General features: G+C 44.6%; 1 protein-coding gene across 1 annotated transcript; it reads left to right on the forward strand.

The window, feature by feature from the left end:
* The first annotated feature begins 3,588 nt into the window (after positions 1–3,588).
* TMX4 (thioredoxin related transmembrane protein 4) lies at positions 3,589–110,731 on the forward strand. Its single transcript, XM_033935689.1, has 8 exons — positions 3,589–3,821; positions 52,496–52,611; positions 54,817–54,862; positions 67,537–67,665; positions 69,341–69,386; positions 97,898–97,999; positions 101,612–101,675; positions 109,887–110,731. Exons 1-8 carry the CDS (start codon positions 3,643–3,645, stop codon positions 110,261–110,263), a joined length of 1,059 nt encoding a protein of 352 aa, XP_033791580.1. The 5' UTR covers positions 3,589–3,642; the 3' UTR covers positions 110,264–110,731.
* The last annotated feature ends 10,844 nt before the right edge of the window (positions 110,732–121,575 follow it).

Consider the following 121,575-nt stretch of genomic DNA (forward strand, 5'->3'; position numbering starts at 1 on the left):
TTGAGACAAGTCATGCTGCCTCTTGCTTTTATAATATGCTCAAACAATTACCATATATTGCCCTTCATGGTTTACAAAAATCATGGGGAAAAAAATTTATGGCATACTTTTAATGCTTCGGAATGGATACCTTTGGCTATTACTCATTCCACTAAGGGCTCCTTTTACTAATGCGCGCTAGCGCTTTTTGCGCACGCACAAGATTAGCAAGTACTATCTGAAAAATTGCCGCCTGCTTAAAAGGAGGCGGTAGCGGCTAGTGCGCGTGGCAATTTAGTATGCGCTATTCTGCACGTTAAGACCCTAACGCACCTTTGTAAAAGGAGCCCTAAATCTTTCTCAGTACTGCAATCTATGTATTTCTTAGCATATAGAACTAGAACATAAGAATTGCCACTGCTGGGTCAGACCAGTGGTCCATTGTGCTCAGCAGTCCGCTCATGCGGTGGCCCTCTGGTCAAAGACCAGCGCCCTAAGACTAGCCGTACCTGCGTACGTTCTGGTTCAGCAGGAACTTGTCTAACTTTGTCTTGAATCACTGGAGGGCGTTTTCCCCTATGACAGACTCCAGAAGCGTTCCAGTTTTCTACCACTCTTTCGGAGTCTGTCATAGGAGAAAACACCCTCCAGGGACTCAAGCTCAGAGAATTCCTATGGAAATCTCTACCGTGACCTTATTTATTTATTTAAATTGGAGACACAAACGGTATTTGGATATGAACTTTGATATGAATTGTTGATCTTTATATGAACTTTGGAATTTTTGAACTCATCTATTTTTGGATTTGGGTATGTTGTTTTCATTGTTTTTGAAATTTAGTTTTTGAATTTTTTTTGTTTTTTTTTTTTAAAAACACTTCTATATTGTCCTTGTCCCCACACTGGATGCACGTTTGCACTTTATATTTATTTACTAAGGTTATTTAAAAATATAAGGGTATTATGATGTACTGGGCAAGATTTATTTGGTCTAAGTCCTAGTCACTTATGAATACCTGCCCGGGGCTTTTGGTTACTCGTGGGGATAATTGTGCCCATACTGAAACCCCTTTATTTAATCACTGAGTTCATCTAATGATTGAGCTTGTGGTACAACCACCATCCTAGTGTTGGTTTAGCAAGGAAAATCTTACCAATTGTTTTGAATTTGAGTTATCATATTAATGGTAATTTTTTGGTTTTTTGAAGCCTATGTATTAAAAAAAGAGCATATAAATATGCAGCAAAATGGTCTTCTCTTATACAATATCTCCATAGTTGATTTATGTACTTATTAGATTCTGTTGAGATGCTGAGAACATAAGAACTGCCATCACCGGATCAGACCCAAGGTACCGAGTCCGGCGATCCGCACACACGGAGGCCCAGTCAGGTGCACACTTGATGTAGTTTTAGTCACCCGTATCCCTCTATGCCTCTCGTAAGGAGATGTGCATCTAATTTGCTTTTGAATCCTAGAACGGTGGATTCAATAATGACCTCCTCCGGGAGAGCATTCCAGGCGGCCACCACTCGCTGCGTGAAGCAGAACTTCCTGACATGTCCTGGTCTTGACCCCCTCAGCTTCAGTCCATGTCCTCTTGTCCATGTCACACTTGACAAGGTAAATAATTTATTTTCCTGCTCTAATTTGTTGATGCCTTTCAGTATTTTGAAAGTCTCAATCATGTCCCCTCGCAGTCTCCTCTTCTCAAGGGAGAACAGTCCCAGTTTCTTGAGTCGCTCCTCGTATTCAAAGTTCTCCATTTATTAGCTTCATTGCTCGTGTCTGCACCCTTTCCAGCATTTTTATATCCTTCTTTAGGTTGGGAGACCAATGTTGGACGCAGTATTCCAAGTGTGGTCTGACCATTGCCCTATAGAGCGGCTTTATAACTCTCTCCGACCTACTCGTAATTCGGTGTCAGGTCAAAACCGCGGAAGACAAAGGCACGCGCCGACAACTGAGTGCAGCGCGGAGGCGTGCGCCGAATAAAATAACTGTTTTTAGGGGCTCCGACGGGGGTGTGTGGGGGGACCCCCCCCACTTTACTTTATACAGATCGCGCCGCATTGTGGGGGCGTTGTGGGGGGTTGTAACCCCCCACATTTTACTGAAAACTTCACTTTTTCCCTAAAAACAGGGAAAAAGTTAAGTTTACTGTATAATGAGGGAGGTTACAACCCCCCAAACCACCCACAACGCCGCCACGATCTGTATTAAGTAAATTGGGGGGGCTCCCCAACAAAACCCCCCGTCGGAGCCCCTAAAAACTGTCATTTTCTTCGGTGCGCGCCTCCGTCTTGCGCTCAGTTGTCGGCGCGCGCCTTTGTCTTCCACGGTTTTGTCTATGAACCCATAATTCCCTTCTTTATCATACCTAACATTCTATTTGCTTTCTTTGCCACTGCCGCGCATTGTGCCAACGGTTTCTACTATTTTTTTTTATTTTACTGTTTCCTACTTTGTTTATTACAGTACTTCTTTAATTATATAAAATGTCAATACAAAAAAAAAAAAGTCTGAATTCAAGAAAGTATGGGACAGGCATGTGGAATCTCTTAGGAAGAGGAGGAGAAAGTGGATGATGTGGATGTGCCTTTCGGCCTTCTTTGTCTATCATGTTTCTAGGAGTTGAGTGAGGGTGGAAATTGAGTTAATATGATATGGGGCAATGTCAATTTGACTTGTTCCCCTGCTGCCACCCCAAATATTTTTGTCTAGAGATGCAACTGGATCTCAGAATGTATTTTATAAAGTATAAAAAAGAACATTATTTAATATGCCAATATATGTAAATGTGTGGCAGGAAAAAGTCATCACCCATCCCCATCAGACAAGATTGTGAAGTCTCTTTTTTGTAGTTCACAAGAGAAAACTGTATCCTTTAGAAAGGATGATAGGTTGATGTCAATATAAAATTGCCCAAAGGTAAGATATATATAAGTTCTTGACACAAGAAATCCAAAAGGCTGCCTACTAATTCCATTCTTCTAAAAGTAATTTATTCTATTTGTCTAAAGTTGTTTCAACTTGTTTTCACGCATTCTTCCCCCAAACCCATTTTTTTTCTTTTGCAATGCCCGTTTCTTTTCTCCAATACCACTATCAAACGGATAGGCCTGCAAATTCCTGGACAACTCTCCTTACAGTATTTACAGCAAGTAACGTTTCACTTGCTATTTATATACTAGACAAGACCTAAGAATAAACGTAGAAAGGGTGAGCTGGCTTCAGTACATCATACTTTAATCTATTCGCATGCATTCGATTGGGCGATTTTACCTGCAAGAAATTACCCCCCCTCAAAAAAATACCCCAAACCACAACAAATACAAAAAAACACACACAAAATAACCCACTATAATTTTTAAAACAAATGCAGGGCAGTAAGTCGCCTAACCCTTGAGCACGATCCTTTTTCCCCTCTCTTAAAACACAAAACGCAAAGCGAGGCTTTTAATCCAGTCTCCCCACTCTCCCGTCTGAAAAATAAACATTTCTGATCAATCCCCGGACACACATTGCAAGGCAGAGCCCACACGCCTGCCCACTTCCAAGTCCAACTCTCCAGGACGACCTTAAGAGAGCGAGAGCGCGCGTAACCCTCCTCATGCACTTCACTTCCTGATAGCTGGCGTTTCTGCAGCTGTAGCTCAACAATGGCGGGCGGCGGAAGACAGGCAGAGCGCGCGGGCGCTCCCGCTAGCCGACTTATAGCGCTAGCGCCGCTCCTGTTGCTGTTGGGGGCCGGGGCGGTGCAGGCTGAGGGCAGCGGGGTGCGAATCGTCACCGCCTCTAACTGGACTAGCGTGCTGCAGGGAGAGTGGATGGTGAAATTGTGAGTAGCGGCTGTCCACCTTTAGTCTCCTCCCCGGGCGGGTTGCAAGGGACGAGCCGGGCAGAAATTTGGTGCAAGAGCAAGGGACTCGCTCCTCGTCCTCAGATTCTCTGCGGAACTTAACTGTTCAGCCGCTACATAGTTTCAAGAGACAGGGGTGGGGAAAAATTCGCCAGCCCTCAAACAAAGAGATGCAGAGTCCAAATGGACTTGAAAACAGAATGTGCATGCTCATACATTCCGGGGAGTAGAAGCCAGTAGATGAAAATAAAGCTAGCAGTTTTAATTTCGTTCTGTTCTCTGCAGAATGATGGCATGCGGCAGAGATGAGGGGAATTCAGTCATCAGTGCTGTGGAAATGAATAGGCATCATAGAGGAGGTGCTCATGCATTTGCTATCCCATAAAGGCTGGCCAGTTGAACCTACAAATCCTACACTTTTTGAATGGCAAGAGCTGTTACATGTGTTTCCCCGAAAAGTAGACAGTGTCTTATATTCATTTGGGGCCCCAAAAAGGCACTAGGTCTTATTTTCGGGGTGTGCACATGATCATCTCTCACTCCCTCTCCTTCACCCCAATTCTTCCTCTTTCCTTTCTCGCCCTACATGTGCAGCGTCTTTCCTCCCTTCCCTTCCTCCCATCCCCCTGTGAAGCAGAAGTTTGCCCAGCTTCTATCCTTCCCTCCCTTCCATCCCTGGTGCAGCATAACCCTTGAGCACCCCCCTTGTTCCCACTGCGCAGCCAAACCCCTGCTGACCCTCCATCCTTCTCTACCTGCCGACTGCGAGCGAGCCCTACCGAAGCAGCGTCAGGCTGGCAGCACTCTAACCAGGCTGCTTGGCCTTGTCTGTTGGGGATTTCACTCTGCCGCGGTCAACGGGGAGGGAAGGATGGAGGATCAGCAGGAGTTCAGCTGTGCGGGGTGGGGGGCGGGTTGAAGAGTTGCCAGCGAATCCCAGGACTAGGGCTTATTTTCAGGGTAGGTCTTATTTTCGGGGAAACACGGTAGTTTGCTCCTAGCTCAGTTTGCCATCTGAAAGATGGGAGTGATTTGAAAGGATAATTTTGGTGTGGAATTAACAAGGGTAAAGGGTTCAGATCCTAACTATGCTCTTGTGATCAGGAGTACAAATCGTAATGATGCTCCATTGTCTTAGGTACCAACTGTTGGTACTAGTCAATGTTTTTTTTTGTCTGCCACTGCTTTATGCCTAGATATATAGTGTTGGGCCATGTTCAGGCACTGCATTGAATATCCGGTTACCTGCGTGTAATATTTAGCACTTAACCATCTAAGTGAACCTGGGTAAAGATAGGCCTGCGTTTCATGTAGTTCAAGTTGGCTGCTTTAACTTAGGTGGGTAAATGCTGAATATTGGTACGTAGCTTAAATGCCAACTCTGCCTGGACCGGCCCATTAAATAGCCAGTTTTTACTTTAGCGCAGTGTATCGCAAACTATGTGCTGCGGTGAGATTCCTGGTGTGCTGCGAGATGTCGGCAAGGAGGAACGGCACTAGCTGACTGCCTCCAGGATATGCCTGTCGCGGTGAGAGGCATATCCTGTAGGCAGTCAGCCGGTGCCTGTCCTCATCGGCACCTCTCCTCTCCATTCCTTTCCTCTGCTAGCAACCCCCCCGCCCCCGCACACACACACTGGTGGCTCAGGGCCCTGTCTGGAGGGCCTTCTCGCATGTGCGTACATCAATGTGATGACATCAAGCATGAGTGTGATGTCATAGCGGTGATGTCTGCCCTCCAGCCGTGGCCCCAAGTTTAGTGTGCCACGGCTTTGGAGAGTTTGCGAGACGCTGCTCTAGCGAATAGTGCTAGTATTCAGTTAAGTGCTGCGAAATATCAGTGGATAGCTCCACACAGGCAATTTGACAGGCCAAGAGCCTCTTCTGGCATGTTACATTGTTTTCGGTATTGATTGGCCTGTTCGATTGTCTTGCTCTGCTCCCAGTATGGCCCTTTGTAGTACCTATGCCTTCACATGCAGCCCCTCTTAGTCACGCTATACTCTTTTTATCTTTCTATCTTTAATGTGGTTCCTTTCTATCTATTCAATTTGTTGGTTTGATAGGTCTCCCTTTTAGTGATATATCAGGATTAAGAATAAACTTGAAACCTGTAAGTCTTCCCAATGGTGGAGAGATACTTTCAGTTTCTGAATTACTCCTGAAAAGGTAAAACCTGATTATAATTTATGGGGTTTGTACCTGGGCTCTGGTAGGGTGAATCTGGTGTCATAAGAACATAAGCAGTGCCTCCGCCGGGTCAGACCACAGGTCCATCCCGCCCAGCAGTCCGCTCCCGCGGCGGCCCAAAACAGGTCAAGACCTGTCTGAATCATCAGAAGGGGCTCCCTTGCCACCTTGGTTTCCCATTTAAGTCCTGCCTTCCTATCGAAGTCCTAGCCCTCCGGTCTTGCACATGCACGACCTGGTTGGTTTATACTCATTACCTGGTTAACTTCCTATACTTGTGTTACATCCCAGCTCCTCCCTCAGTATCCCACGATCCCTTTATCCCTCAGGAATCCATCCAATCCCTGTTTGAATCCTTGTACCGTACCCTGCCTGATCACTTCCTCCGGTAGCGCATTCCAAGTGTCCACGAACCTTTGGGTGAAAAAAAACTTCCTTGCATTTGTTTTGAACCTGTCTCCCTTCAGTTTCTCAGAATGTCCCCTCGTATTTGCTGTCCCCTTCAGTCTAAAGAATCTGTCCCTATCCACCTTCTCTATGCCCCTCATGATCTTGAAGGTCTCTATCATATCTCCCCTGAGCCTCCTTTTCTCCAGAGAGAAGAGCCCCAGCCTATCCAGCCTCTCGGCGTATGGACAGTGTTCCAGCCCTCTTACCAATTTCGTTGCTCTCCTTTGGACTCTCTCAAGTACCGCCATGTCCTTCTTGAGGTGCGGCGACCAATACTGAACGCAGTATTCCAGATGTGGACGCACCATCGCTCGATACAATGGCATGATGACTTCCCGTGTTCTGGTTGCTATGCCCTTCTTTATGATGCCCAGCATCCTGTTGGCTTTTTTCGAGGCTGCTGCGCACTGTGCAGATGGCTTCAGTGATGCATCCACCAGCACACCCAAGTCTCTCTCGAGTCTGCTGTCTCCCAACAATACCCCCCCTAATTTGTAGCTGAACAACGGGTTCATTTTCCCTATATGCATGACCTTGCATTTGTCCACGTTGAAGCGCATTTGCCATTTGTTTGCCCAGTCTTCCAGCTTGTCCAGGTCCCTTTGTAGGTCCTCACACTCACAGAAATAATATCCCAGATGACACTTAGTCAGCATGACATCAGCATACTGGGAGCAGATGATGCACAAAAAAAAAAAAGGAAATGTGGTTACAGAGCTAAAGAAAGGCATCCATTCCCCTGTACACAAAATCTCAAAGGTGCTTTCACAGGATTCTATTTATTAAAAACATTTCTCTCCTGCACCACATACCATTTTGGATGGCTTACAATTCACATACATGATATAATACCAGAGCATGTTCTCTGGTGGTGGGTTGGGTGAGAGGAGCTTTGTTCAAAGACATTAAGGGCTCCTTTTACAAAGGTGCATTAGGGCCTTAACGCGCGCTAAAATGCTCCGCGCGCTAGCCGCTACCACCTCCTTTTAAGCAGGCGATAATTTTTCAGCTAGTGCGCGCTAATCTTGTGCATGCGCTAAAAACACTAGTGCACCTTTGTAAAAGGAGCCCTAAATTGGGCAGAAATGGATTTAATACTAGCGATGTCCTCCTCTAAAATTGTGTTTTGCAGAAGTTCGATGTTGCAAAATAACATTGGGGCCACACAGAAATTTACCTTTCTGTGACAGGGTAGTTGTTCTTCTAGGCCTAGGTAGTTCTACTCTGCCTGGTGTGCCCCTGCTTGGAGAAACATCTGGGAACCAAAAAGGACCATTCTCTAGTCTAAATGCAAATACTGCATTTATTTGCATTTTATGATTAGCCTAGCTGCAAACTGCAGACTAGTTATTCTGATCTGGAGCTTGGTGAAATTTAATGGAAGAAGAAGAAAATGCAATGAAGTATCTTCTTGACTCCAGTTGTTTTCGGGGCCCGTGGCAGCATGTGTGTATTTGAGATCAAGTTGGATGTAATGTCAGATATATGTATAATGTTGACTGAAATTAGGTCCCCCGTCCCCGCAGGAACTCAATTTCTCCGTCCCATTCCTGAGAGTTTTGTCACTGTCCCGCAGGGATGGGGAAAAATTTGTCCCCGTGTCATTCTCTAAAGGTAATTAAGAGGTACTTTTTCAAAAATAGCATTAAGAAATGGGTTTTAATGGGGGACTTTACCATGCGCTAAGCCCATTTCTAATGCAGCCCAAAAATATCATTTTTCTTATTTTTGAAATCCTGCGCTAGTTTTGCCATTAGCATATGAGACTTGCAAACATATTAATGCAGGAACATAAGCCTGCCTAGCTTTTAAAATCCTACACGGCATCCTCCCTCCCCTAATCCCACCAGAGGGTGAGGGGCTGAGGCGAGAGGTAGCTCCGCCCACTCCCTGACATCACCCGAAGCAGACTCAAAACTCCCCCTTAAAAGGGGAGGAGCCAATGCTGCACAGCTTTTGAAGATCCAGATTGCCAGCTTGCCTGAGTTCGGGGCAGGCAGGTGAAGTCAGGCAGAGGAGGGAGAGAGGAGAAAATCCATCGAAGAAGGCACGAGGGAGCAGAGAGAAGGCAGAGGGTGAGGGGCTGAGGTGAGAGGTAGCTCTGCCCACTCCCTGACATCACCCGAAGCAGACTCAAAACTCCCCCTTAAAAGGGGAGGAGCCAACGCTGCACAGCTTCTGAAGATCCAGATTGCCAGCTTGCCTGAGTTCGGGGCAGGCAGGTGAAGTCAGGCAGAGGAGGGAGAGAGGAGAAAATCCATCGAAGAAGGCACGAGGGAGCAGAGAGAAGGCAGAGGGTGAGGGGCTGAGGTGAGAGGTAGCTCTGCCCACTCCCTGACATCACCCGAAGCAGACTCAAAACTCCCCCTTAAAAGGGGAGGAGCCAACGCTGCACAGCTTCTGAAGATCCAGATTGCCAGCTTGCCTGAGTTCGGGGCAGGCAGGTGAAGTCAGGCAGAGGAGGGAGAGAGGAGAAAATCCATCGAAGAAGGCACGAGGGAGCAGAGAGAAGGCAGAGGGTGAGGGGCTGAGGTGAGAGGTAGCTCTGCCCACTCCCTGACATCACCCGAAGCAGACTCAAAACTCCCCCTTAAAAGGGGAGGAGCCAACGCTGCACAGCTTCTGAAGATCCAGATTGCCAGCTTGCCTGAGTTCGGGGCAGGCAGGTGAAGTCAGGCAGAGAAGGGAGAGAGGAGAAAATCCACCGAAGAAGGCACGAGGGAGCAGAGAGAAGGCAGAGGGCGAGGGGCTGAGGTGAGAGGTAGCTCCGCCCATTCCCTGACATCACCTGAAGCAGACTCGAAGCTACCCCTTAAAAGGGGAGAAGCCAACGGCGCGCGGCCATTTGGCGTGCGGAAAAGGCGAGTGGCAAAGGCGCTCACCTTAGCGAGAGCGCCTTTGCGAAGGGCCTCAAGAAGAGCCAAGTCACTACATCAGGGAAGGACAGCAAGCAGGCAGAGAGAGAGGACACCAGCAGCAGGCAGAGAGAGAGAGAGAGGACACCAGCAGCAGGCAGAGAGAGAGAGAGAGGACACCAGCAGCAGGCAGAGAGAGAGAGAGAGGACACCAGCAGCAGGCAGAGAGAGAGAGAGAGGACACCAGCAGCAGGCAGAGAGAGAGAGAGAGAGAGGACACTAGCAGCAGGCAGAGAGAGAGAGGACACTAGCAGCAGGCAGAGAGAGAGAGAGAGAGGATACCAGCAGCAGGCAGAGAGAGAGAGAGAACGACAATGGAAGCAGAGGGAAACCAGAAGATGAGCTTTCCAGTGTTCTGCACAGACTGTCATATGTATGATTACCTTCCCTCGGAGAGACAGTCATATGTATGCGGTCGGTGCCAGGAGCTGGAAAGCTTGAAGAAGGAAATAAAGCGACTAGAGGACAAGATACAGGAGCTAGAAGGACTTCACACTACAGAGGACCCAATCAGGACAGCTATAGACTTCACGAATGAGAGCCACATTGAGGAGGAGGTCAGGAAACTCGAGAAATTCATTGAGGAAGCCTACAGGAGGAGAGTGGAAGAAAACGAACTTCAGATGAACGATGAAGTTACACCAACATGGAAGGGAGAACAATAAGCAGATGACCTCATAGAAGACAGGTTCCACTTCGTGAGGAACTGGACAACGTTCTGGGGCAGGAGCAAGCTCTACAGGAGAGATGGACTGCATCTGAGCGTGGCGGGAGCAAGACTTCTAGCAAACAACGTCAGGAGAGGAATAGAACAGGCTTTAAACTAAGAAGAAGGGGAAAGCCGACAGTCGACCAAGCGTCGACGATTTGGAAGAAGGTATCCCGTGAAGATACCAAGGGGAAAAAAGGCTGGGAAGAAACAATGGACAAATTACAGGAGTCGACTAATCCAGAAGAGGAGGTTAGAAGGATTGTAACAAAAGAGAAGAAACTAAAGACCGAAGCACTGGGAAAGGAAATGAAGACAAGAAAATACCAGGATCTAAATTGCATATTGCATATTTCTAATGCAAGGAGCCTAAGAAACAAAATGAGGGAATTAGAAGCCATGGCCAATGCAGAAGACATAGACATCATAGGAGTCTCTGAAACGTGGTGGAATGAAGAAAACAAATGGGATAGACAGCACTGCCGGGGTACAAGCTCTATCGCCAGGACAGGTCAGGGCAGAAAAGAGGTGGAATAGCCCTATACATAAAAGAAAGCATACAATCGACAAAAATGGATACAGCAGAGATGACCAACAAGCTGGAATCGCTATGGGTTAAAATACCGGGAAGGAAAGGGCCTGAAATAAAGATGGGCCTATACTATCATCCACCCGAGCAAACCGGAGATATCGATGAAGAAATGGAAGCCGAGATGAAGCGAGAATGCAAAAGCGGTAACACGGTTATTATGGGAGACTTCAACTACCCTGGGATAGACTGGAATCTTGGAAGCTCAAAATGCGCTAGGGAGACAGAATTCCTGGAGGCTATACAAGATTGTTTCATGTAGCAGCTTGTTAGAGAACCAACGAGAGGAAATGCCACTCTGGATCTAATCCTAAATGGGATGATGCGGTATATAAACTTAAGGTTTAGTTTAGTTTAGCTCGGACTAAAGAGGACTGCGAAGAATTGCAAAGTGACTTGAATAAAGGACGACGAGATGGCAGATGAAGTTCAACGTTGAGAAATGTAAAGTATTACATGTGGGAAGCAGAAACCCGAGGTATAACTATACGATGGGAGGGATGGTATTGAATGAGAGTACCCAAGAAAGGGACTTGGGGATAATGGTGGACATGACAATGAAGCCGACGGCACAGTGCGCAGCGGCCGCTAAGAAGGCAAACAGAATGCTAGGCATAATCAAGAAGGGTATTACAACCAGAACGAAAGAAGTAATCCTGCCATTGTATCGGGCAATGGTACATCCGCATCTGGAGTACTGTGTCCAATATTGGTCGCCGTACCTTAAGAAGGACATGGCGTTACTCGAGAGGATTCAGAGGAGAGTGACGCGTCTGATAAAGGGGATGGAAAACCTTTCATACGCTGAGAGATTGGAGAAACTGGGTCTCTTTTCCCTGGAGAAGAGGAGACTTAGAGGGGATATGATAGAGACTTACAAGATCATGAAGGGCATAGAGAGAGTAGAGAGGGACAGATTCTTCAAACTTTCCAATAATAAAAGAACAAGAGGGTATTCAGAAAAGTTGAAAGGGGACAGATTCAAAATGAATGCTAGGAAGTTCTTCTTTACCCAACGTGTGGTGGACACCTGGAATGCGCTTCCAGAGAGCGTAATAGGGCAGAGTATGGTACTGGGTTCAAGAAAGGATTGGACAATTTCCTGCTGGAAAAGGGGATAGAGGGGTATAGATAGATGATAGGATTACTGCACAAGTCCTGGACCTGTTGGGCCGTCATGTGAGCGGACTGCTGGGCACGATGGACCTCAGGTCTGACCCAGCAGAGGCATTGCTTATGTTCTTATGTTCCTCGAGTCCTGACACCACCAGGCCCACCCAAAAACTTAAACTATCCTTCCCCTCGCTGACAGGTATCCTCTATGCGGTAAAATTGGAAAAATCTCTCTTCTTCAGAATCACAGGGCTTTGGAATAATCTTACTGCCCCACTGCAGAATCTGAGCTCCTTCCAACTATTCCATAAGCACCTAAAAACTAGGCTTTTCACAAAAATGTAATGCTGTTCTCCCCCCTGTACTCAACCTCCAAACCCATTATGTTTTTCCTTCTTATATTGAGCTCTTGTAAACCGTGCTGAGCTCTATAATTATGGAGAGGATGCGGTATATAAACTTAAGGTTTAGTTTAGGAACATTTACTGTTTCCTATTTAGAAGGCACTAAGGCCCAGATTCTATAAAAGTTGCCTAAATCAACAAAACTAATCGGTTTAGGCACCTAACTTAAACCCCCCCCCTTTTTTTTTTTTTTTACAAAACTGCGATAGCGGTCTTTAACGCAGGCTGGCGCGCTGAATGCTCTGCGCTGCTCCCAAGATTCATAGAGTTCCTATGAGCATCGGGAGCACCACAGAGCATTCAGTGCACCGGCCTGCGCTAAAAAAAATGCTATCGTGGTTTTGTAAAAAAGGGGGAGCAATTTAATTAGCTTATTTGGCACCAATAACAAGCTTAGGGATCCTTTTTATGAAGCAACAGTAGGGCGTTTTGCCGCGTGGCAGCAAGGTAAATTCTCTGACATTCATTCAGTTCCGATGAGCGTCGTAGCACGCTGCTTGATAAAAGGAGCCCTTAATTGGCTTAATCGGCTTCCTCTTTCACAATGTATCCCTGCTACAATGTAACCCTCCATCTCGATGCATTATATTCTTGTTCCCCTGAAGCAGTATAACCTTAAACATAGCAGCATGATGGCAGATAAAGGCACTAGAATGGTGCTTAGTGTGATTCTATAAGGTATGTGTTTAGCACCACTATGCAATGCATAAGTTAGGTGCAAGCATTTAGGCAAGCTAAAACCATTCCTAAATGCTTGCGCCTAAGTTATGCGCACTTAAGGTGTATTTTATAACAATGCATCTAATTTTTAGAAATGCTCTTTATCTACCTCTGGCTAGGCCTTCTTTCAAATGTATGCACTGGTGCATACTTTTTACAGAATCACGCTTTCCAAGTGGTGCATGAACTTTTAATTAATACCAATTAGAATCAGTTATGATGTGTTAAATTACAAATTAACACCAAATTAGGCCACTTAATCAATTAAGTTGTGTGCCATTTGTAGACTTTGGGGGTTGAGTGAAGAAATATTTTCTTCGGTTTGTTTTAAATTTACTACTTAGTTGCTTTGTTGCATGTTTGGAGACAGTAAACTAGTGATTCACATCTACTCATTCCACTCCACGCAGTATTTATATACCTCAATCGTATAACACCGCTGAGTGTGTGAGTGTCACATTCGGACACATAAGTGCTAATATTCTATTATCTTGGTGCCCAAATACCGCTTATTCTTAGGCACTAAGATTTCAGAGTTAGGGGATCAATTTGGTTTTCCTGCCAACTAGATCTCAGTGTTTTCTGTCAATATTTTCTGTTCAGGGCCCAATTCATCCACAGTGGCCAATCCAAGTCACAAGTACCTGACAGAAACCGAAACAGTAGTAACATTCCATGCTACTGTTCCTAGGGTAAGCAGTGGCTTCCCCTATGTCTGTCTCAATAGCAGACTATGGATTATTTCTTCAGGAACTTGTCCAAACCTTTTTTAAACTCAGCTGTGCTAACCGCTAAAGCCACATCCTCTGGCAACGAGTTTCAGAGCTTAAACTATTCATTGAATGAAAAAAATATTTCCTCTTATTGGTTTCAAAAGTATTTCCATGTAACTACATTGTGTGCACCCTAGTCTTTGTAATTTTTGATAGAGTAAAAAATGAATCACTTGCACCTAGTGTGTTTTATTGTGCAGGTCCCACTGAGTGGAATAAGCTCCCAGTCTAAATTAGACAGCAGAGACTTATGCAATTTTAAGAAAATGTTGAAACATAATTTATTTTGTAAGATGAAATATAACTTGACGTTTCATTGTAATAGAGGATTATTTTAGATATTTATCTGCATTGTAAAAATTCTAAGTTGTATATTTATTATGTACGATATGCGCCGTATTTTTCACTCTATAAGACGCATCTGACCATAAGATGCACCTGAGATTTAGAAGAGGAAAGCAAGAAAAAAACCATTCTGAACCAAATTATCCCTGTCAGGCTCTGCACCCAACCCCACACTCCTTGCCAAGCTCTGAACCCTGTCCCCCTTCTGGTGGTCTAGTGGTAGGCCAGGAAAGGGCAGGCAGACCTAGTTGCTATATCAAAATGATAATATCAATAAAGAGAAAAAACCTCCCTCATAAATATGTAATGTCACCCAAACAAAAAGAGAAAGTCAATGTTTCAATAGTGTAATCACAAGGAATAAAAGACCCTTGGTCTTGAGAACCTAATTCATTATTTATTTTTTACATTATATAAATCTTTTTTTTTATAAGTTAACAATTTAATTCATTATGTGCAAAAATATAAAGTGAAAACATAACTAAAATTTTAAAACATACATCCACATATTCCATAGTGTTCCAAAAGGCACTTAACTTTATGTTGGTATAACTCAAAAACTCCCAAAGAAGTCCTTGTAAGGATCAGCTGTGTAGTCCTTCAATCAGTCTGTTGATCTGATCCTTATGGGCCAATTCAGTACTTTGATTGATTGGTCCAATCTCTTTTAATCCAATCTTTAAAGTCTAATCTTTAGTTCAATCTTCTAAAGTGTCTTTCTGGTCCAATCTTTAAAGTCAAGTCTTTAATCAAATCTTTAAAGTACTGTCCGACGGCAGCTCATCCATTTCACAATAACTGCTTCATCAGGGACATGTTATAAAAATCATGATATATGTAGAAATATCATTTATTCCTTGGAAAACACAAAAAATGCGTAAATGGAGAAGGAGGAATCGCAGGTAAGTGTACTTTCAAAAAAGTTCTATTCACTTGTTTAGCAAAATCATTGTCATATGATAGTATTAAGTGTAACAAACCCATTGATGGCATTGCAAACCAAAATGAAAACTTACGGCCTCTTTTACAAAGCCGCGCTAATGGCCCCGAAGCCCATAGAGATTTAAAGGGCTTTGGGGCTGTTGCCGTGCGGTTTTGTGAAAGAGGCCATTAGTAACTGCGTTACAAATATCATAAAATGCACATTTGTAACAAGGCGAAACAAGTAAGTGGTACCTTAGTTTACGAGCATAATTTGTTCCAGAAGTATGCTCGTAAACCAAAATACTTGTATATCAAAGCGAGTTTCCCCATAGGAACTAAGGGAAACTCGCTTGATACGTTCCCACCCACCCCCCGAGGCCAGCGGCGCTGCTCTACCACCCCCCCCGCGTGATCCACCACTCTCTCCCCCTGCGAGCCGGCATCCCCCTGCTCGCGTCGCACACACCCCCTGCCGCGATCTGAAATCCCCCAGACACACCCGAACACGCTGCTTACCCCCATCTGGCCACCGGCACCAACGCTTAGGACATGCCGGTGCTCGAAGATCTGCGTCCTCTTCTTTGCTGGGCCTTGAGCATCTGCGCATCTGCGAGATTTTCGGAGACAGCGCGATCTCACAGGCCTTGAGCATGCGCAGATGCTCAAGGTCCAGCAAAGAAGAGGATGCAGATTTTCGGGCACCGGCACCAGCATGTCCTGTGCGTTGGCGCCGGTGGCCAGATGGGGGTAAGCAGCGTGTTCGGGTGGGTCTGGGGGGATTTCAGATCGCGGCGGGGGGGATGCCGGATCGCGGGGGGAGAGGGTGCCGGATCGTGGGGGGCGCCGCTCGCAAATCGAGGCAAGCTCGGTTTCCGAGGCGCCGATTTTGCGAATGTTTTGCTCGTCTTGCAAAACACTCGCAAACTGGTGCACTCGTAAACCGAGGTACCACTGTACAATCATTTCATACTAAGGTAGATGCCAATAGGGCAACCCAATTGTTTAAACTGGCTAAATTAATTTTGTGTAGTCCAATTGTTATTTTAAAACATTGCTGAAATGATTGTTCGCTAGAAATAATTATGCAGTAGTTTCATTTCATATAATTCAATCTTATTGTTGTTTAATTATGAAACTTTTCTGACTCAATAAATATTGATGTCTTAAAAAACTATGGTTAAATGTTGAATTGGTTTTATGGCTGAATCTCATTAACTAACAAACATACTGAGCTCTGTGTTCACTGCATTAAAAACAAATTAACTATAAGTTTATCAAATTGTTTCTACTGGTATATAATTTATCTGAAACATTTGTTTATACCACTCTTAAATGTAATTGCAGCTTTAAACATGCAAATCATTACAATAATAAGTTCTATACAAAAGGCAACCCTTTAATGATTAAACTATTTGTTTGAAATAATGTCATATCGCTTATCTTCAGAGAGAATGTATCACTTGGGGCAAATAATTTTAACATCTAGCAACAAATACTAAAGCAAACTCTACTTGCTGACATTACCATTTATGTCAGGATTGTACACTCTAGATTGCTTCCCCAAATACTCTATCTAAATGTTGCCTAGCACTGTTTTAAAATGGCCGCCAAAAAAATTGACCAATGGGATAATGTGTATTGTAAGGAAGCCTATCACAGACTGCCACAACAGTTTTAAGCGTAAGCTGCTAAAGATTCGGAATAAAAGTATCTAGCATAATATTATTGTGATCAAAGGTGTTAACCATAATACAAAGAAAACTTTACTTGTTGACATTGCTGATCACAAATAACTGACGTCAGCCATTCAGGCAGTGGCACGGGACCAGTCAGGCACGCAAAAAGCTCGGGTCTGCCTTGCTTGCCACTCTGCCTCTCGCTGCTGCATCCATCCAGCAAGGGAAGCACCGGGATTAAAACAGGTATGAGGGGGGCCTGCCACTTTTTTAAAAACAGGTATGGAGTGGTCCTGCCACCATTAAAAACAGGTACGGAGGGAGGGGGAGATTGTGGTATTCGCTCCATAAATGCACCTTTATTATTTTTGGGGGAAAAAGTGCATCTTATGGAGCGAAAAATACGGTAAGTTTGTAATCGGTCTTGTTAAAAGTGGATTCTAAATAATGAACTATAAACCTGTTCTACCCCACTCAGGATTTTGTAGGCCTCAATCATATCTCCCCTCGACCATTTCTTTTCCAAGCTGAAGAGCCATCCCCTTTATCATCCTGGTTGCTGTTCTTTGAACCTTTTCTAATTCCACTATGTCTTTTTTTTTTTTTTTTTTTTTTTTTTTTTTTTTAAAGATACAGTGACCAGAATTGAACTTTGATTTTGTTTTATTCTACTTTTTAAAATGGATGGTAGGGTAAAGAGCGATGGATTTGATATACCACCTTTCTGTGGTACAACCACAGCAGTTTACACTTTCTCTGTCCCTAATAGGTTCAAACTATTTTGTTTCTTCTGCAATGCAAGGTTAAGTGATGACCAGGGTTCTAAGGATTCCATATTCTTAGTTCACTAATCTAACCATTGGGCTACTCCTCCAAGCAACTTGAATAACTAGGGAATATCATATTTTTCAAATAAGACTGATACAGTCATTCTTTTAAATATCTGTCTTATAACAGCTTCCATAAAAGATTTTGATACTAAATTTACATTACTGTATTAATTCTCACTGAAAAAGAAATCAATTATCTGACTATAGCTGGTAGCAGATAGATGGCTGAAAATCATAACTGCAGATAAGTGATGAGATTGTGTTGCCTTCTTACTTACAACCTTACATTGGTTTCCAGTGGTACTGAGAATCTACTTTTAAAAAACAAAACCCCCCAAACAAACCCTTTTAATGGTTTTTAGAATTTTGAAGGAGATGGAACTTTCAAACTGAGCACTGATATTAAGCAAGGACTCTGTTTAGCTTGTCTGACCAATAAGGTGATATCTGTTATCTGCACACAAGAGAGCATTCTCTGATATGGAATATAGCTAGAAAACCCAATTATTTGATGTTTAGAAAATATATGGTTTTTTTATCAAATTATGAAATCTGGGCTAGGATTTAAATATGGGAGTCTGTATTTTTTAATTTGCATGCTTTTTTAAAGTATTGTTGTCTGTTGTATATTGCTGTATTTTTCTTGTATAACCTGTCATATTTTATTATGCTGTGTAATTTTTTTGACTTTGGTTTTTATTTTTTTATTTTGAGTAGAAGGTGTACTCTGAAAAAGCTGGTCATTAATGAATACATTTAACTTGATGTTGGTTGTTGAAAGTGCTCCCGACCCTGGAGCCAGGGGATTGGCGATCTTCTTGGCTCCAGTGATGTTGGAAAATTTGAGTTTCTCTTATTTATCTATACAGACTTGTAACAGGAATACATTGTGTAGATAATAGCCTTGTTAGCATTTTATATAATGCAAGATATCTTGGAATGGATTTGAACATTTTATTGCTGCTTTTGAAAAGATACCTGATGGCTCACTTGAAGATATGTCGCTCATGAGTTATCTCTTATGAGGGGAAGATACATGCCATCTCAGACTTAAATCATTAGGCCTAGCCAGACTAGGTTGGACAAGGGGATAAAATGATATATAGAATAAATAATTTATGTTCCCGAGTTTGACAAAATAATTTACAAAAGACAGGATGATACGTATAATTCTTTTACATATTTTTCTTATTTTATGAACATCTGCCAGTTTGTATTTTAGAAACCAGAATGTAACAATCTGCTCTCCACATGATGAGAAAATTAAAATTCCTGGAAAAGATTTTATTTTATTTTTTTTTTGGTTATTGCTTTAATTTCAGTAGTGTATGAATATTGAAAAATACATTTTCTTGATTTTCTCTTCAGGTTCAAGTTCCCTCTGATGGAGTAGTTACAATTAAATATATATATAGAAACCATTTACACATATTCATGATTTCTGCATGACCTTTCACACACTCATTTCTTATGTTTTTTAACCTTTTAGTTCCACAAATTCAAAGTGAACGATACATTTTTTAACTTTACATTTCTTGAATATTTTAAAGAGCTTTACAACCATATCTAAATAACCACAAGTGCATGTATTGTACACAGCCAACAATGAGAAAAATACATTTTTAAAACCTTCATTAAGGGCTCCTTTTACAAAGGTGCATTAGGGCCTTAATGTGCGGAATAGCGCGCGCTAGCCACTATCACTTCCTCTTGAGCAGGCGGTAGTTTTTTGGGTAGCGTGTGGTATAGTGTGTACTAATCCAGTGCGTGCGCTAAAAACGCTAGCGCACCTTTGTAAAAGAAGCCCTAAGTGTTTTTCTTTTTCTTTTTTTTTAAATAAATCGTTATTAATTTTTAAAGCTAATACAAAGTGCCATGAATTATATATACATTAATAACAAAATAAGCACTTGAATTTCATTAATAACAATACAGAAAATAAATATCCCTCCCCTCCCATTTAACAATTTAATCAAGAAATGAACCAGAAAAATATCCCCCCCCCACCCACCCCGTTCTGGATACGTATAAAAATAAACTACATTTTAAACAAAGACAACTATATTGAATTAACAAACCAATTTAAATAATTTGCTAAGTGTTTCTTAATTCCGCTGCTGGTTTTCTTCTGGTCTTGTGGCTAGAAACTTTGCTCTAGTCAGGAATATGCAAATATGTAATGGTGTTTTGGAAAGGAAATCAGACTTGCTCTATGTATGGTGTGGCCTGCTGTTCAACAGGTTACTATAAAGATATTAACTGAAGGAAACAGCAAAGCAAAATTTGAAAATTGAGATTGAGCATGCCAGACAGTAGCACATTTATCACTGAAGATTGCAAGCCTTTTTTTTAACTTCTGTATTATTTGTAGTATGTAGCTTGAAATTTCCACGTTGTACATTGATTACAGAATGTGAAGCATGACCTCCTGAAAGGGTGGTAGATGCGTGGAACAGTCTCCCGGAAGAAGTGGTGCAGACAGAGACTGTCTGAATTCAAGAAAGTGTGGTATAGATACGTGGAAACTCTGGGAGGAAGAGATAATGGTTACTTTGGACGGGGCAGACTGGATGGGCCATTTGACCTGTATCTGCCATCATGTTTCTATGTAATAGGCACTTCTGGATTCGTATATGCAATTTCAAGAATCAGAATTAAAGCCCATGAATAAAGCTTTAGATACAAATGTTTTTAGCCCTGGGATTGTAGAGTGCAGAGTTCAGTCAATCTCCCCCTTACCTCCAACAAGCCCAATGTACACATGCTGAATGAACGTGTGCATATTTTTACTCATCAAGAAAGTAAAGTTGCTTACCTGTAATGTGGGTTCTCCATAGATAGCAGGGGAATGCAGCATCCAGTGTGTCTGTCATACAGCTCTACATGCATCTGGTCACGTTATAGAAATAATAATAGTAAGTCCTAGACTGATCCCTATGTGTCGTGCTTTTACCCTAGCTATAGTAAGCTTTTGGCTTAGTGGGCATGCACAAGGACTCCTGTCTTCCGAGGCTCCTTGCCTTGCCAGTTTTGTCTCTAGCTGATGTATATATAGATACTAGTCTTTAAGCCCGTTACATTAACGGGTGCTAGAATAGATGTGTCTGTCTGTCTGTATTTCTTTATCTCTCTCTCCTTGGCCGCTGTCTGTATCCTTCTGTCTCCACCTCCCCCCCAAATGTCTCTCCATGGTCCTCTTCTGTCTCCCCCCCCAGAGCAAAGCTGTCTGTCCCCAGCACACCTCCCCCCAAAGCAGCCCCCTTTCCCTATCTCTCCATGGCCCCTTCTGTCTCCCCCTATCCCTCTCCCTGCCTCTCCATGTCCCCTTCTGTCTTCCCCCCAGAGCAAAGCTGTTTGCCCCAAGCACACCCCTCCCCCCAAAACAGCCCCCTTTCCCTCTCCCTCTGACACTCTCTCTGGCCCCCTTTCTCTGTCTGTCTTTCTGTCCCTCTCCCTGCCCATGTGTCTTTCTTTCTTTCTGTCTCCCTCCCTCCCGCTGTCTGTCAGTCATTTTTCCCCATTTCCCTGTGCAGCAGCATTTCCATCCCACTTCCCTATGCAGCAGCAACAGCATTTCCCTCCTATCCCCCCCTTTCCTGTGTAGAAGCAGTAGCAGCATTTTCCCCCTCTCCCCCTTTCCCTTCTCTTACCTTCTCTTCCCTGCTCCGTTCGGCCCCTTCCCCTTCTTTTACTGCCGTTGTCGATCTGGGCTGCTCCTGACCCTCCCACCGCCGACTAACCTCGGGGCTCCAGCCGCGTAGGCCGCACTTTAAACACGCTGCTTCGCGGCCTTCTACTGGAAATTTCCTCTGCCGCGTCTGTCTCCGATGATGTCATCAGAGACGCAGCAGAGGAAATCGGCAGAGAAGGGCGCGAAGCAGCGTGTTTAAAGTGCTGCCTACGCCGCTGGAGCCGGGAGGCGACGGAGAGGTCAGGGGGTGCTAGCGGCTGGCAGCCGCCACTCCGCAGGTGGAGAGCAGGGAAGGGCGCGCATGCGCACTTGTCTTGCCTCGCGTGAGGCCAGACCGTAAGCGCACTTCCTAGCTACAGCTCACGGAAAACGGACACACGCATAGGAAGTGCGCATGCGCAGCTTACCGTTATATTATATTAGATTTTTGTGGTGATGGTGGGAGGGTATGTGTGGCTACATTCCTGTGCTGTCTACAATAGAGAATGGCACGGGACAAATTTTTCCCCCGTCCCCGCGGGAACTCATTTTCCCATCCCGTCCCAGTGAGTTCTTTATGTTTCCCTGCCCTATTTCTGCAAGCTCTGTCCTAATCAGCACAAGACTCAAACACTTTAAAATCATAAGTGTTTGAGGCTTGTGCAGTTAAGGCAGAGCTTAAAGAAATGGGACTGGGACAGTGACAAAACTCATGGGGACGGGACAGGGAAATTGAGTTCCTGGGGGACGGGGAAAAATTTGTCTCCATGTTATTCTGATATTCTACAGAGAACCCATGTTACAGGTAAGCAACTTCGCTTTCTCCAGAAACAAGCAAGGGAGATGCAGGCACACTTGTTGGTGAGTCCCAAGCTACAATGTTTATTAGGGTAGAAGTGATAAGGTAAGGAGCAAATAAGTTGCAAAAAACAGACTGTCCAAAACTAATGTCTTGTGCTGTACCATGGTCCAAGCAGAAAGGCTTATTGAAAGCTTGAACAGAGGACCATGTTGCTGCTTTGCAAATGTCTTATACCAGGTTTAATTGAAGGTTTGCCACTGAGGAAATTGTAGTATGCAGACTGTGTGCAAATCCTGCCAGGAAGCTGTTGGTATACTTTTTTGTAGCAGAATTTGATGTGACGGGAAGTTCACATGGAAATGGTTCACCTAGAAGCTGGTGACCCAAATTGGTTGGGTTGTAAGTGATGAAAAGCTGATTAGTAGGACAGAAGGCTGCAGTTTCTTGGAAGTAAAACAGTAGTGCTCTTCTGCAGTCTAAAGTAGGAAGGTGTTGCTCCGCTAGTGAGGTATATGGAGGAGGGAAGAAGGATGGCAGTACTATATTCTGATTGTAGTGGAAATCTGAAACAACTTGCATTAGGAATTTCATGTGTGTGCACAGTTGGACGTGATTAAGGATAATAAGATAATAGTGCTTAGAGTTCCCTGATTTGGCGTGCCAACGTAATGGCTATGAGAAAAACTAATTTCCATGTGAGGAATATGAGGCATTGCCTTGTGGCTCGAAAGGATTGCTCATGAGTTGATCCAAAACAACATTGAGATCCCATGGTGGAGGCTGATCATGAAGCGGAGGTTGGAGATTTTGAAGATCTTTGAGGAATCTTGCCACTAGGGGTTGTCGAGAGACCCATTCCAGTGGAATATGATAGGCAGAAATAGCAAATAAGTGAATATGCACTGAATTTGTCTTGAGGCCTGAATCTGATAAGTAGAGGAGATAAGACATGTGAAGGTAAGACATGTGAGATAAGACTTGTTTTTGAGAAGAGGCCAACTGAGGAAAATGTGTCCATTTAGATTGGTATGATTTTTTAGTGGAGAGTTGCTTGGCTGCAAAGAGTACATCCTTTACTGACTGGGAGACTAACTGTATGGAGAATCCTGGCTACAGTTCAAATTTCCACACCGTTCAGTTGAGGCTAACTAAAACTGTTGGCTTCAAGGTGCCAAAGGAACGATTGACATTTCTGCTCAGTTGCAATATGGACGGTAGTGAAAAGCTCGAGCCACTGGTGATTGGGAAGAATCAAAATCCTCGGAACTTCAAAAACATTAAACACCTGCCTGTTGAATATGAAAACAACAAAAATGCATGGATGATGGCGACACTGTGGATTGAATAGTTGCAGAAGTTTGACAATCTGATGAGAAGGCGTAAGAGACACATTGTAATGCTGTGTGGTAATTAGGCAGCACACAGCAATGACGTAAGAATAACCAACATTAAATTCATGTTTCTTCCGCCAAACACGACCTCTTTGATCCAACCGATGGCCCAAGGAATAATTGCAAACGTCATTACAGGTCACTCATCCTAAGATATGTGATGGCAGTGATTGATGCAAACACATAATCCAGCTCCCGAGCTGCTGAGCTCGCAAGAAAAATGACGGTACTAGACTCTCTTCACATGGTACGGGAGGTGTGGAGTTGAGTCTCATCATCAACGATTTCAAATTGCTATCGATGGGCGAGCTTCATTCACACATCTGATGAGACAACTGAAGCTGACACTTTGTTCATTGAAATCCTAGTTGGACTCTCGCCACAAGAGTTTGAGCTGTATGTTGCCGTTGACAACGATGTGCCTACATCATCTGACAGCACTAATTCCGATATCTGTACAGTCATAAAGGACACTGCAGACAACAAAGAGTCTGATGAGGATGGAGATACTGCTGCGGTCATCACGACTAATGAAACACGTGCAGAGATTGTTTCCTTCTCGGACGCGCTGAAGTCCCTACACACGCTGCGTTATTATCTGGAGATAAATGGATGTCACAACTATGGACAGTTTTACAGCATCAGTAGTCAGCTACACAGCCAGAATTGTGCAATCTGCGTGCAGAAAACAGTGATTGATTATTTTAGTTGAATGTTGGTTTAAAAAAGGTTTACAGTTTATTGCATTAGATGGAACAATGCTGTTTCTATAACTGAACCGTGTTAAATTGTATTCGGTGTGTTTTTTTTGCTGAATAAAAGTTTTATTGCATTTGACTACAGCGTACTGTGGTTATTCATGACTAAAAAGTGGTACTCCATTTAAGCGCACGTGGTGGTCCGATCCAGAGGCCTTGCACTTAAGCAAAGTCTACTGTATAGCTAGGGGTGAGCACCGACACACAGGATCAGACTAGGACTTCACCAACTAATGTGTCTGCATCTCCCCTACTTGTCTCCAGAGAAACTATTTGTTCACTTGAGAAGGATGACATGATATGAGGTGTTTTTTTTAAAAAAATTGACCAGATAAAGCACAATGGTAGGGAAAATTCTGTATACTTAACACTTCAAGCAAAGTTATTCACTTATTGATGAGTATATTCATTATTGCCTTCTATGATTAATGCAGTGCTAGGCATAGGAGCCAACTTCAAATTCAAGGAGTTTGCTCAATATTTCGGGTGCTTAAGAAACCACAGTTGACTTCTGTTTTGCTAGGTCTGCACTGGGGATTCTGCAGGTTTAACTTGGGAGACTCGTGGAGGCACGTGAAATGTTTTCTTATGATATTAAAAGATACGCTTGAATTTACATAGTAAGTTATGTTCAAATGCTGGAATCGGTGTGACGTTTGCAATAGCTGAACAGCACAATCCACCAAGTTTCAATATGCTCTTGGTACCAGCATAGAAACATAGAGTATGACGGCAGAAAAGGGCTGGCAGCCCAACAAGTCTGCCCACTCAAGAACCCTCCCTCCCTTGAGAATCCATCTTTTAAGCATAACTCTGTAGCAACCCCATCTGTTTGTTCCATCGTCTCTTGAAGTCGAGCATGCTACTGGCCTTGACCACCTGGCATGGAAGACCATTCCATCGATCAATCACCCTTTTGGTGAAGAAGTATTTCCTGGTGTCACCATGAAATCTTCCCCTCTTAAGTTTTAGCAGATGCCCTCTTATCGCCCGTGGGACCCTTAAGAAAAAAGATTTCTTCCTCCACTTCAATGCGGCCCGTGATGTATTTGAATGTTTCTATCATGTCCCTCCTATCTCTGCACTCCTCGAGAGAATATAAGCGCAGTCTGCTCAGACGTTCTTCATATGGGAGATCTTTAAGTCCTGAGACCATCCTAGTGGCCATTCTCTGGATCGATTCCATTCTCTTCACATCCTTTTGATAATGTGGCCTCCAAAACTGGACACAGTACTCCAGGTGAGATCTCACCATGGATCTGTATAACGGCAGTATGACTTCAGGCTTTCGGCTGATAAAGCTCCTTCTGATGCAACCCAGCATTTGTCTAGCCTTTGCTGAAGCTTTCTCCACCTGATCGGCAGCTTTCATATCTTCCCGGATGATTACTCCCAAGTCCCTTTCTGCAATAGTTCTTGTTAAGTTTTCACCGTTCAAGGTGTATGTTCTGCATGGATTTCCGCTTCCAAGGTGCATTACCTTACATTTTTTGGCATTGAAATTTAGTTGCCAAGTACTGGACCATTGTTCCAGTAAAAGTAGGTCCTGTTCCATAGTGTTGGGCCTGGTTGCGCTATCAGGTTCTGTTGCCCTGCCCGCAATGTTGCATAGTTTAGCGTCATCGACAAATAATGTAATTTTACCTCAAAGTCCCTGAGTCAGATCCCTTATAAAGATATTAAATAGCATTGGGCCTAAGACCAAGCCCTGTGGCACTCCACTGGTCACTTTCGACGTTTTTGAGGGAATACCATTTACCATCACCCTTTGAAGTCTGCCGCTAAGCCAGTCTTCTACCCATGCTGTCAGTGTTTCTCCTAATCCTAACGTGTTCATCTTGTTCAATAACCTATGGTGTGGGACACTATCAAGATCCTTACTGAAGTCCAAATACACGATGTCCAGGGACCCTCCCCTATCCAGTTTTTTGTTACCCAGTCAAAGAAGCTTATCAGATTGGATTGACAAGACCTTCCCTTCGTAAAGCCATGCTGGTGGGGATCCCTTAATCTTCCATCATCCAAAATCGTGTCCAATCTGTTTTTAATCAACGTTTCCATGAGTTTACTCACTATTGATGTGAGACTCACCGGTCTATAATTTTCAGCCTCTGACCTGCATCCCTTTTTGTGGAGAGGGATAACGTTGGCAGTTTTCCAGTCCAAGGGAACTTTTCCCTTGTTTAGGGAAAGATTGAAGAGCTCGGCTAATGGTTCTGCTAGGACATCTCTCAATTCTCGAAGTACTCTAGGGTGTAGATTATCCAGGCCCATAGCTTTGTTTACTTTTAGTTTTGATAGCTCATGGTAGACGTTGCTCTTGGTAAATTTCATATCCCGGAATGGGTCCTCCGAGCTCCCCTTTGTAGCTGAGGTCCGGATCCTGGCGCTTCGCAGGTGAAGACTGAGCAGAAGTAGTTATTGAGTAGTTCTGCTTTGTCTGCGTCCGAGTCTGTAAAGTTACCGTCGGGTTTCTTTAGACGCCCAATATCGCTTGTGTTCTTCTTCCTGTCACTAACGTATTTAAAAAAGGATTTCTCCCCTTTCTTAGCCTGCCTAGCTATGTTTTCTTCCATCCGGATTAGATGTGCTGGTGGAATTTTTTTGTTTGTATGCCATCATGTGCCAGAAGTTGCCAGTCCCTATTCTAATCTAGTTTGCTTTTACATGGGGGGAGGGGTGCTATTTTCACTTGTTCCTATCTCCTTCCTATAAGTCTGTTGTTAAACTGTTTATTCTATATTCATGTTTTCTGTTTGGACTTTTGTGTGGGGATAAAACTTTTATTGCCAGTATTCATATCCATAAGTAGTTTTACATACATACATTAAAATAAAGACATTTTCATAAAATATTTAAAACAAAAGAGCACTCCCTTATCTACAGCTATTAATGTATCTCTTAATCTGGAAAGAAACAACTCGATGTACATGTTCTTGTAACAGTGAAGTGGTATATAGCCTTCACCTCCTTGAACAAGACTCTTCTGGAGCATTCTTTTTTTTTTTTTGTAAATTATCTTTATTGACAACTGCAAAGGAACACACAACCACGAGTGAAACAATCAGAAAACAGAGCATCCAGAAACAGCACTGGATAGCAGAACAACAAATGATTGCAGTACAAAAAACCCCATGGGTGGGTTCCCATGACAATTGACATTTTAAAATTCAAACCCCGCCACACAAACACACGCAAGTCCCACTCCCGCAACCCAAACCACAACAATCACTCCCCACACATACCACTAGACAGCCAAACATCCAATCATCCCAATGCTCACCCCCTACATCCACACCGGTGCAGCCACCCGAGAAAGATCAAAAACAAAACAAGAGCAAAAACAGGAAGACAGATGGAGAAAGCGCAACAGCCCCCACTAGGAAACAAATCAAGGAGAGGAAGTCATGCCCTCTGTCTCCAAACCGGAGCAGAGCTGCAACGCTCGCTGCCACAGATCTCGATAGCAGCGGTGAGTCAAATTCCCAGCCTTAGGAAGACGCTGAAGCTCATAGCGCCCCACCACAGCCAAACGAGCCAGCCAATGCGAAAAGGATGCCACAGACTCATCCACCCAATGCTGCAACAGGAGCTTTTTTACTACCAAGACAGCCATGTAAAGTATCCTGCGTTGAGGAAGCGTGAGCCCCCCCTCAATCAAATCACGCTGATCACCCAAGAGCAGAAAACCATAAGACCATGGTATAGCTCATTGGAGAAGGCGCTCCAAAAAGGGGAGAGCCTGCAGCCAGATTGCAGAAGGGCACTCCAAAAAATGGTGCGTTAGGGTACGAAACGCTTACATTTAACACAAACGGCGTCCTCCCAAAGGCCCATACGAGCTCCCTGAGCCCGAGATAAATAAGCCCGATGCAAAATTTTAAATTGCATTTCCCTAAAGTCCGTGGAACCCCCCAGGGCGTGCACGGTGGCAAAGAGATCAAGAAAGGCCTTACGATCCAAGGCAATACCCAGCTCCGATTGCCACCGGGAGGCCAGTCGGTCAATAGATCCCAAATCCGAAGCGGCCTTCAGAATCCGATACCAGGTAGCTAATTTGTTAGAAGCTGGAGAGACCTGAAAAAACTGAACATCCAAGGGACCACAGAGCCAAGCATCCCCCCAGCGACGTTCGAGAGAGAAGTAATAATGCCGGGCCTGAAGGTAAGCCCAGAAGTGAGTCCGAGGCAATTGCCAGTGGGTCTGCAGTTGTGCAAAAGAAGGAAACTGACCCCCCCCCCCACGGAGACAATATCATGAAGAGTTCTACCCCCTCTCTGCTCCCACTGCCGGAACCAGGCGTGTCCCACTCCCGGCGGAAAGTCGGAGTTCCCATACAACTGCAACAAGAGGGATGCGGCCGGAGATTTCCCCTGCCGCCGTCTCCACCACCGCCACGCATGCCGCAGAGGTAAAAGATACGCAAACTTAGCCCCCCCTCCCAGGATAGCCGACAATGGGGTATGCAAAAGAGACAAAGCCGAGTGAGGGGCACACCAAGACTACACCCAACTCTGGGAAGAGAATTTATAACAACCCGACCATCCTTCATGGATAAAGCGAAACAAAGCGGCGACATTATAATAGCGAAGATCAGGAAGGTTTAAACCACCCCTATATTTATCCAAGGCCAAGGTAGCAGAGCTAATCCGGGCCCGCTTATGACGCCAAACGAAAGAGGAGATAAGCGAACGAAACAGACGCACCTCCTTAGCATTAACCCAGAGTGGCATAGCCTGCAATGGATACAAAATCTTGGGAAATAACGCATCGGCCCCTTCAACGGAGGGATCTCAAGGCTCGCATGCCAAGACTCCACCCGGGTAGACCGCAATGGAAGAAGTTCAGATTTATCACAGTTAACTCGCAGACCAGAAATATCTCCAAAGGAGCGGACCAAAGCGAGAACCCGCCCCAAATCCCTCCTGGGATGGTCCAGATAAAGAAGAATATCATCGGCAGAAAGATTAATGCGACTCTCCTGGTCCCCAATATGAATGCCCCGAATATCCGGATCAGCTCGAATCCTAGCAGCCAGTGGCTCAATAGCTAACACGAAAAGCAACGGGGACAGCGGGCAGCTCTGTCGCGTCCCCCTTCCCAAATCAAACGGTGCAGTAAACTGACCATTGACCAACAGCCTGGCCTGCGGCTGGATGTATAAGCTACTGATCCAATGATGAATAGCACCGTCTATGCCAAACTGCCGCAGAACCCAGAAGAGATAATGCCAGGAGATACTATCAAAGGCCTTTTCCATGTCCAGGCCTACAATAGCTGATTCACCATCCAGGCCACGCCTGGAATGAAGGGCCATCAAAGCTCTAACTAAATTCATCGACGCATAGCGGCCCGGCACGAATCCAGCCTGGTCCTCGTGGATCAAGAGCGGCAAAAAGGCATTCAAGCGACGCGCCAAAAGTGCGGCAAAGAGTTTAGCATCCTGATTAAGGAGGGAGATAGGCCGATAGGAACCCACCTGGGCCGGGTCCTTGCCAGGTTTAGGCAGCAGCACCACATGGGCCATATTAGGAGTCCCCAAACCGCGAGACTCAGAGAGCGCATTAAACGCTCCCGCCAAAGCCGGAGAGATCTGATCTGACAGAATCTTATAATACTCAGATCCAAACCCATCCGGGCCCGGTGCCTTAGTTAACTTAAGATGTTTGATACCAATCTGCACTTCTTCCGGACTAATAGGGGCATTCAATTGCCCCAACTGGGCGTCTGTCAATCGAGGGAGCCGATAAACCCGGCCAGCGCACGATGGAGCAGGCGCTGGGCCGGGCTGCACGTGGCGGCATGGGCCCGGAGACCAGTAGTGGGGAGGCGGCGAGATTGAATGGCGCTATCGCTGCAGTCGCCGACATGGTGGCAGAGCCCATGCAGGACGATGCCTCGCCGGAACCGCTTACGAAAGCGGACATGCAGCGCTGGATTACGGAGGTAAAATCTGAAATCTTGGCTGTGGCTGTACAGGTCCGGGAAGCGGTGCAGGAGCTGCGTACTGACCTGGTGGAGGTGGGCACGAGGGTGGAGGTCGTGGAGATGCGGCTGGATAGCTGTGAGGAAAATGTGACTGGTGTGCAAAGATCTCTGGAAACTGCTTCTGCTGATTACCAACTCCTCCTGAATAAGGTCGAGGACCTGGAGAACCGCACCTGGCGTAATAACTTGAGGGTGCGGGGCCTACCGGATCTGCCAGAGTATAAAGATGTTCGTGCTACCACTATCAAGCTGATTCGTTGGCTTCTACAGGATGACACTCTGGAGCCGGGTCTTGAGCGTGCACATCGAGCTCTGGGACCCCGGACAACAGATCAACCTAAAGATATTGTGCTATGCCTTCAGAGCTTTGTTACTTAAGGAGCAGATCTTCCGCAGAGCCCGGGAGTTGGGCACGGTTACTTGGGAAGGTCATCGGTTGGAGTTCTATCAGGACCTGGCTGCAGGCACGCTCCAGAAACGTCGGGAATTCAGGGAAGTGACTAAAGCTCTGTAGCGCAGCAATTTGCGCTACCGCTGGACTTACCCTTTTGGGGTGGTCATTTCCATCAATGGAGTCCACACTAAAGTAACCACCGTTCGGGAGGCCCGTGGTCTGCTGCAACAAGCGGGTATTGAGATCCCGGAGGAGGCTGTTCCTGTAGTGGGAGCGGTGCCCAACCGAGTGGGGCATCCCGCCTCCTCCCGATGGCAGAGAGTGAAGAGTGGATCCAGGTGCGGGAGGGGAGGCCGAGGGGGAGGACCCCCTTTTCGAGCTACCGCTTCTTCCTCGAGTGGCCCCCCCTGAGGGCTGACTGACTGTGTTTGTTTTGATACAGTTTCTTTTGTACCCTTCATACTTGTGTGGGGTGTTTCTGGACTCCCTCCTTGAGGACGTATCCATGGATCTTGAGTTTTGGGCGGGAGTTTTGTGGGGGAAGCCCATGGACTGGTTCTGGGGTGTGGTGGGAGGGGGGGGGTCGGTAGGTTGTATCTGTGATATGTGGGCGTGCAGTGAAGTATGGGGGAGGGGGGAATGAGAATTGTTGTGTGGGGGGCTTGTAGGGTTGGTGGGTTGGCTTATGGGGATTGTTGTGGGTGTTATTTTGATAGTTGGCATTTGGCTGTGGGGTTTGAGTAAGGGGCCATGGGGATGGTTCACTTCCTTGTATGTTGGTGGGAGATCTGAGGACTCTCACTTTGGGGGAGGGGGGTGGAGGGGTATGATGATGGGGGGGAGAGGGGGAAAGGGGGATATGGGGACGAGTATGGAGGGGTTGGGCCTGCATTGTCCTTGCTTTATTTGGATTATGGAGGGGTTTAGGTTGGTCTCTTATAATATCAGGGGTCTTAATTCCCCCAATAAGAGACGGGCTTTCTATTGAGAGCTGCTTCGCCTGCGGGCTGATGTCTGTTTTGTCCAGAAAACTCATCTACTTCAGCCGACCCCCACCCCCCCCAGCCGACCCCCACCCCCCTTCCCCGTACCTTTGGTAGTTGGCCGGACAGACGGGAGCCAAACCCACCTGTCCGGCAGGCAGCCAACGAAGGAATGAGGCCGGATTGGCCCATCCATCCTAAAGCTCCGCCTACTGGTGGGGCCTAAGGCGCGTGGGCCAATCAGAATAGGCCCTGGAGCCTTAGGTCCCACCTGGGGGCGCGGCCTGAGGCACATGGTCGGGTTGGGCTGGGGGGCGGTCGGAGGTTCTTGGGGGGGGCGGTCGTTGGGGGGGAGGGGGGTTTGCGTCGAGGGCAGGAGGGCCTGGGATCCCTCCTGCCCGTAATGTAGTGCGGGGTGGGGTTAGGGGGTCGCCGTGGCCAGGAGGGTTTGGGCTCCCTTCTGGCCCGATATTGTCGGGAAGTCGGCGGTCCTTCGGGGTGGGGGTGCGAGTGGTCCTGCCGGGGGGGGGGGATGTATCGGACGTCGGGGAGTCGGCCGGGCAAGAGGGCTTGGGCTCCCTCTTGCTCCGATCGTGGATGCGGGTGCGGGTGGGAGCGCGTGCGAGCGGTCGTTCGGGGTGGGGGTGCGAGCGGTCCTGCTGGGGGGGTGAATCGGGCGTCGGGCGGGGTGGGAACTATGTTTTAAAACTTTTGTATACCGCGCTCACGCATATAACGCGCGAGGGGTATGCGCGGTAGGTAAAAACGCGTATAACGCGTGCGTTATATGCGTGAAAATACGGTAATCCCTACATTCTAACAAAAACAAACTACAATACCCACCAGAACACAGCCAATACCCCCCACCCTCCCCCCAGGGACGAAACATAATACCTACAGCACCCGATAAGGTTGAGAATCATCCAATCCCATACAAAGCAAAGAACGGAAGAGGAATATGGTTATAGGATCCCCCTAATCCCAGCCCTCTCAGTCCAGCCCCAAACTCAACTCAAAGCCCTGGTCCACCCCTACCACAAACCCCCACAGAAGCCCGAAATCGACGCCAAATACGATCATAGCCATGTTGTTTGCCATGCCTTAAGGCCGTTAAGTGGTAAAGAAGTTGCCAAGTAAGCAAGCGTTGCTCCACCAGTGCCCACGTGGGAGGAAGTGCTTGATTCCATAAGGAGGCTAAAGCCAATCTAGCAGCAGTGAATGCCAACTTGCAAAACATAGAATCTCCCCAAGCTAGGTCTAATTGGTGCCAAAACAACAAGGCATGCCGCCAATCAACCGGAATCTGGATATCCAGGATCCGGAACACCCGAGAGAACACCCCAGTCCAGAACCCACGCACCCGCCCACACTGCCACCACATATGAAGGTAGATACCCACCTCCCCACAGCCCCTCCAGCAAAGAACACTCGCACCCCCCTGCCAACGAGCCACAACCTGAGGGGTGTAGTACCAACGAAAGAGGACCTTATATCCATTCTCGATCAACAAAGCAGCTATACCCGCCGAGGAAACCTCTGACCAGATGTCCCCCCAAGTGTCCCAGGAAATAGCAGAGCCCCAATCACCCTCCCAAGCCCTCATGTAGGGATGCGGGGCCCCCCGACAATTAAGGCACCGATATACAGTAGACAGAGCTCCCTTCCAGAGCACCGGACCCAACAACAGCTCAAAGGGAGTCTTGCCACCCCTCAAATCCCCCAGGAGGCCCGAGGTCCGGATATAGTGAACAACTTGTAGGTAAGGAAACAGATCTCGTACCCCAAAGCCAAACCTGCCTCGGAGCTCTGCAAAGGGTCGAATACGGCCCAAAACCGGATCCCACAATTGTCCCACACAAACCAAGCCGTGAGACTCCCAAGCAGCAAACACATCCCCACCCCTTCCCGGTAGAAAATCTGGATTATGTCTCAACGGGGTATACCAGGAATGGCGCCTACCCAACAATAAACCACCTCGGGTCTGATTCCAAACCCTCAGAGAAGTTCCAACCGAAGACAACTCACCCACAAGCCGCGCCCTGCCAGGCAACAATGGCCGATGCAATAAAGGCACTCCATCACTTAAACTTTGCTCTATCTCCACCCACGGTTTCGGTATCTGCGTCTGCCACTCTAAAAGGGCGCGCAACTGAGCAGCCTGATAATATTTTACCACTTTGGGAACCCCCAGCCCCCCGTCACCCCTCCCCATACATAAGACCTTCCTGCTCACTCTAGATCTCCGGCCGGCCCAAATAAAATCAGAGATATGTCGTTGAACCCCCTCCAACATGCTCCTGCTCACCCAGAGCGGCAACACCTGAAATAAAAACAAAAGGCGAGGTAGGATCATCATCTTCACAATTTCCACCCTACCCAACCAAGAGAAATACTGATCTTTCCAACTAAACAAATCCTGGCGAATGCGACAAAAGAGCGGAGGATAATTAAGATCATAGAGATCCACTCCCGGCGGTCCGAAATAAACCCCAAGGTAACGGAGAGAATGCTGAACCCACCGAAACGAAAACCGGTCCCGGAGATAAGTCACTCGGTCGTCAGACAAGTTAATATTAAGGAGCTCAGATTTTCCAATGTTAACGCGAAACCCCGACACCTTACCAAAATCATCCAACTCCCGTAATATAGCAGGCAAAGAACTCTCAGGATCCTCCACCGTAAACAAAAGATCATCCGCGAACAGAGCCAACTTATAATCCCCTCCCGGCACCGTAACCCCCTTAATATCCCGATTCATCCGCACCCGCTGCGCCAGGGGTTCCACCGTCAGGGCAAAAAGGAGCGGGGAAAGAGGGCACCTTGACGTGTTCCCCGTGCTAAAGAAAAAGTCTCCGAATAACCCCCATTCACCTTAATACAACCGAGAGGGCAAGTATAAAGGACCCGAATCCAGTCTCACATGCGCGGACCCAAACCCACAGAATCCAAGACCCGAAACAAAAAAGGCCAGGAGACCCTATCAAATGCCTTCTCAGCGTCGATAGATAGAAACACCGTTTCCCGCACCCCCCCCCGGCCCGTTCAAACAAGTTATATACCCGACGAGTATTATCGCCCACCTGTCTTCCCGCTACAAAACCCGACTGATCTGGATGGATCAACCGGGGAATCCAGCTCATCAATCTGTCCGCCAAAATCCGCGTGAAGATCTTAGTGTCTACCCCCAACAGTGAGATCGGCCTATAGGAAGCACATTGAAGGGGATCCTTCCCCTCCTTAGCTAACACCGTAACATTCGCCAATCGCATGAAGAAGGGAAGGGCACTATGCTCTTGCAAAGAGTTAAGAAAGCGCAACAAAGGAGGCAGCAAAAGATCCTGAAAGCGTTTATAGTACCGAACAGTAAAGCCATCCAACCCAGGCGATTTACCAAGTTTCATAGAGCACAGCACTCCACGAGCCTCAACCAGCTTGAGAGGACGGTCCAACCGCGCCACATCATCATGTGCAATCTTGGGCAGCGCCGTCGAAGTTAGATAGGCGTCCAGGTCCTGCAAGGACCCAGGAGCTTCCAGAGTATAGAGATGGGAGTAGAACTCCACGAAACGTGCACGAATAGCATCCTCTTTCTGCAACAACTCACCAGAAGCCACCCGAATCGAGAGAATCTGATTGCGCGTCTGCCGCACTTTCAGACGATGGGCAACCAGTCGACTAGCTTTATTAGAAAACTCAAAATATCTCTGTTGGAGAAGCTGCAAATTATGGTGCAATCGCTCCAAGTCTAAAGCTTGGAGATCACGGCGTGCCTGAAACAATCGCCCACGCAGCTCTATATCCCAAGGGCTACGCTTGTGTAAGCTCTCCAACCGACCAATCAAAATCAACAAAGCCGCCGCATCTTCCCGTCTTTTATGCTGCCGGGCAGAAGCCAGAGCAATGAATCTGCCCCGAAGGTTAGCCTTTAACCCCTCCCAAACCGCTTCCAATGAAGCTCCACACTCCTCATTCACGTCCAAATATTCCTGCAGCCACCCTTCTATCTGCGCTCCCACCTCCGGGTCATCTAGGAGTCTATCATTGAAACGCCAGAATTTCTGTCCCGAGCCACCTCCCTCCCACAGAAACCGCAACCAAACAGGGGCATGATCCGACCACGTAAGTGATTCAATCCCCGCTGACTCCACCCAAAGAAGTAATCCCCGCTCCACAAAAACATAATCGATTCTAGAGTAAGAGGAATGTATCCCCGAAAAGTAAGTATAATCCCTAACCGATGGATGTAACCACCGCCAACAATCCACCACATTAAGGTTAGTCAGTGCCTCCCGCAACAGTTTACGATCCCTTCTCCCATAATGATCCGCCCTCCCCGAATTATCCAAATGAGGGGTCACTGTAAGATTAAAATCCCCACCCAAAACCAGGGCACCCCCCTTAAACTGGAGAATTCGAGGCACCAACTCACAAAAGAAGGCCCCCTGACCCTCGTTAGGGGCATAGATATTAACCAGGGAGTACAAGACCCCCTCAATCAGAGCCTCCAACATTATATATCTACCCTGAGGATCCCGCACCACCCTATGCACTTCACAACGAATCCCCTTATGAATAAGAATGCCCACCCCTCCCCTCTTGGAAGTACACACCCAGGAAGCCCAAAAGGCCTTAAGAAACCTAGTATCCTTAACCAGGGATTCAGGGGGGTCGCGGGTCGGCTGGGGGGGGGCGGTCGGAGGTTCTTGGGGGGGGGCGGTCGTTGGGGGGAGGGGGGTTTGCGTCGAGGGCAGGAGGGCCTGGGATCCCTCCTGCCCGTAATGTAGTGCGGGGTGGGGTTAGGGGGTCGCCGTGGCCAGGAGGATTTGGGCTCCCTCCTGGCCCGATATTGTTGGGGAGTCGGCGGTCCTTCGGGGGGAGGGATGTATCGGACGTCGGGGGGGGCATCAGGCTTTCAGGATGGGGACAGACCTTCAAGGGGGGACAGTGCACGGAAGTCAGGGGGGGGTGAACGGAGAGTTGGGACAGCGCACGGAAAGGCAGGGCGGGCGAAAGGAGCGTCGGGCAGCATGCGCGGTATACCCGTGAGCGCGGTATACCAAAGTTTTTGTACATCGTGATTTCTGCGTGCTATACCCGTGTGCGCGTTTTATACGGGTGCGCGTTATTTGCGTGAAAATACGGTACACATGTCTTTGTTGTTGGCTGCACTTCGGGTGTTTTCTGGAGTGTGGTGTATTGATCTTTGTTTTATTGTTGCTGCACCTAATATGTATATTTTATGCTTGGTGTATATCTCAATAAAAGCTTTTATTTTTTTTAAAAAAAGAAAGTGTAAGTGCGCTCCGCGGGGTGCAAAATCCTCCAAGTGTCCAACAGCTGCAACTGGCTAAGCAAAAAGTTTACCCCCTTGGCTCCATGGTCCCTGGTCCCACCCTTGGCCGGTCTACAATCCAGTGCGGGATCAGCGGTAATATTGAAGTCCCCTCCTACTACCGGTTGGTACTCAGGATACATGGCTATCTTGGCAAGCAAAGCTGAAAAAAATTTATGATTATACACATTAGGAGCATACAGATTACACAATAACCACTTATGCCCCCATAATTCCCCCAAAACAATAACATAGTGGCCATCCCGATCTTGGAGAACTTTATGAGTATGGAAGGGCAACTGTTTATGAATAAGAATGGCAACCCCTCGCTTCCGGGCACCAAAGGAGGACGAACAGACCTCGCCCACCCAATCTCGCCGCAGCTTAAAATGCTCCGTAAACGAAAGATGGGTTTCTTGCACAAAAGCGATATCCGTCCCCCTCCTTCGGAACCAGGATAACAATTTTTTCCTCTTAATAGGGGAATGAATCCCGTCTACATTTAAAGTAGATATGGTCAACTTAGTCATGATGAAAAAATGTCCCAAATGTAAGAGCAGTATACTTGGAAATAGTAGAGATGGGCAGCCCCCCAGCTAGGCCTCTCATCTTGAACCCTGGGAACCAAAAACCCCCCAAGCAGGAACACAGAACAAAAAATCCAGTGCATCCACCCCCGGGATCGCTGCACCCCCACACACGCAGTCCACTCCTCAACCCATACAAACCACAGCCATCCAAACCCACAAGCAAACACAACAGCCCCCCTATATCCCCCCACCCCCAACCCCCGCTACCCTCCAACCACAGCCCACCCCCCTAAGAAGCATTATCCCAGAGCCATCCCCAGTGCCCCCAGCACAGAATGAAAAAATTGGGAACAGCCCCACCTCTTCCCCCATAGGAAACTATCCCCGGAGGCATCCCCAAAAACCCAACCCCTGACAAAAAGGAATAAGGAGAGGGAAAAAACAATGTACAGCACACCCCAAAACAGAAACAACTTAAAATCCCCTACAGAGCTCTCAAAAACCCCGGGTCCCCCAAAACAAAGAAAGAATACTGGCAGATATTCAACAAAAAAGCCCACCCACCACTGGAGGAAAAACAATGCACATACGATCCCAGCTAGAAAATCAAACAACAACCAGAGATAGAAAATAAAGAAGGCTGGGATCCTTGAAACCAGTCCAGCCCTCGGCCCAACAGCAGGAAGGAGCACGGCAAAAACACCAAACCTTGCCGGTCCCCAGTCCCACCATCCTCCCCTGCTCACGCCAGCAGAGACTAGCCAGCAGAGCACCGGGAAGCGCAGAATCACAGTCTCAACCACCTAACAGCAGGCAGAAAGTCAAGAGGCAAAGACTGGTTGCAGACCGCCCCGACCATGCGGCTCAAACCACCCGGTCTGCTGCAGGGACTCCTCCATTGTCGGCCGCAGGCAGGGAATCCAAATAGCGCTGGGCCTCCGCACGATCAGGAAAGGTATGAGGCTTCCCCTCCCGCCAGACACGCAGAGACGCTGGGTAGATTAGCGCGAAGCGCACTCCTCTCCGATGGAACGCTGTGAACAGGGGCGCCATTTCTCTGCAGAGGGACGCCAAGTGGAGGGAGTAGTCATTAAACAACAGCAACTTCCGCCCCTCATATTCCAGCAAACCGGCTTTCCTGTAAGCATGAAGGATGCGTTCTTTCTCTCTCCAGTTCAGGTACCGCGCTATCGCAGCTCAGGGACGGTTGGAATCCCCCGAGCGCTGCCCCAGGCGATGAGCCCGTTCGCACAGAAAGCCCGCCGCCGGCGGCTCCAGACCCAGCCGCGTCGGAAGCCAGACTTGGAAAAAAGTATACAGATCTTGATCCGCCCGAAGCTCCGGCAGACCCACCACCCGTAAGTTATTCCGCCGCTGGCGGTTTTCTTGATCGTCTAGGTGGCTGGTTAGGGTGGCCACCTGAGCCTGCAGGGCGAGCACACTTGCCCGATCTTGTGTAACCGCGTCCTCCCCATCTGATATGAGTTGCTCCGCCGCTGCAATGCGGGTAGAGTGGGACTCGAAGCGCTCATTTATGCCCTCCAAAGCAGATTGCAGTTTATGCAAACGATCTTCCAGGGCCGCTGTTACCATGCGGGAGAGTTCTTGGGCCCATTCACCCCACTGTGCCGGAGCCGAAATGGGAGTCGGGGACGCCGCCATCTTAGACCCAGACAGGGCCGACTTCTGCTTGGGTGTCTTTGCTAATCGTACCGGCATTCCAGGTCCCAGCGACCCTGTGAGACGCCCCTCGCACACTCCCAACCGTAGCAAAAGATCCGGTGGGGGCTAAGATAGCCAGCCAGTAGTTTAAAGGGAGTTAAGCTGGTGTTAGGAGACCCGAGGTCAGAGAGCTCAAAAAAACACGTCCTCTCACTCTAGACTCATCACGTGACCCCCTTCTGGAGCATTCTTGGAAGAAAAAAAAATTGTCCCCCCAACAGTCCACTTCAGTCCATTGAACATTGTTTCTCTTCTTCCAACCCCCATGGTTCCAAATGGCATCAACCTCTAGTGTAATATCTGTAACTCACAGATGTTCGGTTGAGAGTACCTACTTCCAGTCCGAGCAGGTTTTCATTACTAAAGTACATAACACATTCTCTATTTTCATTGGCCTAACCAGTAATGGTCCAGGTTTGACTTACCATATGTACTCAAATATACAGTGGTGCCTCGCATAACGGACGCCTCGCACAGCGAACGCTGCGCACAACGAACTTTATGTCTTGATCCGTACAACGAACTTCGTTTCACACAACGAAGTCGCCCGAGCAGCATCCTTCCGCGCAGGCACTGCGCTTAACTGCCCTCTCTCCGCCTGGTTCCCTCTTGCCCCCCCGACTCCCCGACACGATCGGGGCAAAAAGGAGCCCAAGCCCTCTTGCCCCGCCGATTCCCCAACTCCCCACACAATATCGGGCCAGGAGGGAGCCCAAGTCCTCCTGGCCACGGCGACCCCCTAACCCCACCCTGCACTACATTACGGGCAGGAGGGATCCCAGGCCCTCCTGCCCTCGACGCAAACCCCCCCTCCCCCCAACGACCGCCCCCCCCAAGAACCTCCGACCGCCCCCCCAGCCGACCCGCGACCCCCCTGGCCGACCCCCACGACACCCCCAACCCCCTTCCCCGTACCTTTCTGTAGTTGGCCGGACAGACGGGAGCCAAACCCGCCTGTCCGGCAGGCAGCCAACGACGGAATGAGGCCGGATTGGCCCATCCGTTCCAAAGCTCCGCCTACTGGTGGGGCCTAAGGCGCCTGGGCCAATCAGAATAGGCCCGGGAGCCTTAGGTCCCTCCTGGGGGCGGGGCCTGAGGCACATGGGCCCAACCCGACCATGTGCCTCAGGCCCTGCCCCCAGGAGGGACCTAAGGCTCCCGGGCCTATTCTGATTGGCCCAGGCGCCTTAGGCCCCACCAGTAGGCGGAGCTTTGGGACGGATGGGCCAATCCGGCCTCATTTCGTCGATGGCTGCCTGCCGGACAGGCGGGTTTGGCTCCCGTCTGTCCGGCCAACTACAGAAAGGTACGGGGGAGGGGGTTGGGGGTGTCGTGGGGGTCGGCCAGGGGGGTCGCGGGTCGGCTGGGGGGGCGGTCGGAGGGTCTTGGGGGGGGGGGCGGTCGTTGGGGGGAGGGGGGGTTTGCGTCGAGGGCAGGAGGGCCTGGGATCCCTCCTGCCCGTAATGTAGTGCAGGGTGGGGTTAGGGGGTCGCCGTGGCCAGGAGGACTTGGGCTCCCTCCTGGCCCGATATTGTCGGGGAGTTGGGGAATCGGCGGGGCAAGAGGGCTTGAGCTCCCTCTTGCCCCGATCGTGTCGGGGAGTCGGGGGGGGGCGAGAGGGCTTGAGCTCCCTCTTGCCCCGATCGTGTCGGGGAGTCGGGGGGGCAAGAGGGCTTGAGCTCCCTCTTGCCCCGATCGTGTCGGGGAGTCGGGGGGGGCAAGAGGGCTTGAGCTCCCTCTTGCCCCGATCGTGTCGGGGAGTCGGGGGGGCAAGAGGGCTTGAGCTCCCTCTTGCCCCGATCGTGTCGGGGAGTCGGGGGGGCAAGAGGGCTTGAGCTCCCTCTTGCCCCGATCGTGTCGGGGGTGCCAGGGACCACACGGAGTCACCCACCGTACCACACGATTCGGGTAAGCGCAGGTATCGGTGGGTGGCTTATTTGCGGGGGGATGCCTTATTTTACATTTTTTTCTAAAAAGGGGGGGCTGTCTTATTTGATGGCACTGCCTTATCATCGGGGAAACACGGTAGAAAAAAAAAAAAAAATGAACAGTTAAGTCCCAGTTTTTGCCGCTGAGACTCTGCCCTCTCACTGTAAAATTAGACTCTACTTAGTCTGTCTTTAAATTTAAAAAATGTGTGTTGTTTTAAAAAACAATTATGTTTTTAGATGTATCTAAATAAAAATAATAACCAAAAATTTATCTTTTTTTATGTCATCTTAGCATATTTTATGCTACAGAACGAATTATTTTTTTTAACATGTATTGTTATGGGAAAACGCGTTTCACATAACGAACTTTTCGCATAACAAACTTGCTCCTGGAACGAATTAAGTTCGTTGTGTGAGGCACCACTGTAAACCTATTTGAATATAAACCGAGATAGAAGTTTCCCCTCCCCAAAAAGGAGGAAAACTGTTAACTCTAATATAAACGGAGGTCTGTATTCTCGCTCAACTCCCCCCCCCCCCTTGAAGACCACTGGCACTAATATTCTCCACTCCTAACACCCCCCCCCCCCTCCGAGTACCACCGGAGCTGCTATCTGCCACTCTTAACACCCCTCCCCCCACTGACTGCCACTTTACTTACCATATGCTTACCGGTGCTGAAATAGGCTGATGCCAATGTTCTATACTGGGCTGGTGCGGGGCCTTGAGCATGCTCAAGGCCTTCTGGCTTCAGCCCTCTTAGAGATTCTCATTCTAAATTCTCGGAACATAAGAATCTCGGAGAGGGCAGGAGCCAGAAGGCCATGAGCATGCGCAGATGCTCAAGGCCCCACACCGGCCCAGCATAGAACATCGGTGTCAGCCTCTTTCAGCACTGCACACCTGTGGTAAGTAAAGTGCCGGTTGGGGGGAGGGGAGGTGGATAGCAGCGCCGACTATCTTGAGTGCAGTAGGGAAGAAAGCAATGCAGATGACCTTGGGGGGGATGGGTTAGAGTGGTGGATAGCAGCATTAGTGGTACTTAGGGTAGGGAGGTTTGGAGTAGAGGATAGTAGCGCCGGTGGTCTTCAGGAGGGAGTTGAGGGGGAGGACAGCAGTGACAGTGGTCTTTGTGGTGGGAGGCTTGAATGTAAACAGAGATCCCCATTTTTGGACCAAAAATCTTGTTTTATATTCAAGTATATACACTACACTGAAAATGAGAGGAGGGTCATTTGAATTTACATTTTCTCATTCGCTCACCAGAATTCCCAAATGTCCCTACAGGCAGTCTCTCTCTTTTTTTTTTTTTTTTTTCTTCTATCTGATATTTAGCATTCATTACATTTATTATCATCTGCTGCTTAATCTCATGGGCTGCAGTGTCTTTGCACTATGGAATTCAAGCACTGTCTTCTATGAGATCATCTGTCTGCTTCTGTGTCTGTGGTATCCTATTCCATGGCTTCCGCTTGCCCTGTAGCTGTTTTCTCTGCCGAAACAAACTCAATTGTTTCCTTCCCTAGAACAGAGGTAGGCAGTTCCGGTCCTCAAGAGCCACAGGCAGGTCAGGTTTTCAGGATATCTACAATAAATATGTATGAGATGGATTTGCATGCACTCCCTCCTTGAGATGCAAATCTATCTCGTGCATATTTATTGTGGATATCCTGAAAACCTGATCTGCCTGTGGCTCTGGAGGACTGGAATTGTCTACCCCTGCCCTAGAAGCAAGCCTGTCATGTCCTACCTATGTCCCTTTTAGGGCTGGAACCTCCAGCTAATTAGCTCTGAGAGACTCGTCTCCCCCCTCCCAGATCCTTATTGTTTGCCTCATGCCCATAGGATTCTGGTATTTGTAGTTCTCCTCAGCTTGCCTGCTCTGGAGGTTCGGCTTTTGCTTCTGTTTGATAGCTGTGTTCATTAAACTAGGTTTTCATTTGGAATAAGGGGAATCAACTCGTAATAAGGCATTCTTTTTTTCAGCTCCTAGCCTTTGGAATCAACTTCCAAGTTTGATTCATACTGAAGTTAATCATAAAGCTTTTAAAAAGTTATTAAAACACATATCTTTCCAAGCCTTTGGGATTGACTCTTTTCCAAATGACCATATTCACTAGTTGAGAAGTTCTCGGGCAATTAGACTACAATATGATACTATTTTATTGATTGGATAATTTGTATGTATTGTAATGTATATCTAAGTATAGATCTTTTCTATATATTATGGAGTTCTTTTTTATTTTCTATATATTTTTATGTAAACTGCCAAGAACTATTGCTAGATTTGGCAGAATATCAAATTTTAATAAACATAAATATATTTTGGTGAATTTGTTCATGCAGGCTTTCTCAGATACTTTTATCCACACATACCCCCTCTTCTATTAAACTGCGCTAGCAGTTCGCAGCATGGGCCATTCAGCGCGGCTCACCGCACTAAAAACTGCTAGTGCAGTTTCATAGAAGAGGGGGTCAGTTTAGGAAGTTTTGAAAAAATTCATTTCTAGGCATAAACCTCTTTTTTTCCTATGTACGTAATTCACACACTCAAGTGAAAATATAAATGGATCTAATGAATTTTAAAATGCTTTTCCTCTTTGCAACTGTTCTCTCCATCTATGCTTGCCCTGTTCCTGGATTTGCTCCTACTTGTTAACTGAAGTAATTGCGCATACGGAGGCTGCAGTCTTTTGCTATGAATGAGCCTTGATTGTAAACAGCCTGTATCCAATGAAAGGAGTTCTTCCTATGACTATGCTAGACTCTGGTCACCATGTTGTGCATGCACTTGCATGTTATGTTCCAGTTCTTGGAAAAATCCTTCAGGGGTACCTCAAGGTTCCCCGCTATCACCCACTTTATTTAATATCTACATTTCATCTTTAGGACATCTATTACAAAAGTTAAACCTAAAATACTATATATATATATATGCTGATGATATCTCTATTTTAATTCCTTTGAATAATGTGACCAACAAAATTTTAGAACACATTTCCCATATCATGACTGAAATTGAACAGTGGACTATCAATTTTAAATTGAAATTAAACACAGAAAAGACAAAAATTTTCTTGGCAAGCCCAAAGGATAAAATTGCTAGAACATCATTACACCTAAATGGTCACAATTACACAATATCAAAAACCATAAAAATATTAGGAGTCGCATTAGACACCCACTTGACCATGATTGAACACACGAACTTGGTGGCAAAGAAGTGCTTTTTTGCACTATGGAAATTAAAGACCATTAAAAAAAATATTTTGACCCTTTATCTTTTAGACCAGGGGTGTCCAACCTTTTGGCTTCCCTGGGCCGCATTGGCCCAAAAAAATGTTTCTGGGGCCACACAAACGCGCAAACGCTGCAGCAAGACAGAGGAGGGAGCGGGCAACATGGTAAACACCCGGGGGCAGCAGAGGAAAACACTGCATCGCTCTTGACCGGGGCTGCACAAAATACTTCACGGGGCCGCAGGTTGGACACCTCTGTTTTAGACTACTGGTTCAATCATTGGTTCTATCCATATTGGACTACTGCAACATCATTTACTTGGGTATACCTAAAAAAAAAGTGAGAAAATTAAGAATAGTGCAGAACATGGCCATCCGCTTAATATTCAGATTGAAGAAAAGTGAACATGTTAGTTCCTACTACAAACTGCTGCACTGGTTGGTAATGGAGGCATGAATAATGTTCAAGTTCTCTTGCATTTGTTTTAAAATGACCCCTACCTATATCTTACCACATTTCGAGCTACACATCCCCACTAGGACAAGCAGAAATTGTAATCTTTTTGCCTATCCAAGGATCACTGATTGCAAATACAGGTCCTTTCTGGACAGAACTTTTAAGTTTCAAGCTAGTAAACAGCAGACCTGGCTAGGCAATTACATCAACGGAGCCAGGTTGACCTACGGCGCATTTCGGAAAGAAATTAAGACAGCACTGTTCGACAGATTTATCTCTTAATCAGATACCATTTTAAAACTAATAACACCATACTGATAACTTTGAGAAATATGTGTATTTTTACTATTTGTATTCTGTAATTCGATGACTATCCAGTGATATTTTCGCTAACTGTATTCTGTAATGCGCTGATTGTCCAGCTCTCTTCAGTGCAAACCGCCTAGAAGTCGTAAGTTGTGGCGATATAGAAAAATAAAGTTATTATTATTATTGTCCATCTTCCTGATTGTTGCAGTGTTAGGGTGCATTTCGTTGGTTAATTTAACATGCAAAAAAGTATGCACAAAATAGATCTAATGAATGCTAACCTATTGCATTGAACTCAGTTTCCAGTACACACACGTTTTATGGTTTATTTTTGAAGCAAAATGAAAATAGTATAAAATAATTAACCATTGTTTACAGACAAGTACTAGATGTGCACAGCTTTGAAACTGGGATAGATGGGAGGCAGGGATCTGCGATGCTAAGTCCAAAGCAAAAACAGCAGATCACCACACAAGCAAGGAGCACGTGGAAAGCTTTAATGCGCAAATAAATTCACTTAGCCCGATGTGGTCATGTTTCACTTCTAAGGCTGTATCAGGGGCAGCTGTTAACCAGATATAAATAAATAAAATAAATAAAAAATGTAAAATCAAACACTTAAAAACATAAACACAATTTAATAACTTACCCTCCCCCATTCATTTTATAAAACCATAGCATGATTTTTAGCGCCGACCTTGGCGGTAACAGCTCCAACACTCTTAGGGATTCTATGAGCATCTGAGCTGTTATTGCCGTGGCCGACGCTAAAAACCACGCTATAGTTTTGTAAATGGGGGGGGGGGTTAGTAAAAATAATAAATATCCAAACTATTTCAAATAATAATAAAAACTGTGGCTACTAAGATAGAAATCATACTGAATGTCAGAGTGACAAACTTGTATATAACAGTTCTCCACTTAACAGAATGGTATCATGAGGTTAATAAATAGTGACATGCACATCTATAAGGCGACTTTTATACATTGTGCACAGTGTGGCAGAATCTTAACCAAAGCTGCAAGGAGTGTCAGTGGCAGAAGCAAGGTTTGAGCCCCGACTCCCCTGGTTCTCAACCCATGCTTCAAATGCTATGGGGGAGGGGGTGGTGCAGCTCTCTAAAGTGGTGCCTAGAGGTAGGTGTCATTTATGCATGGCAGGCAGCGAGATACACTAGGTGCTGTTCTATAAAGTAGCACCTAAGTGCCATAATACCTAAATACAAGGAAGGTGGGGGGAGGGGGGTATACATGTAGGTGGGGCATTGGCAAACCCTAAGCATTTCTCCCAGTTATATGCACACTTTATAGAATAATATAAACTATGCATGCCACTTGGTGCGTGAGCATAAGCCTACCATTGGCATGGTGTAAGAGGGCATCCCTACACATAGGTGCATCAGTGCTGGCCTTAAGCCAATTTTCTATAATGGAATCTTGGTGTCAAGATGCTGTTCTAGAATTGGCCTTAAGCTCATGGCATTGGGGTATCTAGATCTGAGGTGCCAATCTATGAATATAGACTTGCTCTTCACCCCTTTGCTCTTCTCTAGAGTTCTAAAAGAAGTCTAGAAGGATGGCACTGGCAGTGAATTGAACCTGGGCCTCTTGAATGGGATGCAATAATGCTACTGCTGAATACCCTTGCCAGGTTCTAAAAGTGAGTTAAAAATTGTACCATGCACATCTCCTATCAGGCTATGTGGTGCAGCAGGAATACGAGTCATGACTTCATATATAGATCTGCAGGAAAGCCACGTAGTTATTTTCTCTGTCTCCTTTTCTTGGAGAGTTGCCCACCCATTCCTCCTTGGAGTTGCCCCCCTGACGTTAGTTTATTTTGGTCCATCAGGGTGAATGACAGCTTCTGTGGAGCCATCTGTTCCTTACAGACAAAGGGTACATAGTGTTCTAATTAAAGTAGTGTTATGGTCCCATCCAAATGCACTAAAGAAATTGGTTATCAGTATAATATCCCCATTTATTTACAACCACTGTAAGAGCTTGATTCATCAATGTCTTTTCCCACAGATATAGAATTGGTGAAAGTCCATTGAGCACAATATAATACTATACAATATAATGTCTTGTATACTGCAGTTCTCCACAAGGAGTCTATATGGTTTCTAATAAGAATTAAGTCAAGGTCTTCATGTTACATTTCTAACCCAATCTTGTGATTGTTAGGGGGAGAGGTGAAGGATAGGATGTTAGTTATAGAGAAAAGAGATTTGTCTTGAGTTTCTTCCTGAAGTCAAGGAAATTGAGTATGGTCATTAAGTAGAATATCCTTTCTTATGAATATTCAAATCCAAGCTAAAAGTGTATGTTTTGAGGATATTTCCCAGGCTTTTCTCCTGTATCTGTGGAGAAAATAGGAATGGGATCCTTTCTATGGCTACAATCAAAGTTGCTTACATATTATACATAAGTACTTATTTTGTACCTGGGGTAATGGAAGGTTAAGTGACTTGCCCTGAGTTTCAAGGAGCGACAGTGGGAATTGAACTTGGTTTTCCTGGTTCTAAGATCACTATATCAACCCTTAAGGCTACTCCACAGAGCAGGCCCTGGTGGATTTTCAAGTAAAAGAGTATGTGTCATCCCATACGGACTGCTGAGTTGCAGGCTTATTTTGGCCCTAACACCATGGCAGGAGTGGACTGACCCTCTCCCTCATCCTCCTCCACTGGCTCTGGTTCCAGCACCCCACCCTCTAATGTCTACCTTAAAGCATTTCTATGTCCAAGTTATTGGCAGTGGTTCATATACTGTCTACTGCCAATGTGTTCTCTGCTGTGAACCCCCTTCTGACCCAACTTCCTGCTTCCACAAGGACAAGACACAGCAGAGGGCCTGTACAGACCATGACCAAATGACTTGGCCAGAGAAATGTTTTAAGAGAAGCCGAGGAGTGTAGCAAGATGGAAAGATAATTTGATCAGTGACTGAGCTGGAGGGAGTAAAGAAAGATGGAAAAAGAGAGAGGGGAGGCATAGAGAAATACAGACTGGGTTGGTGGGAGGTATGTCTGTGGAACAGAGCACCAAAAGGTTATTGGGGGGGAAAGGGAAACAGTGAGAGAAGAGAGCAAAAGAATATATGCTTGGGAGAGAGAGATCTGGAATGGAGAACAAGACCGAGTATATGGTAATCAAGCAAGAGAATAAAAAATCTGCGTTGGGGGACAATGCGAAGAAAGAGAAACTATATTGAAATTACTTAAATATGAATGACCTGGAAATTGGCACAACAAGCGAGGTGATTAAATTTGCAGACAATACTAAGTTATTCAGAGTAGTGAAGACGCAGGAGGATTGTGAAGATCTGCAACGTGACATAAACACGCTTGAGAAATGGGCCGCAACATGGCAAATGAGGTTCAATGTGGATAAGTGTAAGGTGATGCATGTTGGTAACAAAAATCTTATACACGAATACAGGATATCCGGGGTGGTACTTGGAGAGACCCCCAGGAAAGAGACTTGGGAGTACTGGTCAACAAGTCGATGAAGCTGTCCGCACAATGTATGGCGGTGGTGAAAAGGGTGAACAGAATGCTAGGAATGATTAAGAAAGGGATCACGAACAGATCGGAGAAGGTTATCATGCCGCAGTACCGGGCCATGGTATGCCCTCATCTGGAATACTGCGCACAGCACTGGTCGCTGTACATGAAGAAGGACACGGTACTACTCGAAAGGGTCCAGAGAAAAGTGACTAAAATGGTTAAGGGGCTAGAGGAGTTGCCGTACAGCGAGAGATTAGAGAAAATGGGCCTCTTCTTCCTTGAAAAGAGGAGACTGAGAGGGGGCATGATTGAAACATTCAAGATACTGAAGGGAATAGACTTAGTAGATAAAGACAGGTAGGGAGAACGAGAGGGGATAAACTTAAAAGGGGATAGATTCCATACAAACGTAAGGAAGTTCTTCTTCACCCAGAGAGTGGTGGAAAGCTGGAACGCTCTTCTGGAGGCTGTTATAGGGGAAAACACTCTCCAGGGATTCAAGACAAAGTTAGACAATAGAAAATGACACGGGGGGACCGTTTACCGCAGTAAACCGCGGGTCACCGCAGTAAATCCGCAGGAATGGAGACATTTGCAACTGGTTTACCGCAGGAATGGGGACAAGACCTTTCACCGCCCCACGGGAATGGGAACAAGACCTTTTACCACCCCTTGGGAGCGGTGAAAAGTCTTACTCCTGTGGTAAAAAAAATTGTGCCCGTGTCAGACTAGGCATCTTCTCCCCAGCTCCTCTTGTGCCTATTTTACCTTCAGGAGCCAGCCATGTCACAATGAAGACAGAAGGAACCTAAAACCAAAGCCTGAGACCAAAGCCTGCAATGTGATTTGAAGAATAAAATTACCAGCTAACAAAAGGAAAAAAAATAAATGTATTTTATATTTTGTGATTAGAATATTTCAGATTTGAAATATGTATCCTGCTAGAGCTGGTATTAGACATAACTGGGGACCGCAAAGTCCAGGCTGTGCTTCTTTAGCTTTCAGCTGGCTTAGGGCTCTCTCTCTGACCAGGGGGGCAGTTGCCCTAGTTGCACTCCCCTAACATTATTCTTGCCATGTGTGACCAAAGTATTCTGTTAGCTTGATTTTTCTGTAGTAATTTGGTTTGTTCAGTTTTCACAATAGTGAAGGGGATATTTGTGAAAGGGAGGATAGATGGGTTTTGTTGATCCTTTCTCTGTATTTGTGTTTATAAAATGACAATTGTACAGAATATTGTCTCTCTTTATACTTTAATAAAATAAGTTCAGTATAAAATTGTAACTATTCGAGGCTTATGCGAATGGGATCTGACAGTTTGCAGGGCGGGGACAGGGACTAAGCTCGGAGGAACAGGGCAGGGATGAGGACTGAGCTCGCGGGGACAGAGCAAGGATGGGGACTGAGCTTGCGTGGACAGGGCAGGGACAGGTACGAGCTCACAGGGATGGGGCAGGAACGGTACGCAGGTAGAGCTGGTCTCAGTTAGGGCACTGGTATTTGTCCTAGGGGCCGCCGTGGGAGCGGACTGCTGGGCACGATTGACCACTGGTCTGATCCAGCAGCAGCAATTCTTATGTTCTTATGTTAATTTTTAAAAAGCCACACAGAACACAAGACATGAAACATGATGTACATGCTTCAAGGTAAAATAACATTATTCGCCGACGACGCCAAACTATGCAATATAGTAAGCAATTGCAATTTGCCCAATAGTATGACGCAGGACCTGCTTTTGTTGGAAAATTGGTCCTCGACCTGGCAGCTGGGCTTCAACGCTAAGAAATGTAAGGTCATGCACCTCGGCGGCAGAAATCCATGCAGAACATACATCTTGATGGGTGAAACCTCGGCTAGATCATCAACAGAACGAGATTTAGGAGTGATCATTAATGCAGACATGAAAACTGCCAATCAAGTGGAAAAGGCGTCATCTAAGGCAAGACAGATGTTGGGTTGTATCCGTAGAAATTTTGTCAGCCGGAAGCCTGAAGTCATAATGCCATTGTACAGAGCCATGGTGAGACCTCATCTAGAATATTGTGTGCAATTCTGGAGGCCACATTACCGTAAAGATGTACTGAGAGTCGAGTCGGTTCGACGGATGGCCACCAAGATGGTCTCGGGACTCAAGGATCTCTCGTACCAAGAGAGGCTGAACGAATTGCGGCTATACTCTCTCGAGGAGCGTAGGGAGAGGGGAGACATGATTGAGACGTTTAAATATATCACTGGACGTATAGAAGTGGAAGAGGATATTTTCTGTCTTAAAGGACCCACGACCACTAGAGGGCATCTGCTAAAAATCAGAGGTGGTAAATTTCATGGTGACACCAGGAAGTATTTCTTCACTGAAAGAGTGATTGACCATTGGAACGGGCTTCCGTTGCAGGTGATAAAGGCCAACAGTGTGCCGGATTTTAAGAGTAAATGGAATGCCCATGTGGGATCCCTAAGAGGGTCGAGTTAAGGTGTAGGGTCGTTAGGAGTGGGATCTCTAGGAAAATAAGCCTAGGTGGGTGGGTCTGTTAGGTGGGCAGACTTGGTGGGCCCTTTTCTGCTGTCATTTTCTATGTTTCTATGTAGTTTGTGGTCCCTAAATTTCAGACAGCTGAGGTTTCTGGACCTCCACTCAGAACATTTGAGTAGCCCTGGTCCATACACTGACCTAAGTCTGAATGACTCCCACCAGTTGATATTTAAAACAATTTAACCGGCCAGAAACAGCCACTAACTAGTTAATTTACTTGTTTGTAGCTTTTTGCTCATTTTCAGTGGTACTTAACTGCTGAAAATGACAGGTTAGTGCCAAAATTCAAAAGCGGCTAACTTATGGGTGATCCAGGGTTATAGGTGGGTTAAGTGCCAATATTCAGCACCTCAGCATATAAGTAAACCGCTTAAATTCAGGCTGCGTAAATAATGATCATATCTTTAAGTGGTTTGGGTTATGCAGTCAAGGGCTGTATATTGGGTTAACCACTCAAAAAAAAAAAAAAAGAAAAGGTAAAGAGGATATTCAAAGACAAAACCCAGAGAATAACAACAACAGTGGGCAGCAAAATGCTCACTGCCACCGGCTGAATATTAGGGGGTGGAGGGGAACATGTTTGCTAAACATGGTGTCTTTTGTACGAGTAAAATGTCTAAAAGGATGCACAGTAATGCACATGTAGGTTATAACACAGCTAGTGGGAACAGCCCTTTTCACAAAGCGGCATACCCTGAAAACAAGAGTAGTATTGCATGAGGTTTTGCCAGTGTAAATGCTGGTCTTAGAACCAGCAATAACATAACCCCCTAACACCAGTCATAAATTTTTTTTTCTTTGTTTGTGTGTGTGTAGATCATCAGATGGCTCATGAGTTGATATTCAGTGTCCTCATACATAAGGTCAATATCGATTTAAATTTTCTAAAAAATTTTCACAATTTTTCACACTTCTTCATCTTCAAATGTGTAACATATTTTGATGGCAAGTGCAGTTTATGGCCACCTCTCCCAACATGAATTCACATTTCAATACACTTCTTAAGGGTCGAGCACCATTGATTAAAAAATATCACTTCATACTTCCGTGGCTCTTTCCTGTTCCTGGAGGGCTCGGCATTTAAAATAAGATTTGTAGAACCTGGTTTGCATCCACTACATTGGCTACCCCTCTGCTCTGCAAGGATGTCGGTATAGCCATTTTTAAAAAATGCTGCCAGACATCCTTGTCCCTGTTTTTAATGGCGTTCTTAATATGGGCATTTCAATTTGTAAAATGCTGTTCATGTTGGATGTTCTTATGTATTCTTGAACAGGAAACCCCAATGTATTTCCTTTTTGAAAATGTCTGAGAATTTAACTTTTTTTTTTTTTCAGTTGTTATGGGTAAGACGCCCTTTCAAAAATTGCTCTCTACAAGTTTTGTTTCATTAAGTTGCCACCAATTTTCTGTCTTCTTTTATTGTACTGCGTCTGAATTACTATTATTTTTTGTTTTCTGTTTGTAGCTATGCCCCATGGTGTCCAGCATGTCAGCAGATTGAGTCAGACTGGAAGAATTTTGCCGAAAGTAGCAAAACTCTGGAAATTAATGTTGGAAAGGTGGATGTTGCTGAAGAACCAGGTACTCTCCCATGGAAAAAGGAGTCCATGTAAACTGTTTTGTTTTTTTTTTAAATGGAGAAATTATGTGGATAATGAATCATGGAATTATTTCCAGTCCCTCTCTGCATCTGTTTTGTATCCCTATCCCTTGTGTCTGTATGTGCTAGACCTGAAGGTGAGATGAGAGGTGGTCTGAACGGCACAGGTCTCAAATTTTTGGTAGGTTTGTAAAGATCAATTATTAGATATCACTGAACTGTTTTAAAAAAAAATGGCTTTTACATTTTAACAGTATACCACAATACCCGAAACAGGGAGAGAAAAAAATCGTGGTCGCCACGAGGACAAGACCATTCATTGCCTCGTGGAGCGTTGAATGGTCTTGCCTCCACAGTGAAGTAAGGGAAGGTGCATGGTCACAGATCACGCAGTCCAGCAGCCCCCTCCCACCTGATCGCTGCGTCCCGCCATCTCCCTCCCTCCCTTTACATTATGTGGCAAATTTAATTTTTCTTTTCCCAGCAGCACATTTTCAATAAGTTGCACGCGCACGGCTGCTTGAGCTGAATCTTCTCCTCTGACACAATTGGAAACATTGTTTTGCTATGCAAGGAGCAGGAATGGATATTCTGTTTAAGATCTAAAGAACCTCACGGACTTAACTTAAAAATTGAATGGCATTTGTTTTTTTAAAACGATCGAACAGGAACCTGGACTAGTTTCAGAGTTTCAAAGATTATAATGACATTTTACTATCACAGGAAGGTGAGCGTGTGTCTGATTGATTTTCCACATAAAGAATTCTTTAAGATTATCAATTATTATGCCTGCCGATTTGAACAGATATGTTTAGTAAAATTTATTAATAAGAATAAGTTACCGTATTTTCATGCATATAACGCGCGCGTTATACACGATTTTACAAACCGAGCATAACCATGCGCATTATATGCGTGAGCGCGTTGTACAATTTTTTTTTTTTTTTTACATAGTTCCCCCCCCCCCACCCGGACATCCGATTCATCCCCCAGCCCTGAAAGCCTGATGCCCCACCCTGAAGGACCGCTCGCACCCCACCCTGAAGGACCGCTCACACCCCCCCCCCGACGTCCGATTCATCCCCCAGCCCACCCCCCACACGGAGAAGCAGCCTACCGTTGGTTCCCGATGCCAGTGAGCCCTGCTGCTTCCTCTGCCGGCGGTCCCGCCCCTTCTCTGAGCCCTGCGCTGCTTCCTCTGCCGCGGTCCAGCCCTGCTAAGTCCTGCAGTTGGCGGTGAGCCCAGATATTCGATGCTGGGCCGTTTCCAGTGTTAACTTAGCCAGCTAAGTCAATATTCAGTGTTGGCTGGTTAAGTTAAGAGGCCAAAGAGATGCTATTTACAGGGCCCAATTTGGCCGCTAAACTTAGCCATCCAGCACTTAAATATTTATAGCTAGCTGACTAAGTCACGTTACATAGCCCGCTAGCGGCTGTGAATATTCAACTGAGATAACCAGCTATCTCCCATTCAATATTAGTGGTTAGCCGGCCAATGCTATTTAATAGTCCGGCCTGAGCTGTTCCTGGCCGATTTAAATAGTACTGAATATCGGGGGTGGGGGAGAAGGAAAGGATGATTAGCTTTTCTGCCTCGCTAGATTACCTTGGACCCGGTGGTAATTTTCTCACATGGTGCTCCTTTAAAATCTCGGAGAGAGTGAGACTACAAGGCCTTGAGCATGCGCAGATGCTCAAGGCCCAGCAAAAGGAAGACGGCAGATCTTCGGGCACCGACATGTCCTGTGCTTTGGTGCCGGTGCCATATGGGGGTAAGCCATTGTGTTTGGGTGTGTGGGGGATGCCAAATTGCATGAGGGGAGGGGTGGTGCGAGCGGGGGGGATGCTGGATCGCGGGGGGTGGGGCGCTCGTAAATCGAGTCAAGCTCGGTTTCCGAGGCGCCAATTTTGCGAATGTTTTGCTCGTCTTGCAAAACACTCGCAAACAGTACGCTCGTAAACCGAGGTTTGACTGTATCTTGATCCTTTAAATATAATTAAACATATACAGGGATATTGTAGAAAATATTTTGCCCCCAGCTTTAGTACTTGAGAGTGTAACAACAAAAATTGTTGTCTCTTCTTTTGGTTCATGTTGGAGGAAAATGTAGTAATCTGCTTTGTGGTGTTTTTACCCATGGTTGTGCTTATTTTACTTGATGTGGTGTTCTTGTTTTTAAATCTAGGTTTGAGTGGCCGCTTCTTTGTCACCACACTCCCTACAATTTTCCAGTAAGTCTGTCTTGAAAATGAAGTTGTTTGTTCTCATTTTGTGTGCTAAAATAAGGGGCCTGAATCAGTTTTGGTAGTATATGTGGCCCACAAATCACGTCTAAGATCAGTGTTTCCAAACTTTATCCAATCTGCCCCTATTTTAACACTTAGAATTTGCCTGAGCCTGGTAATGATGAAAACTATATATCAAACCTCGATATTTTTCCTTCCCTCAAAAAGTTCATTTTCCCTTAATTCATTCAAAGGATGAAGACAGCAGTACTGATGGCAATAGTCAGCACAGGACCATGTAACTGCTGTCACTTCTACCTGCTGCTGCCTTTATACTTTACATAAATGAGGGAAGGTAAAGGAAATGAGAGAGCAGGGAACTGGATAGCAGATACCTTGTTTTTATTATCTGGGGTCATGTCATTTTTTTTTGTATTAAAATGGAGTCAGATTGGATAAAAGTTGGCAACACAGCTCTAAGGGACCATGAACAAAAATAAAGGTTAATAAATGGGAAAAAATGGTGATGGGCAATAACAATAAAATAAGTAATAATTTCTTGGTTAGCTTTTGGATCAGAACACGAGTGGATGATGTCATCGGAAAATATTAGATTATAAAAGTATTCCAATGACAGTTTGAAAAGGAAAAATGAGGGTCTGGAGCATTGACTGATGATCAGAAGGTGATAGGAAGTAGAATTTTTGACTGAGAGGGGCATTAAAAAAAATGAAAAACACAAAACTCCAGTCTCATTCATTTCATCCAAAACAAATCATCTCACAGCTATTTTAGAATAGCAGAAACACTGGTGTTTGCTGTTTGAAAATATGTGAGAAGGATGGTCTTGCACTGAAAAGTCCAAAATGCCAAAAAAGTAAGTACAAAAACCATCTGTCTGGCATCATTTGTACAAAAATGGCCACAAAGACGTCCCTTCAGAGCAGAGGGGCAACCTACTGACGTGGACTTAAAAAAATGGCACCTAGGCAATTCCTACCATAACTCCCTTATGCATTGTGAGCCCTCTAGGCACAGGAAAAAAAACCCAACCCCTACTGTATCTACCGTATTTTCACTCTATAACATTCACCTGACCATAAGATGCACCTAGTGTAGAGGAGGAAAAACTAAGACAAAAAAAAATTCTGAACCAAATGGTGAATCCTATCCCACCGCCTTGCCCTGTACCCTATTCCCCTTCTGGTGGTCTAGTGGTAGGTCAGGACAGAGCACTGGGTAGGCCTAGTGGTAGGTGGGTAGGCAGGTAGACAGCCCCCTCCCCCCCCGGTACCTTTTTTAATTCTGTTGGTCCAGTGCTGGTAGGCAGGTCTAGTGGTAGGCAGTCTTTCCCTCCCCCCCCCCACGGCGATTACCTTTTTAAAAATTCTGTCAGTCCAGCGCTGCATTGGCAGGAGCTTTCCGCATTTCTTCCCCTCCCTCACTGGATGGCTGCCTCCTCCTTTTGCGACAGAGCGGTGCACAAGGCAGGCACAAGCTTTTCACGCTCCTGCCTTTTCCCGCGCTGCTCCCTGAATGGCTGCCATCAGTTCTCGCGACTCGTGCAAAAGGAGGAGGCAGCCGTCCAGTGAGGAAGGGGAAGGAGCCCAGAAAGCTCCTGCCGATACAGCACTAGACTGCTGGAATTTTTTAAAAAAAGGTACCGGAGGAAGAGGGAGTTATATTCGCTCCATAAGATGCACCTTCATTTCCACCCACTTTGGGGAAGAAAGTGTGTCTTATGAAGCAAAAAATACGGTAATTCTGTAGTATAATAGCTTTAAAGCCTGCAGGTGTCTCCTATAGGTGGGTACAGTAGATATTTGTTGTGTTTGGAGGGCTTACAATTTAAAATAAGCCAGATGCTAAAAGCTAGGATTAATTTACACTGATATCAGATTAAAAATTGTAGTGCCAATCAGGATATCACCTCTGTGGGGAAACACTTCAACAAACCAGAACATTGCATCAATGATTTTATGGTGAGAATACCAAAAAGAAATTTTAAAACAGTCGGGGAATGTAAGCTAATCAAACAATACGCTAAAAAAGGTATTACTTTTTATTCTTTTTGTTTTATTGCTTTTAATTCTATATATTATTACAAAAAAAACCCCCAAAACTAGTTATAGTGGGATTTGGACCTGGATTCCCTTGTGTACAGTCTACTGCACTGCCCACAAACTACATCTGGAATCTGCATACTGCTGTGTTGGGTATACCCATAATAGCTAATGCTGTCATAGTACCTGGTATCCCATTTCAATATCACTTCTTAAAGGGAGAAAGGGAATGGGGCCTTATATACTGCCTTTTTGTGGCTTTGGCATTTCAAAGCTGACAGTCAAAGCAGTGGGCACTGGATTAGGTGACTTGCCCAAGGTCACAAGGAGCTGCACTGGGGTTTGATCTCAGAACCTCTAGGTGCAGAGGCAGCAGCACAACCAGTGCCTCAAAAGTGATAGGAAGGGCACAGCATCAGCTGGGGCATTATGCAGGGGTCTTGTCTTAATCCCTCCAGTGGTCAGCTGGTTAATCAGAGCAACTTGCTACTTGGACATGAATGAAGCAAGTTTCAATACAAATATCCTCCTTTTTTGACTTGGACATATCTTCCTGTTCCATTATCACTGGAAAAAGTCCTAATGTTGGGCCCATCCTAGTCCTGGCCAAAATACACTTCCAAGATGTCCCCTTGCTATTTGTATGAACTGCAGTGAAACATGTCCTCCTTTTCTTTTGGCTATTTAAAAATTGGCATTTGGACATTTTTGGCAAGTGGACATTTTTTGACTGTTTTGGAGATGCCCTTGTACTTTGAAAAATAAGTTAGTCAAAATAGAGAGGGAGTCAAAGTACAAAAAACCAAGATAAAAAAAAAAAAAAAAAAGCCCAAGGGGCCTTCAGGTTCAGTCTAACTTCCATTTATTGAAGGACCCAACATGGTCCATTTTTTGGTGTATCCTCCTGCATCAAGGGTCATTCAACGTAATCTATACAAATAACAATGGAAAGATAGCCAAATGGATAACACCAAATATTGACAAGCTCAACAATCAGTATCCAAGGTATAGCAAGAGTAAAGTTAGGTTACAAAACAACTACATTGGTCAGGTGTGTTAGGAATGATTTTGGGAAAGCCATTATTTTCACATATTTATCCATGGAATGTACAGATTTAAAGGCCTATGATTGGATTGACTTCTGAAGTACCGTATTTTCACGCAGATAACGCGCACCCGTGTATAACGCGCACACGGGTATAGCGCGCAGAAACCACGATATTATGTATAAAAACTTTTGTATACCGCGCTCACGGGTATAACGCGCATGCTGCCCGACTGTCCTTTCGCCCGCCCCGACTTTCCTCTGGCCACCCCGACTGTCCTTTCGCCCGCCCCGACTCTCCTCTGGCCACCCCGATTCTCCTTTCGCCCTCCCCGACTCTCTGTTTACCCGCCCTGCCCTGCCCGCCCCCCCCCCCCCGGCAGGACCACTCGCACCCCCACCCCGAAGGACCGCCGACTCCCCGACAATATCGGGCCAGGAGGGAGCCCAAACCCTCCTGGCCACGGCGACCCCCTACCCCCACCCCGCACTACATTACGGGCAGGAGGGATCCCAGGTTCTCCTGCCCTCGACGCAAACCCCCCTCCCTCCAACGACCGCCCCCCCCCCAAGAACCTCCGACCGCCCCCTCATAAATGCTTTTATTAGAAGCTTATGGCTTGCCCACTAAATATCCTCCCTTCTGGAAGACACAGCGGAGAGTCTAATAAGAGCCCACGAGATACAAAAGTTTTTCTACATAGTTCCCACCCCGCCCGACGCCCGATTCCCCCCCCCCCAGCAGGACCGCTCGCACCCTCACCCTGAACGACCGCTCGCACGCGCTCCCACCCGCACCCGCGATCGGAGCAAGAGGGAGCCCAAGCCCTCTTGCCCGACCGACTCCCCGACAATATCGGGCCAGGAGGGAGCCCAAACCCTCCTGGCCACGGCGACCCCCTACCCCCACCCCGCACTACATTACGGGCAGGAGGGATCCCAGGCCCTCCTGCCCTCGACGCAAACCCCCCCTCCCTCCAACGACCGCCCCCCCCAAGAACCTCCGACCGCCCCCCCAGCCGACCCGCGCCCCCCCTGGCCGACCCCCACGACCCCCCCCCCCCCCTTCCCCGTACCTTTGGTAGTTGGCCGGACAGACGGGAGCCAAACCCGCCTGTCCGGCAGGCAGCCAACGACGGAATGAGGCCGGATTGGCCCATCCGTCCCAAAGCTCCGCCTACTGGTGTGGCCTAAGGCGCGTGGGCCAATCAGAATAGGCCCTGGAGCCTTAGGTCCCACCTGGGGGCGCGGCCTGAGGCACATGGGTTGGGCCCATGTGCCTCAGGCCGCGCCCCCTGGTGGGACCTAAGGCTCCAGGGCCTATTCTGATTGGCCCACGCGCCTTAGGCCCCACCAGTAGGCGGAGCTTTGGGACGGATGGGCCAATCCGGCCTCATTCCGTCATTGGCTGCCTGCCGGACAGGCGGGTTTGGCTCCCGTCTGTCCGGCCAACTACCAAAGGTACGGGGAAGGGGGGGGGGGGTGTCGTGGGGGTCGGCCAGGGGGGTCGCAGGTCGGCTGGGGGGGGCGGTCGGAGGTTCATGGGGGGGGCGGTCGTTGGAGGGAGGGGGGGTTTGCGTCGAGGGCAGGAGGGCCTGGGATCCCTCCTGCCCGTAATGTAGTGCGGGGTGGGGGTAGGGGGTCGCCGTGGCCAGGAGGGTTTGGGCTCCCTCCTGGCCCGATATTGTCGGGGAGTCGGCCGGGCAAGAGGGCTTGGGCTCCCTCTTGCTCCGATCGCGGGTGCGGGTGGGAGCGCGTGCGAGCGGTCGTTCGGGGTGGGGGTGCGAGCGGTCCTGCTGGGGGGGGTGAATCGGGCGTCGGGCGGGGTGGGAACTATGTAGAAAAACTTTTGTATACCGCGCTCACGCGTATAACGCGCGAGGGGTTTGCGCGGTAGGTAAAAACGTGTATAACGCGCGCGTTATATGCGTGAAAATACGGTATATGCATTTCCTATTTTGTGATGGAAATTTGTACTTCAAAACAATTGCTCTATCAATATTTTACACCTGCTTTGGAACATACAAAACTGTCTGTTGCTAATTACCTGTTTGGAATTGGGGTTTGGAAGATTGATTGGGGATGGATAGACTGTGCTTACTTATGCTGGTATTGAAAACTAACTAAAAATTTGCATTTTACAAAATAGCTCTACTTGGACATGAGTTCTGTAAAACCCGTCACTTAAATGTATTTAGTTGCCACTTATTTTGCAAAATGACTGTTCTGTTGAATGTGCTACCAAATGGATTTTTGTGTGTGTATGTGTATATATATATATATATATATATATCTCAATAATAATAAAATGCTAGAGGCGCATGAACTCTTGAAAATTCATGAGCGGTGGCGCCGTGAGGTATGCTTCTGTGCCAGTCCTCACGGCGCCTGCGCGTGACTGTGCAGAAGACACCAGCGACTCCTCCCTCCCGCTCCTCTTCAAAGCGACCTGCTGAGGTTCGCCAGCCGCTGTAGCGAACCTCGCAAGCCGCTCTCCACCTCCGTGCAGAAGAAGGAGTCGCCGTGTCACCTCCTGCCCTCACTCGCCGCTGCCGCCGCTGATCCTCCTCTTCAGAGCAGCCTGCGATCGTGGCCGGCTTTAAAGAACCTCGCAGGCCACACTCCATCTTCAGTAGCACGCTCCCTCTGACGCACGGGATCACGTCAGAGGGAACGTGCTACTGAGTTGGAGAGCAGCCTGCGAGGTTCGCTAAAGCCAGCCACCAAAGCAGGCTGCTTTGGTGAAGAGGAGCAGGCCAGAAGACGCCTGGATGTTGGGAGGGTAAGAAGGGAATCAATACCGGGAGCTAGGGGGAAAGGGAAAGGGGGCTGCTTTGGGGGGGGGAGTGTGCTGGGGGGGAGACAGAAGGGGCCATGGATAGGGAGAGGGAAGGGGGCTGCTTTGGGGGGAGGGGTGTGCTGGGGGGGGAGACAGAAGGGGCTATGAAGAGATAGGGAGAGGGAAAGGGGGCTGCTTTGGAGGGAGGTGTGTCCTGGGGGCAGACAGCTTTGCTCAGGGGGGGGGGGGGAGACAGAAGGATACAGACAGCAGCCAAGGAGAGAGAGAGAGAAAGAAGCACAGACAGACAGACACATCTATTCTAGCACCCGTTAATGTAACGGGCTTAAAGACTAGTATATATATATAACAATCTCCACTTTGTTTTCCAACTAGCTAGAAGGAGATACAATTTTTGAAGCTTTTGTCATAAGCATATTAATGTGTCTATTTATTGAGCATGCATCTATGTGCCTATGTAAAATATGGGCCTCATAATCGAAAGAGAAAAACATCAAAAAACAGGCGTAAATCGACACTTGGACGAACATTTCTCAAAAACATCCAAGTGCCAATAATAAAAACGGGTTTTAGATGTATTTCTAAACGACCTAGGCCTTAATAGTGCTGCTGAACGACCAAAGCTAAATGGGGCATTTCGGGAGGCGTGTCGAAGGCGGGAGTTGGGATGGACGTGGGCCGGCTTAGACTTAGTCGTACAGCATGTATAACCGAAAGTTTTACAACAGAGCCTAGACGGAACTTGGACGTTGTGACTTAGACCATGTAAAACATAGTGTAAGTCACAAAAACCCACCTAAAGTTACCACATAAGCACTGCAAACACATAAAACAGACCACCACACACTATCCCAGTGATCACCAACCCCCCCCCATAAAAATTTTAATCATAACTTTAAAATTCAGCCTCCAGACCATCATCACCTGGCCGCCTGGCATAGGAAAGCCTAGTCGTCCAGCACAGAGGCAGCTTAAGTCATCTTGGGGGTGGGTTAGGGACTCATGGAGAGGAGGACCCATGCCCATAAGCCCCTGTAATCACTACATTGATACTTAAACATGTGCACTCCCCTATACACCCCAAAACTCTTTTGTACTGACATAAGTGGCTCCTGCAGCCATAAGGGCTAGTGGGGTGGTAGATAAGTGGGTCTAGTGGATTCTGGAGGTGGTTTGGGGGGCTCACCGAAACCTATAAGGGAGCTGTAGGGAGGAGCAGACATGGCACCCTTTTTGTGACGTTCCCAGCGGTGCCACTATTTAGGTGGCATGTCTGGGTGTGCAGTCCATCACTTTGCAGACCCCTCCCATGTCCAACAGGGCTTGTTCTAGGCGTTTTGGACTCGGATAGAAAGTTGGAAAAAAATGTGGTATAAAGATAGACGATATAGTGGCTTGGACGATCAGATCGGCAGGACGTATAATTACACGATTTTCGAAACGAAAAAAAAGTTGGACGTATGTTTCGAAAATGTGTCTTAAGCTGGACGACTTGCGAGATGGACGTAAACGGACTTAGACGTCCCTTTCGATTATGCCCCTCCACGTGCATTTTTAAAATTTATTTATTAATTTGTAACAAATTATATAATAAACATAAAAGAATATCAATTGTAGTCATCAGCATAAAGAAAATGCTCAATAATACAATCTAAAGAAACTAAGAATTCAACGATCTAGTCCACGTTATCTGGCCACTAGTACCAATTTTAGCAGATTACATTCAGTAAATCTCAATCTTTTCTTCCGATAGTACAAAAATCACCGCAGTTTGCAGTTTAGGTCCAGCGCTGCGGTGATTTTTGTACTATCGGAAGAAAAGATTGAGATAAGTGCTTACTTTTCACTAAGCTTTGAAAAACGTAGTATAAGTATTACTTCAAAAAAAAGATAAAAAAGAAAATAGTATAAACAGTGAATTTGAAGCGGTGTAATATGAGACCAAGGATGTATTTCTCTATGACAATATTATTATTGCCATAGAGGTTTCACAGGAATTCTCCTGAGAAACACTGAGGTCTCTTCCGTCTTCATAAATTGAAGAATTTATGGCACTTGTTTTCCGATATTAGAATTACATGAATATCATTTTGGTGTGGTTATATATTTTTACATGTCATAAATTATCCTCCCTAATTAGAAAAACAGAATAAAAAAATAAGGCCTTGTCTGCACTGGTTTATCTTATAGAAAATTATCTAACTGGACTGGGTCTGAGAAGACATATTTATCACTTGCATATGAAATAAGGCATTTACAAGGAAATTTTTTTTTAAAAAAAGGTCGCACCCACTGCTAAAGTTCTAAGCCTAAGCGCTAGGAATCGCTTCCTTTTGAATTGAGTCTGTTTAGAGACATCGGGGAAAATCATCACTCACTAAACAGAGCTTGTTTTTTAGTAACATATAACTTCAAAATAGTTTTCTTCTCTAGCTCCGTTTTGAAAACTACCATGAGTGTAGTCCGTTTTGTAATTGTGTCTTTAGATGACTCAAAAAATTGAGATAAATCCAAACTATCAGGTAAAACTAATTTATCAATTTCCCCTTCATCTACCTCTTCCTTGTAAGCCCTCGGAATGTAATAGGGCATTTTAATTCCACACGGTTAATAAAACGGACACATCAACATGGTGAATAGGGAAATGGGCATCACCAAGGCAGTAACAGTATGTTACCATACCCAAATGCTAATACAAGGTTGTCACATTACATTACATTACATTAGTGATTTCTATTCTGCCATTACCTTGTGGTTCAAGGCGGATTACATAAGATTTATCAGGAGGTTATAAGAATTGTAACTTTACATAAGAATTGTCATAGGAATTACATAGGAGTTACATAAGAATTGTCGGGAACTTGAGGTGATACATGTTGGGTAATTAGAAACATTTTACATTTGAAAGGGGTAGATGCTGTGGTAGGTGGAGATTGGGAAGGAACTGGTCGTGTTAAATTGGTTTTATGTATTCTTTGAAGAGTAGAGTTTTAGTTTCTTTTTTGAAGGTTTTGTAATCTGTGGTCGAGGACAGCAGATTGATGATTTGTCTGTCTAGTTTTGCTGCTTTGGTGGTCATTAGATTGTCATATAGTTTTCTTCGTTTGACATTTTTGGTTGGTGTGTGTGTGAATAGTGAGTGGGTTCTCCTGTGTATGGTTGAGGTGGATTGAGTTAGTCGGTTGTTCCAGTAGGATGGGCTTTTTCCATTAATAGCTTTGAAAAGTAGGCAGTGTGAGTCGTGGTATGCTTCTGTGATGTAGTCATATTTTTTTCAATTAGTAGATGAGTCTTAATGCTGTATTTTGTATTGTTTGTAATTGCTTTATCATGGTCGCTGGGTAGGGGAGGTATAGTATGTTGCAGTAGTCAATTAGTCCAAGGATAAGAGATTGTACCAAACGTTGGAATTGTTTCTTGTCGAAGAATTTTTGGATTTGTCTTAGGTTTCTCATAGTCACGAATTATACTTTTATTACTTTGTTGATTTGAGGTTGCATGGTACAGCCTCTGTCAATCAGTACTCCAAGAAGTTTTAGTGTGGGTTGAATGGGGTATGAGATTGAGTTTACCGTATTTTCACGCATATAACGCGCGCGTTATACGCGTTTTTACCTACCGCGCATAACCCTCGCGCGTTATATGCGTGAGCGCGGTATACAAAAGTTTTAAAACATAGTTCCCACCCCGCCCGACGCCCGATTCACCCCCCCCAGCAGGACCGCTCGCACCCCCACCCCGAACGACTGCTCGCACGCGCTCCCACCCGCACCCGCATCCACGATCGGAGCAAGAGGGAGCCCAAGCCCTCTTGCCCGGCCGACTCCCCGACGTCCGATACATCCCCCCCCCCGGCAGGACCACTCGCACCCCCAACCTGAACGACTGCTCGCACGCGCTCCCACCCGCACCCGCATCCGCGATCGGAGCAACAGGGAGCCCAAGCCCTCTTGCCCGGCCGACTCCCCGACGTCCGATACACCCCCCCCCCCCCGGCAGGACCACTCGCACCCCCACCCCGAAGGACCGCCGACTTCCCGACAATATCGGGCCAGAAGGGAGCCCAAACCCTCCTGGCCACGGCGACCCCCTAACCCCACCCCGCACTACATTACGGGCAGGAGGGATCCCAGGCCCTCCTGCCCTCGACGCAAACCCCCCTCCCCCCCAACGACCGCCCCCCCCCAAGAACCTCCGACCGCCCCCCAGCCGACCCGCGATCCCCCTGGCGACCCCCACGACCCCCCCACCCCCCTTCCCCGTACCTTTGGTAGTTGGCCGGACAGACGGGAGCCAAACCCGCCTGTCCGGCAGGCAGCCAACGAAGGAATGAGGCCGGATTGGCCCATCCATCCTAAAGCTCCGCCTACTGGTGGGGCCTAAGGCGCGTGGGCCAATCAGAATAGGCCCTGGAGCCTTAGGTCCCATTTGGGGGCGCGGCCTGAGGCACATGGGCCCAACCCGACCATGTGCCTCAGGCCGCGCCCCCAGGTGGGACCTAAGGCTCCAGGGCCTATTCTGATTGGCCCACGCGCCTTAGGCCCCACCAGTAGGCGGAGCTTTAGGATGGATGGGCCAATCCGGCCTCATTCCTTCGTTGGCTGCCTGCCGGACAGGCGGGTTTGGCTCCCGTCTGTCCGGCCAACTACCAAAGGTACGGGGAAGGGGGGTGGGGGGGTCGCCAGGGGGGCCGCGGGTCGGCTGGGGGAGCGGTCGGAGGTTCTTGGGGGGGGCGGTCGTTGGGGGGGAGGGGGGTTTGCGTCGAGGGCAGGAGGGCCTGGGATCCCTCCTGCCCGTAATGTAGTGCGGGGTGGGGTTAGGGGGTCGCCGTGGCCAGGAGGGTTTGGGCTCCCTTCTGGCCCAACTACCAAAGGTACGGGGAAGGGGGGGTGGGGGGGTCGTGGGGGTCGCCAGGGGGGGTCGCGGGTCGGCTGGGGGGGCGGTCGGAGGTTCTTGGGGGGGGCAGTCGTTGGGGGGAGGGGGGTTTGCGTCGAGGGCAGGAGGGCCTGGGATCCCTCCTGCCCGTAATGTAGTGCGGGGTGGGGTTAGGGGGTCGCCGTGGCCAGGAGGATTTGGGCTCCCTCCTGGCCCGATATTGTTGGGGAGTCGGCGGTCCTTCGGGGGGAGGGATGTATCGGACGTCGGGGGGGGGGGGCATCAGGCTTTCAGGATGGGGACAGACCTTCAAGGGGGGACAGTGCACGGAAGTCAGGGGGGGTGAACGGAGAGTCGGAAAGTCAGGGCGGGCGAAAGGAGCGTCGGGCAGCATGCGCGGTATACCCGTGAGCGCTGTATACCAAAGTTTTTGTACATATCATCGTGATTTCTGCGCGCTATACCCGTGTGCGCGTTTTATACGGGTGCGCGTTATTTGCGTGAAAATACGGTATTACTAGGTTTGTTAAGGTTGGAGTTTTGCTGTTTTCTAGGAGGATGAATTTTGTTTTGTCAGGGTTAAGTTTTAATTTGTGTTCAGTCATCCATGTTGCTACTGTTTCGAGTGTTCTGTGTATTGTGCCTGTTATGGTGGGTTCTGGGTGGTCGAAGGGGAAGAGAATGGTGATATCATCTGCGTAGCTGTATGAGGTTATGCCATGTTCGTCTAGGCAGGAGCTGAGGGAGGCTATGTATAGGTTGAATAGTGTGGGAGATAGAGGTGATCCCTGGGGAACTCCGTAAGGGTTGGACCATGGTTCTGATTTTTCTTTAATTGTTTTAACCATGTAGGTTCTGGATTGTAGGAAGCCTTTAAACCATGAGAGAATCTTGCCTGAGATTCCTATGGAGGCTAGCGTTTGTAGGAGGATGTTATGGTCTACCAGGTCGAAGGCTGCAGAGAGATCTAGTTGTATGAGCATGATTTTCTTGCCTGTACAGAGATGTTGTCTAGCTGTGTCCATTAGTGTTCCTAGTGGACTAGTGGTTCTGAAGCCAGACTGTGTGGGGTGGAGTAAGTTGTGGTTTTCTAGGTATGAGGTTAAGGTTTTGGCTACTAGGCCTTCCATCAGCTTGACGTACAGTGGGATTGAGGCTATGGGTCTGTAGTTGGATGGTTGGTCTGTTGTGAATAAATGTGCAGTTGTCCAGTGAACATTTAGGGAAAAAATTTATATGATGTTTTTCAATTAGTAACAAACACGGAATTACTTCTATAAAGTAAATGTTAAGGTTAATTTCAGTCTCAGAGTTTGTTCAAAATGTCCTCCCTGACAGATACCCAAGCGCAAAGACCTATATTACACTGTCTTTGCTGCCATATCGATCACACATTTGATCAAGTTCTTCGTATGCAGTCACTGCCCTTTCTGATGTTCTGTTGTATCGGCTTCATCAATCTTTTTGAGAAGCTAAGCTCTGCATTGTCCAGTAAGTCATTTTGCACTTAAATGGTTAGAGTGAGTTTTTATCGAAGAAGATATTATCAAGTTTTTGCAAATACCACTTTCAAAGTTAGTAAAACAATGACCTCACACTGCTGCCACCTTTGCATGGTAGAATAAGTAAGCAGCAAGTTTTGGTGGTCAATTATAAAGTATTGTTGACATTTATTATGGCACAAATTTGCTTAAAGTATGTTGCTTAAAGTATGTTGCTTAAAGTATGTTGCTAAACAATAAAATCCAGGGGTTCTTTATTTTCCCAGCCATTGTAAATAATTCATATGTAATACTGCTAAGCTTAAGGCTTGTACGTATATAATAGTTTTAGTGTCTTTCTGATATTTTGAAGACATTGTGTAAAAGTTATTATATTTTGCACCTGTGCTCTATAGTGCCAAGGACGGAGTCTTTCGCAGATATCTTGGCTCAAGAACATCAGAAGAACTCCAGAATTACATCCTAGAAAAGAAATGGGAATCTGTAGAACCAGTGGTAGGATGGAAATCTCCATCATCCATTACGTAAGTAGAGCTTATCTTTGTCATAGTACATGTAGGAATTTTTCCCTTGGCTGCATCCAAAAATTTAGGTTGAACTGGTGCCCCAACATCGGTTAGCTTGCTTGCAATTCCCTGTACATTCCAGATGTGTTATTCTTTTGTACTGATCTTTTCCTTTACAACTAAGAGACTCGTTGCACCATATTTAGAAACCTATCCAATAGAAATATAATGGAGCTGAGAGACTGTAGGGTCCCATGAAGCTGGGTTAAGATCTGAAGGCTTTATATATGTATATATGGGTTGATTATTCAGTGATATCTGGCTTGGAGCCACTCCTAACTGGTTAAGTGTCTCATGCTGGGGCCAGCCACAGATTTTCTGTGGTATTATCTGGATAGTGTTGAGGTGGCCTTTAAACAGAGCCAAGACACATCCAGAAGTTATCTAGGTACAGCCAGTCCTTGGTTCTAATACCCAGATTACTATCCAGGTAAATTACAACAGAATCCTAGGGTTAGACAGACTGCTGCCAGGCCATCTTTCACCCATCTTATCAATCCTTTGAGGAGGGGAAGGGAGTAGTTGAGTAGGGGATGGGTTAGTGAATGGATGGATAAAGGTAGCTTTATAATTGGGGAGTGTCATAGTTGATGGATGGGCATAATTGAGTGGGAAGTATTCAGATGTCTTGAAGGATAGATAAGTGGATTATACAAAAAAAGCACAATTGGCCTTAAGAACAGGAAACAGGATACTTTTATTAAAATGACCTGTCAAGGTCAAGTTAATATTGTAGGAGAGCGGTATTTTTTTCATTTTGAGACTTTGTTGACCTTGTACGCCAAGAGTAGGATGGAAATATACAAGTCATTGGACTCGTGACACATTCTTTCAACACAAACACAGATTGTGTCGAGTCATTTTAATAAAAGTTTCCTAGGTTTTCTGTTTTTAAAGCCAATTGCACTTTATTTTGTTGAAAAATGTAATAGCACGGATTATACAATATCCTCTTACCTTGTTGTTTTGGATAGGTGAGTGGAGCAATATGTGTATGTGGGTGGGGAGGGTGAGGAGGTAGCTATGTGGTTGAAGATATTAGTGGGTATGGAGGGGGTCCTAGGGTAGATTATGTGGTTCAGGGGTCTTAGGTAGATTAGGGAGCCTTCTTTAATCTAGCAGTTAGAGCAGTGAGTTAAACTTCCATCTCTAAGCAGTAGTTAAGTTAGGGACTCTGCCATATTTTAGTTCATTTTCCAGTATAAAAGATATCTTAAGCTTAATGTTTGTTTTTGTGCACATATTTTTATTAGTGTACTTTAACTCCAATGCATTTGTACGCTCTGGGGCCCTTTTACGTTGCAGCCCTAAAAAGTGGCCTGTGCTCCGATTAGTGTGTGGGTTTCCTTCGCACTGACACTTTTAGTTCAATTGTAAAATGACCGCACTTACTCCATTAATGGCCAAACACTAATTTTCCCATTAGTGCATGAGCCTATAATTACAACTGTTTTGTAGGTGGTAAGGACTCGCGTGCTAATCGGTGTACGGCGATGTAGCTACACTAACTAGATAGCACTGGGCACGCCTAATTTCTACTCCCAAACATGCCCCCAATTATTATACCAATGTGAAGTGAAGATTACTAAGTGATAATGTTTGAAGAATTGTGAATAATTTTCTTTGTTTCTAGTATGTACGGAATGGCGGGTCTTTTTCATCTGTCAGGCTGGATCCGGGTAAGTGGTACTAAATCCATTCACTGTATTATGTAGTTTGTTGTTCAAATGTAGATGTTACTAACTGAAAACAATTAATTATTTGTCTGTGGTTCTGTCTATTTTAAATCGGAAAAATATCTCCCATATTGTAAAACAAATGACTGGTATCAGCTATTTTCAAGTTCAAGTTTCAGGTTTATTTAAAATTTGTTTAATCGCCCTATCATAAATTCAGGGCGATGTACAATTCTAAAAATATTTTATAACAATACACAGGGAAACAAAAAGTTCATATAACAAATACATGACTTTCAAAACAGATGAGACCAGTAGGGTAAATAGGATAGAAATAACAATAATTAAAGACAGATGAGACAATCAAGGAAAATTACAAGAGGAGGGATTTTTGTTTTGTTTTGTTTCTTTAAAAAAAGGATGGATTTTGCTTTGGCTTTGGTGTTTTTACGATGTCTAGCAGTCAAATGCATCTTTAAAAAGAAAACATTTTAATTGACTCTTAAATCTACCAATGTTTCTTTCCTCCCTTAAGTAGATTGGCAAGGAATTCCACAATTGGGGGGCCATGACAGAAAAAATGTTTTGTCTTAATGGTTTTAAGTGATGGAACAGCTAGCAAATGTTGGTCATTAGATCAAAGACTTCTAGTGGAAGTGTAGGGAATTAGAATCCTGTCGATAAAAGCTGGAGACTTATAGAGTTGGGCCTTAAGTGATAACAGACATATTTTGTAAATTATTCTATGTGATACTGGGAGCCAATGAGATATTTTAAGAAGTGGCGAGACATGGTTGAACTTTTTTGAATTCATGATAATTTTAATAGAGGTGTTTTGAATTAGTTGTAAATGCCTGATCTCTTTTTGCATAATACCCTTTAATAAGGCGTTACAGTAATCAATTTTAGAAATGATCAGTGAATGGATTTTTATTTATTTTATTATAAACCATTGCTAGGTATAGCATACTATTTTAGGATCAAATATAGCATAACATCCCAAACCTTTCTCTCCCACATCCACATCTAGAGGGTGCTCTTCATTTCTTCCTAAAACAGCTATCTTGAGTATCTAGCTATTGAACAAGAGATCTACACATTTAAAATGTGTCTACCTTGTCATGCCTAAGAGCAGTAAGCTGTGACAGTACATATACCATTCAGTTTTTGCTGTACTGAAGTCAGCGATTGTGTTTCTGTTTCCAATCCTACCCGACCATTAATTAGCCTTGCTGCTATTTTTCCCATTCTAAGCAAGAAGGCCTCATGTTGTGTGAAGGCCTCATGTTGGGTGAAAGTCCATTTGATGATCCTTTTAACAGGTTGAATGTGCATCTTGACATTTTCCCATCATATATGCATATATTTACCCTCCCTCCTACTTTGTCTCTAATCTAATCTAATCTAATCTAAATCTTGGGTTTATATACCGCATCATCTCCGCAGATGGAGCTCGACACGGTTTACATGGTTAGGGAAGGAACGGAAATCCAGTGGAATTATATAAGTATGAGAGAAGAGAGGTTGGTGTGAGAGTGCCAGGAGCGGGACGGGGTTACGTTCTGGAGAAGAGCCAGGTCTTCAGATGCTTGCGGAATGGTAGAAGGGGGCTCAAATTGCGGAGAGGGGAGGGGAGACTGTTCCAGAGCTGAGTGATTCTGAAAGGGAGGGAAGAGCCAAGTTTACCAACAAGGGAGATGCCTTTTAAGGAGGGGTAGGATAGTTTTAATTTTTGAGTGGATCTAGTGGAGGTTGGATTTGAGGAATTCCAGGATAGAGGGATAAAAGGAGGAAGGATACCGTGGAGGATCTTGAAGGTTAGGCAGGCACATTTAAAGTGGACCCTGGAAATAACGGGAAGCCAGTGGAGTTTGGATAGGAGCGGTGTGACATGGTCAAATTTACTTTTTGAGAAGATAAGTTTGGCCGCGGTGTTCTGGATTAGTTGGAGTCTGTGGAGGCTTTTCTTTGTTAAGCTTAGGTAAATGGAATTGCAATAATCCAATCTGGAGAGGATAATGGATTTCTATACCAATCAAGTGCTACAATCACCCTTTATACATTTGCTCAAATAGTTGAACCTACTGGTTAGTTTCCTACGCCTACTCCCAAGCTTAGACATATTTTAAAGTTTACATAAATCCAAGTTTCATGATCCTGTGAAACCTTTTTAAATACTTTCCCTCTCACGGTACTTTGCCTAAACAACATTTCAATGGGTTTAGGCTTGTTACACACTATCCCCCTCCCTACCTCTCAACCCACATTTTCAAGTAGTGCCTCACTTGATATTGACAATGATAATACAGATGGATTCAAACTTCCAGATCCACCTCTATGAATGTTATATTGATCCTCAGATGCACCACTCCACGTTCAAACTTTATCACCACGCTAAGCTCGATGTGCGAAATCTTCCCTGGATCAATTTTTCTAAGATAATATTAACATGGTTTTATATTCATTTTAAGTATGTTTTTTAAATATATATTCATTTTTTATAATAATACTATTTCTAAAGAAGAACTTATCTTAGTTTCTGGTCACTATAGGGATTTCTTGCGTTTGAATGTGGAGTGGTGCATCTGAGGATCAATATAACATTCATAGAGGTGGATCTGGAAGTTTGAATCCATCTGTATTATCATTGTCATTGAGATTGAATGTTACAATATTCTAAAGTGCTCTTTATTGACTTCACTTGATATTGAAACAGCTCAGCTTCCTTAACTGGTTTTTGTTCTTGCAGGATCTCAAAACTAACTAGTCTATTCTCTCCTATAAACTATCCAATCACCTTCAGACTCTCTATCTCCTTTCACCTACTGTAGACCTTGTTTATTTCACCCAGAGGGAAGTCTGTATTATATCTTAATAGAGACACCCTTTAGACCCAGCATCCTAAGTTTGTTTTTTCCATATCTTAAGGGTAGTGCTGTAAAAGGATTGCTTATATTTTTCTGTACATTCTGGTGACCTAGTATCTGTTGTCTTTTCCCACAATGAAATATTCCCAAGCATCTGTTCTATAATTGCTCATTTTCTTTCTACTCTCTTCCATTCCAATGTTGTCTTCAACTGTGTTGTTTCATAATGCCTTTGAAAGTGGGACAGTAAGCCTCTCTCAGTTTTTGGGCTGAAATATTACTGAGGGAGTTATATGTGAGAAAGCAGGCATTAAAAAAAAAAAAGAGATCTTCTGGCAAGGTTCCAAATAGACATATTTAGGCCCCCTTTTATCAAGCTGTGTTAGGAATTTTTATCATGGGTCGCTGCGGTAAAAGCTCCGACGCTCAGAGGAATTCTATGAGCGCAGCGGCCTGCAATAAAAATCCTATTGTAGCTTGATAAAAGGGGGCGTTCGTTAGAATCATCAATTCCAACTATTTTTAACTTACCAGAAAAGAGTTAATTTAGCCCATTGTTCCAAATCTTGTAGCATTGTACAGTAGAGGAGTTTGTAGATAATGGCAAACAATTGACTAAGAGTGGTAGTCAAATTGATACCTAAGTAATAGGGGGCTTTTTACTGAGCTGCACCATAAAGGAGCCTTAGTGTGCCCTTATGTGGGTTTTTACTGCAACAGTATAATTCCCAGTTTTCCTTTTTTTTTTTTTTTTTTTGCATTAATGGCCAAGCACTAATGTTTCTATTAGCATGTGGACATTAAAAAATATTAGTGTGTGAGCACTTAGGTAGGTACCTAGATTGGGACACCTGCCGATGTAGGCGCATAACTTAATTTTTAAAAATTGGTTCAGTCAGCACTGTTAATTTAACAGTGTCATTAAAAACCAATTTGAAAAATGATTAAAAAATTAATTTTCAGGTAGGCATCTACACTGAGGTGCCTACATGAAAAATAGGCATGGTTATGGGCGGAGTTTGGGCATGGATATAGTTAAGTGCTAATATGCCAGTGCTTAAGTTGGGGGAGGGGGAGATGGCAGAGAAGGAGATGAGGAGAGAGATGCCAGGGCATGGTGGGGGAGGAAGGGAAGGAGACAGAGATACCAGATGGTGGGATGGGAAGGAATAAAGGAAAGGAGAAGAGAGAGATGCCAGAGCATGAGGGAGGGGATGAACTGAAATGAATCATATATAAAGGATAGAAGTGGTACAGGATAGACAATTTATAGAAGGGACATAGAAAGAGGGAAGATACTATATGGAAGGGAGAGAGAGGACAGACAGTGGATGAAAGGGGCAGAGAGAAGTTGGACAGTGGATGGAAGGGGTAGAGAAAGAGGGCAGATGCATTATCAGAGTGAGCGGATAGATGCTGGATGGAAAAGAGAGAGTGAAGAAAAGAGAAGGAAAACAGAAACTGGAAATGACAGCAATTTAGATGCCTCCTTCTACCTTACCAATACACTTTCTTAATTTCACTTTTGTATGATTTTATTGAACACTCCTTTTGTTTTCCCCTTAAATGTCTCCTGGCCTATAAAAATTGTAGTTCCTCCCTTTTATCCACTGTTTTAAGTTAGTCCAGACATGTATGTTTTTTGTGCCCTGCCCCATTTTTTTATTGATATACATCACTTAGAAACATTAATAAGTGTTTGAATCAACTTTAAATAAAACTTGAACTTGAAAGTAGAAAAAAGATTTCTTTTTTGTTGCTTTAGAATAAAGTAGTATTATAGCTTTATTGATAAATGCTTATAAATAGAAAATGGAAATAAGGTAATCCTTTTTATTGGACTAATTTTAATACTTTCTTATTAACTTTTGGAGATCAAAACCCCCTCCCTCAGGTCAGTACAGGATACCATAAGGAAGGAGGTTTTGGCCTCTGAAAGCTAATTGAAAAATGTATTAGTCCATTAAAAAGGAAAGTGTGAGACCACAGAAACATCCAAGTTGAAAACATTTAAATCTAGACCATTGGGATGTGGGAGGGGCCAGCATTGTAATGGACTAGCCACATTGACATCCCAATAGAGCAGAGGGGCACCTTAGAGGTCACTGTTGTGAACTTCATATAAAGGGTGCCATGTACATCTCACCATAACCCCCTTATAATATATGGTGAGCCCTCCAAAACTCCCCCAAAACCTAATATACCCACCTGTCTCCCACCCTTGGGTTTGTTGACCTCTGCTATAGATATTTGGCTAGCCTTGTGCTTCCCTTTCAGTGTTGATATGTATGGGTTCCTAGTGCAATAAATTGCCCTCTGACTACCAACTTGAGGCATTTTCAGATGACTCTTGGGGTATTTCAAGAGACTCATTCAAGCTTAATTATTCCTTTATAGTTTCCCTATTTTTGCCCTCGTTATTTTCTCATTAAGCAAAACAACATTGAGTTTCAAAGCTGCTTCCCTCTTCTCTCATCTGTCAGTGCTCACTCGCAGCATGACCAGACCAAAGTTTTCAGTTTCATATTTGGGAAGCATGCTTTTCCCATACATATTAAATCAGTGAATACATATCAAGGGCCTCTGAGCATCACCTGTAGTTTCTGTAGAGTGGATCTCTTTCACCTGTAGTTTCTGTAGAGTGGATCTCTTTCCTTTCTGAGCTCACCACCAAGATCCTCATCACCTCTCACCTGGATTATTGTACCTTGCTTCTCGCAGGTCTTCCGCTAAGCCATCTCTCTCCCCTTCAGTCTGTTCAGAATTCTGCTGCTTGCCTCATATTCTGCCAGTGTCGTTATGCTCATATTACCCCTCTTCTCAAGTCGCTTCACTGGCTCCATATCTGTTTCCGCATACAGTTCAAGCTCTTCTTATTGACCTATAAGTATATTCACTCTGCAGCTCCTCAGTATCTCTGTTCTCTTATCTCTCCGTATACTCCGCCCCCAAGAACTCAGTTTGTCGGTTCAGTCTCTTTTGTCAGTACCCTTCTCCTCTGTTACCAACTCCTGACTCTGTCCCTTCTGCCTTGCTGTGCCATATGCCTAGAAACAACCTGACAGAATCAGTATATCAGGTTCTGTCTCTGGCAGTATTCAAATCTAGGCTGAAAGCCCACTTTTTTGGAGCTGCATTTAAGTCAACCCACATCTGTGGTCATTCTCTCTATAGCAGTGGTCTCAAACTCTAACCCTTTGCAGGGCCACATTTTGGATTTGTAGGTACTTGGAGGGCCTCAGAAAAAAATAGTTAAAGTCTTATTATAGAAATGACAATTTTGCATGAGGTAAAACTCTTTATAGTTTATAAATCTTTCCTTTTGGCTAAGTCTTAATAATAATATTGTAATTTATAGCTAAAGAGACATATGATCAAGAAACTGTTTTATTTTACTTTTGTGATTATGATAAACATACTGAGGGCCTCAAAATAATACCTGGCGGGCTGCAAGTTTGAGACCACTGATTCTATCTTATAGTCCTCTACCCTTTCTGCCTCATCAGTCCCCTTATAATTCCCTACCTGTGCAGCATAAATCCACCCTTTTAGTCCTGTGTCTGTCATCAAATTAGGGTTTTCATTATTCTTCAAAAAGAGAAATTCTTCTATCAAAAAATATATTCTATAAAATAACAAACAAATAATTAATAAATGGTGCTCAGTGATAGCCAATAAGAACTCCAAAGCATAAAGACACGGGCCTCTACCAGTTCAGGCTTATATACATCATAGCACTCCTCCCTTCCTACCACTAAACAGCTAAAGTTCTAAAAGACTAAAGCTCTAAATAAATATCGAACAAGGGTACTTATCTCTGCTGGAGTTATCATAAGGTCGCGGGTCTCTGCTGCTAATCCAAAAAGTGCTACGTGCTCATCCAAACAGTTCTAAAAGAAAAAAACCCAAAAATATCCAAGTCAATCCTTCATCGCAAAATCCATCTGAAGTTCTCTGCTTCTCTTCTAAAACTTCCTCAACACAGTATGTGTAATCCGATATCCTTCAACACAATACAGTGGTACCTCGGTTTACGAGTGCACCGGTTTGCGAGTATTTTGCAAGACGAGCAAAACATTTGCAAAATCGGTGCCTCGGAAACCGAGCATGGCTCGATTTTATGAGCGCCCCGCCACGATCCGGCACCCCCCCCCGACACATGAACTCGCAGGCCTTGAGCATGCGCAGATACTCAAGGCCCAGCAGACGAGGAGACCGATCATCGGGGTGCCCAGATGAGGGTAAGAAGCGGCGGCGGGGGGGTGCCGGATCGTGGCGGGGGGGTGCCCAATCGCGTCTGGGGGGTGCCAGATCGTGGCGGGGGGGTGCCAGATCGCATCGGGGGGTGCCGGATCGCAGGGGGGGCCTTCAAGGGGAGCAATGCCGGTTCTCGGGGGGGGGAACGCATCAAAGCAAGTTTCCATTATTTCCTATGGGGACACTCGCTTTGATAAATGAGCATTTTGGATTACGAGCATGCTCCTGAAATGGATTTTGCTCGTAATCCAAGGTACCACTGTACGTGTTTCCCCTTCTGCTTTCTCAAGAGGAAGATCTGTTTTGCACTTCTGTTTTTATTCTATCCTGGCCTACTACACAATAGTCACAGGCAGCTAAAAACTCATTCTATAACCCACAACACTACATCCCTCTCATTTAAACCATCCGCAACGGACATAGATGTTACTTCCTCCATTTATAAAGGGTGGGAAAAGCGCTCTTCTCGCGCTTACATCTCTAGAATTGGCAGAAGCATATGACGCCACGTCTATCTAGGAACAGAATCTCAAGCACGATTACAGCCCCGCGGGAATACCCGTAAGGCTACCGCTACCAGTGGGCGCTCCCATCCTCCCAGTTTTTCCTCAACCACCACTCTCTTTCCATTATCTTTTTGAACTGTTTGGATGAGCACATAACACTTTTTGGATTAGCAGCAGAGGCCCGGGACCGTATGATAACTCCAGCAGAGATACGTACCCGCCTTGTTCGATATTTATTTAGAGCTTTAGTCTTTTAGAACTTTAGCTGTTTAGTGGTAGGAAGGGAGGAGTGCTATGATGTATATAAGCCTGAACTGGCAGAGGCCCGTGTCCTTATGCTTTGGAGTTCTTATTGGCTATCACTGAGCGCCATATATTAATTATTTATTTGTTATTTTATAGAATATATTTTTTGATAGAAGAATTTCTCTTTTTGAAGAATAATGAAATTTTTTTTAAGAACATAAGAACATAAGCAATGCCTCTCCTGGGTCAGACCTGAGGTCCATCATGCCCAGAAGTCCGCTCACGCGGCGGCACAACAGGTCCAGGACCTGTGCAGTAATCCTCTATTTATACCCTTCTATCCCCTTTTCCAGCAGGAAATTGTCCAATCCTTTCTTAAACCCCAGTACTGTACTCTGCCCTATTACGCCCTCTGGAAGCGCATTCCAGTAGTCCACCACTCGTTGGGTAAAGAAGAACTTCCTAGCATTCGTTTTGAATCTGTCCCCTTTCAACTTTTCCGAGTGCCCTCTTGTTCTTTTATTTTTAGAAAGTTTGAAGAATCTGTCCCTCTCTACTCTCTCTATGCCCTTCATGATCTTATAAGTCTCTATCATATCCCCTCTAAGTCTCCTCTTCTCCAGGGAAAAGAGACCCAGTTTCTCCAATCTCTCAGCGTATGAAAGGTTTTCCATCCCTTTTATCAGACGTGTCGCTCTCCTCTGAACCCTCTCGAGTAACGCCATATCCTTCTTAAGGTACGGCGACCAATATTGGACGCAGTATTCCAGATGCGGGCGCACCATCGCCCGATACAACGGCAGGATAACTTCTTTTGTCCTGGTTGTAATACCCTTCTTGATTATACCTAGCATTCTATTTGCTTTCTTAGCGGCTGCTGCGCACTGTGCCGTCGGCTTCATTGTCATGTCCACCATTACCCCCAAGTCCCTTTCTTGGGTACTCTCATTCAATAACATCCCTCCCATCGTATAGTTGTACCTTGGGTTTCTGCTTCCCACATGCAATACTTTACATTTCTCAACGTAGAACTTCATCTGCCATCTCGCCGCCCATTCCCCCAGTTTGTTCAAGTCCCTTTGCAATTCTTCGCATTCCTCTTTAGTTCCAGCTCCACTAAATATTTTTGTATCGTCCGCAAATTTTATTATCTCACATTTCGTCCCTGTTTCTAGATCATTTATGAATATATTAAATAGCAGCGGCCCGAGCCCCGAGCCCTGCGGAACACCACTCGTGACCCTCATCCAGTCTGAGTAGTGGCCCTTCACTCCTACCCTCTGTTTCCTACCTGCCAACCAGTTTCTGATCCATCTATGTACGTCTCCATCCACCCCATGATTCTTCAGTTTCCGGAGTAGACGTTCGTGAGGCACCTTGTCAAAGGCTTTTTGGAAATCAAGGTATATGATGTCTATGGGGTCTCCCCTGTCCATCCTTTTGTTAATTCCTTCGAAGAAGTGCAATAAGTTAGTTAGGCACGATCTCCCCCTGCAGAAACCATGTTGGCTTGTTTTCAGAAGTTCGTTTCTATCCAAATGTTCATCGATGTTTTCTTTTATCAGTTCTTCCGCCATTTTCCCCGGAACCGAGGTCAGACTCACCGGTCTGTAGTTTCCCGGGTCACCTCTTGATCCCTTTTTAAAGATGGGCGTGACGTTGGCTATCATCCAATCCTCCGGGATCATGCCTCTTTTCAAGGATAGGTTGCAAATTTGCTGCAGTAGTTCAGCTATCTCCTCCTTTAATTCTTTCAAAACCCTTGGATGGATTCCATCCGGACCAGGGGATTTGTCAGTTTTAAGTTTTTCTATCTGCCTGTGTACATCATCAAGGCTCACTTCCATGGATGTTAATTTTTCTGCTTGATTTCCATTGAAGATTTGCTCAGGTTCCGGTATGTTGGTTGTGTCTTCGTTTGTAAATACAGACGAAAAGAACATGATAAGTCTTTCCGCGACTTCTTTCTCCTCCTTCACCGCTCCCTTCCTGTCTCCTTCGTCCATGGTCCCACCTCCTCCCTAGCTGGCTGTTTCCCTTTAACATATCTGAAGAACAGTTTGAAATTTTGTGCCTCCCTGGCTAGCCTCTCTTCGTACTCTCTTTTGGCTTTTCGAACCACACTGTGACATTCTTTTTGATACTTCCTATGCTCTTTCCAGTTCTCCTCAGTTTTGTCCTTCTTCCATTTCCTGAATGAATTTTTCTTATTGGCTATCGCTTCCTTCACTATTTTAGTCATCCATACCGGGTCTTTTGTTCGACTCTTTTTGCACCCCTTTCTGAATCTGGGGATGTACAGATTTTGCGCCTCGCTCACCGTGTCCTTGAAAAAAGACCAGGCATGTTCTACCGTTTGCCATTTCTTGGAAGTGTTCCTAATTTTCTTCCTTACCATTTCCCTCATTGCTTCATAGTTTCCTTTCCTGAAGTTGAAAGTTGTCGCTATGGTTCTCTTTCCGTTCGGTATTCCTACTTCAACCTTGAACTTGATCATATTATGATCGCTATTTCCCAACGGTCCCACTACTTCCACTTCCTTTGCAGGTCCCATTAGCCCATTTAGGATTAGATCCAAAGTTGCATTTCCTCTCGTCGGTTCTCTAACAAGCTGCTCCATGAAGCAATCTTGTATAGCCTCCAGGAATTCTGTCTCCCTGGCGCATCTTGAGCTTCCAAGACTCCAGTCTATCCCGGGGTAGTTGAAGTCTCCCATAACAACCGTGTAACCTCTTTTGCATTCTCGCTTCATCTCGGCATCCATTTCTTTATCAATATCTCTGGTTTGCCCGGGTGGACGATAGTATAAGCCCATCTTTATTTCATGCCCTTTCCTACCCGGTATTTTAACCCATAGCGATTCCAGTTTGTTGGTCGTCTCCGCTGTGTCCATTCTTGTCGATTGTATGCTTTCTTTTACGTATAGGGCTATTCCTCCTCCTTTCTGTCCTGACCTGTCCTGGCGATAGAGCTTGTATCCCGGCAGTGCAGTATCCCATCTGTTTTCCTCATTCCACCACGTTTCAGAGATTCCAATGATGTCTATGTCCTCTGCATTGGTCATGGCTTCTAGTTCCTCCATTTTGTTTCTTAGGCTCCTTGCATTAGCATATATGCAATTTAGATCCTGGCATTTCGTCCTTCTCATTTCCTTTCCCTGTGCTTCGGTCTTTGGTGTCTTCTCTTTTGCTACAATCTTTCTAACCTCCACTTCTGGGTTAGTCGACTCCTGTAATTTGTCCCTTGTTTCTTCCCAGCCTTTTTTCCCCTTAGTATCTTCATGGGATACCGTCTTCCGAATCGTCGACGCTAGGTCGACTGTCGGCTTTCCCCTTCCTCTTAGTTTAAAGCCTGTTCTATTCCTCTCTTGACGTTGTTTGCTAGAAGTCTTGTTCCCGCCACGCTCAGGTGCAGTCCATCTCTCCTGTAGAGCTTGCTCTTGCCCCAGAACGTTGTCCAGTTCCTCACAAAGTGGAACCCTTCTTCCTCACACCATCTCCTCATCCATGCATTTATTGATTGTAGTTCTTCCTGCCTTTTCACATCTGCCCTTGGTACCGGTAGGATCTCTGAGAATGCTATCTTCTGGGTCCTCATCTTCAGTTTCCTTCCCAGAATCTTGAACTGTTCTATCAGCGTGCCTCTTCTGTAGTCTCTCCTGCTGACATCATTCGTCCCGATGTGGATCATTACTGTGGTCTCTTCCGTCTCCGCTCCTTCCAGGACCTTCCCAATTTTGTCCACGATGTCCTTGGTTCTCCTCCTGCTATGTGGCTGTCCACATGCCTCAATATCAAGTCTCCCACCAGGATCGCTGACTTTCCCTTCTTCAATTTTCTTATCGGTCTCAGGTCAATGTCCTCGGTGTGCTTAGCTCTCTCTTCTTCTGGGCATCGACTAGCCAATTCTTCCCCCTCGTGTGGTATTCTTCTGTGGGTGTCTTCTTTGAGGTCATCTGCTTCTTGCTCCCCCTTCCATGTTGGTGTTGCATCATCTCTCATCTGGAGTTCGTTCTCTTCCACCCTCCTCCTGTATGCTTCCTCAATGAATTCCTCGAGTTCCCTGACTTCCTTCTCGATGTGTTTCTCACTCCTGAAGTCTTCAAATGCCCTGGTAGGGTCCTCCGTGGTGTAAAGTCCTTCTAGCTCCTGTATCTTGTCCTCAAGTCGCTTGACTTCTTTCTTCAAGCTTTTCAGCTCCTGACACCGACTGCATACGTATGACTGTCTCCCCGAGGGGAGGTAGTCATACATATGACAGTCCGCGCAGAACACTGGAAAGCTCATCTTCTGGTTTCCTTCTGCTTCCATCGGGGTTACTACTTTAAGAAAACAGATAAGTTTACGTGTTCCTTCGGTGCCTGCTTCCTTCTGCACCTGCTTCTTGCTTTACTGCCTTCTGCCTTTGTATGGACTGCCTACGCTCTACCTTTCCTTACTTTTGTTTGTGTGATTGTTCTTTCTGTGCCTGGTGCCTTTGCACAACCTTGCCTAACTTTTGCTTGTGTGTGGTTGTTCCTTCTGTATCTGCTTCTTGCCTTGCTGCTTTCTTGTGTATGCTGTCTTTTCTCTTCCTTACCTTACTGCTGCTTGTGTGTTCGTCTCTTCTGCGCTGCTTGCCGCTTCCTTACCTTTCAGTCCTTCCCTGTGCTCTTGGGTGTAGTGACTTGGCCCTTCTTGAGGCCCTTCGCAAAGGCGCTCTCGCTAAGGTGAGCGCCTTTGCCGCTCGCCTTCGCCGCGCGCCTAACGGCTGTGCGCCGTTGGCTCCGCCCCCTTTTATGGGGGGGGGGTTCGGGTGCTGACTTCCGACGCGGTGGGGGTGGGCGGAGCTAACTCTCGCCCTGCCCCTAGCCTCCTGCTCTCCTCTGTCTCCCTCCTCTGCTCGTTTTTGCTTCTAAAACTGCTTTTCTCCCTTGCTGCTTCTACTCCTCTTGCCTGATGCTGTGCACCACGTTCGTCGTTGGCTCCGCCCCTTTTATGGGGGGGTTCGGGTGCTGACTCTTCCGACGCGGTGGGGGTGGGCGGAGCTAACTCTCGCCCTGCCCCTAGCCTCCTGCTCTCCTCTGTCTCTCTCCTCTGCTCGTTTTTGCTTCTAAAACTGCTTTTCTCCCTTGCTGCTTCTACTCCTCTTGCCTGATGCTGTGCACCACGTTCGTCGTTGGCTCCGCCCCCTTTTATGGGGGGGTTCGGGTGCTGACTCTTCCGACGCGGTGGGGGTGGGCGGAGCTAACTCTCGCCCTGCCCCTAGCCTCCTGCTCTCCTCTGTCTCTCTCCTCTGCTCGTTTTTGCTTCTAAAACTGCTTTTCTCCCTTGCTGCTTCTACTCCTCTTGCCTGATGCTGTGCATCAGAGGATTCATAGTTATAATATTTAATACTCCTATTGAAATTAGTGTTTATATCAAATTAGGGTTACCATATGGCTCCAGAAAAAGGAGGACGGAATGAGACATCTGGGTTTTAATTCCATTGAAAGCAGTGGAAGTAAAACCTTGATGTCTTAATCCGTCCTCCTTTTTCTGGAGCCATATGGTAACCCTAGTCATAATTAGATTGCAAGCTCTTTCAAGCAGGGACCGTCTCTTGCGTGTTTAGTGTACAGCGCTGCATGCATCTGGTAGCACTATAGAAATAATAAATAGTTTTAGTAGTTGCAGTATATCTACCAGGCCAAATATCCCTGTAGCCATGTTTGGTGATTAAATTAATCTGATTTCATTCCCCTTCTGAGGCTGAGATAACTGTATGCAAGTAAAGACACGTGCAGTCAAATTGGCCAAGTGACCTTCATGCTTTATAATTCAAAGATGAAATAAAAACGCATGTATTTAAAATCAGATGATCCCTGTAAAGAATTCAAAACTGGAGACAGCATATGCTCTCAGTCAGCTGTAAAATTTATGCTTTGTTGTTATCTAAGATTGAGTGTAGATAGACCTAAAGGGTATATGTTTGTCCTTGGATTTGCATCACAGGACCCATAGACTTGTTGCCAAAAAAACAAAAAAAAAATCATTGCTTTGAGGCTGCAGATAAGATTGTGATCAGAGCCCAAAATACTTTTGACAGTTTAATTTGATCCTCACGTTAACTTGTAGTGTAAAAATGAAATAACATAGCCTTCAAGGCATTCAGCACTTGGGCAGGGAATAAATTTAGCTGAGAACTGTGTGAAGAATCTGAATTAAAGTATTTTGATCCACAGTGGAAACTTGTTTTCTATCTCAAAAGGCAACTGTCGCATGCAAATGAGGGAGCATTGAAGTGCATGTGTGTGTGTATAATGGACTCGCCTATAACGGAACCTCGCCTATAACGGACGAGGTCTGCTGGTCCCGGCCGTGCACCATTATAAACATACAGAAGACCATTGCATAGAGCGGACTCGCATATAACGGACTTACAGATATAACGGACAACCAATTTGGTCCCCAGAGCCGCTTTTAGCTGTAGTTTTCTTCGGCTATAACGGACATGCAGGCTCTGCCTACAAGGCACGTGGCATGCCGGTGATATAGTATCAAAATGCAACCCAGAAGAAAATGACAGAGTATTTTTCTTTCCAGAACAGTATGACATAATGCTTTAGAACATCTTTTAGTGTTCTGGTTTTTGCAATCATTTTGTGCCATACCTATGTTTTGCTGAATTTGTTCTTGATGTTGCTGATATGTTTGTGCAGTGACTGTTGTTCATTGATTGAACGTTGTTTCAAGTTAACCTAAATAAAGTTTTAAAAAAATGCAACTCTGGATATAACGGTCCGTTTTTCCAGGTCCCTTGAGGTCCATTATAATGAGATTATACTGTATATACTAGATTTTCAAAAACAGACCCTCTTTTTCTAATTTGTTTTGATAATAAGAGCATAAAATAAGCCATGTTGAGTTGTTTCAAGGTCCTTCAAGTGTTGCATTCCTTCTCTGATTATGGCCAACCCAGTTCACAGTTACCTGGTGAATACCCCAACCAAAACTACAGTTTTTTCATAGTTCATTTCAGGGATGAAAGTTAGGTGCCCCAAGTCTTTCACTAAATTTTTTAAGGTCTTTCCTCCAGTAACCTGTCCAATTTTCTATCCACCCCCCTCCCCCTCCACCGTTAGTTATCTTGACCGTGTTCTCTGCCAGCAGATTCTACAGCTTAATTACATAGTTTCCCTATTATTGGCTGTGTCACACTGAATTGTTTCTAATCTTTGGACAAATGGAACCTGAGTAAATACATAACAGTTTTTAAATTATAACTTCCTTTATTTAAGGAATAAAGTTATCCAACACCCATACCAGCCATGTGAAAAAATAATTGTCTCCTTAGTTACTGTATATCATTGGTCTCAAACTCGCGGCCCACCAGGTACTATTTTATGGCTCTTGGTATGTTTATCATAATCACAAAAGTAAAATAAAACAGTTTCTTGATCATATGTCTTTTTAGCTATAAATTACAATATTATTATTAAGACTTAGCCAAAAGGAAAGATTTATAAACTATAAGAGTTTTACATCATGCAAAATTGTCATTTCTTTAATAAGATATTATCTATCTTTTTCTAAGGCCCTCCAAGTATCTACAAATCCCAAATGTGGCCCTGCAAAAGGTTTGAGTTTGAGACTACTGCCGTATATACTCGAATATAAACCGATCCAAATAGAAACAGAGGTAACCTTTTTCCCACAAAAAAAGAGGAAAAAAAGTTGACTCGAATATAAACAGAGGTTAAAAATTGTATACGTGTATCTTTTTGTCATCCCTACCAGAACACCTGGCCTCAGTCAAACATGCAGAAAACAGAAACACCCCCCTCCCAAAAAAAAAAAAAAAGCGCCCCTTTTGAAATACAAACCCAGAAACTAAAAGTGCTATTGTACACAAATGAAACCCTAACATGCCAGACTCTGCACACAGTACAACATAAGAGAAATAGAAAGAAATGCATTTCTTCCTGAATAGTCCAAAATATAAAAACAACAGATGTAATTTTCAGAGTTGACATATTTTAATCACTAGATTGAAAATAAAAAAACATTTTCATCTCCTTCCTCTTGCTGCCTGCGGCCTCTCCTGCATTGTTCCTTTGCTGTGGTCCACCCAGAACAGAAAGTTGCTTCAGAGGGGGGTGGACAGCAGCAAATGAAAAGTACATAGGAGGCCACCGTTTTAGATACTATAACCCTCCACTACTTGCTCCTCCTACCCTCCACCAACTGCTCCTCCCTGCCCTAACTGACATCGCACTTATAGTCCTGATGCTCTGGAAGCCGATGCCGACGCTCTGTGCTGTGCAGACGCTCAAGGCCCTTCAGCCCAACACACAGCATCAGTGTCTGCTTCCGGAGCATCAGGACACTAAGTGCAATGTCGGACTGTGGCAGGGGGGAGCGGGTAGTGGAGGATAGGAGTGTTGGTTAACAAGGGGGGAGGAGGCAACAGGAGTGCCTGTCATCAGGTGTGGTGGGAGGACATAGCAATGGTCATCAGTGGGGGATAGCAGTGCTGGTCTTCAGGAGAAGGGAAGAGATAGAAATGCTGGTCATGGGAAGGGGGTGGAGGATAGCATTGTTGGTCATTTGGGAGGAAGGGGAGGAAAAAAAGCACCATCATTCAAAGGAGGCTCAAATATAAACAGAGAACCCCATTTTTGGGCTGTTTTTTATGGCCCCAAAATCTTGGTTTATATTTGAGTATATACAGTAAGTGATAATTAGATTCATCCGATTGAGTATAGCCAGGCTTGATTGCAGCCTGCTCTGTTGAATCTAAACTTTATTATATATTAAACCTTACCATGAGAATTGGGGTAGGGGGGAGGAGAGAGTGGATGGGGACTTGTATACCATATTTTTGTGTCTTTAGTATTCAAAGCTGATATGCAAAGTGGTGGACACTGGAAGATTAAGTGACTTGCCCAGGGTCACAAGGAGCAGCACTGGGATTTGATCTCTCAACCTCTAGGTGCAGAAGGCAGCAGCTCTATCAGTGAGCCACACCTTCCCATGAAGTAGTCACCACAAAATTTCTATAAGATTGCTATACCAAGATCAAAGGAAATTCAGAAGAAATAAAAAAGCTGTTGAAATACAGTATAGCAGTCTGGTAAAGGTTGGTAGCATGGAATGCTGCTACTATTTGGGTATTTGCCAGGTGACTTGGATTGGCCTCCTTGGAGACACAATACTGGGCTAGATGGACCATTGGTCTGATCCAGTAAGTCTATTCTTATGTTCAAAAGCCATTTCTAAAGTTCTGGGACTCCAGAAAACTGCAGTGAGAGCCATTAATTCCAAATGAAGAAGACTTGGAGTAGTGGTGATTCTTCCAGAAGTGGATGGTGTTCAAAATCACTCCAAGGGCATAGTTATACATAGTAACATAGTAGATGACGGCAGATAAAGACCCGAATGGTCCATCCAGTCTGCCCAACCTGATTCAATTTAAAATTTTTTTTTTTTTTTTTTTTTCTTCTTAGCTATTTCTGGGCGAGAATCCAAAGATTTTCCCGGTATTGTGCTTGGGTTCCAACTGCCGAAATCTCTGTTAAGACTTACTCCAGCCCATCTACACCCTCCCAGCCATTGAAGCCCTCCCCTGCCCATCCTCCTCCAAACGGCCATACACAGACACAGACCGTACAAGTCTGCCCAGTAACTGGCCTAGTTCAATCTTTAATATTATTTTCTGATTCTAAATCTTCTGTGTTCATCCCACGCTTCTTTGAACTCAGTCACAGTTTTACTCTCCACCACCTCTCTCGGGAGCGCATTCCAGGCATCCACCACCCTCTCCGTAAAGTAGAATTTCCTAACATTGCCCCTGAATCTACCACCCCTCAACCTCAAATTATGTCCTCTGGTTTTACCATTTTCCTTTCTCTGGAAAAGATTTTGTTCTACGTTAATACCCTTTAAGTATTTGAACGTCTGAATCATATCTCCCCTGTCTCTCCTTTCCTCTAGGGTATACATATTCAGGGCTTCCAGTCTCTCCTCATATGTCTTCTGGTGCAAGCCTCCTATCATTTTCGTCGCCCTCCTCTGGACCGCCTCAAGTCTTCTTACGTCTTTCGCCAGATACGGTCTCCAAAACTGAACACAATACTCCAAGTGGGGCCTCACCAATGACCTGTACAGGGGCATCAACACCTTCTTTCTTCTACTGACTACGCCTCTCTTTATACAGCCCAGAATCCTTCTGGCAGCAGCCACTGCCTTGTCACACTGTTTTTTCGCCTTTAGATCTTCGGACACTATCACCCCAAGGTCCCTCTCCCCGTCCGTGCATATCAGCTTCTCTCCTCCCAGCATATACGGTTCCTTCCTATTATTAATCCCCAAATGCATTACTCTGCATTTCTTTGCATTGAATTTTAGTTGCCAGGCATTAGACCATTCCTCTAACTTTTGCAGATCCTTTTTCATATTTTCCACTCCCTCTTCGGTGTCTACTCTGTTACAAATCTTGGTATCATCTGCAAAAAGGCACACTTTTCCTTCTAACCCTTCAGCAATGTCACTTACATACATATTGAACAGGATTGGCCCCAGCACCGAACCCTGAGGGACTCCACTAGTCACCTTTCCTTCCTTCGAGCGACTTCCATTAACCACCACCCTCTGGCGTCTGTCCGACAGCCAGTTTCTGACCCAGTTCACCACTTTGGGTCCTAACTTCAGCCCTTCAAGTTTGTTCAACAGCCTCCTATGAGGAACTGTATCAAAGGCTTTGCTGAAATCCAAATAAATTACATCTAGCATATGTCCTCGATCCAGCTCTCTGGTCACCCAATCAAAAAATTCAATCAGGTTCGTTTGGCACGATTTACCTTTTGTAAAGCCAATAAGTTGACAATCCAAATGCATTTTCATTGGGGGTGGGGGTAAGCTCAGTCACTAATCTCACACCGGCTCTTCCCCCAACCCTAACATTTCCCCTTCCCTTCTATTTCCACTCAATTTGTACACACAATTTGATTAACAAGCCAATGCATTTATTTTGGGGGTTTATTAACTGCCTTTATGAAGAGATTCACCTAAGGTGGCATACAGCAAGTATAATTCAACTTAAAATTTACAATTTTGTTAACAGCATAACAGTAGTAAAAAGACCAAATATATAGATAGATAGATAGATAGATAAATACAATGAATGAGGAAAAGTTGAAATCAGTAAACTGAAATTTAATAGGACTACCATGATACAATTTCAAACATATACTTATTAATAGCACTGAAATTCAAATGAGAGAGATATAATACAGGATGGGCCACAGAAAAATAACCTGCCTCTAATATCAGTGCCAAAAAGATGGTGATCTCCCTGGAACAGTGAATAGTGATTGTGGAAGCCTATGTGCCAATAAGTACCCAGGAGCAAAACCATCAGCTAAACATTGTATTCAGAATCTAGTTGGGAAATGGCTTGTTCATCTTGTCGTACTGCTTTTCCGTGGCCCACCCTGTACATACTTAAAGGGAGACTTAATACTTATGAAGCATCTAATAGGCACAAATCCGAACATTCAAATAACATAGATATGACTAATGCTTTTCTATAATACAGCTTATCCTATAGCCGAGGGGTCAAATGCAAATATTAGATGGGGATAAGATGAGCGGTAGCATCAATAATTGGGTGTGCTAATTGACACTAATGGCAACAATTTGTCCCCCTCTTGTACAAAGGTGTGCTATGCTTTTTAGCGTGCAATAAATATTGCGTGCTAAACATGCACTAAATGCTAATGCGTGCTTGTTATCCTATGAACGTGTTAGCGGTTAGGGCATGCGTTGATTTAGCGCACACTAAACGCCAACGCGTACATGTTATCCTATGGACGCGTTAGCAGTTAGCGCACGCTAAATCCGCGTTAAAACGCGGCCTCAATTTACACACACGTGTTGCACATGTACATTTATTTTGTGTGCAACTGGAAAGGGAGGGGCATTCAAAAAAGATGCATGCGGTATTGTAGAATTCGGGGGATATGTACTTAATTTACACACAAGGATTTACAATAGATTTCAGGTTAGATCTTGACATTAACACTGTTCAGTAAACGGCACGTAACTAGGAGTGCCACTTATAGCATAGTACTTGGTAGTCTTTTTGGGGGCTCCCAGACCATTTACTGAATCTAGTCCATAGTCCACAGATCCTCCAAATTTCAGAGTTTATTTATGACTTTTAACCTGTGTACAACAAGCAATAATATATTTTATGATACAGCACAATCAGAGTAATAAAAAAAATAATAATGGGATTTGATATATGCTGCCTTTCTGTGGTACACTCAAAAGGTTTACATTTATTATATGCAAGTTTGTGTCCATAGTGGATTGTGGATTTTTTTTTATTTTTTTTTTTTTTGGGGGGGGGTTGTACCCAGGCCAATTGAGAGTTAAGTGACTTGCCTAGAGTCAAAGGTAGCTGCAGTGGGAATTGAACCCACTTCCCTGGGTTCGCAACCCACTGTACTGACCATTAGGCTACGTCTCTATGCCATAAAAAATATTGGAGTTGATGCTAAGAACTTCTTGAAGTTGACTTGTGAAGCTATTTGCACAAACCCCAAGGTTGTCATTTCCTGCATCTCCCAGCAGCTGAATTTTATGCACATTAAGTAGAAGTACAGCTAGAGGTATTCTGAGCATGCTGGTAACTCCCTGCCCCCCCTTTACAAAACCGTAGTGCGGATTTTAGCGCCGTCTGCGGTGGTAACAACTCTAAATTCTATGAGCATCGGAGCTGTTACCGCTAAAAACTGCGTTATAGTTTTGTAAAAGGGGGGGTTTATATACTCTCTTGATATTTTAGCACTTACTGCATAAGTGTGGCCATACGTTAAAAGCTGAAAATTCAGCAAGAACTGTTAGATTTGCAATAGGAAACATAAATTATAGTTCTACTTTTTTATTTTTAAAATTGACTTTTTGATTGAACAGAAAAGCACCAACACATTACTAAGATGAGTATTTGAAACTTGATTTTGTTAATTTGACCAATTAATTTGGACCTGTTGTTTTAGCCAGCAAGAGAAATAACATGATTTAAAAGTGTGTAATTTATGTTTGTTGATATTTGTTTTATATTGATTTTTTTAATGGTGCAGAGTAAATTAGCTTTATATGGTGAGTAATATCTTACATTTTAAATGCGACTGTACAGAGTTTCATCTAAAAACTGGACATTGTGCATTTTTTTTAGTCTTTGTTTATTTATGGAAAAGTTTCATTAACAAAAAACATTAAATAATTTTTTTAAAGGTAGAAAATACAATGGCATAGGGAGAGGAATGGCTAGTAGGAAAAAAGGAGGTGATGATGCCTCTCTATAAGACTCTGCAAGATCTCATTTAGAATATTGTGTGCAATTCTGAAGATTGTGCCTTCAAGAAGATATAAGCAGGATGGAGTCTGTCTAGAGGAAGGCTACTAAAATGGTCAGTGGTTTTCGTTATAAAGCGTATGAAGACAGACTTAAAGATCTCAATGTGTATATTTTAGAAGAAACCCTATAAGGATCACAGCAGTGCAGCTCTAGGGCTCAAGAATTCATTGCCCTTAAGCCTTACAATCTACCTTTGCCCTTGGCCCCCAAACCCCCTTACTTTCTTATTTTTATCAAATTTTACCCAAATGTGAATCGGACAAGAGGTCATGGACTGAAATTGAGAGGCGACAGGCCCAGGACAAATACCAGGAAGTTCTGTTTCACACAGCGAGCGGTGGACGCTTGGAATGCTCTCCCGAAGAGGTTGTGACGGAGACCACCATTCTGGGTTTCAAGGGCAAGTTGGATGCACACCTTCTTGCAAATCACATTGAGGGATACGGGTAAACAGGGTCTTCATCGGGGAACACCTGGCTTGGCCTCCGCGTGTGCGGGTCACCGGACTGGATGGACCAATGGTCCGATTCGGTGAAGGCGTTTCTTATATTCTAAAATAAGAACGTTTAGTACTCATCTTAATAAACTATCTTCTTTATTTTGTCAGTTCAGGGACTACTCTAACATTTCACTCTAAGACTGCCTCAAGGATTGATCCCCTAAAAAAATAGAAGAGAAAAATTACCATTTTATTTTCCTTCTAACCTTCGATTAGGCAGTCCCATCACTTTGACTGTTCTCATTCTGTCAAATATGATACTAGTGTTTTCTTTCCTAGAGTTAAATGTTTAGTCACATGACTTATCTAATTAATCATAGCTGCCCAATCGTCCTGAGCTAAACCAATGGTATCCATTCAATTTCTAAATTCAACCCATGGGTTTAATTTAAAAAATCCAGTTTTGCTCCCTATAATTCAGTATCCTTTCTTGATGACCACCCTCCCACCCAACTTATATTTAGTCTGTTTTTCTCCATTTTAAATTTTGGACAATGTGCTTTTTATCTATCCAGTGTTGGACTAAGTGAGCTTGACAATTATCCATGGTGATCCAGGACTTTCTTAGTCAAATTTGTATTGGTCTATTGCTTAATTAGTAAATGTTAGACTGACACAGGCAGAGCATTTTATATATGCAGTCAAACCTTGGTTTGCGAGTGTTTTGCAAGACGAGCAAAACACTTCCGCAAACCTTAACTCAGAAAATGAGCATTGTCTTGCTACACAAGCGCATAAATGCACCACGCACAAGCACGTCAAGCACGCACATCAATGAGCTCGATCCTGCCCAGATTTCCCACACCGACCCCACCCAAAGTCGAGGGAGTGGTGGTGCTTGCGTACACTTCTGCCGCCGGTGCATTGCCGAGAACCGGGAAAGTGGAGGAGGTAAGAGGATGTTCGTGTGAAAGGCAGCAACAGGACATGCCTTGGTGCTTCTGCATCATGCTCCGGTGGCCAGAAGAGCTGGGCGAGCAGACGCCGCAGTTTCCTCTTCTTTCTGAGGCCCCCCAAATTCTACCAAGACACCACGTGCCGTGCTTCGAGTGGAAAATGCGGGGGTGAAACTGGCCAAGCTGTCGGTGGAGCCCGGGAGTTCCCCCGGCGGCCTCTTCATGGAGCGGTCCCAGAGCTGGATCAGCCTCTTGGCGTCCCTTGAGGCTCTCGCCATCTACTTCCCCTGCTTGAACTCTTTCAACGAGGATGACAGGGGTGAGTGACAGGACCGGGCACAGTGCTTGTGCCTTGAATCCCTCCTTTCTCAATTTCACAACCTATATGCACATCTTAAAGCACAACTTCTTCCTTACACCAGCCAGTTTTGTGGATGTGGAACGAATCGTCCAACTTTCAATTACTTCCTATGGGGAACTTTGCTTTGATATACGAGCATTTTGGATTACGAGCATGCTTCTGGAATGAATTATGCTCGCAAACCAAGGTACCACCGTATATGACATTTGAGCTACTACTTGAAGAATTGATCCTTGCTATTATTATTCTTTTAATCTGAGGATTTACTCACTCTTCTTCCGAAAGTGTCAATGAGCACCAATGGCACCAATCACAAGGCTTATGATCCTGTTTCAACGGTTTCCCATAATGTTGTAAATAACATAATTCCCCTATTGTCTTTTCTCTATGATATGATATAATGGGGAAATCTAAAAAGACAGAATTGTAAAGTTGCATAATGTGCCGATTTTTTTTTCATTATAAGCACAATCCGGTGTTATTAATTCAGAATATGGGACCACACAAGTCAGTTGGTGGTATTCCTCCTAGCCCTTTTCATGTAATAATAATTCACAATTTGTGAATTGTTCTGTTAAAAATGCTTGTTTAATTTCCCTTTCCTATCTTAAAAATAACATGCATAAAATATTTGCCTGTTTAAAATCCTCCTGTTTGAGTATATGTCGTATTCTCAAGACCTGACTTATCAGTAAGGATGACAACTTTTAAACTGCAACAAATTTTTCGATTCGACCAGTTTCCCAATAAACCAAATAGAAGTTGGGTGGGAGGGCAGTCATTAAAGGATGTTGAATTATAGGGAGCAAAACTGGATTTTTTTTTTTTGTTTTCATTAAACTTAGGCCCTGTTTTACTAAGGTGCGCTAACCGATTAACACGCGCTAAATGCTAACGCGTGCATGCTACTCTATGGACGTGTTAGCGTTTAGCATGCACTAATTCGATTAGCACATGCTAATCAGTTAGCGCACCTTAGTAAAACAGGGGGGTTAGCAATCCCCCATGGGTTGGATTTAGAAAATAAATGGATGTCATTGGATTAGCTCAGAACGATTGGGTAGCTGGGATTGGTAAAATAAGTCATGTGACTAAACTCTAGCCATCTTTGACAGTATATGAGAACAGTCAAAGTGACAGGAATGGCTAATCAAAAGTTAGTGCAAGTTTGGAGATATTTGTATGTAGAAAAAAAAATAAAATGGTAATTTTTCTCTTCTATTTGTTTAAGGGTAAATCCTGAGAATATTCTAAATGAGTGAAACCAATCCAACACCATATCTAAGAGCTCTGGTTTGTAATCTGTGGAGTAAGAGTGGTCTGCCAGGTTAAATACTACCAATAAGTCCGGGGATAGAAGAATTGTTGATTTATCTCATTGTCTCGCAAACTTTGTAAAGCCATGGCACACTAAACTAGTGGCCGCGGCTCGAGGGCATCCAGAAGTGCGCGGATGTCAATGCGATGATACCACATACATACGTGATGTCAGCACATCAACATCCATGCATGCGTGAAGGCCCTCCAGACGAGGCCCTGAGCCGCCAGTGGGGGGTGCTGGTAGGGCAGAGGCATGGAGAGGTACTGGCACCGGCTGACTGCCTGCAGAATGTGCCTCTCACTTCGAGAGGCACTTCTGTAGGCAGTCAGCCGGTGCCAGCACTTTTCCTCCTCCCCGGCATGGCACACACTGATTTATTTTGATCAGTGTGATATTAAATGAAGGTAGCAATGCCTATCACTGCTATCTTTCTTCTGTGGTGCTGTTGAAAACCTGTTTTGCGAGTGTATAACACAATTGATTTTCCAGGGTAGGGGAGGGGGCCAATTGTCCTTTCATGGTGTTGTAGATCAAATATCTGCTTCGAGGTAATTTAAATTTCATTTTTTCGTTGACAGTGGAATGTGAAAGATGTACAGGGGTGTGAAGAATTTCTAAGACTTAGCTTCCAGTGAAGACAGGAAAACATTAGTTAAGCTTCACTTTCCTTTATGGCCAAATATAGAACTATGTGAAATGATTTTTTTTTTCACTGATTGTTTTATAGCACTGTCACTCTAAGAGGAGAATATTGCTGAGGCAGTTTGGGGTTGGTTGGGTACAAAACAAGGTTGCTCATGAACACATGATTGTAAAAGTCACTTCCCTTTCTCCTCTGGCTGTTGAATTATTTCTGACAGAATTAAGCATTCTGCAGTTAAGCCTCCCTTGGATCGCTACAAAGGCAGGCTTTTCTTGATTATGACAGGGATAGGTATGCAAATGATAACCCGCAATTGGAAAAATTGTGATCGCCTCAACTTTCTGTTTTGGTGGGCTAGTTTATGTTTAGGTTACAAATATGAAAAGATGAATGCGGATATGTTAGGGGTATAGCAAATTATTTAATTTGGTTTTGGACCCATTGACATCCGTTGTTAATGCAACATAGTGGTCTTGGTTTAAATTTTTTGTTTATTTTTATACATATCCAGGACGGGGTAGGTGGGTGGGGAGGATATCTTTCTGGTTTATTTCTCGATTAAATTGGTGAATGGGAGGGATATTTATCTTCTGCATTGTTATTAATGGAATTTAAGTGCTTATTTTGCTATTAATGTCTATAATTCATGGCACTTTGTATCAGCTTTGAAAATTAATAAAGACTAAAAAAAAAAAAAAAAAAAGCTTTTTGCAGTCCATGCTTTTTCAAATAATCTCCTACTATGCTAATTTCTAATTGGGTAAAACAAGGAACATATTTTTATGTGGGAGTGTTGTTGAGGAGACAGAGGTTGAATAAGTAGCCCAGTTCTTTATATTTTCTAAAGGATTGGAGCAGATTTATTTTTATCTAAAAAAGATTAAAACAGTATAACTATTGTTCTTATGTATGTTTTGTTCAATTAAATGTTTTTCCTCTTTGCCTACATTTTGGATATCTGCTCTTACAGCAATGATGTATGCATCTCATTGCAATTCCAGGCATAGTTAAAATATATGATTTGAATTATTTATCCTTGGCTCATGTCTTTTGCAAGTAGATTAGATTTGATACTTTCTGGTTTTATATCCTATATAATAAAATGCTAGCCACGCATGCGCACTCCTATCTGCATGTTCCTTATGTCTGTGGCCGCAGGAGTGCGCATGCGCGCTTAACAGACTCCACGCTCGCGGCAGCAGAAAACACTCCTTTGCCGGCTCCCCACTCGGTAAGGTTTTTTCGCCGGTCTGACCCTCCCATCCCTTCCCGACGTCTTGACAGCTCACTTAGTCCTTTGCCGCTCCCCCCTTCCCTTCCCGCGGTCCCGACTATGAACCTGGCGATTCCAGCAGCATGTGCAGCAGTCTTCACATGCTGCTTCGGGCCCTTCTACTGCCCTGATTTGCTCTGCCGCTTCTCTGATGATGTCATTAGGGACATGCCAGAGTAAATCAGGGCAGTAGAAGGACCCGAAGCAGCGTGTAAAGACTGCTGCACATGCTGCTGCAATCGCCAGGTTCATAGTCGGGACCGCGGGAAGGGAAGGGGGGGCGGTAAAGGACTAAGGGAGCCAGATAGACTGCGGGAAGGGAAAGGGGGTAGAGGAAACGCTACTGCTGCTGCACAGGGAAGTGGTGTGGGGGGAGGGAATGCTGCTTTGGCTGCTGCACAGGGAAGTGGTGGGAGAGAAATGCTGCTGCATAGGAGGCAGGGAGAGAGACAGATAGATAGAAAGACAGACAGACAGCGGGAGGAAGGGAGACAGAAAGAAAAGAAGAAAGACACAGGGGCAGGGAGATACACAGAAACACAGACAGACAAAGGGGGCCAGGGACAGAGACAGACAGAAAGAAATACAGCGGGAGGGAGAAAGAGACAGAAATAAAGACAGACAGACATATATTCTAGCACCCGTTAAAGTAACGGGCTAAAATACTAGTATATATATATATTGGTACTCTGCCTTGCTATCTAAGCTTGTGACAAAAAGGGGGGAAGTGAATGGGAAGGGAAGCTCTTATTCTAGAAGGATAATATATGAAGAAGAGAATGTATTTGGAAACACTCACCTCCTATTTGCATGCCACTACTCTCTCTATGAATTTTAAGGGATCTTATTAACCCTTTAAGCTTATCTAATGTTATAGAATAGAATTCCTTCAGCATTAAGGAACTTTTCAGATGTTTCCGGTTCACTCAGAGACTGGATCTATATCCTGATTCTCATCAACCTAAAAATCTGCTAAACCAAAAATTTGTGTTTTCCTCCTTACTCTTTTTAACCCAACTGCTCTGAATCAAAAAGATTCCTAACAATTCTATTCATTTTTTTAAATATATATATATGTTTTTTTCAGTGACCTTGGAAAATGCATTTTTCTTTGCTTTATGAATGTCAACTAAATAGTGAATTCATTCTCTCTGCCAGATTATGGGCTAGATTCACTACACTTACCGATTCTGTAGCAACAATCACAAAACCAGTTTTACTGGGTTTGTGATCGTTCCCCGACCCAATTCACTAAACTGCTGCCCGATCAATCTCCTCTCCGATCCAATCCACCCATGCAAATTAGTAAAACCCCATGCAAAACAGCCAAGTGATTGATTCACTATCAATTGCTTGGCTATTTTGAATTGGGTTTTACTATCCTAAAACCCAACTGCTGCAGACCTGTGTTACCAACAGGTCTGCCAGTTTTTTGACAGGTCTGCCTGTCTTCTTTTATTCATTTTTTTCCATGGCACAGATATTTTGCGTTTGTTACACACGCAAAATATCTGCCTCATTAAAAAAAAAAAAGAAAAGAATAAAACCCAGGCAGACCTATCAAAAAAAAGGCTGCCTCCCTCTCCGTGACCCACAAATGGCAGGAGGGATGCCGACTCCTACTGCCATCGGCGCTGCCCCAAACCTGAACCACGATCAAAAAAATGGCAGGAGGGATGCTGACTCCTTCCTGCCATCGGTGCTTCACCCCCCAAAAATGCAAACCCCCACTCCCTATTCCCTCTACCTCTAAAGTTGGGAGCAGGAGGGGTGCTCGGTCCCTCCTGCTCCATAGGCTTCCAGCAATGGGAGCAGGAGGAACCACAAAGTCCTGCTCCTTCTCTGCCCTGCCACGATGCGAATGCTGGCCTTAGGCCCCGCCCCTGTACATCATGTGATGCACAGGGAGGGCCCTAAGACCCTGACTGGTTCAGGCGCCTCCGGCTCCTTCCTTGGGAAGGGCCTGAGGTGCTTGAGCCAATCAGGAACTTCCTTAGGGCTGAGCTGAAGGAAGTCCCTGATTGGCCAATCAGTGACAGAGGGAAGCCACTGCTTGCCCTTGATTGGTAGCATGGAATATTGCTATTCCTTGGGTTTTGGCCAGGTACTAATGACTGGATTGGCCACTGTGAGAACAGGCTACTAGGCTTGATGGACCATTGGTCTGAACAAGTAAGGCTATTCTTATGTTCTTATGATTAGTCCTTGCAATATTTATGTATTCTTTTATCTTGTTTTCTTCCCCCTGTTCCTCCTTTACAGCAAATTCACAGCTATTTGACAGATACCCTTGGAATTCCTGCTTGGGGCTCCTATGCAATCTTCACATTAAGCACCTTGCTGATTGGTCTTTTCCTGGGCTTGGTAAGAAAGCATATGTCACTTTTTTTTTTTCCTTTTACTTCACATACTCTAATAAGCTGTATCGCATTAAAGAATGAACTGCATTTCTTATGATTTATAACTGCATGCTTCTACTTTTTTATATAGTGCTTTCTGGATACAAGAGTATAGAATTCAACAATATTGTTCATCAAACAAAATGTATTATATTAATTCTTGGCATCTATGAAACTGAATTATAAGATTTAATGCCAGTAATATCAATAATGTCTCTATAGGTGCTGACTACTATAATGTGATAGCTTAAAATATCTTAGTACAATGCCAAAGATCACCACTTCCAATAAAGCAGCTGAACTTACCATCACCTCAAGACTGTACCACACTCTCAAGGTAGTTGTTGTGGCACTCTTCTCTCCCCAGCCCCACTAGTCACACATGCTTAACCCCCTGACAGCAACCAATCTTTCCCCTGTACACATGATTAAAATATACTGACCTCACCAGCCCCCCCTCTGCACCACGATCAGAACATCAAGTTGCTTTCACCAACCCAGCCCCCTGAGACACAAAATCTGACACCTCCTGGGAAACCACACCCCTGCCAGCCATACGGTATCCTCCTGTGATCCCCCTCCCCCCCCCCAATAGACTAAGGGTTACTCACCTCGGGGGTCTGCATTTTGGACAGTGGTCTTGGGCAGCAGTGAGAACCCTTTCCTGCTGCCTAGGTAGACACTGGAATTCAAAATGGTAAGAATTCCACCAAGATCATTGATGCCATTTTGGATTTCACCACTTAACTGTGTTGCGGCAAAAGGGGATCATTGCTGCCTCAGACTGTTAACCAATGATGCAGAATCCCACGGGGAATGGAGGGGTGGAGTTTGTGTGTTAGGGGGTCTGGGTTGTTGGAGGAGGGTACTTGATGTTCTAATTGGGGATGCAGGGGTTTCATTTTGTTTTAATCGAGGTGGGGGTTTGTTATCAATGGTGAGGCAAGGTGTAGGGATTGAGTGCTATCAGGGAGCTTAGAATGTGTGACTAGAAGAATCGGGGGGAGGGATGTGGAAGGGGGAGAGAATGCCATCACACCAGAACTAGAATATTTATTTACAGCTGATCCAGTATCACATTACATCAGAGGCAGGTAAATCAGCTGCTCATGTGCTATCTGCAACTGCACATAACACAGTGCCATATGGTGTGGTAAGCATTTGCCATCTGTAGTAAATGCAGGGTGGATGCTGAGCCCCCTCCCTGCATTTACCACAAAGGCTTTGCATGTTAGTTTTTGCATTAACACATGTAGTAACTGCAAAATCTACTGTATTTTAATAAAAGGGCCCCTTATTTGCTTCTTTTTTATGGAATGATACTTTTATCTGTATTTTTTGTATGTAATATTACTACTACTTATAATTTTCTATAGCCCTATTAGACATATGAAGCATTGTACATGGAGGCCTAGATAATAAAAAAACTGCATTAAAAAATGACAGGCTGATATCGCAGCTGTTCTGGTAACAAATTTTAAAACACAAGTAATTCTTCAAAAAAATGTTCATGCAAATGAGGTTGGCGGAGAGTAGCAAAGACTTGCTAAATTTGCATATGCCTCTCGCTGGTGATGGCGATGGGCACATGCGCAGAATAAACGCAAAAAGAAAAAAATCCCCAAAACACAACAGCAGTAGGAGAGATGTTCAATCTCTCTCATTCCCAACCAAACACCACCCCTTAGCAGCGGGAGAGATGCCCATTCTTTCCCGCTGCCACACAACATCCCCCAGCCTCCGACCCCTCTCCCCTTACTTGAATTAGTTGGCTGACCGAAGATATGCCTACTCCCTGCTGCCAGTTGGCCCGCCTCTTCAAAATGGGCCTTCCCCTCCCGATGCATCCATAGGAGGAGCCTTAGGTGTCCGGGCCAATCAGAGCCTTAGGCATCTGGTGCATCTGGTGAGGGGTTTGAGGCTCTGATTGGCCTAGGTTGTTTAAGGGGCCTTAAACAACCTGGGCCAATTAGAGGCTCAGGCCCCTCCCCGGCAAGGGGAAGGCCCATTTTGGACAAGGTGGGCCAGAGGGAGTAGGCATCCCTCCAGTCAGCCATCTAATTAAAGGTACGGGGGAGAGAGGTCATTGGCAGGATGGAAAGTGATAAGAGTGGAGAGATGCTGAGGATCTATAGAATGAATGCACTTATAAGTCAATAAGAGGAGTTTAAACTGTGTTTGGAAATGGATAGGGAATCAATGAAATGACTTGAGGGGAGGGCTAATATGAGTGTATCAACCCTGGCAGAATATAAGTCATTCTACAATTGGCTAACACACTTAATCCCTCGGGAAGAGAGTCTGAGCTGGGAAGAATATAACCTTAGTAGAAAAAATTATTTAAATAATGGACATCAGTATGAGCCCTTGGTGTACAAACGGAAAATTAAGGCTTGGGCAGTACCTCATAGGTGACCAGCACCAGACAAAAGTCTGCCCCATACATCATTTAGTCCTTTTTAAAGTTATCAAACATGTGAGTCCAATCACACTCCCAGTATAAAATCTTAATCAGACCTGTGCACCGAGGGAGAAAGGGTGGAAAATACACAATAAATACCACTCCCAAGAAACCAACCCCATAATTGATAAGAATAAAGTATAAAGTGCAAAGTGCAAGTGCTCACACACAATTCATACTGAAATTCTCATGCACCTTTGCATGATGTTCTTAATAGTTGAGAATGATTGAGAAATTTAATAAATTTTGATAGCTTAACTTGTTAAAACACCACTAGATAACACTGTTATTGTAAAACAAAAAATCATGTGATAATAAGCAGAAAAATACTAAGAGCTTTAAAGTGAAATTAATAGAATTCATACAGAACTCATAAGACAGTCAATGAATAAATAAATAAGCACAACCGTAATTTATAAAGTAGGCTAGGAAAATTGCTAATTCTATAAAGAATCCATGCTTTCTCACAATAATTCATGGAGCCACTTAAGAATTCTATATGAGGTTCAAGCTTGCAGACAGTGGTTCATAGTACTGCTTAAAAATGTAAAAAATTGATCTTACACTCTTCAAATATGCAAATTTATAAAGAGTTCATAAAAGCATGAACGCAATTCATAAATCCAAAAGAATAAATTGAAAAAAATTCATGTCCAAAGCACTACTTGAATTATGTCCTTGGCACCGTTTAATTCATGGCGCCTCTTAATTAGTAGCACTGCTTGCTTTGTAAGAAAATTCATTCATAATAATAATGCATATAAAGAATCACACCGAGAATAAATATCACGCAGGAAACTGTTCTATAAACTTTATGAAGATATAATGTTCTCATATTTGACAGCAAAAGCAAAATGTGGTTAATAGTCATAATCTTGCGAAGACAGTGACAAGCCCTGGGGTACACAGTTTGTAAGCTCCTCTGAGCAGGGACCATGTCTTGAATGTTCTGATGTACAGTGCTGCGTACATCTAGCAGCGCTATAGAAATGATAAGTATAGTTTTCTTACGGTTTTCATTTGTCCAGTAACATCTAGACTGAGTTAAAGCTCTGTATATTTGGGAAGAATGAAGTATGGAAGGATTTCACTAAAACCTATTCTTCTCTCATTTAGGTATTGGTCTTACTTGCAGATTGCATTTGTCCGGCCAAACCAACATACAGAGAGGTGATGCCAGGTAAACACTGTGGACACATAAACGACTGGTTTATGTCCATTAACGCAACATTCAGTTGAGTTCTACAGAAATAGAAATGCTTCCTTAATGCTACATAAGGGGTAATATTTAGAAGGAAATCAAGTTCCCTTGCTCCTGGTTGATCTTGGGATTCTTACAGGTGCGTTCAGGAGTTCTCTGATAGATTAGCAAGTAATCAAAGCAGCACTGGGTAGGGGTGAAAAGGGCGGCCACAAAAGACCTTGTGTTCTCAAGGGCTCTGTCCAGGGCTTATTTTCTGTTGGAATCTTTCTGGCTCTGGAAGTGTTCTCCCCCACCTTACTGCCTCACCACTGCTGTCGCAAACCGCACCCCCCACCCACCCCCCGCCCGGTATGGCTTCTCTCCCTCCTGCCTCTGCTCTGGCCAGTTCCCCCCTGCCCCCTCATGCCTAGAGTGCCTTTTAAAAATTGTATTTTTCTTCCAGAGGTCTCTTGACAATGAGCAGAAATTCACATGCACCGCTCACACAGAGCTCTCGGCCTTCTTTCTGATATCACTTCCTGTTTCTGTGTAGGTGGAAAAGGCGAACAGAATGCTGTGAGCTCAGGGCGACCTGCACATTGAATCACTTCTCATTGACATAGACTTCTGGTAGGGGGGGGGGAACACAAAAATGTTAAAAAGTACTTTTGGGGGGGTGAGTTGAGAGGTAAGAGGAAATGCCAGATTGCCAATGGGGGGAGAAGTTTAAAGTCAAGAGCAGTGTAATAGCCTGAGCGGATTTTGGGCTAAGCCTGTGTACACACAGTCAGACACACATGAAAGGTGCAACAAAACTCTTTTAGTTCAGAAACCTGGCCCCTGTTACTTCACAGGCTCAGGGAAAGAATAGTTTTTTAGTTCAAAGGCAAAAGTCCTGAAATGGGCCTGTGTCTTACAGGGCCCAAGATACTATTTGTGGCCAGTGGCTGCCACACCCCAAACAGAGGTTTCTTTCTTTCTTTCTTTTTTTAAGAATTTTTAATATATTTTAAAAGACAACTCTTGAATAGCAAAGATAGAAATGATTAATACATTTCTTGAAGGAACCAGTTACATATTTAAAACAAAATTGATATAAAGGAAAAACTAAAAAAGATTTATCCTTCAAGTTAGAATAGAAAATATGTGGAAATTACTTATACAAATCTGTCTCAAGTCCTCAAAAAAGAGGAGAAAACAAGGCACAATTCCAGAACAAAAAATATTATCAAGTATACTTTAGAATGGAAGTAACTAAAAGCTATGATTTATGGAGTAGATGAAACAGGTTCAGTTACTTGTGGATGGGAGACAAGAAGCATTCTAGAATCCAAAAAAAACTTAAATGTTGCGGCTCAAACAAAACATATTTCACTTATTGTAATTTAACAACTCATTTACATGGGAAATTGAGCCAAAATAAAATTCCTAATTGCATAACTTTAGAACGTAACTTCAAAAAGGCTTGACACTGTTTCTGAGTCTGTCTGGCAATATCAGGAAAAACTCCAGTCTTATGATTCAAAAAAGGTTCTTGACGATGTCAAAAAAATATTTTCAGTATTCAATCTCTTATCAGGTTGTAACAAATTTACTATCAGGATAACAGTTTGTATTTCTAAATTTTCCATTCTCAAGTATTTGAGTTAAGTGTAAGCTATCAAAAACTGTTGGAGATCCTTCTGCTATTGGTTGTTCCATGGATTTTTTTGTATAGGGTGGTAAATAATAAATCTTTGAATCCGGAGGATAAAATTGCACAGGAATCCTTCAATATTTTCGTCAGATATTTAAACACTATAAGTGGTGCTATAGCAGAAGGCTTAGGAAAGTGATTATAGTCAAGCCATATATTGGGAACACTCTTTCCCTGTTCTCCCCTGGGGCTTCTCCCTCTTCCACCCAGTTCTGGACCTGCCTCTTATACTTCCTGGCAGCTACTTTCTTGACTCCTTCTTTGTCACTTCTTCCTAGGGAGGAGTTATATTAGGGTAGCTCTGACACTGTGAGGGAGTATTCAGCAGGGGGAGTGGTAATGTCCTATATTAGCCCACACTTTTTGGGCTTGCGAGCTACTTTTAAAATGACCAAGTCAAAATGATCTACCAACAATAACATTTAAAAAAACACAAAGCACAGTGTGCGCAGAGAAAATGTTAATTATCATTTATATTCTGGGGTTTTTTTTCAAAGAGATCAAAGCAGATGACTTTATGCAATGTCACTTCAGTAACAACAATACAAAAATAGACAAATATACCCCCTCCCTTTTTACTAAACTGCAATAGCGGTTTTAGTGCAGGGAGCTGTGCTGAATGCCCTGCGCTGCTCTCGATACTCAAAGGCTCCCTGCGCTAAAAAACACTATTGCGGTTTAGTAAAAGGGGGCCATAGTGCAAAATATAGACAGCAGATATAAATTCTCAAAATGGCCACATTTTGATCACTAAATTGAAAATAAAATCATTTTTCCTACCTTTGTTATCTGGACATTATTCAAATCTTGTTGGTCCCAGGCTCTGGTTGTCTTTGATAACTTGCTTGCCAGGGTCTCCTTCTTTCTTCTATCTTCTATCTCTGGCTCCCCTTTCATTTCCCTTCCCTCCCCTGGAAGTCTGGCATCTTTCCTTTTTTTCATCTCCATCCAAAGATCCACCTTTCTTAACTACCCTTTCATTGAGCATCTCTCCCTCCTTCCCCACCACCCCAGGGTCCACCATCTCTCCCTTTCTTTTCCCAACTACCCTCCTATCCAGTATCTCTTCCCCCCCCCTCCACACCATCCCTTGTGTCCAACTTCTCTCCTTTTCTGTTCCTTCCCTCCCTAAATCCACCATCTCTCACCCACTCCTCTGTTTTTAGACCCATTTTTCTTCCCCCACCAAAGTCCGGCATATTCACATCTCTTTGAACCCCCCTTCCCTCCCTCCCTCTGTGTATTTCTACAGCAGGGCCCTGAAGGCTTGCACCCCACCCCTTGAAGGCCTTCCTGTCCTCCTGAAGGTCTGCACCCCCCTGAAGGCCTGCACATTCCCCCATGAAGGCCTGCCCCTGCCCCCCCCCCCCCCCCGGAAGACCTGCATGTTCCTCCTTGCCCTCCCACATCCTTTGACCTAATTCCTGCAGGGAGCAGCCTGCATTGAGGATCGCTGGTACTTTAGCAATCCTTGCAGGTTGCCATAGGCCTCAGGAGCTGTCTTCCCTCTGCCCCAATCCTGCCTCTGACTCAGAGGAGGGGCAGGACCATGGCAGAGGGAAGACAGCTCCTGAGGCCAATGGCAACCTGCAAGAATTGCTAAAAGTATCGGGAGGCCAGGGATGTCACCCAGCAGCAGCTGCTCGCCTGACGGCTACAGCAAGATGTTGTGGACTAACGGGGCCAAGCCCAAACTCTCCGTGGAGAGCAACGAGGGCAAGCTGCCCTGCGCTGACTACATTAACGTGTCCCCGGCCAGCGGCTCCATAACCAGCACCCCTCCCGATTGCTACCTAAACCCGACTCCCTTCCCCGCTCCTTCAAGCATGTCCACTGCCAGAAGGACGAGAGTGCGTTACGCCCCTCTACTGCCTGCTCTGCGCCGAGGACTCCTCTTCCTCCTCCACCAGCAGCGGCAGCCTGGGGGGCCTGGAGAGCAGTGGGGACTGAATGAACTGACTTTTGATTGGCCGGCGTTCTTCAAGAGGTGGGCCAATCAGGAGGGGGAAAAAAACAGAAGGGAAGGGAACCCGGCTCTGCGATCGACTGAGGTTGCCTGAGTAATCGACCAGTCGATCGCAATCGACGCATTGGGCACCCCTGTCCTATAGATTCCCTCACAAACAGATGCTGGATTGCTGGTTAGGGAGGGAACAGGAGGAAGAAATGTTGTAGCTTTTTTGGGGGGAGGGAAGAAGAGTTGAGAAGGGAGAATGCTGAACCATTGAGGGGGGGAGGAAGAAGGTGAAGTGCTGGACAATTGATTTTTTTTTTTTTGGGGGGGAGAGATGGGGGGAATGCTAGTCTGATGGTGTGCCTTGACAGTTTTAGCACTTTGTCAGTGTGCTGTGAGATGAAAACATTTTCAAATCACTGATCTAAGGCATTCATTAATTAATAGCCTTTCAATGTAATTACCTTTGGACACAAGACCCAGATATATTGGTTTTCAAGCAAGTTTATAAAAGGGAAGAGTGATAAAATGAGAGGAACTAATATAGTAGATGGTTTAACTGGGCAGTCTGGATAAGCCATATGGTCTTTATCTACTGCTGTTTTCTGTGTTTCGCACAACAAATGTAAGGACCCTAAATGAATATGTAGGCACCAAGTGCTATCACTGTTGCTGAAGAGAGGCAAGAGACACGGCACCCTCAGAGGAGAAGTGCTGCAGGAAGTATTTTGCATTCTAAGAGAACAGAAGGTTGGAGGAGACACATAAGGGAAAGAGAGATGGCGGTGAACTGGGGAGGGGAGAGAAATGTACATGAATTGGGGGGGGAGGGAGTGAAGGGACTACATTTAAGTAAGGTATAGTATGAAGAAGAGAGAATAAGGGATGCGAGAGGTATGTTCTCTCTAGAGTAGAAATGTATTTATAATATATACCTAGAAGTGTGATGATAGGTGGGAGAGAAATGGTTTTTTTAAAATATATTATTACAATTATTACTATTACAATATATTATTACAATTATTACTAATAGTCATCAAAAATTCTAAAGGAAATTTAATTCAGGTTTGTTTGTTTTTTTACCCATCTCTGTGAATATGTCTAAAATGCCTTTTACTGTGAGGACAGTTTATAAAGCCATTTATCACAGGCATATATGTATCACTAAGAAAAGGTACAAAGTCTTAGTGCACGTTTACTTGAGAAACACGGTAACAATGTCAGTTGGATTCTATTTATCAGATGCAACAATTTGTTAATTGAAATGATATATCTCTGGCAAGTGAAATGATAGAAAGATGTGGTTTGTTGCGTTTGAATCAGCATCTTCTTGATTACTTAGCCAGCTGAATAACTCAATTTCTAAGACCTGATCCCTTTTCTGGGATTATGTCACATATAGGAAGGCAAAAAATTCACCCCTGTAATTCTCCTGGTATGTGGTCCTTTTCCCTAGTGATGAACTGATTTGTAAATTAGTTTTCCTGAGAGGAAACAGGTGAATGCAGTTTTCTGAATCTCAGTAGGTCTTCTGCTTCCCTGCAGTATCTTTCTATAGAGAACCATTAGTAAGAAAAGAGAACAGTTTTAATATTTGCTGATGAGGACATTATACAAATGATGTAGGTACAGGATCGTATAGCACTTCTGATTTCAAGTGAAAGCTAATGTTATTCAGGGTTATCTAAACAGAATTCCTGGCTTGACACCTTTTTTTATATTTGCATATTCAAAATAAAGCTACAATCAAAAAGGGCTTCAGATTTAAAGTGATTAACACAGCATTAGTGAGGGAAATAAAGAACAAATGTGGGGGAGTATTTTAAAGCATGCACTGCTGCTGACTGTTCTTCATAGATTTGAAAACTAATATTTCTTCGGTCTAATTTGCATCAAAATTCAGTCTGACATGGTTCATTGTAGAAACATGGTGTTGATGGAGCATTAAAATCACCCTTTCACCACTCTTTTTTATTCAGTTGCCTTTGTCAGAAATAAATCTACTGATAAAATGTCAATCTTTCTGCAGGAAATTTTGACAAACCATGGGGCCTGTATGCCAATCGTTTTTTCCCCATTGATAATGTGTCACCTAACCTCTACGGCAATATTTCCATGTTAAACATCAGTATTCAAAGGGATAATGTGCATATGCTTTCCCTTTTGAAAATTAGCCCACAAAATGTACATGCACACTTGTACACCTGTTTAGATTGTCCATTTCGGATTTTGATGAATGATTATAACCCACTGCTATCCCTAAATGTAGGTTCAGAGTGGATTTACAGTCATAAAGAAAAGGACAATATCAGTCTTGCATTACAGTAACAGTAAAACAATACCAAAGACAGAATTATGTACACCATCATAACAAACAAATCGTTTCTGAGTGTGTAACACAAATGTCAAAATTATCAACTTCAGTTGCACCCTTTCCTTTCCTTATAGGGAGCCAATGTACTTTCATCAAGGCTGATCCGGCGCCTTCCCTTTTGCAGATTAAAGAATGAACAAGTCGATATGAGCTTGGATATCAGTCTCTCTTATTAGCCACAGTTTTAATCGGCTGGAGCTGCGGGATCTCTGTCTCCCTAGTTGTCCTCGGGATAAAAAAAGTCCATTGCCCCCGATATCCTCTTGTGCTGGGTTGACTACCACTCTGATCACTTGTGGAGCCTGGATGTTTACTCATAGTTGCAGGGCTACCTTTAAACAGCCACATATATACTTGATTATTCATGTAGTCTCGTTCATACCGTTTGAGGTTTTTAATTTTAGTTTGTTTAATAGCATCTCTATATGTCTCCAGTTTTTGACTTTGATCATTATCCAAGTTACTAAATTCAGTCTCATCCTTACAGGCTCACTTGATGGTTTCTTTCAAACTTTCAATATTCTCCTTTATTCCTGTTCTAATTTGGTTATCTGTTCTCTGATAAGTAACATCAAGTCCATGCTACAACATTTTCATCTTTGCTTTCCATTCCTTTCCTGATAATTCCAAACATTCTGTTTGCTTTCAAACAGATGTAATAAGGACAGGTGATTAAGGTGTTCAGACACAGAGGCCCAGATTTTCAAAACTTTAACACCATCGCTAAACTGTTTTCCTGCACACATTTTGGTTTAGCCTGCACACATTTTGGTGACGGATTATCAAGACAGCTTATCTCTGTCTTTGGCAAGGTTTCTATCTGTCTCCGACACTGACATGCAAATGAACTCTTCAGCATTGAAATGAGCACACTGGTGGATTCTTAAAAATTGCCAAGCCATTTTCTAAAAGCGGCGTCAGCTTTTGTTGACGAAAATAAGCGACTGGTCCAGGAGTGCTGGTATAGTCACAGCAATGTTTTAAACTCCAGCATGGCAGTATCAGAGACTGCTAGAAAAGCTGTTTTGAAGCGCCACCCCCCCAGCAGCGGGAGAGATGCCCACTCTCTCTAGTCGCAAACAAGTCCCCCCATTGCAGTGGGAGAGATGCCTGTTCTCTCCCACCGCAAACAACCACCCCACTGCAAACAAGTCTCCCCCAGCAGCGGGAGAGATGCCCACTCTCTCCCACTGCCAAGCGACCCCACCCTTCTGCAGAGGGAGAGATGTCCCCCGCTTCTGACCCCTTTTCCCCCGTACCTTTAGATGGCTTTGATTGGCCCAGGTTGTTTTAGAATGGCCCAAGTTGTTTAAAGCCCCTGGGCCAATCAGAGCCTCAGGACCCTCCCCGGTGCATCCCAGCAACGATCGCTGCTAACCGACCTGATTCACTAAACGGCCCACCACGTTTTTCCCCTCGATCGTCCATTTTCCGATCCAGCCATGCAAATTAGTAAAACCCCTTGCAAAATAGCCAAGCGATTGATTCACTTACATTGCTTGCCTATTTAGCATCAGTAATTTTTTTCAATGGAACAGATATTTTCTGTGTAGTACACAAGTAAAATATCTGCCCATTAAAAAAAAGAACCCCCCCCCACACACACACTGCTGCCAACGGCCCTCCCCCAACAACCTCTGACAAACGCGACGACCCTAAAACAAACAGCAGGAGGGATGCTTACTCCTTCCTGCCCCGAAGGTGTAACAATGAGAAGACACTTTTGGAGAGGCAACCCCCTCTCATACACACACACACACACACACAACATATGTGTGTATGCAAATTCCCTGCTTTTGCATCCTTCTGTGCCTTTTGGGGAAGGGGAGAATTCTTAGGAAACAGGGCTCTCTGTGGGTTAAAATACTGAGCTATAGAATTATCAAAGCATATTTAGTATAAAGCTTGCTTGAATCTTTCAGTAAATCATGTCAACTTAATTTAAACATGTGAATGTTTTGTAGTTCCATAATGCTAGGATTATCAAGCATAACCTTGCAAATTTTTCTGATTCTATCCTTCATATGTGATTTGGTAAGACATGACTCTGTGTTCTTGATAAACTGAACTTTGATATTATGTTGTATCTTTAAAGCCTGGGGAAATAATCTAAAATCTGATTTAGCTGTTGAGCAACCTTTAAGTTTTAGGAACCATAATGCAAAATTTCACTTTTCTCTTTAGTTCCAGCAGTGGCGAATGAAGAGGAAACCGTGGAACCTTCAGATGAAGAACAAGAGGAACCTTCAGATGAAGAACAGGAGGAACATGCAGAGGAAAAGAAAACTACTTCAGACATGGAAGATGAAGGAAGTGATGAGAGTGACAAGGCCTCAGGTGAAGATGAAGGAAGTGGTGAGAGTGACAAGGCCTCAGGTGAAGATGAAGAAAGTGGTGAAAGCGACAAAGCCTCAGGTGAAGACTCAGCTGTCGAGGAGGGCACTGAGATAAAAGAGGCAGGAAAGGATGTTCCTGAGCAATATCCAGCTGAACCTAAAGAAGAAAATAAAGTAAGGCAACGCCAAAGACAAGGACCTAGTAATGAATTACAGTTCTCTTGACTGCATGTCCATGTGGACCAAATACATCACCAGCCCATCTGGTTTGCGTCTGAAGTTGAATGCTTGGTCTACACCAGGACATCTCCTTCACATATGAGGGCTCTGTTTTGTTTTGAAGCACTCTTTGATTGCAGACTTTTGCTTTACTAAGTGCACTGTGCTCCTGATAAGAATTAATGCTAGCCATGACAATCATGATCTAAAATGTCTCCTGCTTTAGGGACTCCTGAAAGGAGGATAAGTCAATAGCCATACTTATTGGCACCAACTACCATTCATGTTTAATAGCTCCATGCCACACAGTGAGATGGATAAGAGCAGGTTTATTTATAGACTGCAAATCAAGGAGTATCGTAAACCATGAGGATCCTAGCAGTAGCTTGCGTATTGCTTAAATGCTGTTATAAAGCAGTAACAACTTAAAAATGAGGACAGCTTTTATTTTTATTAAAAGCAAGATTAACATTTTTTTTTCTCTTGCCCAGATGAAGGAATTTCTATTATTATTTTTTTCTGACATTAATATATTTTGCCTGATCATGTTTTGAAAATTATGTTCTCATGGTTATAATAGATCCATGTTTTGCTCAGTCTTTCATGTTAACCTAGGCCTTTTGATTCAAACCTACCTATGGTTTTGACATGCTGCTGTTTTGATCATCCAAAAGGAAAGGAAAACACCCACAATGCCATGAAAACCAAAGTAGAAAATGGAAAGTCTTATACCCAGGGTTTTTTTTGTCGACTTTAATAACCATAATTTACCATGTTGAACTATGCTTATTAACTTTGTGTTCATGTTTCAATCAAAATCTGCATCAGGGTGGCATCATTCACAAATGTGATTCTTACAGGTTATCTTTCAATCAATACTATTTATGGCCTACAGTATTTTCCAAAGCTTCAGTCTTATCAATATGCTTTACCTGCGGCTCTTCACCAATGCTAATCATAAAAAATTTTTTTAAAAAAACTTTGCATCATTTCTTAATTTGTGCCCCTGATGCAGATTTTGAACTGAGGGGCATTTTTGATGGTGCATCTTAAGTCCGACTCTGGATGTATCCCACAAGACGTCCAAATATAAGGACGGGGAAACATCCATTTTTGAAACCAAACGTCCCAAAAATGACCTATTGGATGTCTTGGCCTCTAAGATATCTAACTTTTTTGGCCATTGTCGAATAAAAAAACGTCCATGTTCAAAATGTCCTAATCTAGACCATTTGGACATGAAAAGGGCCAGCGTAGACATCCAAACAGAGCAGGGGGCATCTTAGAGGGCACTGCTGTGACCTGCACATAAAGTGTGTCAGATGTATATCTCACCATAACTCCCTTATAATTTATGGTGAGCCCCCTAAAACCTACTATACCTACCTGTGTACCACCCCAATATCTCTTATGGCTGTAGGTGGCACCTATATGGCAGTATAGTAGGGTTTGGGTGGGTTTTGATGGGCTCATACTTAATACCATATATTTTGTGGTTAGAGTGCCTTACGGGCCTGGGTCCTCTCTGTGGTTCACTACCCATGCATAAGGCTACTTAAGACACCTGTGTGCAGCTTTACTAGGCTTTCCTATATCAGATGCTGCTTTTCTAGAGCCAGGTATGTAACTCTTTTTGTATTCATTTTTGTGTGGTAGAAGGGGGTCAGTGAGCACTGGGGGAGTGTGGGATGTCTTATCTTGATGCATGCAGTGGTCATCTTGTCAGTTTGGGCACCTTCTAAAACAGGTCTAGCTCCAAACATAAGAATAGTCTTACTGGGTCAAACCAATGGTCCATCAAGCCCAGCAGCCCGTTCTCACAGTGGCCAATCCAGGTCACTAGTACCTGGCCAAAGCCCAAGGAGTAGCAATATTCCATCCAGGACATCTTGCAAAACGTTCAATTAGCGCTGCAAGATGTCCAAGTCTAACTCGCCCTTATGCATGCCTAAGGCCCGCCCATAACACACCTCCACCATGCCCATCTCAAGCTCTGGACACACACAGGCTGTGACATCTCACTAGACATTGAGAAAGGGAGTTTTAATTATCGACACTTGGATGTCCTGGCAAGTACAACATCCAAGAGCCACTTTAGGATGCTTTTTGAACATTTATATATTTTTTTTATTATGAGCCCCTATGTGTTGTTATGTTGATTATTTTTTAAAATACTTTTGGGTATGATTTGACTCTCCATTGTCTGTTCTGGTTTGCTGCTGTCTTCATCACCCTAAGGGATTTTGATAATCAAGTATAACAGGTTATTAGAGACAAGCAGATCTGAAGATAATTTTTTTTAAATGTGGGAGGAGGGAATTTTTGTCAAAATGTAGGGGGGTCCTTTATTAAAGTAAACCAAGGAGTGGTAAAAAAAAATTTTTTTTTTGCACTTTCTGTGCATTTTAGATGCAAAGATTACCATGTGGTATGTACAGAGCCTTTGCAATACTGGGAGGGGGATGGTCAGCATCTGTTCTACAGTTACCACAAAAGGTAGATACTTACTACAGTATAATCTCATTATAATGGACTTCAAGAGACCTGGAAAAACGGTCCGTTATATCCAGAGTTGCATTTTTAAAAAAAACTTTATTTAGGTCAACTTGAAACAACGTTCAATCAATGAACACCAGTCACTGCACAAACATATCAGCAACATCAAGAACAAAACTCAGCAAAACATTGGTATGGCACAAAATGATTGCAAAAACCAGAACACTAAAAGATGTTCTAAAGCATTATGTCGTACTGTACTGGAAAGAAAAATACTCTTGTCATTTTCTTCTGGGCTGCATTTTGATACTATATCACCGGCACGCCACGCGCCTTGTAGGCGGAGCCTGCATGTCCGTTATAGCCGAAGAAAACTACAGCTAAAAGTAGCTCTGGGGATCAAATTAGTTATCCATTATATCCGAAAGTCCATTATATACGAGTCCGCTATATGCGATTATTTTCTGTATGTTTATAATGGCGCACGGCCGGGACCAGCGGACCTCGTCTGCTATAGGCAAGGTTCCGTTATAGGCGAGTCCGTTATAATGAGATTATCCTATACTTTATAAATGCTTCAGCAGGTTAGTGTAATAACTAGTGACGGCATGGATGCTTTTATAGTACGATGGGCTCTTGTATGAAAAGTATCTGATTCCTTATCGCCATAACCTGCCACTCCTAACCCCTCAGTAAAGCTTAACACTCCCACCAAAGTCCAGAACTTTCCCCCTCCCCTCACCATTCTAATGAGGCACCAAACACTCTGATCACTCCCACTTAACGCTCTAATCCTTACATATTAACCATTAGCATCATGTGATTTAGTATCAAAGCAGGAACAATTATTGGATGCTTCTACCCCTTTTCAATCCTCTGGGTCAAAATGCAGATCTGACCTTTGTGGTAGTACGTTTACACTATGACTAGTATTTATGCAGCACCGTTTTGAACCCAGTGCATCTGGAGATCACTTCTGAATAAATCAGCTTGACTACTAGGGGTAGTACTTAAAACACTACCACTGGGGTCAGAACTGCCATTTTGAATCCCAGGTTTGTAACTGAGTGGGAGTATACAGGATTCAGGGATAGATGCACAAAACACAGTCGATAAGACCGTGTGGGGTCACTGTGGGCTGATTTTTTTTTTGGCCAATTCTGAAACAGCGATAGATGTAAGAACATAAGCAATGCCTCCGCTGGGTCAGACCTGAGGTCCATCGTGCCCAGCAGCCCGCTCACGCGGTGGCCCAACAGGCCCAGGACCTGTGTAGTAATCCTCTATCTATACCCTTCTATCCCCTTTTCCAGCAGGAAATTGTCCAATCCTTTCTTGAACTCCAGTACCGTACTCTGCACTATTACGCTCTCTGGAAGCGCATTCCAGGTGTCCACCACACGTTGGGTAAAGAAGAACTTCCTAGCATTTGTTTTAAATCTGTCCCCTTTCAACTTTCTGAATGCCCTCTTGTTCTTTTATTTTTTGAAAGTTTGAAGAATCTGTCCCTCTCTACTTTCTCTATGTCCTTCATGATCTTGTAAGTCTCAGTCATATCCCCTCTAAGTCTCCTCTTCTCCAGGGAAAAGAGACCCAGTTTCTCCCAATCTCTCAGCATATGAAAGGTTTTCCATCCCTTTTATCAGACGTGTCGCTCTCCTCTGAACCCTCTCGAGTAGCGCCATATCCTTCTTAAGGTACGGTGACCAATATTGGATGCAGTACTCCAGATGTGGACGCACCATCGCCCGATACAACGGCAGGATAACTTCCCTTTTTGATTATACCTAGCATTCTATTCTCTTAGTGGCCGCTTTGCACTGTGCCGTCGGCTTCATTGTCATGTCCACCATTACCCCCAAGTCCCTTTCTTGGGTACTCTCATTCAATAACATCCCTCCTATCGTATAGTTGTACCTCAGGTTTCTGCTTCCCACATGCAATACATTTCTCAACGTTGAACATCATTTGCCATCTTGTCGCCCATTCCCCTAGTTTGTTCAAGTCCCTTTGCAATTCTTCGCAGTCCTCCTTAGTTCCAACAAGTTTGTATGCAAATGATTTTCGCAGAGCTTCACAGTAATCCTGTCCGATCGGTCACTCTGAGAGTGACTTTGGCACATGCACAAAGCCGGTTTGAGGAAGCCCGAACAGCTGAGTAGCAGGGGAAGCCCCAAAGCAGCCTCCTACCACTCCGCTGTTGGGGCTTTTTTAAATTTTTTTAATGGCACAGATGTTATACATGTGTTATACACGAACAATATCTGTCCCTATTAAAAAAAAAAAAAAAAAATAGATGTGAGCTGCCACCCCCCATGACAGTCCCCTCCCGAATGACTCCAGGAACCAAACTTTTAAAATGGAACTTTTAAAATGTGTCAAACTTTTAAAATGGAACGTATGATGGCCATACAACAGGGACAGTATAGGAAATTTCTGGATGTTTAGGAACCATTTACAAAATTCTGTAAGGACTGACAACTGATTTTATTTTATGGCCCTTTTAACATACTCATCAAGGGTGGGGGTGGGATTTGCATTGCAATCTTAAAATGGGAGTTATTGATTGATTCTATGTATTTGTTTTTCTCGATTATTGGGTGGGAGGGAGAGTTTAAAAAGTTGCTTATTTATGGCAGAAGGATCAATGTGCTCTTCTTGTACTATATTATGTATGTATGTGTGTGTGTGTATATATATATATATACACAGATATTGTTTGTGTATAACATATATATATTTGTTTTGCACAGTTGTAGTTTAGAAAATCAATAAAGATTAAAAAAAAAAAAAAATAGAGGCAGGAGGGATGCCCACACCCTCGTGCCACCAGATATTACACACATACACACAACATCTGTGCAATAAAAAAAAATAAAAAAGCCCCAATCAGCTGAGGGGTAGGAGGCTGCTATGGAACCTCCCCTGCTGCTCAGATGTTTGGACTTCCCCAAACCGGCTCTGTGCATGTGTCAAAGTTGCTCTCACAGCGACCGATCAGACAGGTTTACGGCGAATCTCTGTGCAAATAATTTGCATGCAAACTTTTTGGAATATTGGTTGCTGTTTCAGAGTTGGCCAAAAAATCGGTACACAGCTACCTGCACAGTCTTAGCAACTGTATTTTCTGCATCTAGCCCTTAGTGTTGGTAAAGGCCCATTTTAGGGCACACTAACCACCACTTGATAAAAAGATCCCTTAGTGCTCTTCCTTTTAAATGTTTCATTGAGAAATGCCAATAAATCCTGTTCCAGGAATCTAGCTGGCTCCAGCAGTTACACAAATAGCCATTTCATGCTGGTAAAAGAAGAACCTCCAATGGTTACAGCCATATCCCAGGTGATGGAACACATTGGTTAAAAGGATACACACATTGAAAATGTACTAAATCAAGTTTGTTTTCTTTGCTCTATTTGTACATGTTGCATATTCAAAAAACTTGCTGAATTTTTCAGAAGGAAATATTTTTGGGCAGCTTATCACCTCTTTGTATTCTTTGTCTAATGTATTTTACATTTTTTAAAAATTTCTTTTTAAAACTAAAGTACGCAGTTCTTCAAGTTTGACATTGACTGCTCCTTTTCTTCTGATTTTGTTTTTCATTATTTCTTTTGTTTCATAAACCTTTTTCTATTTATCTTTTTCGCATTCCTTTTCTCTTCTTGCTCTCCTTTTGTTATAGCTTCCAGTTCTTTATTTTGTAGGTCCCTTGCTCTTTTTTTTTTTCCTTTTATCTCTCACAGAGCTCTTGCTCTGTCTTTCTGTGCCCTTCATTCACCCAAAGCGGTTTGTAATTCATTGAATAGTATCTTAAGTATTTTCCCGATCTGTTCTGGCAGGCTCACAATCTCACTGTGGTACTTGCTCAATAGTGTATTAAGTGACTTGCTCAGAGTCACAAGGATCGAACTTGTAACCTCAGGGTACTAGACTAGGCCACCCTCCACTCCATGTAGCATGTGCGCATGCATTCTCACACACACACACACACACACACACACACTTTTGTAGGGCTATGTGAGACACACACTCTCTTTTGAAGGGCTGTCACAAATCTGCCCTTGGTCTAAGTTTTTATTCAGTGGCATATGGGGGCCTTCAAGGGGTTCAGTGAATTCCCAGCCCTGCTTTGACCCTGTGCAGCCTGAGCTGCCTTATGTTTGAGGAGAGCACACATCAGAAAAGTTGCAAACCAGCTCCTCTTTGTCTGCATGATTCTCAGCTGCAACGTCTGGGTTTGTCTGTGGTAGCGTGTATCAAGCGGTCTGTGTAAAGGCTTTTGGGAGTTATCTGGCACATTTTCCAATATATACTCTTCTTGTGTTACTGTAATGCCATACTGCTGATTAAGGAGCCAAGCTGGAAGCTTTGAGTTAACCACAGCAGCTGCTGCCACTCTTCTTTCTTCCCAAACCTGAAGCCTTTACTGCCACACCTCTCCGGGGCCTTTCTCTGATTTTCAGTACATCCCATCAGCATCCCCTGGACAAATGTGTACATTTGTGGTATTGCCTGTTAAAATCAGGCTGGCCTTACTAGGCCAGTGGGTCACTGAAGAATGAAACAGGTTTAATCATCCACCTCATGAAGATAGGAGGAGAAAGTACAGTATTTTGTTATTAAGCCCTGTGACCTTTCTATGACCTGGCCAGGTGGGAGACAATTTGGATTGGGGGGTAGTGGATGATTTAGGATTCTTTTCCGGGTCAGGAGGCAGGAGTGGCAGCAGATCAGGGTGATGAACCTTCAGTGTGTCACCTTTTCAAATCAGGTTCTGTTTCTCATGTCATTTTTGACACCCTCTCTGCATTGAAGCTCAGTGCCCAGCAGCCCTCCACCTCTTAGTGCTCCATTATGAGTGGCACTAATGCACAGATGTCCATTTTTCCTTTTCATCCGGACATCACCTCCTTAGTCACTGACTAATGGTAGTCACCTGAAGGCTCTCTGAAGGTGGCCAAAGCTATGTCTAAGTTCTATTCCAGTGTCTCAAATTTGGTAGTGGCCACGGCTTGAGGCACCCAGAAGTTTGCGGATGTCGCCGTGATGACATCATGCATATGTATGACATCATCATGTTGATGTCCGCGTATGTGCAGAGGCCCTCCAGATGGGCCCTGAGACACCAGTAGGGGGTGCCAGCAGGGTAGAGGACCGGAGAGAAAGAGAGGCACTGGCACTAGCTGATTGCCTGCAGCAGTGTTTCTCAACTACTTCAAGCCAAGTACTCCCTAAGGCTAGAAAATATCAACCAAGTACCCCCAACCACAGACCTCCCTAGGCCCACCCAAGCTATGCCCCAGAACCCTTCCCCTTTACCTATTGTAATGCAATTTTTTCCATTTATTTTTCATATACACAGCAGATATAAATTCTCAAAACTAACACAATTCAATCACTATATTGAAAATAAAATCATTTTGCCTACCAGCAATCCTCTGCAGGCTGTTGTAGTTATCTTTAAAGGTGAGACCGGGAGGCCAGGGGGAAGCCGGAGGACGCTAGAGAGAAGGGGGAAACATGCAGGCCTTTGCGGAATCGGGCAGTGCTGGTGCTGTACCACGTAGGACAGTTGCAGGCATTTCTCTTCCTCCTCAGTGTGCCGCGGCACACTTGGAATCTCAGGAGGCACACTAGTGTGCCTTGGCACACAGTTTGAGATACACTATTCTATGGAGCTGGATTTCCAACAGGTGTGTGCACAATCAAAAGTGGATTCTGCAGTTGCACAAGTGACCAAGTACACCTCCCTTCCTAGAGAGTGTGGAGTGATGCTCAAGGATGCACCGGACCATAAGGTGGATGTGGTCCTTAAAAGACAGTTTTAAGCACTAGCTTTGGGTATCAAAGCTGCAGCAGCTGCTTCCTTCGTGGCACGGGCTTGTCATACCAGTGCTTGAGGATGCCTGTCCCCACGTGTTTAAGGAGGGAGTGGATTAAGTTTCAAGTTTATTATAATTTGATATTCTGCAAATCAAGCTATGTCTAAGAGGTATACAATAAGTATTAATAGTTTAAAAACAGAAAGTATAAAAAAAGAACAGTAACTTGACTTAAACACATATGGATGAGGGGTAGAACTACAATTTTGAAAGAAAAGAAAGGGAAGGATAACATTAGGATAGGTCTATGTTGTCGATGCTCTTTATGATATCAGAGTCCTGAGTAAGGTTTTGGCTTACTCCTTTTCTGCTTGCCAAATGCTCTGGATCAGACAATGGGTGGGAGATTCAGCCTTCAAGGCCACTCTCAACAGATTACCCTTCAAGGGGCAGATGCTTTTTGGGCAAAGGGTTGGGTGATCTCATGGCCAGTGTGGCGGATCACTGTCCCAAATCCTTACTGGACAGAAGGAGCCATTGTTCCACTGGGAGGTGCAGAGGCAGGTTTTGTGCTTCTAGTAGATCCCACCAATTTTTCTCCGGTTACTCTTCTCAGAAGCCCTTTCAGGAGTCCAGACAGAGATTTGGCAATTACAGGAGCCAGAAACCCATGGATTCCCATGGTGAAATACGCCAGGATGATGGGCCCCCCCCCCTCCTCATATTGGTGGGTGGCTGTCGACTTTATGGAGGGAATGGGAAGAGATTTCATCTGACCAATAGGTTCTGGACATTATTCGGAAGGGGCACAAGATTGAGTTTTCTCAGCCCTTTCCAGAGTTGTTCCTCGACTCCCCAGCTGGCTGGCTGGAGAAGAAGGCCAGAGTCCAAGTGACAGTGCAATGACTCTTGCATATTCATGCCATAGCATCAATCCACGAAGAAGAATTGGGCTCAGGCAGCTGCTCTTTATACTTTATAATGCCCCAAAAAAGGCGCAAAAGATTGGAGGCCCATTCAGGGTTTGAAGTCAGTAAAGGAGGCCCTAAAGGTCCCCAAATTTCACATGGAGACGTTCTGCTCGGTTATAGCAGTGGTGGCTCCAGGAGCGTTCCTTGCCTCCCTGAATTTAATGAAGGCATATCTTCACATCCCTATCTTTCTGAATCACAGGAAATATCTAAGATTCCACATTCTGTAGTGGCATTTCTAGTTTTCGGCTTGGCCATGGCTCCCCACACATTTTTACCAAGGTGATGATGGTTGTAGCAGCGCAACTGTGCAGGATGGGCATCCAGGTGCATCTTTACCTGGACAATTGGCTGATCAGGGCCCCCTCACAAAAGGAAGACTAGCATGCGTCCAGCATGTGGTGAACCTCCTTCAGAGCCTGGGTTGGATAGTCAACTTACAAAAGTCATCTTCAGCTGACTCAATGCTTGGAATATCTGGGGGTCCATTAAGACACGGTGCAGTGCCATATTTTTCTTCCTGAACCAAGCAAACAAGCTCAGAAAGCAGACCTTTAGAGATCCTAGCTCTACCATGCCCAACAACCTGTCATTACCTTCAGGTGCTGTGCTCAATGGTGGCCTCTCTGGAAGTTGTTACCTGGGTGAGAGCTCTCTCTTCTGTCCCTGTGGTCTCCGCAACGTCACTCTTTTGCAGATGCAGCTCCACTGGACCTCGGTGGCAAAGTGCAGCTTGTGCTAGTGACTCCAGGGGGTGCCCTGTCAAAGGGGAATGCCTCTCAGGATCCACAAATTGGTGATCCTCATGACCGATGCCAGCCTGAGCTCACTGTTGCAGTCACCCCTTCCAAGGCAAGTGGACCATAAATCGTCTGGAACTGAGAGCTTGACTGCATGCATTGTAATCCTTCCTAACCGGGAAAGCAGGCAGGGTGTTTTCAGACAATGCCACTGCGGTAGCTTTATATAAGCAGATATGCATGCCTATCACTTCCATTATATGCAAATCTCTCTCATGCATATTCATTAGGGATATCTTGAAAACCCGACTGGCTGGGGGGTCCCCAGGACATGGTTGAGAACCACTGCTCTAGAATACCGAGGATGCAGAGTCTCTGCATTCCAATCTCCATTGCAAACAAGTATTGTCAATAGCACTGTTGGAACAGGTAAACAATTACTGTTGGCAAAATAAAACCTGCTGAACTAGTAGATCTTAATTAAAACAGAAATCATGAAAGCCATAGCATCTTGTTTTTGCTTAGCAGAATAAAGGGAATATGGGATGAAGGAATGGGGAAGGGGGAGTATAGGATGGAGGGGTGGGGCAAAGGGTGGCAGAGGAAGAAGTTGTTGGCACAGATAATTGTAAGGCAATTCAAATAGTGTTATAGTGAGGGGGGAGAATATGATAGGGGCACTGAGCCTTTTTCTGTGTGGGCGAGAAGTACGGTGTTTTGCCAAGTTCCTTTTCATTTATGTTGGAGTAGAAGGCATGGTAACAGGATCACAAAGTCCCTCATCGAATCGCCTATTGTAAATGTCGCTGCACAACACTGTGGGCATTCTCTTTTATCCCAGCGATCTCTCTCTTCAGGATGAGCGCTCCTTTTGAGGTGGGGTAGGTTCAGCACGCAGTACCAACCCGCACAGCCAGCTACACCTCTGTCTGCCCGTCTCGCACCCAGTTTCCACTCACTCCCAAATTAGGCAACTTGCACGGGATTTGTACCCCGATGGGTGCTTTATTAACGCAGGAGACATTAGGACTGAATCTTAGGCTAATGTCTACCCTTGGTGAACCCTACATTAGCCACTTATTGCACCTCAGTAAAAGAGTCTTAAGCCACCGTTGGAGGTTCAAATATTGGATGCATAGTGTGCGATAAATGTGGACTCAGCAGTGTGACATTTGTGGAGCTATGTCTACTGGTCAACCCTTTTCAGTGTTGTGATGATGTTTGTCCTTAGTATCGGCTCCCAATTTAGCAATATGCAAATACAAATGAATCATGTACAGACTATAGC

Source organism: Geotrypetes seraphini, chromosome 3 (genome assembly GCF_902459505.1).
Source record: "Geotrypetes seraphini chromosome 3, aGeoSer1.1, whole genome shotgun sequence".
In the NCBI taxonomy this organism is placed as follows: Eukaryota; Metazoa; Chordata; class Amphibia; order Gymnophiona; family Dermophiidae; genus Geotrypetes; species Geotrypetes seraphini.

Excerpts from the sequence above, each read along its gene's own strand:
- TMX4 (XM_033935689.1), top strand. The coding sequence starts at position 3,643 with ATGGCGGGCGGCGGAAGACAGGCAGAGCGCGCGGGCGCTCCCGCTAGC. Across the intron at positions 54,863-67,536 it reads ACACTCCCTACAATTTTCCA|TGCCAAGGACGGAGTCTTTC; the intron begins GTAAGTCTGTCT and ends TGTGCTCTATAG. Across the intron at positions 69,387-97,897 it reads ATCTGTCAGGCTGGATCCGG|CAAATTCACAGCTATTTGAC; the intron begins GTAAGTGGTACT and ends CCTCCTTTACAG.